Below are 135380 nucleotides of genomic sequence, written 5' to 3' on the forward strand. Positions count from 1 at the left end.
CTGGTACAGTACCCCACTGTACCCCAGTGCCAATTTCAAAATGGTGCCCTGGAAGTAACGTCAATCCCGGGCTTTAAACAAGTGAAAATCAGGGGGAAACCCCCGTCCTTCCCCCAGCAGCTCACCACCCACTTGCACCACTTGCCCTGTTACCTCCTCCAGCCAATGGTGTAGCTTAAAGCATCTACTACTGGGAGTCAAAGAAGATTTTGTAGCCCCCCACAACAAAATCAAATTTAATTAAATAAAAAAGTGTGCCCCATACCGTTTAGAGACACTGTACTGGGGTGAAGGGGGACAGTTATTCTGCCCCTGTTAAATATAAGAGGAGACTCTTTACACAGTTAGCAGGCATAACTGCATTATGATACATGAAAATGAGAGCTTACTCATATTAACACCTTGTTGGTTCCCTGTAGTATAATAACAACACCTGACTGGCTCTCGGAACAATCAATCTCATTGGTCAGTTATGAGTTAAGAAAATTCAGTTTTTACATAACGTGGCTGTGTTTTTATTTTCTGGTTATTTGGCTATAACTTTTGCTAGAATAGAAATATTTTGTCACAGTTTGTTTCATTGCATTATGCATCAAATTCTGCTTCAATTGTTATGATGGTATTGTTAAAAATTACGTACCAAGGTTTTCACAGTTTTTGGCACTTGTGTCAAGCTCAGGTTGTTGTCCTCCTAAAACTTGTCTGGTACAATTGCTACCCCCTGCTCCCCATTAGCCATGCCACTGCCTTCCTGGCTGTCCCCACCTTCTGGTTCCTTCCTCCAGCCTCATGCAGCCAAAAAATAAGACAAACAAAAACCTTAAGCCTCCACCCCTAGCCCCATATCCTGGAGTGAACCTCCCCTCCTCCAACCACGTCAGGTGCTGCTGCTGGTCTGAATGCCAGCTTCTGGATCTCTCCATGAAGTCATTGGCACAACACAGAAGTGGCAGAAATTAAATAAACAAGTACGCATGCACACAAAACAGTTGCAAACGCACACAAAAACCAAGTTGTTAATTCAGGTTATGTCTCTTTCTGAGTTACTGGTCCTGAGTTGCAAGTCTTATCCAAGTCAGTGATGTCTGTTTTGAAATGTGTGTTTTTGCAACTCAAGTCGAGTCATAAAGACTCAAGTGCCCATCCCTGATGTTTGCTTCCTAGCCTGTGTGATGAGTAGATTTAATCCTTAAAAACCAGTGAAGACAAGCGAGCTCTTTACACAATCCGTTATCCTGTGCTAGACTTAATGTGCTGAACTTAATTCAACCTCTCACTTGTTTACACATTCAGGGGCAAATTAAAGGTTGAAATGAGTTGAAAGAAGGTCCCTAAACTCTGGCAAGATCAAGGGTCCTTGATTCACCTTTCTCTCATTTCAGTGTGAGTGAGCAGCTAAACAGCAGCAGTTACTTACAGAGAATGGAGCTTAAAAATCCTACAGATAAGTACTGCAGCCTATGAATAAGATAAAGCAGGACAGTATTACCTGAATCGGAAGCACCTTGTAGATTCCTTATTTTTTAATAGTGTTGTTTGCAGGATGACAACTCCGAGTGTGAATGAGGTGTCCCTAGATGCATCCTTGTTTCAGTTTTGGATACAGTCCTGACTAATTTCTCTGCCTCCCTGATGCTGGGTGCTCTTTTATGTTTTACTTTTATGGTGCAAGAGACTCTTGGATCTGACCACAAGATGGAAAAAACAGCTTAGGAGTAATCTTCCCATTGACTGTCCTGAACAATCTCCCATAACAATGGCAAGCAACCTAAAGAACATATGTACTGACCAAGAAAATTGTCAAGTGACAGATTTTAGACAGCAGATCTATGTGTAACATCAAATATACTTGGGCGGCATTGAAGAGAAATATTTATGATGTCTGTTCAGGAATAAATTACAGGGAATTTGATTGAAAGGAAACTTGCCTGGGGGTTGGAGTAGTAAAGAAAGAAGAGAGGTGCTGTTTTAAGATTTGCGCTTCCCCGCCTAGCCTTTCACTTTCCTTGGGGAGCCACAAATTTGTGAGGATGGTGAGCCCAACAGTGACTAGAGAATCTACCAGACTTAGTTTATAGCTATGCATGTCAGAAGTTAACCCTTTCAACCTTGGGGGGGGGCTAGAAAAGTCCTGTTGGAAGTTGATGTTGCCACTCACACAGTCATTTGTTTTACATATCTGTGCATATAGGACCTTTCATAAAAAAAAGTTTGGACAGATGGATGACTAATGGAAGATTAGAAATGAGTGGGGGAAATCAAAGATCTGAAGCGTTCAATAGTAAATAATATTATTTTGATTGAAAATTCTTTGCCTCAGGAGGTTTCGTGGTTAGAAAGAAGCATAGTTAAAATTCCTTTTTGGGGAGAGGGGGAAGGGAGGGGGGATATCCTTCTAAGCCTGCAGACAGAACAGAATATTACAGGCCTCCCACCATTATGCTCTTACAGCTCCTATGTTCTGCAGTTATCTACACAGACCAAGCAGAACAGGACCTCTTCTCTCAATACACTGATTGCATGCATTGTGGTCCCTTAATGATTGGCTCTTGGACAAGAAACAGCTGTATGGAGCTTTGGTTTGCAAAAGAGATTAGAGGTTTTTCTTATAGTGACTGGTTGGTTGGCACTGTATATGGAGAAAAGGGTTTGCTAAGAAGTAGCTGCTTCCAGCCAGTTTGATTACTTTGCCCTGGAGTTCCTTTGCAGCTGTCAAATGAACTGATTCCTTCCACCCGTCTCTTCAGTGTTTTCTTTTCTTTTTTTCCAAAATCAGTTATTGTTAAGGCGGACTCAGAAATCCTACATGCAGTCTTGTTTTTTTTAAAGCAAGAGGGCTTTTCTTTTTCCTGATGAAAAGAGGAGGAGTAGGCTGGATTGTCATAAAAATATACAACTTTGTACGTAAATACACACAAGCTGATTATAAGCTGGGGCACAAGCCAAGGTTTGGATGAGCCTCAGGGTATTTTACATGAAAATGTGCAGCCTGACTGGCTCAGCGCTTCTAACTTAAGACAGCTTCTTGATTAGCATAAGACTGGGTGGCTGCCTTGTTTCCTGCCCTTCAATTCTTATTCAGCGTATTGGGGCGGAGAGGAGCAGTGGCAAGCCGAGCAGACATACACCCTGGATTTTCTGAAAGCTAACCCTTGGATTAATTTTGCAGTCCGGCCTCCCCAAGGCTGGAAGAGCTGGCAGGGTCGACAGGCATACGTAGATGCATATGCAGTTCTGGAAAGAAAGGATAACCTTGCATCAGCGAACGACGACGAAACGGCTGGCAAGCTGCAGCTGCAGGAGAATGGAAGAGACAGGAGCCTCAGCCATGATGACCATCTGCGCTGAACATGACTGCTGTTTGTAGGTTACATACACCTTGAATGTATGAATGAGGAATATGTTCTGCGAGTCTAGGAAGAGAGGCTGTGGGTGCTGCTGATGGGAAGAATGGTCGAATGGTTGCAGCAGCCATGATTTTTGGGCTGCTTCATTGATGCTTTGCTTGGATTCTGATAGGTTGAAGGAGTGGGGGGGGGGGGGGAATCAGCATTTGGCTGCTACCAGATCTTCATGCGACTCCTATGGCATTGCAGATTGGATGCTCCCTTGCTTTGCGTACTGCAGTCCTCCAGGTCAAAACCAAAGGCCGTGTGCTTTGCCTAATTTGCTTGGGTCTTTTGTGTCCCAGCTCACAGCTGGCTAAGCCCTTCCTTGCTGAATCGAGCTATTGTTTTGGGACCCCGGAGCTTCCAGGCTGCAGATCTCCCCTTCTTGTTCCCCCTCCCCCTTTTTCGGTTTCTTTCCTCCACCACCATCACCGCTACCCCCGCCTTAGAAGCCACATAATTTTGCCTTTCCTCCACATGACTCTGGAAGCTATAAGCTGGGCTTGAGTGCCAATGAAGTGTAATGCATTGTGGGACGTGTGTAAAATTGGATCTTTCAAGGGGGGGCAAAGGAATGGACTTGTGGTTTGCTTGATGGACGAGGTAGTGGCAAAATGTTGCTTGCAGAGCCAAGCTGAGCTGTGCCTGTAAAGACACTGATGTGAAAGGGAATGCGGTGAGCAAGCTGTGAGGCCTGGCTCATGCTCATGCTGCTGCTCCTGCTGTTGCTGCTCGTGGTGGATTAGACTGCAGGTAGTCTCAAAAATGAAGAAGACCCGAAGTACAACCTTACGGCGAGCCTGGCCTAGCTCTGATTTCTCAGACCGGGCCTCTGATCGCATGAGGTCCCGCAGTGAAAAGGACTACCGCCTGCACAAACATTTCCCACCAGCTTTCCTTTCCCAGGCATCACGGGGCTACATGACATCAGGTCTGTAACACTCTGTGTGTGTGCATGTGTCTCTCACTCCGTGTGTGTGTGCGTGTGTGTGTGTGTGTGTGTGTGTGTGCGTACCCACATCTGTATCTTTGTTCCAAGGCTTGGTCTTGCATGTTTTGTTTATCTCTTCAGTGTTGTGCCAACAATTTATTATTTTGTGACTGATTAGCATAGGTTGTAATGAATAATGCAGTTTCTTTTAAAGCACAGATCCACCATTTTGTTCCTCGGGAAGATTCACAGCAGGGCCTTCTCAATATGGTGTTTTAAAGCCTTCCAGCCCCCCTCCCCCCCCCAAATAAATGAAGAGATAGATCAGTATTTTTAGCAAATAGCTGGGAGATGTGATCCCAGAAGACTCCCCACTCCACCTACCCCCCCCGCCCACCCGTCTCCTGGTGCTGAATAATGATTACCAAACCAGATAGTGTCTCTTAATCCAGCTAAATACAATTATTTCAATAGGCATTTCTGTGTTTCATTTTCTTGACAAAAAAATGTCACCTGCCATTGGGCCTTTGTGAATGTAGCTCATTTTTCAGCTGGCTATTTTTGCTCTGGGGAAGTTTTGTCGGTGATGGAAATGAGTTTAAATGTAAACATTTGTGTGTAGGGGAGGGCAAAGGAGTGTCTGGGTGCATATCACATGTGTTTGTTCATCTATTCGTTGCATCTGTGGAGGCTCTGTAGGAATAATGGACACTGCACCAACATGTTTGTTTATGTATCACAGGTTAGGAGCACAAACAAAACATAACAAAGCTGTGTAAGATTCTAACAACAAGGGCAAACCTTCATCTTTGAATCAAAAATTGTAGAAGAAAATTTTTTTTAATCTCTCCCCCTCCCCCAAATAATGCCTATTTTATTTCATTCATTCATACTCTAATGCTTTTAAAATTTCAGGCATTCATGAGACACAGAAAAGAATATTTGAAAAGGGGAAGGAAAAATTATCCTGGATACCTCCTTTGTTGTCTCATCATCATTCTAACAAAGCAGTTGAAAAACATTTCATTACCCTGGTCAAATACCCATTTCCCATCTAGTCAATTCTCCCCCATCTTCCTAAAGTTTATTTTAGCTTAATGATGAAGACTTCTTCCACATGACTGCAAAGGTTCTCCCATCTCCCTCCTTTCCCCCCATCCTTGGTTTTAAGCCAAGGCTGCCTGTAACTTATATACTTGCTGTCTTCCTAAATAAATGAATCTCTTTAACCAGCACTTGGAGTCTCATGCTGTAAGAATCCCTTGTGAACATTCTTGTGTCAGCAATCAGACAGAATTGTTTGAATATATTCAAATATTGTTTGAATAATTTTGGATAATGAAGCTTTTCTGTTTTTCTCAGAACCCATGCAGGAATATGAAATGGAAAGTATAATTTATGCTTAAAAGATCTGCCAAGGAACTGTAGTCTAATGGTTAGGGTTTGGTTGCTGCAGAACCTTCAGCAACATAATTATGACAAATTTGGCCTCCCTGTATACATTCAGAATCTGAACTCAGGTTCACTCTCATGTCATGCATTTTTTTTTTTAAGTTTTGGGACATTTTAGATGAGGATAACTAGATCATGTCTAACTAAAGCTTTTTTGCGACTTATAATAAGACTTGAAAAAGAACTATCTATCAGTTCCCACCCCCCCTCCTGGAAATCGGTATTTCTGGTAGTCTCTTTATTTGCTTTCCTAAACATTGTATAGCAATTCACATGAATTAAACATGCACACGGACTCTGTATTCATAAATGCAGAATCTTGATAGTGCCTGGCTGTGTGATGCAATTGGCTGATCCCTATTGAGTTGTTTGGAGAATGTGTAAGTTTTCTCTGCCTCTCTGTCTCTCTCTCCCCCAGTGTGTGTACAGGAGCTTGTACCTGTTTAGTGGAAGGGGTGCTTATGCCTTTTGTGAGAGGACACTATAAAATGGAATGTTACATCTGTGAATATCTGGAGGCAATGATCTGCAGTGCTACAGTGCAATAATGTATGGTGTGTGCTTGAGGGGTGGGGTGGTGGAGGGAGTGAAGAGCAGGTGACACATCTTCGATGAGTAATACACTATAATTGTTAGGAGTACAGCACAAGTGGCAATTGAAACAGGAATGATGTAAAGCAAACCTAGCACGTGATGATCGTAGCTGTAAAAATTTTGGCCTCTTTGTGGGTTGATTTTTTTTTTTTAATGAACTCTGTCCTTTGCCTTTCCAAATATTGGTTTTGGGAGGAATGGGTACTGTATCCAAACACTCTGGCTTTTTAAAAGGAAGCTCTCTTCCTGACAGGAAATCTATAGGAAGTCGTCTTGCATAAAAGTTGCAGTGATTGGGAATACAAATACTTTCTTTGTCACCCAGATTGTTTTACAGCAGAAAAGGCCTTGAAGCTTTTCAGTCTCTGGCATTTTGTTTGTCCAACATTTTAGGCTAATCGCCATTAGTATTGTTATGGTCCCTTTTTAAATAAATGCTGTATTGTCTGATAGATGAAAGAGAAAGTTACTTGTTTGGGCTTGATTTTTTTTTAAGCCCAAGGACATTAAGGTAGGCGAGCAAGAAAATTATTTTCTCTCTCCCTCCCACCCCACCTACAAACTTATTATTATGCACCCTGCGTCTCTGAGATGAGGCATCCTAGAAATCTGACAGCATAGTCCTATGCATGTCTACCCAGAAGTAATTCCTGTTGTGCTAAGTGTGGCTTACACCTAGGAAAGTGCATTACATCCTAAATTTATTAAACAAGACTAAATTTGAATTTCCTTCTATTTTTTTTAAGACCGCCTATAGTAAATGTTCCTGTAAGTGAGTATAAGAGTACAGAATATGGAAATGTCTAAGAAATATGACCTGATGGCAAGGCTATAATTTATTGGAATAGTGAAATATCTAATAGCCCAATCCTACCTGCACTGGAACAGGGAGGCTGACTGGCCTTCCCCGCATTCAACATGGAGTTGGGGCTGGTAGCAGCTCAACCTGCGGCAAGGGGAATTCCTTCCCCTTACCCCAGGTAACGCCACAGCAGTCCCCAATGTAGCTATATACCTCAGGAGATGGTGCAGATCTGAGCATCCCAGAGCTACTCTGGGCTGTCCAGGACCAGGGATAGAAACCTGCACAAGTGCCAGATCCTGGCCCCACCCCCCACTTATCTGCTGCCCACCACTGGCCCGCCTACTGCCTCCCCCAAAACACTTCCTTTCTGCCTTCCCCCCAGACCCCTGCACTTCTGCAACAAAACTGGGCCGTTGCAAGGGACTTGCACTGACTCATGACCTTTTTTGGAATGCAGCCTACGTAGAGTCTAGATCAGTGGTTCTCAAATGGGTGGGTTGCGACCCACCAATTAGTGTAAAGATTACCCTGTCCCTTTAAGGGGCATTGGTAGGGGAGAGGTAGGGAAGCGATTCCCCAGGATCGCGTCCGTTTGGGGGGGGGTGCTTGTCACTTACTTTTAGAAGACAGGGCTGCAGCAGGCTGCAGGAGGTGCAGGGAGCCCTGCACAGCCCTGCACAGCGCTCCCCAAGGTTTGGAACTTTCACTGAAAGCGGGTGCAAAGCGCCTCCTGCAAAACGGAAGTGCTTTGCCCCACTTTCAGGGAAAGTTCCAAGCCTCGGGGAGCACTGGGCTGTGCAGGGCTCCCCGCACTTCCTGGTGGGTCGCGACCAGTAGTGAGACTTTATTGTGGAAATGAAAATAGGAAGTCATGGCTTTTACTGCTGAAGAATTTCTTTGTGAATGCGCTCTACAGGAGTATCCATAGAGTTGAGAGGTCGTGCAAAGGGTTTGTTTGTTAATGCTGATAATATTAACTTCTCCTAGGAAAAGCTGGCTAGCTTTTATGGCGTTGAAGCAGATATAAACTATAACAATAACATGGTTAAACCTTATACTAGAGAGAGTTCCTGTATATCGGTATTCCCCAGTCTGTGGGCCGGGACCTACCAGTTGGTTGTGAACTGATTTTTGGAGGGTTGCAAAAAGTTTTTAAAATATTAAAAATAGCAACCACCCTTGCCTAGTTCACAGAAGAAAATCTTTAGCTGGATTGCTAACTTGTGGTATGAGGTAATCTTCATACCCCCAAATAAAAATGTCACATTTTCCAATTTTCTCTAGTAATTGGCTTGGCATAGATCAGGGGTCTCCAAATTTTTCAGCTAGAGGGTCGCATCAGATATCTGGCACGGTGTCATGGACTGAAAAATATATAAACTTTTAATATAAAATTTAAATAAATACTTTAGAGATGGAACTTAGATGAATGAATAAATGAATTAATGGGCTCGAATTTCCATGTTTTCTCCAAGCCTCAACACACACCACAGAAATAAACCACACACTCAAATGGATCCCCATTCTCCCACCTCCCAAGCAGCTTACTTAAATATACAGGTGTAAGTACCTCAGAACCAGCACATCACAGGAAACACCTGGAGTGTGTTCTAAGCATCCCCGACCCCCAGAAAGCCTTATAAGGCCTTTAGAGGGCACAAAATTTACTTTCGGTTTTCCCGAAAACCAGAAGTGATACGCACAGCCTCCTTGGCCCTCAGAACACCCTCTGGACACGACCAGAGCTGTCGAGTGGGCCAGAGGCTCTCGGGCCAGGGGCTGGTTTGGGCCGGATAGAGGCTTGCCATGGGCCACATCTGGCCCCGGGCTGGGGTTTGGATACCCCTGGCATAGATCACGTGTGAATCCATTTTTAGCCTTTTGTCTGGCCTGGAAGTCCCTAACATTCTCCAGTTCAGCCTTCTAGGTACCCTGGAATGACTATAGAAGTTTGGGGAAACGCTTGAACTCCATTTCTAAGGAATGTATAGCAAATGTCTACCCATGCATACACAAGTCTCTAGCAAACCTGAGAGCACAGGACTCTGATTATCATTAATTAATAATTTATTAATAATAATAAATAAATAAAATATTTCTTTATAGCTCTCTTTTCTGACTAGTGGGTCGCGATAGATAGATGGTTGGTTTTAAAAGTGGGTCCTGGTCTAAAAAGTTTGGGAAGCACTGCTATATAACATAACGAAATAACTCTTCATAAACCTGAAATTTTATAACTGAAAATGGAGGAAAATAACTGTACTATGAGATTGATTGTTACTAACCAATGGAAAACAATCTTTTTAAAATGACAAAGCTGATGTTGTGCTATGTATAGTTCTGAAAATGAAGCAGGGCTTTAAAAACATACACATACAACTCTAGTATGCATGTGTTGGAAACCAATTACTAAAAGGGAGTTGAGTTCCATTGAAGATATATATACACACACTTACAAGCATAATAACTATTTGCGTTCCGTCAGAAACTGATCTGGCAGGTTTAGGTTTTTTCCAAGGGTGTGAGGGATTTGCAACCTCATGTTGCTGTTTTAATTAAATGTTGTAGGAATTGGTGGCAGTGTATTCACTTGTGGTAGGAAGGAGCCTGTCCTTTTTCACCACAGTGAAACAACTGAACAATCATAAGAGCATAGCATGACTTGAAAGATTTTCTGCATGGGCTACAACTAGGCCTAAGTTCTGAACAGTCTACATTGATGCCTTTAGCTCAGAAGATATTAATAGTAGCTAAATTTCAATTTTGGACTGTCCCCATTGCTATCCTAGCGCACGATCTCTCTAGACTCCCAATATCTCTGCTCTCCAGCACATCCCTACCTGTGACCTTCACTCATCCAGCTCCACCGTCTTAAGCCATCGAAAGGTGTCTTGTTTCCTCAGATGACTTTCTCCTTCTCCCTTATGTCTGGAATGCCTCCATGATGCCACCATTGTTGTTACCTTTAAATCTCTCATTACAGCTTGTTTTTTTCTGCAGACTTTGACCCAACTGCTTACAGGTAGTCTCCATACTATACTGTAATGAAGTCTCAGGAAGCATGCAGTATATGGAATAATCTTCTCTGATCTTTCCTTGCTTCCCTCTGCTTTCTGTTGCCTCCGTTGTCTCTTCTGTGACAGGGACGGGCCTTCTCACTTTGTGTAAAGCATCATGCATGCATGATGTATTACAGGTTGGGCATCCCTTATCCAAAGTACTTGGGACCAGAAGTGTTTTGGATATTGAATTTTCCATGTTTTGGAATACTTGCATGCGCATTATGAGAGATCTTGGGGATAGGACCCAAGTCGAAACACAAAATTCATTTTGTTTCATATACCCCTTATACACATAACCTGAAGGTAATTTTATACAATATTTTTAACAATTTTGTGCATTAAGCAAGGTTTGCGCATGAAATACAGTTTGTGATTTTATTTCTTTAGGTTAAAAAGTTTTTTAAAAAGTCATACTGGTGCTCAGAGTTCTGTATTTTGGAATTCCGGATAAGGGATACTCAACCTGTATTATTATTTGACATGATTAACAATAGCAACATTTGTTTGGGGTTTGGGGGTGATTAGAGGGTGACTATTTTTCAGCTTTTGGTGAGTGGTATAGTTGTAGCAATGAATTAGGCAGCCATGTGGAGCAATGTGAAGTAAGTAAAAGATGAAAAAGGTTCCTATTTTTCAGAGGATAATAACAAAATGATAGGCATCCTCCTTTGTGCTTTTTGCTTTTGAAATGTGTGACTATTGCATTATACCCCTTTTGTGCTTGAGATTCACATGCATGCCTATGTACTTTTCTTATAGATAGAATACAGTAAGAGGATTGCCTCTTCCTCTAATTCTCATGGTACCCCAAATCTCTAATGAAAACACTTGATGTCATTAAGAGAGAGACTATTAGCTGACCTTTAACCACATTTACAGCACAATCCTAACAGTGCTGCATTGACCTAGAGCAGTGATTTTCAACTTTTTTCATCTCATGGCACATTGGCAAGTCACTGAAATGGTCAAGGCACACCATCGGTGTTTTGTCAATTGACAAGGTACACTGTACTGCCAGTGGGAGATTCACATCCCCCAATGGTCCTACTAATAAATGACCCTCTCCCAAATTCCCATGGCACAGCAGTGTGCCATGGCACAGTGGTTGAAAATGGCTGACCTAGAGTGTCGCAAATGTGCCATAAAGCATGTTTGCAACTACTCACAAGCGAGCAGCACTGGTGGGAAGGTCTGCACCATCCCAGCAGTGCTGTGTTCAAAGGAGAGACAGGAGGCCACTGTGTTCAAAGGAGACCTGGGCTTTGCTGTATTCAAAGGAGACCACTGGTGGAAGCAAGTAGAGGAGAGCAGGGAAGGTGGAACAGAGGCAGGGAGGGAGTGTGATGGGAAGGGCAGAATGGGGTGGGACAGGCTTCGGATGGGATCAGTGGTGAAGGTCTTCACCATATCTTAACCCCCTTCCTGGGCCTGGCAGCCTTCTCAGACTTGTGCCAGCAGTTTCACTGGTTCAGATCCAAGGTTCAGATCCAGCTTCCCATTGGGCAAGCTGGAGTTTTACTCAGGGTAAGGGAATGTTCCCTTAACTAGAGGAGATCTCCAGCTTCCTCCTTACTGAACACACTGAATACACCATAGGCCAGGGGTGCTCACACTTTTTTGGCTCGAGAGCTACTTTGAAACCCAGCAAGGCCCGGAGATCTACCAGAGTTTTTTTTACAATGTCTGCGCCATCATAACATATAACATTTATGTGTACAATGTATGTTGGTGTACCTTGAGCCCCACTGAGTATAAGAGGACTTACTCCTGAGTAGACATGCCTAGGATTAGGCTGTGAGGCTGCAATCCTAGCCACACTTACCTGGGAGTAAGCCCCATTGAGTACAATGGGCCTTACTCCCGGCGTTTCCTCCCAGAGGCACCTGAAGGGGGGGGTCGGCACTCCACGATCTACTCATTTTGCCTCACGATCTACCGGTAGATCGCGATCCACCTATTGAGCACCCCTGCCATAGGCCATGTGGCGACAGTGTGCCAGTGCTAGTTAGGATTGGCTGTCCATATGTTAAGAATTATATTCTATTTAAAATGCATTGACACTTCTTTTCTTCCTTCATTATCAACTAACTTTGCTTAGTTGCTTCAATAAACCTGAAGGAGATTTATTAGTTTTCCATGGATCCTTTTAGCTAAGTATTCTTGGGAATCATGGGATATTATACTAATGATGAAAATACTTGAGGAAACAACATAAATAACTTCTAACACAGTACTTTCCAATGTTCTTAATAAGGTGGCCTGTAATGAAGTCTAAAGTTCAAGACTTTGTTGTCAGCTAAGACCATTGACCTAGAACTGAATTCCCTGTGACATTCATGGGAATTTTCCTTCTTTCCCTACCTGATTTCTGTATGAGAATCTTGCCTTTCCATGATTTATTTATTTATTTATTAGATTTGTATTCTGCCTTTCTCCCCAAAGGGCACCCAAGGCGGCATCATTGTATTAGGGTCATAATACCAGTAGTAGATAATGTGGAATTACTGTTATTATCACTTTTACCATGTCAGCCAATTGCTTACCAACCAAAAATAACTCTTGTTTTTAATCCCACTGGAGAAAATGTGATTCCTGTAATTTGAAAAGAATAAGGAAAGCTTCCTCTAACTCAGCATAAATGCAGCCTGCTAAGAAAAACTGCACAGTCTTAATTTGTTAGGAATTATCAGCAGAAGTTTGGTCATGTTTCTGCTTCATGTAATTGGGAACACGAAGGCAGCATAAGTTTTTCTCATTAATCTCAGACTGAAAGATATTGGTAGATAGGGTTGGGGGATAGAGAACTAGGGAGAAGGGGGTGCATCACAACAATAATTTTTGCATAATTTGTGTAGAAATACATGTTTAGCTTTTGAGCAATCATATTAAAATAGGTATATAAACAATTTTTAAAAGCCAGTGCAACTCAACTGATTTATGAATTGATGTACAACTGTGTTGGTGGTGAATTCACTACAAACTAAGTGGTGAGCAGGAAAATGAGTATCTTCTGTATATTTTGTTTGTGTCAGACACATTCTAGTGGGGCACAACTCTATAGCAGTGGTCTTCAACCTTTTCCATGCCACAACCTAAGTAAGTAAAGCAAGAATGAGACTGGGGACCCATCAACAATACTGCCCCCCTCTCAGGACCCTATCCATTCGCTCCCATCGCTGCCCAACCTTCCACCTCCACTCAACCAGTTTCCAATAGTTTCTTCACAACAGCCCTGAGGTAGCAACCTGAACAGCACTGACCTTAAGAGCTGTGGGGCAAGATAGTGAGAAGAGGGCTGCTGCAGGCTGAAGGGGGTGCTCCCCAAGGCTTAGAATCTTGAAACGGAGCGATTGCAATGCACCTCCTACAAACAGAGAGTAAAGCTCCCTCAAAGCTTGAGAACCGCTGCTCTAGAGTTTAGGGCTTCCAGAGGGCTTCCCTGGCCCTCTGAAGGCCTTTTAAGAAAGAACCTTCTAAGGCCTCCCAGAAGGTGTTCTGAGGGCCAGAAAGGCTCCACAGGATTATAGAGCCCTGGGAGCCCCTGGAAGGCTGGAGCTGGCCAGAGGTTGGAGGTTCGCTGTAGCCCAGATGAAAGATCAGTATGAGCTGCATCTGGCCTGTGGGCCAGAGTTTGGGGATCCCTGCTCTAGACTAGCAATGGTTTGCTTCCAGAAACAAGCCCAAAGCAAGCCTTTGTGCACTGGAATTCCTAAGCAGCTCCATTAGTCTCGGTAGGATAATACCTTCAAGTCCAGCTCATAACCAAGTCAAGACCAGAATTTGAGCTGCAGTCTGCCCCTCTAAGATGGAGCAACCAGTAAGGTCAAGCATGCAGGCAGAATCAAGAAGACAAGAATGGACTAATCCAGCATTTCTCAAACTCTCAGGGAGTTTGAGCTCTGCAGTAAGTCCTTGCAGGGGAAAGGGGAGCATACCAAGAAAACCCAGATGACACACCCCAACCAGAGAGCCCTGGCCTCTGCCCCCTTAAGGGGTGGGGAGGGGGGAGGCAGCGACAAGATCACCAGGATTGTGTTGCTTTGGAGAAGTGCAAAACTTGCCTGGTTTTTTTTGTGGAAGCTTGCTAAATAGTCCCTATAGCCCAGTGGTATTTAAACTGGGGCGTTGGACGCCCCAGCCTGAGAGTCCTGGTCCTTTTCCCCTTAAGGGGCGGGGGCAACCAGGAGGCAGGGAGGGGCCAGCGGTGCGAGACCTTCGGCAGGGCTCCCCAGGTTAGGGAAGGTGACAGCGGAGGGATCGCGCCCCGCTCCGCTAAACCGCAAGTGGTGCGTGATCGCTCCACATTCCCTTTTGACCGGGCTGCAGGGACTGGGGTGCACCCTCCAGTCCCTGCAGCAGCCGTCCCTGGCTGCGGGAAGCCAGGCGCGAGCGCCTGCAGGACTCCCCGGGTCAGGGAAAGTGAGAGTGGGGCAATCGCGTAGGGTTCCCCGCACCCCTGGAGGGCTGCTGGGGGCTTGGGCAAGTGCACCAAGCCCCTGCAGCACCGCTGCTTCCTCCCTGCACCTGCAAAGACTTACTGCATGATTCAAACTCCCTGCAAGTTTGAAAACCGCAGCTATAGCCAATCAGGTTGCAGCTGTTCAGAAATCCGAGCTGAGGTCCTTGAATAGAAATCCTAGAGAAATTCAGCCAAGGGTCTCAGTCCTGATAGTATCTATCACTAGAAGTTCAATTTGTGGTTCGTTACATCCCATTGGGAACATGGGTTTGTGTGTATTCTACAGTCTAAATATCTAATGTTTACAGGGTTTGAACTAAACAGTTCTCTTTTCCTCTCTCTATGTGGCTGTCATCTTGGCTTTTATTTAAGAATAGAAACAGTGCAGATGTAATTGGAGCATACCTTCTTTCGTTTTCTTTTTGTAATAAATAAAAGCACAAGAAAGATATTCTCTTGTTATATTCTGAAAAGACTGAAAAGACTTATATTTTAAAAACCAGGATGGACATCTACTTGTTTATTTGAAACACAAACTGCTGTTGGATGACAGATTAATAGTTCCTGATCCTTTCTAATACAAAACTGTGTGACCAGGTGGGGTTGGGGGAATAGTTAGTTTCCTGTTTTCCTTTTCTCAACTTCCTGATGTGGCTAAAGGAAATAAAAAGTCTTTATGAGCATTTTTGATTTTTTGCCTGAGAAGGCAAAATTCAATATGGAAGACCTCTGCTCGTAAGGACACATTTCTTAAATAATTTAGAGCAGCGTTTCTCAAACTGTGGGTCGGGACCCACTAGGTGGGTTGCAAGCCAATTTCAGATGGGTCCCCATTCATTTCAATATTTTATTTTTAATTTATTAAACTTGATGCTACCATGTTTCATTTGGGGAAATGTGACAGACCTGTACTTTTAACAAGCTGCTATGTATATTCTTATAACAATGATAGTTAATATGACTTACTACTAGGTAAGTGTGGGTAGGAGTACATCCAAGGATTGTTAAAAATTTCCTGCTTGATGCTGTCACTTCTGGTCATGACATCATTCCGGTGGGTCCTGACGGATTCTCATTCTAAAAAGTGTGTCCTGGTGCTAAATGTGTAAGAACCACTGATTTAGAGAGTACAGCACTGCTATTTGGATGTCTTCTTTGCATTTTACCCCTTTACTCAGTTTCCTGCTGATTTCAATCTACACTCATAGCTTATGATAATTTGTGGTTGTATTTCTTTGCGCCACAATCTGGTAGTACTTTTATTAGGATCAACCAAATAAATGCAAAACCTTAAGCAAACTTTCAATGTCTTCATTCATCTGACTGGATGCTAACAAAGCAAAAAAGGGGGAGTGGCAGTACCTGATTCGAAGCCTTCAAAACCTGCAATTGTGAAAGTCCTATAGTGAAGCATGGGAAGAATTAAGCAAACCTGGTGGAGATTAGCCTTGACAGATAAGATCTCAGTTAGTGCCTAGGACTAACAATAGTTGAAACAATAATGTCTGTTCTTTTCCTCACCTTCAGAGTACAAAATCTGGCATTCTTCCATCTCCAGCAGGTCTCTTGACAGGTTGCTACCTACTGAAAACTTTAGGGTCTATTGCAGTGTTTCTCAACCAGTGGTAGTCGTACCACTGGTAGTACTTGAGATGGTGTTCAGTGGCACACATGGGATGTCCAAACCCTCACTGTCTGGGAGCGAGACAAGCAACGCAAAGTGACAAGCAGTGGTTGGAGGTTCAATTTGACGGGCAGAGCTCCAGTATGTGCTTTTCCAATGCTGAAAGAAGCCCTCCCATCCATTCTGAGCCTCTTACATGTGTTCGATGTATCACATCTGGCCTCCCAATCTGGAAGTAACCGGCGATGACATCATCATACTTCCAATAGGTGGACCATGCAAAGTGGTACAGTGGGGGACAAAGGTTGAGAAACACTGGTCTACTGCATCATACCTTGCCACTACCACCCCTTTTGCGTTTTGGAAAATTCCTCTTGTGTGTGTGCCAGAGAGAGAAAAAGAGAGATGTTTCATCATTAGTAATGATCAACATAAGATATACTGAATAATTTGGGTTTTGATCCTATATTCTAACCCCAAAATTGGGTCTTAAAAGCATGGCTGATGGGGAGGTGGAGGTAGAACTGAAAACAGTACTTTGGATATAGAGGCAATATGGTAGGGCATGCCAAAGGAAACTGGGTGGGTGGGTGAGTGAGCGGGCTGGGCACATGTGTCTCTACTTCTTTCCGTGTGCGACTATCAGCCCAGCTAGTTGTAACAGCCAAACAGAGTTCCAGTGTCATAACAAGTAATATGACAGCACACACTGCACCCCTGGTGGCCATTTTGGAGCTTCTGTCTCTGCAAACAGCAGCATCCTGCTGCCACAGCCAGCACCTGCTCCAGAGCAGGTAAAGAGACAGATCGTGGGTGGGGAGGTGAGGACTAGAAACAGGGAGGGAGAGTGAGGGGTGGCAATGGCACATGCTGGATCTTATCCACTTATTTGAAAACCACCCTGCCCCTTTTCCTTCCTTGGACATGCGCACCAAAATAGGTGTCCTATGTCCAAGGAGACCCATGGGGGAGTCCTAAAGGTACATTCCCTTACCTTGAGGAGGCTTCCATGTTTGCCCCCCTATTGCAGGATGCAGCTCATACTCCTTTGGCACAACTGCATCAGCACTGGAAAGTTGGAAAGGACTGAGCCCTAAGTTTGTGATCCTGTTTGTACCCACTCGGAAGTAAGTAGTGAAACTTACTCAGTGGGACTTATTTCTGAATAAACCTCCATAAGGTTGGGCTGTAAACCAGCCTAGAATCACCTAGGTATTAATTCACAACTGTTAATGAGTTAATCCATAACTAATTTGTGAATTAACCAAGCGTTGCATCCTGTAATGTATCCATGACAAATAAGCTCTCTAAGAAGCTTTTTAGATTTTGGGAACCAACAATCTAAACCACCAATTTAGATTCTGGATTTTTCCTCCAGAAACTTGTCCAATCCCCTTTTAAAGGTCCAGGCCAGTCGCCATCACCACATCCTGTGGCAAAGAGTTCCACAGACCAACCACATTGAGTTGTTCCTGTTTTTGGAATAGAGGGGGAACTTTTTCTGCTATGGCACCTCGCCTATGGAGTTCCCTCCTTAAAGAGGCTTGTCTGGTGTCTTCACTGCATTCTTTTAAGTGGCAGGCCAAGACTTTCTGTTCTCCGAGAGACCTTTATTCTTGGAATTGGTTATAGCTGCTGTGAATGGTGTAGATACTCTTAGATGCTGTAGCTGTACTTGGTTATGTAATTGGCTTTGTTTTGTTGTGCTTTTATTGCTGTTTTTAATTCTGATTTTATTTATTGTATTTTTATTTTGTACATCACCCCATATTCTTAGAAGGGTGATATAGACATTAGTTGCTGAATAAAATTGTACCTCAACATGTATAGCCTTGGTTGGCAATTGCTTTTACTGCTTTGAGGAAGGGATGAACCCCTGGCACATCTCTTGGTTATAACTACTGCTTCCCTCCACAGATGCCTGTGGGTTGACTAGTAAGAGCCAGTTTGTATCCCTTATGGGCTAGATTTGATCCTATAGTCTCCACATTAATCTCAAATGTACAGGAACTAAGCCTTGTCATGGTATTGTTAGACTGCACATAATACTCAGTTCAGAAATCTCTCAAGGTCAGGGGAGTAATTTGGCACTTTTTACAAAGTAAAAACACTTGTTTCATGTTCCATCTAAATCTTGGTCTAAAATTCATCTAAAACAGGGGTGTCCAAAGTTTTTGGCAGGAGGGCCACATAATCTCTCTGACACTGTGTCAGGGGCCGGAGAAAAAAAGAATTAATTTACATTTAAAATTTGAGTAAATTTACATAAGTTTACATAAATGAATATATTAAAGATGAACTTATATGAATGAATGAAGGTCTTGCAATAGCTCAAGGCCTATAAAAGGCCTTGCACAAAGCAAGGCTGGCCTTTTCTTTGCTGCCACTACTACATCACAGATGTGAAACAGCAAGCAGTGGAGGTAGCCCTTATCCCACAGCTCACATGAAAGGTCCAACAGTCACGCTCACGCTGAGATCAGTTGCGTCGGGCCAGTGTGGGCTCCAACAAATCTCCGGAGGGCCAGAGGCTCATTGGAGTCTGGGGGCTCCCTGAGGGCCACATTGAGAGGCCTTGAGGGCCGCAAGTGGCCCCAGGGCCGGGATTTGGGCACCCCTGATCTAAAACTAGGGAATGAAAGTAGATTCCTGGCTAGTTTAATTTCTGTGGACCCAGGCTTTGTAGTTCTTCTGTCTTGGTGAGATCTGCCTGTTTTGACCCAAATTGTAGTAACAAGTCCTTTAATCAGCAAAATAATATGATCTTTTTTTTTCTTTTGGGTTGGCAACACTAGCAAGTTTTAAGATTACTGGTGGCATGATTTTTCTGAAGGAAAACTGTTTGTGCATGCACATACAAGCTCACTGTGGGAAATGCTTTGACTAAGTTTGCTGCCTAGAGGACTGGACTCACAATTCGCTATGTAGACTTGCTCCTGCAAATATAGTTTATATTTGGTTTTGATTCAAAAGTAAGGAAGTAGTACTCTTTCAAGATTTTTCTCCAGGGAATACTCCAAGATTTTAAATTTATGTCATTTCAGGACACAATCAGCAGCTTAAATGAAGACTTTCCATTCTATAAAGAATTCCCAGTTATGAAGCACTAGTGGCAACAATTTGTTTTTCACGTTTTTGTTCCTTTAGTTTTCTGTTACAGTTGTAGAGTACAGATAGCCCACAAATATGTTCTGGCTAGCAGTTTTATTATTATTTTTTTCTGAGACATTCTAATGTTTATAATTGTGAAATTGTAGAAGATTAGCTTTTCACCTCAGATTCTGTAATCAATTCTCATCCTTACCACAAACTATAGCACAAAATCTTCTAATAGTTCATAATCATATGCATATTTATAGCACTCAGATCATCATACATTCCCATCTTAACTGCATTGTGTAGATTTGACAGAACAATTGTTCATTTTTTCACTATGGTAATTTTCTTCCTATCTCTTGATTCCTTCAGCCAGTTAGTTCAGTAACATCAAGTTGTGCAGTGAAAATCTGTGAACTTTCCTGGGATTGATGTGAGTTGAATAAGTTGCTTTAGTTAGCTTTAGAAGACTGAGGGTAGTGCAAGGATTGCTAGTCCTGTCTTAACTGGTGTGAGAAAGTCAGGTTCACGGCTTCACACATGATGATTAATTGAATTTAACTGTGCTTGTGTATTTAATTAGGTCACCCCATTTTGTTGGAAGCTGCGGTAACTGAGCACTTCATTTTAAGTACCAAATGACTCATGTACACAACCATATAGTCCACTTGTAAGGAGACATCACTTCTGGTGTTCTTGTGCAGATATTGTTTTCATTTTCAGAACTGATGATAATTCTGAAGTCTTAGGAATTAATTGCTTGATGGTTTAACAGTGGTAATAACCATAGATTGGATCCAGAAGTGCCCTTCCTCATTGGAAGGTGTCTTCCGCTCATAGAAGGTCTGCTTTACACCTTGTACTAGAACAGTGGTTCCCAAAGTATGGGTTGCCACCCACTATAGGGAACAAAAACTGGGTTATTCCCCCCTTAAGCGAAGTGGCCCAGTAATAGGGGCACTGAAAACCAGAAGTGCTCTCCACCAAACTGAGCGATTTCGAGCATTGGAAGGCCCACAGAGATAGCTGTGGGCCTCCTGGACCGTATCTCACGCGAGCGTGACCCCCCAGGTAAGGGGGAAAAAATCTTTTTTCCGCTATGCCGTGGTCACCGTGGCACAGTTGTGGCCTCCCCTGCCCCCACCCAGTCTCCACTCCACCAAGACTTACAGCAGTCCCAACTCCCTTGTAGGAGTTTGGGAACCGCTGCACTAGAATGTTGCACACCAAGATCCTATCCACCTTTTCCCAGCCCCGCATGCCCCCTGAAGCGCCTCTGACTTATGCTAGTTGGTGTAAGTCTGAGGAGATCCATTGGTGATTAGGCAACTTATGGGCAACAAAGTAACAAAGGTTTTTAATTTATCTTCCAGTGTCATCTGGTTGCCACCCCCACCATAGCATTGAGTATGTGCTCCTTCAGTGACACTGTATGTAATGGGCTGGAGGGAGATAGGTTTGGGCTGCTAATCATTATAGCTATAGAATCCGTGGTATTCCCAATAACTAACAGAAGATAATAGCAGTGGCTAGACATCAATGTGGACATTTGGGCATCCAGATTATTTTTTCTCTGTGTAGTTTTGTAGATCTCTTAACTGGTCAGATGCTGCAGCTGCTCTAGAAAGCCGACTGTTGAAATGTGTGAAAGCCTCATAAAAAGACTATAAAATGCTACAACCATCCTTTGCAGTTAGAGACTGCAGTTCACTTTTAAACTGAGATATTTTAGGATGAAGTAAAAGTGACGGGTGAATTTTTAGAACTGGGTTGCCAAATGATTCCAAAGAGAATTAACGTTATCTCTTTTCCTGAAGTTACTGTCAATTTTATTCACCAAATTCAAAGAATCCCATCCTACTTCTTAGGTATCATTTTAAGGTTGAGAAAATTTCTCATACACTTAGGGCGCAATCCTAATCCCTTATGTCAGTACTTTCCAGCACTGGCATACCTGTGCCAATGGGACATGTGCTGCATCCTGCAGTTGGGTATCACTCACGGAGACATCCTCAGAGTAAGGGAATGTTTGTTCCCTTACCTCAGAGCTGCATTGCCCTTATGTCAGTGCTGGAAAGCACTGACATAAGGGGTTAGGATTCCGCCCTTAATTTCCAATAACCTATTCATGGGGGTGAGGGGGAAATTATGAATACATAAATGCATTACTTTTCACATTGATGGGAAAATCTATTCTAAAATCTTCCTTTGGGTCATCTAAATTGAACCTGTTCCGTTTTGTCTGAGGACACTAATTAGACACCATCAATTTGTACAGGACACTGTCAGTTAGAAATTGGCAGACACCTCCATCAACAGAAACCATTTGGGGGAAACTGGATTTTGTTGCTGTAGGTCCTCCATGCAATTCAGCATAATAATCTGGGTCCTGAATAGTGTGCAGAAGGAGTTAGGCCACCCTTCTGGCCACCCAGGTCATTTTTTCAAACTTACATGGATATGGGGAGGGTTTGTGGCAGCTGCTGCAGTTGAGCATCCACAAGGCCACTGATCAAACATTTTAGTACCAGGGCCCACTTTTTAGAATTATGATCTGTTGGAACCCACCAGAAGTGATGTCATTAACCTGGAAGCGATGCTATGACCAGAAGTGACATCATCAATTTCGGCTTCAAATCTAAGCTGTGATCAGCCAATGGTCTCATTTAGATTGCACACTTGTTCTGTTATTTTGCATAGCTTGAAATTCAAACATTCCAGCTTGGAAATCAAAGCAGAATACAGGCTTGGATCCTTCTCCAACCATACAGCCATCTCTTCTTTCCAGCATTTCATCTTCCACCTATTCAGGGCAAAGCACCATGCCTCTCTCCCATTGGGAGTCTGCCCTTCCCAGTTCTGAACCCTGTATTTTCAGTTCTGTATTTTCAGTGGCAGCTGAGCTAGGTGCTATGCGACCCACTGAAGTTGGCTCGCGATCCACCTAGTAGGTCTCAACCCACTGTTTGAGAAATGCTGCACTAGGCCCTAGGTGCTGGCTGCAGATACACATAGCAGCACTCACAGTTGCCGGTCACCTTGGGAAATGTAACTCCTGATTCCCAAAATCTCTAGATGCTACTACTATACACCTCTGATGTTTCAAAGTGTGCTCTCAAACATGAATTTGGATGTTGTAAACTTCCATGAAATGAAACTCTGCCTTCCAACTACTGAATGTTTGAATCAATTTTCAGTTTCAAAAATTAATCCAAGCATGCAAGAGGTATTTGGGGGAGAGGGAAGTGTTGTTCTGAGGACTTTAAGCCACACTCCTTTTTGGATTTTCCCAATGCTAAAAAAAGTATTTTAAAAATAATTAATGAAGACACTAGAGATGTTGGTGGCAGAGAATTCATTGGATTCTGTGGTTTGAATATGTTGTTATTTAACTTGAAATGATGGTGGTCTTTTTCTATACATTCTGTCACACACACCCAGAGTATGAACAAAGGCTTAGAAATCTCCCTGATTAAGGGGAGCAGGGAGAAAGGGGAGAGACTTGGTGGTAATTCCACAGTCACAGAAGTCCAGCACAAACTCCCAGCCACAGATAATGTAATATAAGCATTATAACTGCACCAGGTCTGAAGGTTTGAATAACTCAAGTTAGTGTAACACCACCAACCTCTAAAATGTGTTTAACATTATTTGTTTCTTTTTATCCTGCCTGTTGGTCCCCACATGAGAATTCCTCCTTGGTCAAGTAGTAGAATCCATAGCAACCTGCTGGTATAACCTTTGTTGTCTGGATATGTGTACTATACTTTGGTTGGATTGATGGCACATATTTGTACTGTACGTTCTTAAAAAAAAAATCAATTGGGGAAATTTGTCTTTCCAAACCATCAGTTATGTTCAATCTGTAGATAAATCATGAAAGAATGTACACACACAAAAAGCAATTGCCTGCTGAAAAAGTAAACGTAGAAATGAATTCACTTGGGCTACAATCCTGTTCACATTTACCTGGAAGTAAGCCCCATGAACTATAATGGAACTTTCTTCTGAGCAGACTTGCATAGAATTGGGCTCTAAGATTTCAAAAAGAGCATTTTAATGTAGCATTAGAAAGTAATGTGCACAAAGGACTTTTATTAAGATATCACTGTGGAAAAGTATCCTCCAATCACATATGCCTGTTTCTGCTAAAGCTGTGTGGCTTAGAGGTTTAAATTGCTTCACATTTTTGGAAGTCAGTGTCGTAACAAGATATGCCAAACAGATGGCTTTTCTGTGTTAGGGTGCAGAACTGTCAGCTCTTAATTGCTGGAGTTCTCATTTTCTTTCTTTCCCTCCGCACCCCCCTCCCCGCTCCCTGGTTTAAATGATTTAATTTTCAAAAGCACAGCAGGAAATAAGGGTGCACCCGACTGACTGTTTTGGCGCAATTTACTAAAGGTAATTGTGCATGAAGGTCCAGTTTGTAACGCACACTGGCCTGGTTCAGGCAGTCCAAGAAAACCGTAGACGGTTGTGTCAAGAAATGTGTGTCTGAAGGAATGCTGAGCCTGTGTGCTCCCCCTTTGCTTTCCTCTTCTCCCTGGGCACAGAACTGTGATGAAAGAATTCTGGTTTGTTGAACTATAGCTCTGCATGTTGTCTGAATTATGGAGCTGTGGTTTAACTGAGACATGCAACAAGGTCAAATCCTGTTTTCATTTTCTAGTTTGTCAGCTCCTGGGTTCACATGATTTAACAAACTCGGTTCCTTTGTGAGCATAGTGAAAGTTACAGGGAAGGAGAGAGCACATGGTTTCAGCGCTGTTTCAACTTGCATTCCATGTAATCTGAACTGGGCCACTGGCCATATTCACATGTAATGACAAACTATACTTATGAGAGTGAAGTTCAGACTGATGTGTTCTCCCCTCCCCCAATTTTGTGTATGAGGAGAAGAGATTAGAAGCTTCAACCTCTAGTTTGCAATAAACCATAGTTTTGTCATGATATCTAAATGCAACGAACCATGGTTTGTACAGACAGTAGTTCTCAAACTGGGACCCCAGCTACTGCTTGATCCTGGTTTGAAAACAAACAATAGTTAGAAATAAGTCACAGTTTGCTATACTTGGGCATAGCTGCAAACTAGAAGCAGATGTTTCTTATCTTTTTCCTGTATGTGTGAAGAAGGGCATAAGGGGGAGGGAGGACGTGAGCCTGGGGTTTATTATGGCTCACTCTCGTACTGACAAACCATGGTTTGTTAAGTGCAACTACTGTGTAATCTGTTGCATGTTTTTCCATACAGTAGTGCTATACTTCCAATTTTATTGCTTAAAACAGGTTAAAACATTGCTTAAAAAAGTTTTTGGCTGGAGGGCCACATCATCTCTCTGACACTGTGTTGGGGGCTGGGGGGGGAAAGAATTAATTTACATTTAAAAATTGAATAAATTTGCATAAGTTTACATAAATGAATATATTAAAGATGAACTTGTATGAATGAATGAAGGTCTTGCAATAGCTCAAAGCCTATAAAAGGCCTTGCACAAAGCAAGTCTAGCCTTTCCTTTGCTGCCACTGCTGCATCACAGACATGAAACAGCAAGCAGTGGAGGGAGCCCTCATCCCACAGCTCACGTGAGAGGTCAAACAGTCACCCTCACGCTGAGAGCAGTTGCGTTGGGCCAGTGCGGGCTCCAACAAATCTCCAGAGGGCCAGAGGCTCATTGGAGACTGGGGGCTTCCTGAGGGTCGCATTGAGAAGCCTCGAGGGCTGCATGTGGCCCCAGGACCAGGGTTTGGGCACCCCTGGCTTAAAAGATTGCATTATATGAAAAAGACACAAACTTTCCTGCGGTTGGCTTAGACAGAAGTCTTACTATTTCTGCTCCCATATATTATCCCATTTCTCCCCTTATTATAGGTATTGTTTGTTTAAACAAGCATTTTTGTGCGCATTCACAGGTACAACTTCACAACTGCTGTGCTGTAGAGGTGGGAGAAATTAAAAACCCAATCATGACATGATATCCGGGCAATTAGGGGCTAAAGCAAGCTTCTGGCAAAAACTTTGGGGGAATCTAAGTCTAACGGTACATAGCTTGTGTCTATGTCCTTTGCACACATTGATCAGAACAGTGGAAGCTACAAGCAGTATAATTCTTAGGCTGCAATCCTATCCACACTTATGTGGGAGTAAGCTCCATTGAATATAATAGAACTTACTTCTGCGTGGAGAAGCATAGGATTTGGCTGTTAGTGAGCAATTGGGCAAAAAACAGCCTGCACAGTTTTCCTGATGTCTCAATAAATAAAAGGGGTATAGGATGGGGAAGAGGGAGTTGTAATATGAGAATTGTGAAAATTGAAATAGGAGGCCTATCTTGAGATTACGGGTATCAGAATGGAAACATAAGAACACCACCGCTGGATCAGTTCAAGGTCAATTCCTGTGTTTCTCAACCAGTGGTACGTGTACCACTGGTGGTACTTGAGGTGGTGGCTGGTGGTACTCGTGGGACCCTGGGACATCTGTAGCCCAGCAGCAAGACCAGTGACACGACACAACAAACAGCATTAGGAGGCTTGACTTGGTAGACAGAGCTCCAAAGCATGCTTTTCTGCACTCAGAAAGCCCTCCTGTCCAGCCTGAGCCTAGTGTTTGTCGCATTATATCTGGCCTCCCAATCCAGAAGTAATTGGCAATGACACCATCACCAGTTACTTTGGGAGGTACTTCCAATAGGTAGACCACGAGAAGTGGTACGGCAGGGGACAAATGCTGGTCTATTCCAGTATCCTTCTTTTCAACCATGGTGAGTCAAAACATTGAAACTGTGTAGAATGAGAAACATGGCAGCTGTTTGCAATATTTCTGCCAACATTGTAAAAAATATTATGCAAAAATTATGGTAATTCTTTGCAACCAAAATACACAAATCAGCTATAGCTTGCATTACATTTCCACTGTGGCACTTGAAGCTGAACAAGTTACCAATGTATGTGGTAGCTGCTAGTCAGCTGCCTGCCTGAAAAATGTTGTCTTGGTGCTCTGCAGTACTGTTGGATTTGCCTCATGTCTAGAAGCTCCTGGTGATTGCCCTTCCATGCTGCAATAGAGACTATGCAGTAAGCTTTTGTGTGGCCAGTTTTTATCTGAATTCACCCTCTCTCATGGTTGGAGGTAGGAATTGGAGGCAAAAGTCCAGGGAGTACCTGTGAATGGTGCCCAGAATTTATTTTGCATAGAGCATCTGTTGTGCATTGTGTTTCAGGCACTGGAATTGGAGCTGGATTCATGCTTTGAAATCTGTGGCTCACCAAACCCTGTCACTAGTTCTCAGCTTTCCTTCCCTGTCTAGAAAATGGGTGTGTTGTCAGTTTGTGGTATGGATGTTTGGAGCCTGTAGCATGCAGTGAGGGCATTGTGTATCTTGATGATAAAGTGGAATAGCTTAGCTCTATATGTTGTTAATGTAAAGGGAATAATTGTCATCTTTTGCTGCAAATCTTGAGATACCATCGAACACATCCAGTCATCAAAAATAGTCTTGGTTCATTGGTTGCACCACTTTCAATTTCACAGGTAGATGAAAGGATTTCCCAGCTAGGCGTAAAATTCCCACAGTGTTTTTTCTGTTACCATGCTCTGTGTTGCATGAGTTCCTCCATTGGAGAGTGATTAATCACTGGCTACAAGATGGAACAGAGATGGCTGGCATAACTTACAGGAGCAAACTTATCTGCTGGCTCTCTTGCTGAATGAGGTGCAGCTGTTGGAGTGATGGTGATTGTCTATTTTTGTGTGTGTGTGTATGTGTGTCTCACTGTTGTTCTGTGCTGCCCTGTCAACTTCTAATGGATTGTTTTTCAGGTCACAAGAGACGCTGCATCTACCCTTTTCAGTCATCCTGATGTATTTGTGCTTTGCCATAGAAAGGGAAACAAACAGCGGCACTTCCATACCCTGCTTATTTTGAACTTGCCATTGGCATCACTTTTGCATCTGCATCTTTAGTGGCTGCGGAGGGTTACAGCCGGTCTTCCTTGAATCCTTGCAATTTTACACAGAGGGGTTTCCACGCTTGAAGGATTACTTATGAAAGAGAGAGAGGTTAGTTATTAGTAGCGTGGCAACAGCATTATATGGTTGTTACATTTTAGGTTCAAAATTGAACTTTTTAGTGAATGGATTTTTTTTTTAATATAAGGAATATTGATAATTTGCATTGCTTTGAATCCAGAAAATAATAATTTTGAGAACAAGTAGTCCATTTTGTTTTCAAATAAGTAATATTTGATGTAATAGAAGAGGCTCTATGGGTCTGAGTGTTATATCATTTAGTGATTTTATTCTTGTAGGGCTGGAAAATTCTTGCTGCTGTAACTGCCCAACCAAGGTTAGGTAAGGGTGAGGTTGTAGGGTTAGGACAATGCAGTGAGAAGCAAGTGGATCTTCACAGTATGGAATAGTTTTCTAAACACCACTGGCCTATTTGTAGTCAAAATGAAGATTTCTAGCATCAGGAAGTGTTGAAATATGGACTGATTCTATGTATAGTTGGGGGAGGTGGGACACTTTTAATTAGGGTTCCTCAAATAACGTATTGTAGGCAATTTTGTGGTCTGACTTTACTGGGTATTTAAGGACAAATAATCTGATCCAAGATTGTGATGAGGCAGAATCTTATAGTTCAAGGTCAGCTGCTTGAGCTGCGCTTGGCAAATTAGTGAAAGCAGTGGGGTGCTGGTGTCGGCTAAAGCCCCTTATATTTTATCATCTTTTTTTAAATCAAAGACATTGATCATACAATTGGCATGCAATGTACTGTATTAATGTGAGTGGTTTCAGATACATTATTCTGTTTAGAATTTCTAACCATTTAAATTGGGTGAGGAGAAAAGTAGTTCTTCTAGTGATGGTAAAAACTGCCCTCAGTTTAACAAAACAAACACACACTGTGCCAGCTTGACCATCTGATTTAGGACTCAATCCCATCCAGTTTTCCAGTGCTGTTGCAGCCATGCCGGTGGGGAGTATGCTGCATTCTATGGTGAGGAGGTAGTCACAGAGGCTGTGAACTGCACTGTGTCTGCATCAGCACTGGAAAGTTGAATAGGATTGGGCCCTTAGTACAAAGCTCCTCACTTATAAGGTTTAATTGTTTTCTTCTTACTGGTTTTGTTGTTTAAACATTGTGGAGGGTTACAGGAAGTAGATCTTCCCAGTCTAACATTGGAATGCTTTACAAATACAGAGTTGAAAGATACAATGGCTAGTGCATGTTGGTTAATGCAGATCTTTTAAGGACTGTGAGCTATTCCTAGAGCTAACATTATTTTAGGCCAGGCATTCTCATATAGATCTAGAACTAGATAGATAGATTTACAAGTGGCTCTGTTGTTTGTCAGTTATTTTCTTTAGCTTCTTTTCAGTTTGTTTTCACCTTGATTGTAGTGTAGAGCTGAGTACCAGATTTGAAGTACTCTGCCCTCTTCTTGGAACAAGTTTTTTTACTTACCATAAATCTATTGCATGCCTTGAGCAGGAGTGCCCGTTCATGAGACTGACCTAAACCGCTAGTTGGGTGGGTGGGAGTGGCAAACTGGTTAGGTATATCTTGCAACCAGTGCCAGCCAGCCACCTTCCCTGGCCTGCTGCCAGTCCAGCCACATCCCTAGGATGAGGAGCCTTATCTTTTCTTCCAGGTCTGTCACTGCTGTGGTCCTTTCCCTCAAGCTGACTCCTGAACGCTTGGGTAAAAGGTTGCTATCTATCTTCCTCTGGTGCGTCTTGTAAAGTAGCCAGGTGTGGAGGCTGCTGGGAGCAGAGAGTTTGCTTTTCCAGGGTTCTTCTCGTAAGAAGCTGCACTGGCTCAGCTGAGGAGGGCAACAATGAAGGTGGCATGGGTATGCTGGCATGGGGTACGTGTATGCTGCCATATGCACTAGTGAAGGGGTGAGCAGCAGAAATTGCTGCTGGTTCGGGGAGCAGATAGGCATGGGCTGCCCTGTGCATGAGCTTACCAATTATCCTAGGCCTGTATGGAATTATGTGTTGAAGATAGTTCTGAAATGTCCCTGCAAGTTTGGGTAGCTTGCTTTGTTGTATAATTTTAAACATTTTCCACAAGTGGTTAAGGGCTGGTCTAGTAAAAGTGGTTGTAGCAAGTAGCGGAGTCAAGATGATAAGTTGCTTGTGAAATATACAAGTATAAGAAGAAAAAATTAAGAACCACAAATGTTACACAACAAAAAAAGTTATCAAACTGTTTCATTCCCAAGAAACATGTTACAAAGTCTCCATTATAAATCCAGAAATGGGTAATATCCTTTCATGAAGTGCTGAAAATTTATATATGATGATGCAAACAGAATAGGCCTGCTTCATTATTGTGCCAGGAGGCTGCTGTAGGCTGGTGTATTCCAGTCCCTTCTCTTTCTTGTATACATAAATTCCCACCCTCCTCTTTTTGGTGCTAAGCATGGCACTGTGTTCAGTACACCATGGTGGTCCAACACGCAGTCCACAGGACTTTTTTGGCTGCCCAGCTGCAGCCCCCCTGCACTTACCACTTCAGAAGGTTTTCAGTCTCCTTGCTGCTTCATTCCAGCTTCTCCTTTGGAGAAGGAAAAGCTGGAACAGTGTGGCAGGGAGATAGAAAAGCCCCACCACATCCTCTACCACCTCCATAGCTTGAGTTCTGAGTCTGCCAAATGACTTCGGCAGGCTCAGAACGCAAAAATAATTGGCAGTGACATAACCACCAATTACTTCTGGGTTAACACAGCCAGGGGACATGCAAGGGTCAGGCTGCCCCTTGGCTGCAAAAAGTTAGACTACCCTGGGCTATACTAATATTACTATTAGCTGTGGTTATTATCAACCCAGGATTTGCAACAAGGAACTAGAAGCAAGCTTGCACACTCTGGTTAAAGTTAATTGTGATTGGTGCAGACACAGCACTGTGCCATATGGTTAGACTGAAAATGTTACATCTATACTGGGCCTATGTGAAGTGGTTCTTTCAGATAGTGCATATTGTGGGTGTCTGTGGGGGAGAACGTTGAGTGATGATGGCTTGTATTCACTTTGTAAGCACCTGTGTGAACTGAAAGGTTTTAATAAATCAAATAAAAATGGAATGTTATGTATTATAATTGTGTGAAATGTATTGTTCACGAGAAAGAAACAAAACGCACTATCTTTTTATTGCACAACTGTCTGTACTGCTCATTCTCTACTAAAACTGGAATGGAAGATGTTTGGAGGTGTCATCTGTTTTATGTAAGTTTGTAGAAGTGCCAAGCGATGGAACTCTGTACATTTTACACTCCTCTCCCAGCCAGGTGTGATGAAATGCAATAATTGAGTGACAGCTTTATTTGCAGCTAGGAGGTTTGAGTATAACACACTAGTCATAGTATAAGAGGCAGAACTTTAAAACAAAAATGTGGTCAACAATTTTCTAGCATCTCTGAAAAGCAGGATGTATGTGGGAATTTTCTCACTACTTTAATTTCCTTTTTCAGTCATTAGTCTATTCTTCCAGTGGCACACTTCCTAAACATACAGCACTGTTGAGGAGAATGGTGATTATTTTCAGAAGCATGATCTTAAACACCCACACTTTCCCCCAAAGCCCACAGGATGCAGTTTGTGTGTTTTTCCCATTATCCACATCATTCTGTTAATTCAGGTAGAAGACTGTTTTTTGAATCTTCTTTTCACAAACTTTAAGTATTATATGTTGTTATGGGTGTAAAATGTTAGCATGTATTCAGTGCAAGAGAAGGGATTCAGCCTCTTTTGGACATTTCCTTCCTACCTGATGGGTACCCCATGGAAAGTGGCCACGTTTTACAGAGTCACATGTGACTGTTCACAGATCATGTTCTAGCTTTATGCAACTCCTATCCCTTTGCTATGGTATGGTCCCCAACAATCTGGGTTCTAAGTCATGTAGCTTACAGTGTTGCTTGATTCTCTTCACCTTTGATTCGTCACTAAGAAGCCCCTTTAGGAAACCGGATGCATTTAACTCAACCTTCTTTTGAATTTCAAGTAAACATTTCTCATTCAGAATGCAAATTCAGATTTTGAACTTGTAATTTGTAGTTCAGAATTAGGATAGCAAAACTGAAAACGTATCCAGTTTTAAATATTTGGAAATGTTCATGTCTGCTATAATTCCTAAGGAGATGGCCTCATCCAGTTTTATTATACCCTACTTTTTGCATTGTGTAAAAGCTATGAGTCTGGTTTCCTCAATTCCTGAACGGTTAGACCAGCCATTTTCAACCACTGTGCCGTGGCACACTGGTCTGCTGCAAGTGGTCCACAGGTGTGCCACAGGAATTTGGGGGAAGGTCATTTATTAATAGGGCCAATGGGAGATGTGAGCCTCCACTGGCAGCATGGTGTGGCTTGTCAATTGTCAAAAACCTGATGGTGTGCCTTGACCATTTTAGTGCCTTGTCAGTGTGCCGTGAGATAAAAAAGGTTGAAAATCACTGGGTTAGACTAATTAATGTTCAATCTAAAATCCCCCCCCTTTTGTTCCTTGATCACTCTTCCTGTCACTAGAGGCTTCACTGGTCAGGCAAGAACTCTTTCCACTGTTCAGAAAGCTGTTTTATACAGTCATGATTCTGATTGAGTCAGAACAAAGGAGATCCCAGACTGTTGCAGCTGGTTCTGCCTATCTTGGGTCCTCTTTTGCATTGGCATCCTTCAGTCTCGGAAGACTATGGTATCGTGCTCTGTATGGTGGTTCTGGAACAGAATGTCCTCTCCAGAGCACGAAACCTGGGTAAAGTAGATATGGAGGATAGACTGTTTCCCATGCAGCATATCCCCCCTCTCCATGTCGCTGAAATGGTCCAATGGAAAGGCAGAAGCCAATACGGTTGGTTCCAGTGGCATCACAGGAGTTGCCAGAATGTGACTGTGTTCAGCCATGAACTGCCTCAGGGACTCTGGCTCCGGATTTTGCCTCGAGGTTGACTCCTGAAGCCTTTTCCATAACTGGATGTAGCCACAAGGCAGTGGAAGTTTGGGATCAGAGTTTTCCTTCTCTCAGATGAGCTGCCTTCCCAGGCTATCGAGTCCCATCTACCCGTGGTTGTTTAGTCACCTCTTACGACAAGTACAGCCAAACTGAAGGCCTATTCTTATCCCCCAGCCCCCAGGGGATAGGTCCACAGGGAGCCCTCAGGTCCTCTAACAGGTTTAGAATTGTCATGACTAGTGCAGTCACTCAAAGAAATAATCAGTTGGTTAAAAGAATACAATTAATTGATTATGCCAGCATATATTTGCATGTGAATCAAACAGTAATTCTCAGGAAAAAAACATTTGCGTTCAAGTGATGGGCTTGTCATAGCAGGCACCATCTAAGAAGAGGAATTCCTTTCTCTATGAGAAAAGGAAAAATGCTTCTTCTAAGATGGCTCGTTTTCACCCATAGTTTTCACAAGTACAGCACTTACAAAAGAAAATTATTAATTTGGTGCAACTGTAAATCTAGCCAATTAATTGACCAAATGTTGCTAGCCTGGTTGATGACACATAAGGGAGATGGGGAAAGCTAAAAAGACCTGGTTCCCACTTTTGAGTCTATTTTTCCATTGGCAACATACAAAAAATGGATTTTTCACCACCTACTCATGACTTTTTGTTCTTGTTGGTGTCTCTTGGAATCAGTAAATTCTACTCAGCTAATTTTTATTCTTCTGAAGTGTTTTAAGGGGAGCGGAGCATATATTTATTTGTTTTTTAAAAATGGGCCTACAATACTTTGTTAATGAATTGGTTAGATTAATTGATTAAACCTTCTTGATTGATTAAAAAGGTACCTATTTTTTAAAGTAATTTTGTTTTTACTGTAAGTACTGCAGCTGGCAGGCACCATGTTGACTGAATGAGTAATCATTTTTACCTCCTAAATTAATTGAATAAATGTTCTTTAATTGGGGACAGCCTTACAAAATATATAAAATACCAAAGTAATTTGAATGTGTGAAACTTCATTTTATGAAAGAGTCGTTTGTGACTCCTCATTCACTTTGTTTACGGTGGTGGAATATATGTCTCAGACTGAGTCTTGTGCACCCAATCTGTGGTGCCCTTGGTCCTGCATCACCCTAGGCTAGGCATTTTCAGCCACTGTGCCATGACACACTGGTGTGACGTGAATGTCCCCAGGTGTGCCAAAAGAATTTGGAAGATGATCATTTATTTGTAGGGCCACTGGGGAATGTGAGCCCCCCATTGGCAGCACGGTGTGCCTTGTCAATTGTCAGAAAACGGATGGTGTGCCTTGACAATTTTGGTGCCTTGCCAGTGTGCCATGAGATGAAAAAGGTTGAAAATCACTGCCTTAGGCTTTCAGTAAGCCAGTCCAAGTAAATATCCTGAAGAAAGCAGTGTCAGCCTGGATACAGTCAGCTACCCCAATGGTCACCAAAGAGAGAACCATGTTGTATTGTAGGCAACAATCACACAAAACAAGTATGCTCCAAGAAAACCCTCCAGTGCCTCCTCCAGCACAGGTCTTCTGTAGCCTACAGCAAAGTTCCCCAAATTTTCAGGGAGAGTTTAGGACCTCGTAAGTCTTTGTGGGGGAGGGGAGGGGGCAGTGGTGGTGCTCCCATCGTCATGCCACCACTGGGGGAAAAGGGTGCTTTTTTACTTACCGAGAGCTGCTGTGGTCCTCTGGAGGGTGCGGGGAGCCCGCAGCGCCCTCTGTGGGCCTCCCCATGCCTCAGAACTGCTCCAAAATGCTATTGTGACCCACTTCCGGTTTTGGTTGAAGCTTGCTGTCAGTGCAAAAGTATAAATAGGCCAAACATCATAATTTAGTACATTTTGTCCTGTTAGTGAAGGGAGATTAAATAATGATTCTAAGCTCAAACTTCCCCCTTCTATCATTGTGTGTGTGTGTGTGTGTGTGTGTGTGTGTGTGTGTGTGTGTGTGTGTATCTATGGCACGACAATTAAAACTCAAATCAGAAATGTATTTGAAAATTAAGCAAAGCAATGCTGAGTGATTTGTCATAGGCACCAATTCAGTAGCTTTGTTTTCATCAGGGGAAAATGGTGAGCCTTTGCTTCTTCAGTTTAGTTTCTTCTGTTGCTTGTGTTGGTGACTGGAAAAATATTTGGCATGCATTCTCAGCTGACTTTTCAGTGCATGCTCCAGCCTGCTATTTCATCAGGGATCAAGACAGTAAAGACTTGGAGAGAAGCTGTTTTGATAAAGACTGCAGATTTCACTCCTGACTCAGATAATGACCTTGGCTTAATTTCATAAATGCAGATGTTGAAAATTAAGATGAAGAATGCAGACAAATGCTTAGTCTCATGTTAAAAAAGGACATTCAGAATGAGGTTAAGAGGAATATTCAAAACGATTTAGGCTCTCTGTTTTCAGAGTTTTGTTTGTTTAACTGAAGGCTGTTTCACATAACCCAAGTTAGCTATCTTGTTAGATGTTGGCATATGTATTGCTTCATGTGAATGCTCAGACATGTTCAGATTCAACTTGCCTCGGTCTGTCTGGTTCAACCCACTTTTTGAAATTTTTGGTGACACAATTAACAGCTCATATTAGAACGTTCATAAGACTAAAAAAAGAAAAAAAAGAAAATCACTTAAAAGTGACCACATAAATTTGCAGTTCTTCAAACTCTTCTTCATTCCCAAAATTAGAAATCACCTGTTGGAAGTAATAGTAGGTCTGAAGTTTTAAACAGACAAAAGCAAGTAATCATTCACATTGTATACATCCAGCCACTTAACCTATTATGACTCACTTATCAATGACCCACTTAACCTAGAACAGCCATTTTCAACCACTGTGCCGTGAGTGGTCCACTGATGTGCCACAGGAATTTGGGGGAAGGTAAATGGTGTGCCTTGTTAATTGTCAAAAACCTGATGGTGTATTTTGACAATTTTAGTGCCATATCAGTGTGCCTTGAGATGAAAAAGGTTGAAAACGCTGACTTAGAATCTTACTTGGGACATAGGAATGGAGCTTATACTGAGTCAGGATGAGTGCGCTACTCATCAGAATTTTCTACACTGGTGAGCAGTGACTGTTCAGAGTTGTAGATAGATATTTTTTCCTGCTTTACATGAAGGAATTGAATTTGGAACTTTATGCATGCAAAGTAGGTGTTCTGCCATTGTGTTCTGGCCCTTCCCCTTTGCAATGACAACCAGTTCTGTAAGTGCTTTAGGCTCCAATCCTATATACACCTATCTGGGAGTCACATTATATTTTGTGAGAATAACTCCTGAGTGGACATGTCTAGGATTGTGCTATTAGAGAATGTTCCAGTATAGGTATTAAATGAGTCTATTTTGATTGCAGTCTATTTTAGAAATGTTGGTGGCTAGTAAATTCACCATGAATTTCTTAGTCATTAAACTTGCAGTTACATTGTTGACCATTTCCACTTCCAGACCTTTAAAGAGCTACTCAGTGGGCCATCTGTACTAAGAATTGCTTTACAGTAGTTGGTTTCTAATATGGAAGGGGATTGGTTCTTTTTTCTTCTTTTCAGATAGTAGTGTACTAAAAATTAAGTGTAAAGTATATGCAGGCAGCTGGACCAGTCAGAGTTTTTGTGGTTTACTAATGTCTTTGGGGTTATTTGCAAAGCAGTCATATCATGTGTCAGAGAGTTCCAGAGTTTGGGTGCTTTAAAGAATATAGAGCTAATCTACCAATTTTTTAAAGAAAAGTCACTAGTTAGTAATTATTTTTCAGTAGTTAGCCCAGAGGTTCCCAGACTTCCTCTGTTCACAACGCCGCTACATACAGGCCTCAGTAAATTTTTTTTCATGGTAACTCTACAGTTCCAGCAATATTATTCCTATAGAAATTTAAAATATCCAGTGGTAGTCCTGCTAGGTGCTGCCTTGCACAGTTTGGGAACCATAGTTAGGCTATTTGTCATGAACCACCAGCTTGTATCCCTAAGGGCACAATCCCGAGTGTAGCTTGGGCCGACACAAGGCACTTGTGCTGGCCCAGGAGGGTCGCAAACATGCTGTGAAGCACGTTTGCACCTCCTCAAGAGTCGGCTGGGCTGGTGCAGGGACGTGTGCAGGCCTGCAGAGACTGAATCCAGCCTCTGCACTGACTCTAGCAGGGTCTGGGGAAGAGAGGCAGGCATTCCAGGACGGGAGGAGGGCGGGTGGCAGGTGGTCCTGGGGTGTGTGGGGAGTGAGAGGCAGGGCTGGGACCTGGCAGTAGTGCAAGTGGGACCCTGAGGTGATGTAAGTTTGAGGAGATCCATTGGGGCTGCGTTGGCTTTGCCAGGGGTAATGGAAAGAATTTACCCTTGACTCTGGCTGAGCCATTTTAGGTCCCTATCTTGCGCTGGATACAGCGCAGGCCTACTGCCCTGCCTGTTCCAACACAAGATAAGATTGCACTGCACGACAATTATTATGTCATCCAGTTGCGTACCTACCATAGACTTCTCTGGGGCAAAAGCCCCAGGCGCCAGCTGCTAGGACCCTGTGGAAGCCTCTCTGAGGCTCCCGATGGGGGTGGAAACTGTGCTTCCGGTTTCCTGGAAGCACAGTTTAAAGTGTTCGGAAACCTCAGAGAGGCTTTCCCGATGCAGCTAGAGGTTGTGTGAGGCTCTGTGAGCCTCTGGTGAGTGGGGGGGGATTTCTTTGCGGGGTCGGCGATAGCCTCCCAGGGGCACCATCCTGGAGCTTTGCCCCAGATGCAGGGCTGCAGAGGTCAGCGGCTGATGTCATCCCACTTTAATGATGGAACTAGATTCACAAGATCCAGTGGTCTGCAACAAGTGAGCTAAGTCCTTCTCTGCTGGTACTGTCAAGATTTCAGGCAGTTGGGGTTTTTTTGTTTTAAGAATAATATGACTATTCCTGTGCTTGGAATTCAGTTTGCTAGATGGCTTTTCTCCCTTGATAAACCTGGTCAGAGTAGACTTCTGGTATTGTCTATCCAGTTCTAGGACAGTGATAAGACTTTTTTTCTTTTGTAAAACTGGGTGAGTCCTGATGGTGTGTAATTTTAAAAAGTGGGTTCCAGTGCTAGTAGGTTTGGAACCTATTTGTAAGGTTTGTAAAAGGGTTCTTGTCTTTTACAGATTCCTCTTCCCCGAGTGTCTTTTCCTCTTCTCATCATTCTGGGGGTATGAGGATTATCTCATACCGTAAGTTAGCATTCCAGCTAACAATTTTCTTCTGCAAACTAGGCAAGGGTGCTTGCAAAGGGGTGTGTGTGTGTCTGTAATATTTCAAAAATCATTCGTGACCCACCAAAAATCAGCTTGCAACTCACTGGTGGGTCCCAACGCACCAGTTTGGGAAACACTGGAGTTTTACAAAGCCCAGCCTGGTACAGGTGAGTCTTTGAGATACCACAAGCAAGCAATATTAGATATTAGGTGATATAATATGGTGAGGAGTTGCACAAAAATCATAATCCTCCCTGTCAGGTCTTAAGGGGTTAAACTACACCCAGCTTCTCTGCTTTTCCTCCCCAGCTCAGCTTCCAGGAGTTTCTTTCCTGGCCTGGGCTGCCTCTAGTCCAGCCATTTTCAACCACTGTGCCATGGCACATTGGTGTGCCGCAAATGGTTCACAGGTGTGCCACAGGAATTTGGGGGAAAGTCGGTTGTTAGTAGGGCCAGTGGGAGATCTGAGCTCTCCATTGGCAGCATGGTGTGCCTTGTCGGTTGTTAAAAACCTGATGGTGTGCCTTGACAATTTTAGTACATTGTCAGTGTGCCATGAGATGAAAAAGATTAAAAATCAGTGCTCTAGTCCTTAAATGCCTACTTCCTGCTTTTGCATCAGCTTATATCCACTTTCCATTCTCTCCCCAGTTACCTGGTTTGGGCCTATCTTGTGAGAACAGAGAACATGTCTGTTGCCCAGAAGTGGGGCTGGCATTCTCTGATATACCATGGCAAGCCTCCGTTGTCATCTGCTTTCACCACATAGTTTCTTTGACTGGTAGCTTTTTTTCAGTCTTTAATCCTTAACTGGCACCTGGGGAGCAGGTCATCCTCTCAACCAATATACTGCTGTAGGTGCTGCTGGGATCTGTATGTCATTCATGACACAATTCCATTCTTGGCGATATTTCTAGCTTTGTTGATGGTCAGTTGCTGGTTCCTTAGATCTTCCTCAATGTGTTTGAGCCACTTTTTCTCACCAGAAGAACTTGTGTGGCAGCAGGCTGGTGTTCATTCTGCAGATGTGGCTAAACCATTGCAGTTTGCGTTTTTGGATTTGTTCTTCGACTGATGGTTGATGATCACACCTTATCTGAATTATCCTGTACATGCATACATGGATGCTAGCTTCTGGATGGGAAGCCATATACATTAAACACTTCTGTCCTATCCACGTATAAAATGTAGGACAGAGTTTACATAAAGGCAAAGCTGCTATCCTCTCCCCTTACCTTGAACCTTATTCTTACTTTAGCAAGAGCAAGAAACAGGTGTCAGGTCTGGCTTATGCTGGTGGAAGGGTATAGCTGTGCAGTGAGGTGTTGGATTTGTTTTCATTTAAGTACTATGGAGTAAAGTACATGGGCTGCAATTTGGACACTGTTACAGGGTGGGGTGAGACCTGTTATATGTCTTAGCTGCTACCCCCAGGGTGCTCCGCCATACACAGATCTCTCCCCTTTCCCACCTCTCAGCTCTCTTCCTCCCCCCCCCCCCGAATTGTGGGAATTTCATTAGTTAAAATATATTACTGTCCTGTACTGTGAATCTCCTGATTTAAGCTGTAGTCCTTGGAGAAACTTGCACTGCTGTATCCTTTTAAAATTTTTGCTGTAGGCAATGTGGCACATGCAGTGCTACTTAACAAAATATTGTGTAACGATGAAGTCACTGAGAAGGCTGCATGTTACAAGTTTCACCTTGTCCCTTTCCCAGCTTCTTCCCCCCCCCCCACACTCCCCCTTGTATGCACTTACCATATTGGCAGCTTAACTAAGATCTTCTCCCACACAATGCCTGTTTTTGTTATCCTGTTGACAGTTTGGAATTTTATGGCTCCTCTTTTAACATTCAGCAGACTAGACTAGACTGTTGAAGTGATCAATTTGGGCAGAACTTGAGAGAGATCACAGCACTTTTCACTGCAGTGTGGGCTGCAGGGTTTGCAACCGGAAGAAGGGTCTGTAGATCTGTGCATGCTTTTGTTTTGTTTTGGTTTTTTTGCAGCAGACTAGATTTAGTGACAAGTTCCATCTGTCCAGGTCTGTACAGCTGTCTATGGATTGTTTACAGTAGAGGCTCCTGTTTGTTTTAATTGTGCATTTTCAACTCTTCCATTGTAAGGAACCTGTTTTGTTTCTGTTTGCTTCCAACATGCAAAACGTAGGCCTAAATTTTTAATTAGCAAAAGTGAGTGGTGAATAGGAAGGAGGGGGTCTGAGTAATGTAACAAGCCTCAGTAGAGAGCAGCTGGGATGTGTTGCCATGACAACAAGTTCAGCAGGCTGCCAGCTAGCATGTCAATGGGCAGTGCAGGGAGGGAGCTTTCAAACAGCTCCTGCTAGCCACAATGTGATTGGTCACACCTCTGTTGTCTTTGTGTGGACGGGGGAATGCTGGGTAGGACCCAGAGTGAATGTTCAGTTTGTCTCAAAGCAGCGGTGAGGTAATGCTTTTGAATCTTTTGGGATTATGGACTGGATTTTTGAAAAGCTGCAGCATGGATGATTTTCGTTCCCTTTTGAAGTAATTGCCCTCCATGCGCTTCATATGGTTCTCTGTATATTTATGCAGTAGGATGTGGGAATTGGAGGAGAGCAATTTAAGATCTGTCTGTGGGCAGATTGATTGACGGGATTTGGGATGAACTGCTTTCAAGCATAACAGTGTAGCACTGACATAGTGGTTGGAGGTACGTTGACATCTCCCTTTGTGTGCCACGATAAAAGGGATTGGTGCGGGAGAGGAGAAAGTTTGGAATAACTTCCTGGTTTTCTTTGGAAGAAAAGACTAAATTATACCACACCATGATCTATAGCAGTGTTTCTCAAATGGTGGGTCGGGACCCACTAGGTGGGTCGCAAACCAATATCAGGTGGGTTCCCATTCATTTCAATACTTTATTTTTAATATGTTAGGCTCAATGCTACTATGGTATATGACTGCATCTGGGGAAATGTTACAGCTCTGTACTTTGAACAGGCTACTATGTATATGCTTTTAACAATGATAGTAAATGGGACTCCTAGCTAAATTTGCATAGGATTGGAGCCTAGGATTGTTAAACATTTTCCTGCTTGATGACGTCATTTCCAGTGGGTTCTGACAGATTCTCCTTCTGAAAAGTGGGTCCTGGTGCTAAAAGTTTGAGAACCACTAATCTAAAGGATTTGGGTGGCTCTGTTCCCTGCAGGGGAAAAAAGAAGGAAGTAACACATAGTTTTTAAAAAATGGGGGGGGGGGGGAGAACATTGGAATTCTTTTCCCCCTTGTTGTTTCTTCAGTTACATGCAAGACATTTGACTATTGAAAGTATATGCTTAGGTCAAATTGTGAATAAGTTACCGTAGTGTGCAGTGGGAAACATCTCATTATAGTTCTGGAATCTTTTATGCTTTGGTGAATTGCTTAACACTTTAGGATACTAAGGAGTTAAGCTTGACTTGGTCTGCATTATTTTTTTATTGTTTTCAAGACTGAAAAGCACTTCAAAAAACTATATTATATTTGTGCTTCAACTGTACTCCAGCATTGTTGAGCGCCTTTTTGATCAAACAATTATTAATATAGATGCTGTAGTCCAGTGTTTCTCAAACTGTGGGTTGGGACCACTTTTCATTTTAATATTTATTTATTTATCTATTGATTAGTAGAATTTATATCCCTCCTTTCCACTCCAGAAAGGAGCACTCAAGGTGGCTTTTTAGTATATTATACTTGATACTACCATTGTATGTGACCGCATCTGGGGAAATGCTAAAGATCTGTGCTTTGAACAGGCTACTATGTATATGCTTTTAACAATGATAGTAAATGGGACTTACTCCTGGGTAAGTGGGGTAGGATTGAAACCTAGAATTGTTAAAAATTTTCCTGCTTGATGGTGTCATGTCTGGTCATGACATCACTTCTGGTGGATCGTGACAGATTCTCATTCTAAAAAGTGGGTCCTGGTGCTAAATGTTTGAGAACCACTGCAGTAGTTCAAAAGATTTGGTGAAGGAATTGCTTGTCTATTGTTTACATTGTAATTGTATTTGCATTTGAGGTAAACAATGTTAAGGCATCATTTCCCAGCATGCCTGTTTGCCCTGAGCAGCTTACCTTTTACACCTGTGAAACCAAAGCAAAGAAGTATAATGATCAAATTTGCATATGCAATTATAAATTCACAGATCACCCTCATTAGGTATGTAGCTTTAATATGTGCAGGGAGTGCTGTTTTAAAAAGACATTGCAAGTGTGGGTGAGGTAAGGCCGAAATGAAGGAAGAGCAGTGCAAAATTATTTATATTTGATGCAATAGTTATTTATTTAAATGATTCATATCTCACCATTCCCTTTGAATAAGCAGAGCATTCAGGGTTGTATACAATAGAGAAAAAAAATAGAATGCAAAAAGAAAAATGAAATATATAAAATGCAATAATTGTAAAATAATCATAAAGAATATGGCAGTAAACATTAAAACAAAATATGGTATTTAAATGAATAAATAAAATTTTTTAAAGCCTGCCTCCACTTGGGGGCAATTTAATATTCTGCTAGCTGCTGTGGCTCTGAGATTATATTTTGTGGGTGTGCTCCGTGGTGCTGGTGTGGAGTGTTTTGCTGTTTCTGGTTGCATGGAGAAGCAGTGCAGCAGTCTTCCTAGCACTTCTCTATTGCTGGTCATTTGCAGTGATGTCCCCATTCCACATAATGGTTAGGACACCAGCTTGTCCTTGCTTGTTAAAAATTAGAGAAGCCATGCATTAGAATGTTGAGTATGCAACTGCAAAAGAAAGTGCATAGAAATAAGCAAACCAGAGCAAAACAAAATCTGTTGGAGCAGGGAATTTAAAGGCAGACCTGTAGCACAAGTGCTTTGTGATGACATCAGAGGCACCATACAATAGATACCCATGAGACTCGTGTGACAACCTCGCCCACAGTGAAGGATGTGAAGCAAGCCTTGCAGTCTGAAGCCAAGAACAGCAGTTTAGCAGCAACTTGGGTTGGTAGCTGAATAAATGTTAGACCTCTGGTTTCACCCACAATGGGAGTGCTTGCTGGGATAACATTGTCTGGCTGATTCAACTGAGAAAAATGTTGTATTATCATTGTTCCTTCCCCCTCCAGGAATACAATATCATTAAAATTGTAGTTCTTACCATGCTATAGTTTTCTGGTCAATAATTTGGCATGTGGCTATACTAATGTAATAAAGCAGCTGAGTTTTGTTTTTCTTTTCCTTTCTCTTTTAAAAAGAAGTAACACTTATAAGGAGGTTTCTAGTCCAGCATAGATGTAAGATAAAGCAGAGGTATTGTTGACGAAATTTTGACACTGTACTTGCCATGTGTTTGTATGGAAGCAAATTCTGGATGGTGTTACAGGCTTTTTCTCTCTGTGTAGCATGCTTTAAGGTAAGGAATATGATCAGAGGAAGAACAGAGGGTCATCTGTGAAGTTCGTTATTCATGGACCTTCTAGATCAGGGGTGTCCAAAGCTTTTGGCAGGAGGGCCACATCATCTCTCTGACACTGTGTCGGGGGCCGGGGAAGAAAATAATTAATTTACATTTAAAATTTGAATTTACATAAGTTTACATAAATGAATATATTAAAGATGAACTTGTATGAATGAATGAAGGTCTTGTAATAGCTCAAGGCCTATAAAAGGCCTTGCACAAAGCAAGGCTGGCCTTTCCTTTGCTGCCACTACTACATCACAGATGTGAAACAGCAAGCAGTGGAGGGAGCCCTCATCCCACAGCTCATGCAAGAGGTCAAACAGTTGCCCTCATGCTGAGAGTCGCTGTGTCAGGCCAGTGCGGGCTGCAGCAAGTCTCCGGAGGGCCAGAGGCTCATTGGAGACTGGGGGCTCCCTGAGGGCCGCATTGGGCCACAAGTGGCCCCAGGGCCGGAGTTTGGGCATCCCTGTTCTAGATCATTGCAAATACAGATGCATATATAAGAAAGCTGGGTTGTGTATTAATGTCAAAAGCACTACAAGTAATCCTTTCTTATATAGCTCACAAGTAATATCCAGCATGTTTCAGCTAGTCTGACTGTGTGTTCATCGCTAAATACTGCTGGAAGAAGTACAGTAAAGTAGTTGAGGTGATTTTAAGCAGGAAAACAATGCAGAGATAAAGAATAAAATATCTTCTGCCTCCTTGCTGCATTCCTGATCCAAATTGCCTCCCTGCATGGGAGGGAGTAAACTTTAGTCTGTAACAACACCCTGGTGCATTTATAATCTTGTGTAGTTTTAGCATCCCTTTGCAGGGAACTGTCCCAATGTCATATGTTTCTCTATGTAAATACTTTTGGAATTATTCCTGTGATAACACCTAAAACTTAATTTCAGTTTACATGAAAGAGCCCATGTCACACATGGACTAGAGAGAGCTGGGTTGAAATTCCCAGGTTTTGAAGCTCACTGGATGACCTTGGCCCGGTCATGGTTTCTTAACCTAACATAGTTCACAGTAGTTGTAAGACAAAATGTTGGGATGTAGCCAGCAAACAAAGCAAACAGTCAAAAACCCTGCAAGATGACCCAGTAACGCATGCAGAAAAGACAACCGCAGGTATTGGTATTCCCAAAACAATTAGATGGAATCTTTGTCAAGAGGAATGTAACACATTTGACTTCTTCATCAACCTACTCAACAAAACTGTATGCTGCAGTACCCTCAAATAAACCAGGGGTGGAGGGAGGGAGGGCGAATGCTCTTTGAGTTATTTTATATAAAAACAAAAGAAGAGCCCTGCTGAATCAGGCTAGAGGCCGATCTAGTCCAACTTCCTGTATCTCACAGTGGCCCAGTAGATGTTTCAGGGAGCACACAAGAGACAACATCATCTTGGTGCCATTCCCCTGCATCTGGCATTCTGAGGTAGCCTATTTCTAAAATCAGTAGGTTGCACATACCCTTCATGGTTTGTAATCTGTGATAGGCTTCTAGAAATATGTTCAATCGCGTTTTAAAGTCATCTAGGCCAGGCACCATCACCACAGCCTGAGGCAAGGAGTTCCACAGACTAATTTTATCTATGAATCTATCTGCCCACCCGCCCGCCTGCTCAGGACGGCTTACAAAATTTAATACATAAAACGCAGCAAAGAATGATAATAAAACAGTTAAGATCTAGATAATTTAAAACCAGCACAGCAGTAATATAATAATTCTAAAAACCCATAGGTGGTGACAGGTAAAATAAATACACAACCAACTAAAAACACATAAATATACAATAAAAACAGGTTACATAAAGACTTCCAGGAGTGTTCCACCCTCACCCACTCCCAAAAGCTAATGTAAATAAAAATGTCCGGCCTTGCCGGAAACTTTCTACATGCTAATTACAAGAAATATTTTCTTTTGTCTGCTCTGACTCTCCCACTTAATTTTAGTGGATGTCTTTTGGGTCTGGTGTTGTATGAGAGGGAAAAGAACATCCCTCTATCCACTCTATCTATCCCCTGCATAATTTTGTATGTCTCAATCATTCCTACCTCAGGTGCCTTTTTTCTAGACTAAAGATTCCCAAACGCTGCAGTCTTTCCTCATAAGGGAGATGCCCCACGCAGTAATCATTTTGATCTCTCTTTTCTGCACCTTTCCTGCTTTATCCTGCTTTTCCTAACCATAGGGAGGTTCCAAGGCCTCTTACAAGGGACAACTCAGTGATGCCACAAGGTGAGGCAGGCTAGGCTCAGGTGGCACGGCACTATAAGCCACTTTTGCAGCTATTTTACTTGGCCTGTGTTTGTCTCTTACTGGTTCCTCCTGCTCTGCTGGTCTATAAGTTGAAATAGAGCAACAGAGGACGATAGCACTGCTCCCACCTTTCTTGTTCCACCGTGCTCATCTGCACTATCTCAAAGCATGGCAGAGCCAGGAGAAGAAAGCAAATAAGGAGAGAGGAAGGCAGTGATAAATTGGGAAGGAAACCAGCTCTGTTGCTGGTGGTGTCATTGTTACCTCCTCCTCCTCCGCTTCAAGCAATCATAGAAAAAGAGGAGGCTGGCTGGCTAAGAGGGCTATTGCTGTTGCCATCACCTCCCTTTCCTCATTTGTGGAGGGGAAGCTTAAACTTCATAATAACAATTGTATTGGCAACCTTCAGTCTCGAAAGACTATGGTATCGCGCTCTGAAAGGTGGTTCTGGCACAGCGTCTAGTGTGGCTGAAAAGGCCAATCCGGGAGTGACAATCCCTTCCACACCGGGAGCAAGTGCAGTCTGTCCCTGGTCTGTCTCCCTGGCTATGGGCCTTCCTTCTTTGCCTCTTAGCCTCAGACTGTTGGCAAAGTGTCTCTTCAAACTGGGAAAGGCCATGCTGCACAGCCTGCCTCCAAGCGGGCCGCTCAGAGGCCAGGGTTTCCCACTTGTTGAGGTCCATCCCTAAGGCCTTCAGATCCCTCTTGCAGATGTCCTTGTATCGCAGCTGTGGTCTACCTGTAGGGCGCTTTCCTTGCACGAGTTCTCCATAGAGGAGATCCTTTGGGATCCGGCCATCATCCATTCTCACGACATGACCAAGCCAACGCAGGCGTCTCTGTTTCAGCAGTGAATACATGCTAGGGATTCCAGCACGTTCCAGGACTGTGTTGTTTGGAACTTTGTCCTGCCAGGTGATGCCGAGGATGCGTCGGAGGCAGCGCATGTGGAATGCGTTCAGTTTACTCTCCTGTTGTGAGCGAAGAGTCCATGACTCACTGCAGTACAGAAGTGTACTCAGGACGCAAGCTCTGTAGACCTGGATCTTGGTATGTTCCGTCAGCTTCTTGTTGGACCAGACTCTCTTTGTGAGTCTGGAAAACGTGGTAGCTGCTTTACCGATGCGCTTGTTTAGCTCGGTATCGAGAGAATGAGTGTCGGAGATCGTTGAGCCAAGGTACACAAAGTCATGGACAACCTCCAGTTCATGCTCAGAGATTGTAATGCAGGGAGGTGAGTCCACATCCTGAACCATGACCTGTGTTTTCTTCAGGCTGATTGTCAGTCCAAAATCTTGGCAGGCCTTGCTAAAACGATCCATGAGCAGCTGGAGATCTTTGGCAGAGTGGGTAGTGACAGCTGCATCGTCGGCAAAGAGGAAGTCACGCAGACATTTCAGCTGGACTTTGGATTTTGCTCTCAGTCTGGAGAGGTTGAAGAGCTTTCCGTCTGATCTGGTCCGGAGATAGATGCCTTCTGTTGCAGTTCCAAAGGCCTGCTTCAGCAGGACAGCGAAGAAAATCCCAAACAAGGTTGGTGCAAGAACACAGCCCTGCTTCACTCCGCTTCGGATGTCAAAAGGGTCTGATGTGGAGCCATCGAAGACAACAGTGCCCTTCATGTCCTTGTGGAAAGATCTGATGATGCTGAGGAGCCTGGGTGGACATCCAATCTTGGGGAGAATCTTGAAGAGGCCGTCTCTGCTGACCAGGTCGAAAGCCTTTGTGAGATCTATGAAGGCTATAAAGAGTGGCTGTCGTTGTTCCCTGCATTTCTCCTGCAGTTGTCTAAGGGAGAATACCATATCAGTGGTGGACCTGTTGGCTCGGAATCCACACTGCGATTCTGGATAGATGCTCTCTGCAAGTACCTGGAGCCTCTTTAGTACAACTCGGGCAAACAGCTTTCCTACAACGCTAAGGAGAGAGATGCCGCGGTAGTTGTTGCAGTCACCCCTGTCACCTTTGTTCTTGTACAGCGTGATGATGTTTGCATCCCTCATGTCTTGAGGTACTCCACCTTCTCTCCAGCAGAGACAGAGGATTTCATGCAGCTCAGTGACGATGATCTCTTTGCAGCATTTTAGGACTTCAGCAGGGATGCTGTCTTTTCCAGGTGCCTTGCCAAAGGCAAGGGAGTCCAGGGCCACGTGAAGTTCTTCTAGGGTTGGTTCACTGTCAAGCTCTTCCAGCACAGGCAGGCACTCAATGTTGTTCAGTGCTTCTTCTGTGACTACATTTTCTACATTTTCGACTACTGGCTCCAGCTCTGTTCCGAGATACAGATAGCAGCTGACACGGGCAACATCAAGGGGATGTATGATGGTATCAAGCAGGCCCTAGGTCCAACACAGAAGAAAATTGCCCCTCTGAAGTCTGCCACAGGCGAGGTCATCCAGGATCGGGCGCAGCAGATGGAACGCTGGGTGCAGCACTACTCTGAGCTATATTCCATAATAACAATAAACTGATTAAACAACAAAAATATCTAACACAGTGCAATGAAATACAGGAGTGAATACAGCAATAAATACAGCAGTGAAATAATGGCAGATCAAACATAAGCAAACAAATATGCATTGGGATGCAACTGAGGCTCTACTATGCATGTTCTAGGGCAGAGGTTTTCAGGGTGTGCCAGAGAATCCTGGGGTTCATTGAAAATTGCATTACCTGTGATTTTTGAAAGGAGAAAATCAGTAATGGCCTCAGATACAATCTGCCCAGCTCTATCAAGCTTCTCTTGCATTGCACAGTTGCCAGAGAGAGTTGGTTGTTTTTCTGAGATGCACTCTTGGTTCATGCAAGGTCTGATAGCCCTGGTTAGCGCCCTGAGCTATCACTCTAAAAGTTGGCCCCTGCTAACTGGACTAAAAAGCTCTTTTTAGATTGATAACTATATTAGTAGGACAGTTGTTCCAGTTCAACTAGGCATGTCATCTTTTCCAGTGGCTGTTTGCTGGTTTCCCTTTTTCATCATCTTTTAGCTTGTGAGCTCTAGGACTAGGCATCATCGTTTCATTTATTTTTGCTGTGTAAACTGCTTTGTGAATTTATTTTGTTGAAAAGCAGTATACAGTACTGTGTTCCAAAATCCTGTGCAACTAGGAAAAAGTTTGATGGAACGGGTTCTCTGAAGGTGGCAAATTTCAAAACTTCTATTCTAGGCCATTGCCTTTAGCTGCTGAGCTACATTACTCTGCTGTTTCTGTGTGAATCCACAACTGGGTGATTTTAGTTGAAGGCCTTAGTGTATAGTGGGTGTGGGTGGTATTCTTCTTCGGAAAAAAATCAGTTGATACCAAATCAGTAGAAAAATAGCTTTAAAGACCTGTTTCCAGGTTTTTTGCTCCTCCATTGTTGCCCCAGATTGCATTGATATAGACACTGTCTCATTCAACCACTAGATGGGGTGAATAATGGAATCTAATTGAATGAAATTATAATATTTAACGGCTCTAAAGTAGGAATTTGGATTTTGATGCTTTTTTCCTTGTTACAAGGCATTTAAAAGTGGACCTCGGAATCAATGGTGAGTCAAATCAGTGGATACCAAATCAGTGGATACCAAGGTCCCACCTGTAATCTAAAAATAATACATTTTATATTGCATACAAAATGTACCTTAAAGATAAGAGACTTGATTGAGGGCCCAGTCCAATTTTCCTACACCGGTGCAGCTGTAATGCAGTCTCGAGGTAAGGGAACAAATGTTCCCATACCTTGAGGGAGGCGTCTGTGACTGCTTCCCCAACACAGGAAGCAGTGCATACCCCATAGACACAGCAGCACCAGCACTGGAAAACTGGATAGGATTGGGCCCTTAGACTGCAGTCCTAAACATACTTGCTAGGAATAAGCCACACTGGAGACAGTGGAACTTGCATTCAAATAAGCATGTGTAGGATTGCATAGTGAGTTCAATATAGGCAGTCACTGTTTGATATACATACATTGTGAGGGATTTCAGTTTGCATGTGCTACAAGAATACAAAGCCCATTAACATTTAAGTCTGGATTTTTTAATTTTAAAACAAAAAATATATTTGAATCAACAGTATGTTGAAGTGAAAATGTATATTACCAGAATGTATAAGCCACTAGTTTGTTTTTTGGTTTGGTTTGTGGGGTTTCTCAGTTGCTGGCATAGGGTTTTTTTTTGGGGGGGGGGGGGAGTTCTACCTTATTGTACTCATAGTACAACTCATTGCTATAAGCGCAATATATGAACTAGATCCTTAGGCTTCTGAATAATTGGCCTGTTTTCCTAACTTGGTTCAGTGCCACCAAATTCCACTTTAAATGGCAAGTGGATGTTAAAATAATAATTGTTCTATAAGAAAGATATAGCTAAATTCTGAGAATTTTTTCCCATTGTATTTATAGAATATGTGGAATCATTGGAATATGGAAAGGGCTGCTCTGACTGTTACTCAGAACAATCCTGTGTATTTGATGTCCATGACATTAAGCTAGAATGTCTTTTTATTTTCTATCGGTGTATAGGTTCTATTTTGTTTTACTTGGGGGAATTTTGCAAAATATACAGAGTGGCTTTGAAAAATGTTTTAAAAATTGCTGTTTATAAAGAAATCTTCATTTCATATGTGAAGCAGTCTGTATAGGTATGTATGTAAAGAGGAGATTCTTTATGCTTCCAAGTGAAGCCACTAAATCAGGGGTGTCCAAAGCTTTTGGCTGGAGGGCCACATCATCTCTCTGACACTGTGTCGGGGGCCCAGGGGGGGGAAGAATTAATTTACATTTAAAATTTGAATAAATTTGCATAAGTTTACATAAATGAATATATTAAAGATGAACTTATATGAATGAATGAAGGTCTTGCAATAGCTCAAGGCCTATAAAAGGTCTTGCATAAAGCAAGCCTGGCCTTTCCTTTGCTGCCTCTGCTGCATCACAGACATGAAACAGCAAGCAGTGGAGGGAGCCCTCATCCCACAGCTCACGCAAGAGGTCAAACAGTTGCTCTCACCCTGAGAGCAGTTGCATCAGGCCACTGCGGGCTTCAACAAATCTCTGGAGGGCCAGAGGCTCGTTGGAGACTGGGGGCTCCCTGAGGGCTGCATTGAGAAGTCTTGAGGGCCACATGTGGCCCCAGGGCCAGGGTTCGGGTACCCCTGCACTAAATGCTCTGATTTTGAGTAACATATTGTTAATTTTCCCTTCTTTCTTTAGAAACACCTCCCTAGACTCAGTCTTAACTGTCTAAGATGAGAAAATAATCATAGAAGTAAATGGCATATCTTCATTATTTATGTTCCTTGCCTATTTTCAAAGTATGTGAGAACGCATTGCAAGTCAGCACAGAATTAAATACTTCCTAAGAGCTGCAACCGTATATTTTCATTGGCAGATCTTGGCTACAAGGAATGCTCCCTTTGGCAATTCATCAGCACACACCTATTTGGGCTCCAGGGTGCAGTATTGTGGCAAGTTTGCTCTGTCACCTTCTTAAATAGAAACTTTGAGACTTTGACTGCGTCTTTCAATAAGACTGGAAGGAGGCCATGGACTGTTTAAAGAAGAAGGTTAGCTGAGTGCAAAAGGGCAAGCAAGAAAACGACATGAATGCACTATGTGATGGTTGCATTTTCTGGTTTCTTGAAAAGGACTTACTTTTCCCAAACAAAATATTCCATGCTGCCTGTTTTTGGTGATTTGTTCTTTATAATGTGCAGTGTAGGTCAAATATAACATTTTGTTTAAGCAATCAGCATTCTAATTTCTACCTATTTTGATTTTGTGATTTGATGAGCAGGTGGTGTGCACAAGCCTTATTGTAATGAGCGGAAGTTATATCCTACCAATGCTTAGTGAAATGCAGTGGTGGTCCTGGCAGTCCTCCTGCCAGGAGCCACCTCCCGCATTCACCAGCCCTGACACCAAAGTAATTGTGGTGACAATTACTACCATGCTACCTCCTCCTCTGTTCCCCCTTAGGAAAAAAAGGGGGTAGGGAGGAGGCAGCCCAGGCTCCAATGAAGGCTTCTGCAGTGCTGCTAGCAGTGCGGAAGGCTCCATCGGAGCTTTTTTAAAGGTGACTTCCAGTGGCGTGATAAAGCTCCAATGGAGCTTTCCGCACAGCTAGCAGCAGCACAAATGGCTCCATTGCAGCTTGAAGCGGCGCACACCTCCTCTGAAATCGGAGGCAACGGGTGCTGCTTCTGGCCAGGCTGGCTCCCTAGCCGTTCTGAGGGCTGCCCTCCTCTCCTCCCTCTGGAACAGGGGTGTCCAAAGTTTTTGGCAGGAGGGCCACATCAGCTCTCTGACACTGTGTTGGGGGCCAGGGGGAAAAAAGAATTAATTTACATTTAAAATTTGAATAAATTTACATAAGTTTACATAAATGAATATATTAAAGATGAACTTATATGAATGAATGAAGGTCTTGCAATAGCTCAATGCCTATAAAAGGCCTTGCACAAAGCAAGGCTGGCCTTTCCTTTGCTGCCGCTGCTGCATCACAGATGTGAAAAAGCAAGCAGTGGAGGGAGCCCTCATCCCACAGCTCACATGAGAGGTCAAACAGTCACCCTCATGCTGAGAGAAGTGTGTGCTTCAGTGTGTGGGCCAGTGTGTGCTTCAACAAATCTGCAGAGGGCCAGAGGCTCATTGGAAACTGGGGCTCTCTGAGGGCCGCATTGAGAGGCCTCGAGGGCCGCAAGTGGCCCCCGGGCCGGGGTTTGGGCACCCCTGTTCTGGAACCATACCTAGAGTGGCTGCAGGAGCGCAACCACTCTAGGCATGGTTCCCCCCTGATCTGAGAAGGGATGAGAGAGGAGGGTAGCCTTTGGATAGGTGTGGAACCGTGCCGGCTGTGGCTCTGAGAATGCAACCACTGTTGGCACAGTCCCAATTGTGCCAGCAAGCCAGTGGCAGGGGAGCAGGTGATGGTGCCAACCCCCAGGCACCTAAATTTCTGGGGAAATTGTACCCCTTGCCCCTCCAGGTGTGCCACTGGTAGAGTGTGAATTCTGTCTGATGGAGTGTGAGCAGAAGGAAGCTGTGCCCTTTAAGATTTTTTTTGCCAGGTTTCCCAGTTCTGCCTGAGACAAAATACTTCCTGGGTATCCTAGTGTGTGAATCTTTCAAATGCAGTGGTCCCTTGCCACCCATGATCTCAGCATCTGCAGATCTGACCATCCGCTGATGGCAGGGAACTCACTCTGGGGCTCCTGGAAGCCATTTCCAAGTCTTGTGAGGCACTTTTGAAAAGTGTTCCTTTTAAGTTGCTTAACAAAAAGAAAAGTTTTTAAAAGTGTTCTTTTCCCTAGCACCACAAATTGCACTAGTTGCAGGACAGTCTCTGGTGCTCCCAAAAACCGCTTCTGGGTTGTGCCCAGGCCCATGACTTCCTCTTTGGCCCTGGTGCACTTCAGAAATCACAGCCGAAGCATTTGGGAAACACTTTTGTGGTTCATTCTGAGGTACACCAGGGCCAAGGGAGGGGGTCATGGGCTTTGGTGTGATCCAGAAGTGGCTTCTGGAAGCATCAGAGACTGCTCTGCAGCTCATGCAGTTTGCAGCGCAAAGGTAAGGAATGCTTTTAAAAACTTTATTTTTACTTTTAAAAATGTTTTTAATGCAAACCCCAGTATCTATGGTTATTAGTATCCATGGGCGATCCAGGAATGGATCCATTGTGGATACCTTGTGACTGCTATACCATCAAGTCAAGGCTGCATATAAACTTTACAGCACAATCCTAACCAATTTTCAGTCCCAGTGGGCCACATGCCACATACTGTGGTGGGGGACAGTCACAGAAGCCTCCTCAAGGTAAGAGAATGTTTGTTCCCTTACTTCAGAGCTGCACTGTGGCTGCATCAGCATTTTAACAACTCAGTGGAGAAGCCATCTATTTTATTGTAAGCAGAAGGGTGTTTGGAGTTGTGGCAGTTAAGGATTGGGGGCAAGGCAGCTGTATAGAGCAGCAAGGCAGCTGGCATGAACTATGGTAGAATAATGTAGCGTTTCTCAAACTATGGGTCTGGACCCACTAGGTGGGCTGTGAGCCAATTTCATGTGGGTTGTTTAGCATCTAGCTCAACTGCCATTGAAAATGGCACTTCTCCCAAGGCGCCTCCCGCGGTAGCATGGGAGGCGCTGGATTCGTTGGCAGCCCTCCTCTGTGCCGCCGAGCCTGGGCCCCCCGGGCAGCTCAGGATTGGGCTGCCTGATGTCATGTGGATCCATGGTTTTTAAATACTGTGGTTTGTTTAGCAAGTGTGGATAAGCATTACAGACGATAACAAAATCCTGTTCTCTTTCAACTAATTTTGGTTCCTTCTGGCTCCACCCTCACTGTCTATATTCCCATGAAATGTCTAGATGAAGTTGTTAACAGTATTCATGTGCCACTTTTCAACAGCAACAGAAAAGGTTCACAAAGCAGTTTACATCGCAAAGTAAATAGTTCCTTGGTCCATATGGACTCGTGATCTAACACAGTGCTTCCCAAACTCCTGCAATGGAGTTGGGAGCACTGTAAGTATGTGCGGGGGAGGGGCCATAGCAGCAGCAGCAACACAATCCCCAAGATAGCACTGGGGGAGAAGGAGAGGTCTTCACTTCAGCTTAGTGACTGCCAGCCTCTGGGGTGGTGTTGCAGGAAGCCTTGTAGACACTTCAGTGTTCGCTTTTGCTAATTACGCAGAAGCTCATCCTGGCCTTTTGTGGGAACTCTGCTGGTATCTAATACTAGCAGTTCTTCCCTGAACAGATTGATTGGGATTTGTGAGTTGAAATATTACTTCTCCCTATAAAAAATCCCTTAATATCTCATCACAAACAAGAAAAAAATAAGAAGAAACTAACTATTTCAGCTCAACTCCTCACTAGTGCAGAGAAGGTTTAAAAGGAGTTGCATGCAGGATAATACAATCTCACTGTCTTGTTTGGGCATGCAAATCAAGAGCACTCCACAAACTGCTGTAGGCTGATAATCCTGAGAAATGTTTAGTTGTGTGGGTTCAGGGGCTGCACACAATGGAAGACTGCTTTGTATATTAAAGTGTTTCCCTTTCCTCCATCCATATCCAGATGCGGTTTTCTTGCACCTACAGGCCCTATTCACTTTCTAACAGCATGGTACTAGGCCAACTCCTCATACACAAAAATATTAAATAATTTTTCATGACTACAGTTCAACCTTTTATATATGCCCAGACTTGCCTTTATTTCTCTTGATCTCAAATGCTCACATTTAGCCCATTATAACCAAGCAAATTCAAACCTTACTTTCAGAACAACTTAACCTCCTTCTGAATCTTAGTTTCTTTGTTAGGAGCAGTGGAAGCAACAGCTCCGCTGACTTTCTTGCCAAGTCATAACACTACATCGTAGTTTATCATTATGGGAATGATCTTAAGGGGAGCCACAACCTCATGTGCTCCTCTTCTGTTCTCTCATGTGCAAGACAAAGAAGGTTTGTACTTTGAATTTAAAAGCAAACCAGAGCTTCCCCCCAAATTTGGGGGACAACAGTGTAACTTCTATATTGAGAACAAGCCAGGGTATCAAACCAGGACTAAACTATGGTTTGATATCCTAATTTGTTATCCCCATCCTGAATTCATAAATAACAGAGAACTGTAGGTTTTTTTTAGCTAAAAACCAGAGTTTTCAGTCCCCTCCTCTTGTTCCCTTAGGCTGGTTCATATAATACCAAATAATGGTTTACTATTGAACCAGATCCTTTTTTGCTGCTGTTTGATGCTTTCTGCCAATTTACTGGTATTATTTCAGGGCCTTCTCTTTGGTGCATGCATAACAAAGTGAATACAATGATGAGAAATGAGCTTGCAAGCTCATTTGCCAATTTGAATCCTTTGATACACTGACTTCTGTATTGTGTAACTGAGCTGCAGCTTCTGTTTCCATGTTAGGAAATTAAGCATTTTTGGAGTCTGCAATGATAGTAAGGGCTAGTAAGTGAGTTCACCCCCTAAGTCATTACAGGCGGCAGCATGTATTCTTGTTCAGAACTTTGATCTTGAGTAAGGTCTGGCCTCTTTTGTATTTCCTTGCCTGGGGATTAAATTTGTAACCAGTCCGTGATGATGCCTGCGATTAGCTCTTTGGGCCACTTTGGTGGTTTTTGTTTATGTTGTACAGTGCAGCTAGGCAACTTTCCAAATGCTGAGTTACAAAGGCAAAGAAATGTATGCTTGACACACTAGGAAACCTGGAACACTGTAGTACTATGTTTCCCAGAGCAATTACTTATTTCAGCTTACAAAGGATTCTGAGTAGAAGAGTGAGGTTGGCCAATCTCTTCCTATGACTTCACTTTGCAGAGAACCAGGCAGAAGATGACACTGCAGAATCCTGAGACACTGCAGTGGCAAGTTGCTTTTTTCATTATTAGGAGTTTCTCTGTTCCAAAGTCCACTCTGAAGTACTGAGCAAAAGACTAAATGTAGCTAAACAAAATAATGAATAGGGAGACATATTACTATAGCCCTGCAGTTTTCAAACTCCCAGGGAGTTTGAAAGCCACAGTAAGTTCTAGAGCGGGCGGGGGGGAAGGCAGTGGCCTGATCCCCAGGATCACGCCACTCAGGGGGGCTGCAGAGGCTTGGGTACACTTACCAGAGCCTCCTGCAGCCTCCCGGGAGTGCGAGGAGCCCTGCGCTGATGTCCGCAGGGCTCCCCAATGGTTGAAAAAGTGAAAGTGGAGCAATCGGTTGAAATCATGGTGTTTTATATGTAGAAAGATGTGCTACAAATTTGTGGAGGGGAAAGAGCTGGTTGCTTTTTAATAACTACCTAGGATTTGCTGAAGTTTAGAAGACAAAAAACATATCTGCATTTGAACTACAGCTCTCCAAACTGACCCTGGGATCTTGGAAGTTTTCAGCTGTTGTTGACTGACATTTTTAAAACCTTTTTATAGGTCATTTCTGAATGAGACTGTCTTTAGACCTACTCAGACCACTTACGTGCCGTTCTTGTCCTCCATTTCCACTGTACATATGCTCACTCACAATAAGGAAAGAAATTGTCAACTTATAATAAATAGTGTGTTGACTTTATTAATTTTAAAAAAATTATTATAGTTACATCTGATCTTCAGGTTCATAATTAAAAAATAAGAATAAATAAAACGTATACCAAAACAGGTACTCAAAAGAGTAAAACAGTGTAAAAGCAATTTTAAAAATTCATTCCTAAACTCACATTGCTCCCTTCTTTCTGGCAGGATTCCACTGCATTTACCCATTATATGAAGATAAGAAACAGGCTTTTTTTTGCCATGTTAAAGCAGTGATTCAAAAGGCTTCATCTGCTGGATTTCCGCCTGACGCAGCTATTAAAGGCCTGAGAGTCTTGCTCGAAAAAAAGGAAACCCAGTCCTAAATACAGGACATTGTAAACTTACCATGTATTGTGGAAACCACTGGTATTTATATACTTGAGAAGACAGTTGACAGTCTTAAGCATGCTGAAACCCTTTAGAAAAGTGTTTCTCAAACTGTGGGTCGGGACCGATTTCAGGTGGGTCCCTATTCATTTCAATATTTGATTTTTATTTATTTTATTATATTTATTATTTTTATTATATTAGACTTGATGCTACCCTGGTCTGTGACTGCATCTGGGGAAATGTTACAGACCTGTACTTTTAACAAGTTATGTGTATTCTTTTAACAATGATAGTAAAGGGACTTACTCCTGGATAACTGTGGGTAGGATTGCAGCCTAGGATTGTTAAAAAATTTCCTGTTTGATGATGTCACTTCTGGTCATGACATCACTTCCGGTGGGTCCTGACAAGATTCACATTCTAAAAAGTGGGTCCCGGTGCTAAATGTGTGAGAACCACTGCTTTAGAAGGCAGAAGTACCATTCATTTTTGTTGGTCAAAATGTGTTCTTCCAAACATTCTTAATGCATAGAGACTCCTAATTATCCTGTTAATTAGGACTCAACCATTTTAACTAAGGTCATCAGTGCCACTGGCTTTAGTCCCATATTAGACAGTCATCTACTGAGAGCGGAAACAGCTACATAGATGGTGCTTCTTAACTGGTGGTACTTCACAGTATGGCAGGTGGTACTTGGTCCCATTGCCTTGGTGATCATGTGGTATGCTCTTGCCTGTTCTGATCCTACTGGAATTGGAGATGGATGGTGATGCACCAGTGGGCAAGATGTAGCTGTGCAACTGCATGGCCCTTTGAAAGAGGCACAGTTTGGGCAAGCAGTGCTCAGCTGGTATCTCTGATGACAGTGGTAGTCACAAGGGTGGTACCCACAAAAAAATGGTACAGCACTTACCCCCTCCCAAATGGTAAAGCCCTGAAAAAGATGCAACATCATTGTGAAGGTAGGGTAAGCTGTGGGAGAGAGATGTCAGCCTCACAGTGATACTTCATGGAAAGTGTACATGATTTTACAGTTATGATGAGCCTATTCTTCTTCTGCCCCCCTTTCTTTTTGAAGAGTCAGTGATAATTCACAACAGCAGCTTTCCTATGGGTAATATGCAATTTATGTACAGGTGTGTACATAGGTCTACTCTGAGCAGGAGCAGAGTCCTACTCGTGAGTAAGAGCCCAAGGGTCAGGCACTTGGGAAAATAAATAAAACTGAGGAGGATAAAGTGGAAAGCAAGTTTTTCTACTTTGTTTTAAATTAATCCTATACTTAACCCAAGTTAAACTTAATCTAAGTTAGAACATAACCTAAACAGTTCAGTAAATTGGGACACAGGATCTAGGTGAGAGCAATAAATAATTAAACAAACACACAAACTCAAATAAAAACTAGCTTGAGGTTAAAAAAAACAGTCCAGACTAAGAGAACAGAACTAGGAGGGTAAGAACCTAGGAAGGGCCAGTTCCCAACCACCCAAACAATCTAGCATAGTCCATCTCAGCAATTTAGCATCACCACCTTTAGGAGGTGATAAGAGCCCCATTAGGCTAATCCAAGCGACCCATTCAGGGGCCTGCAGAGTGGATTAAGCCCATCAGCAACCTTTTGTCTTCCTGAGCTTTTGTAATCTCACCTGGGAAGACCAGCCCCCTTTTCAATCAGCAAGGAGGAGGGGAGGAGGAGCTAGCTAGGGGAATAAAGCTAGGGCCTGACATCATGTGAGCCTCTCTGCAGGAGCGTGTGGCCTCTGGGATCCCAAGTGCCTCTGGGAGCTAAGTGCTAGGTAAGGCACCGTGAGTTTAGCATCTGGGCGAGTTCAGCAGCAGGGCGAGGAGGCCAGGGCCCCAGACACCACCCTTTCTCTTCCCTTGAGAAGAGGGCTGCTAACCAGTGTAGGGTTTTTAAAAGGTACCCATAAATAAAAACAACAAAAAAAGCTATGCAGTAAGGTAGCCAGCAGCAGGGTGGGGGCTATCCAGTGTTCTGCATCGAGTGCCACATGTATGACTATTTGCCTCTGGGGCATAAGTCATGGGTGTGTCCTCGGTGCAAGGAGCTCCAGGGTCTCAGGGAACACGTCCGCCCCCTTGAAGCCTTGGTGGCCGACCTGGAGAAGCAGAGTCAGGCAGAGAAGGACCGTGGGGATACTTCCGGGGACAATCAGGCTTCGTCCCAACCTCAGGCGTGCAGCTCCTCAGTTGCCCGGGTAGGAAGTCTCAGGGCTGGAGGACATCATCCTGGAGAGGAGGGAAACAATCTCCCAGGGAGGACCCCTGCCAGGGGAAGGCAGGCGGAGATCTGGGGTCTCAATCCATGGATGAGACGGTGGTGTAGGGAGGAGGGGTTTAGATTCCTTAGGCACTGGGGAACATTTTGGGACACGCGGGGCCTGTACAAGACGGACGGGCTTCACTTGAACCAGAATGGAACCAGACTGCTGGCGCATAACATTAAAAAGGTGACAGAGCAGCTTTTAAACCGATCCCTGGGGGAAGGCCAACAGGAGCCATGGGGCATCCGGTTGGAGACTCCTCATCCCTGTGGGATGAGGAGGTTAGAGATCAACAAGACAAAGGCAGAGTAGGAGAAGAAATTGGGAATTGTAGCATGATCGGATGTGATAGACGGTTTGGCACAGTGAGAGGATGCGGGGACAAAAGTGTTACCAAAAAGGGCTGTTTTGTATAGGGGAATAATTACACTGCCCTTATTGGAAACTTCAGGACCATAGGCTAGATAACAAGACGGCGTAATGCAGAGAAATTCCCTTTTAGCTCACAAACCTTGCCTCACAAACTTTATAGAATTCTTTGAAAAGGTCAACAGACATGTGGTTGCGGGAGAACCCGTAGACATTATATATCTGGACTTTCAGAAGGCGTTTGACATGGTCCCTCACCAAAGGCGACTAAAAAAACTCCACAGTCAGGGAATTAGAGGACAGGTCCTCTCACGGATTGAGAACTGGTTGAAGGCCAGGTAACAGAGAGTGGGTGTCAGTGGGCAATTTTCACAATGGAGAGAAGTGAAAAGCGGTGTGCCCCAAGGATGTGTCCTGGGACCAGTGTTCTTCAACCTCTTCATAAATGACCTGGAGACAGGGTTGAGCAGTGAGGTGGCTAAGTTTGCAGACGACACCAAACTTTTCTGAGTTGTGAAGACCAGAAGTGATGGTGAGGAGCTCCAGAAGGATCTCTCCAGACTGGCAGAATGGGCAGCAAAATGGCAGATGTGCTTCAATGTCAGTAAGTGTAAGGTCATGCACATTGGGGCAAAAAATAAAAACTTCACATATAGGCTGATGGGTTCTGAGCTGTCTGTGACAGATCAGGAGAGAGATCTTGGGGTGGTGGTGGACAGGTCAATGAAAATGTCGACTCAATGTGGGGCAACAATAAAGAAGGCCAATTCTATGCTTGGGATCATTAGAAAAGGTATTGAGAACAAAACGGCTAATATTATAATGCTGTTGTACAAATCAATGGTAAAGCCACACCTGGAGTATTGCCAGTTCTGGCTGCCGCATCTCAAAAAAGACATAGTGGAAATGGAAAAGGTGCAAAAGAGAGCGACTAAGATGATTACTGGGCTGGGGCACCTTCCTTATGAGGAAAGGCTATGGCATTTGGGCCTCTTCAGCCTAGAAAAGAGACGACTGAGGGGGACCTGATTGAGACATACAAAATTATGTTTAATGCCAATAAAGGTTTACTAATACTACAAAATTATGCATGGGTAGGATAAAGTGGGTAGAGAGATGCTCTTTACACTCTCACATAACACCAGAACCAGGGGACATCCACTAAAATTGAGTGTTGGGAGAGTTAGAGTTAGTATATTCCAGAGAAAATGTAGTCATCGAAGAAGCGCTGAACAACATTGAGTGCCTGCCTGTGCTGGAAGAGCTTGACAGTGAACCAACCCTAGAAGAACTTCACGTGGCCCTGGACTCCCTTGCCTTTGGCAAAGCACCTGGAAAAGACAGCATCCCTGCTGAAGTCCTAAAATGCTGCAAAGAGATCATCGTCACTGAGCTGCATGAAATCCTCTGTCTCTGCTGGAGAGAAGGTGGAGTACCTCAAGACATGAGGGATGCAAACATCATCACGCTGTACAAGAACAAAGGTGACAGGGGTGACTGCAACAACTACCGCGGCATCTCTCTCCTTAGCGTTGTAGGAAAGCTGTTTGCCCGAGTTGCACTAAAGAGGCTCCAGGTACTTGCAGAGAGCGTCTATCCAGAATCGCAGTGTGGATTCCGAGCCAACAGGTCCACCACTGATATGGTATTCTCCCTTAGACAACTGCAGGAGAAATGCAGGGAACAACGACAGCCACTCTTTATAGCCTTCATAGATCTCACAAAGGCTTTCGACCTGGTCAGCAGAGACGGCCTCTTCAAGATTCTCCCCAAGATCGGATGTCCACCCAGGCTCCTCAGCATCATGAGATCTTTCCACAAGGACATGAAGGGCACTGTTGTCTTCGATGGCTCCACATCAGACCCTTTTGACATCCGAAGCGGAGTGAAGCAGGGCTGTGTTCTTGCACCAACCTTGTTTGGGATCTTCTTCGCTGTCCTGCTGAAGCAGGCCTTTTGAACTGCAACAGAAGGCATCTATATCTGGACCAGATCAGACGGAAAGCTCTTCAACCTCTCCAGACTGAGAGCAAAATCCAAAGTCCAGCTGAAATGTCTGCGTGACTTCCTCTTTGCTGACGATGCAGCTGTCACTACCCACTCTGCCAAAGATCTCCAGCTGCTCATGGATCGTTTTAGCAAGGCCTAGCAAGATTTTGGACTGACAATTAGCCTGAAGAAAACACAGGTCATGGTTCAGGATGTGGACTCACCTCCCTGCATTACAATCTCTGAGCATGAACTGGAGGTTGTCCATGACTTTGTGTACCTTAGCTCAACGATCTCCGACACTCTTTCTCTCGATACCAAGCTAAACAAGCGCATTGGTAAAGCAGCTACCACGTTTTCCAGACTCTCAAAGAGAGTCTGGTCCAACAAGAAGCTGACGGAACATACCAAGATCCAGGTCTACAGAGCTTGCGTCCTGAGTACACTTCTGTACTGCAGCGAGTCATGGACTCTTTGCTCACAACAGGAGAGGAAACTGAGCGCTTTCCACATGTGCTGCCTCCGACGCATCCTCGACATCACCTGGCAGGACAAAGTTCCAAACAACACAGTCCTGGAACGTGCTGGAATCCCTAGCATGTATTCACTGCTGAAACAGAGACGCCTGCGTTGGCTCAGTCATGTTGTGAGAATGGATGATGGCCGGATCCCAAAGGATCTCCTCTATGGAGAACTCATGCAAGGAAAGCGCCCTACAGGTAGACCACAGCTGTGATACAAGGACATCTGCAAGAGGGATCTGAAGGCCTTAGGGATGGACCTCAACAAGTGGGAAACCCTGGCCTCTGAGCGGCCCGCTTGGAGGCAGGCTGTGCAGCATGGCCTTTCCCAGTTTGAAGAGACACTTTGCCAACAGTCTGAGGCTAAGAGGCAAAGAAGGAAGGCCCATAGCCAGGGAGACAGACCAGGGACAGACTGCACTTGCTCCCGGTGTGGAAGGGATTGTCACTCCCAGATTGGCCTTTTCAGCCACACTAGACGCTGTGCCAGAACCACCTTTCAGAGCGCGATACCATAGTCTTTCGAGACTGAAGGTTGCCAATACATTGGAGAGTTAGAACAGACAAAAGAAAATATTTCTTTACTCAGCGTGTGGTTGGTCTGTGGAACTCCTTGCCACAGGATGTGGTGATGGCGTCTGGCCTTTAAAAGGGGATTGGACAAGTTTCTGGAGAAAAAATCCATTACAGGTTAAAAGCCATGATGTGTATGTACAATCTCCTGATTTTAGAAATGGGCTATGCCAGATGCAAGAGAGGGCACCAGGATGAGGTTATCTGGTGAGCTCCCTGGGGCATTTGGTGGGCTGCTGTGAGATACAGGAAGCTGGATTAGATGGGCCTATGGCCTGATCCAGTGGGGCTGTTCTTATATTCTTAACTTTCCAGGGCTGCTGCAGCTGTGCCAACAGGGTATGCACTGCATCCTGTAATGGGGAGGTAGTCACAGAGGCCTCCTCAAGGTAAGGGAATGCTTGCTGCCTTACTTTGAGGCTGTATTGCAGCTGCATCAGTGTAGGAAAGTTGGCTATGATTGGGCCCACAGAGATATAAATAAAATTTATGTAGACATTATATATGTATGGTAGAATAGAAAGCAAGCAAAATGTGCATGTGAGTAAGGGCATAATCCTAACCAGGTCTACTCAAAAGTAAGTCCTGTTTTGTTCAGTGGGGCTTACTCTCAGGAAAGTGTGGTTAGGATTGCAGCCTTAATTGTCCAACTGGATCTAAGCACATTTTAACATAAAATTGTATACATGTAAGCCTAGAAGTAAACAAACAAAATGTGTTGATTAGCTTTGAAAAGTAATTAGTTACAAAACTGCTTGTTTTAGTTATTGTGAAATGAGTTAGCCAAAATATTAATTTTATTTTCTGTTGAGAAAAAAAATTCAAAATGTCAATTGCAATGCGTTGTTGTGTGTATTTCACAAGACAAGAGTAGATCATCCCACTGCAGCGACCCTTTAGGGGCCCAGCTGGGAGAAATTTATCCAATTGGCTTAAAGCAGGCCCTGCTGAAACTGGTTGTGGAAGGAGTGAAACAAGTTCACATGGCCAGCTCCTCTGTGCAAACTCTATGCCATCCAAGATTTTACAGTATTTAGTCAATTGAGCAATCTGACAGAGATTAAGGAGGCTCAGAGATCTTCCCCCAACATGACAGGCAGATATTGGCTTAGGCAAAGTTTATCAAGAAAATAACAGGCAATGATCAAACAGGCAAAATCATATACTTGTGATTAGAGACAATCTCAGGCGTGTCCTTGTATCTGTTCCATTCTGGATACCAAGGATTCCCCATGCCCACCCTCCGAGGGTGGGGGAGCTGTGCTTCCCTTGCTTCTGGAGGGTATTCAAAGTTCTGCTGAGACTGTGTGTCAGAACTGTCTACCGCTCTGCATGCCTCAGAATGACAGTTTAAAGGGGAAAGGCAACTTACAGCTTGGACAAAAAACCAGAGGCTTTCAACATATCTAACTAAACAGTACCTATTTAAAACTCACTTATGCAGACTAAAAGTCTCCTTTTGCCTCCACTGACTGATGGGACATGTCAACAAAAACACCATTAACTCTGCAACTTCTAGAACAAAACGTGCACCTTCTCAAACAAATCTTCCCTTTTTATGGAGTTTTGGGGAACTGAGATACCATTGTTCTCATTGGTTAATAATCCAACTGTGGGAAACCCTAGCTCAAACACTCTAAGCTTCCTTACCCCAGGGTCAGATGAACGGACTTATCCAGTGGACAAACATAAGCAAAACTCAGGGCTTCCAGTGGGTTCTTCCTGTCCATAAGGGACAGGCATGAGCCATAGTGGTGCTGTTCCGTTCATATTCTGGATTGAGCTTTCAGAGAATGTGAGGGTTGGTTGGCAACCTTCAGTCTCAAAAGACTATGGTATAAGCCTACAGCACCTGGTATTCCCAAGTGGTCTCCCATCCAAGTACTAACCAGACCTGACCCTGCTTAGCTTCTGAGATCAGACAAGATCAGGCATGTGCAGGGTAACAGTTGAGGTCAGAATGGCAGAGGTGCCCCCAGTGCCTAAGCCAGGCCAGTTCCATTTTAAGCACAGATAAGAGCTTTGCTGAGAAGGTGAAGGGCTTCCCCCACCACAGCCTGACTACAGGTTTCAAACACTGATTCAGGAAAGAGATGGCTGATCCTGGATTCAGAGCTGAGTGACACCCAATACCAGGACTTCACTCAAGAACTTTATATAGGTGTTACATTGTAGATATCGCCAAGTCTTGCAATACCACATGTAGCAAGTTCCAGGACGCAACACAGTATCTACAATGGTCACCCTTCCACATACTACACGACCCAAAGGGATAAAATTACTGAATTGCATATTCTTTGAGAGTCCTGTCAGATGTTCTACAAGTCACAGAAGAATGCTGTGGTCATTTCTTTTGTAAACAGTATTTTTTTAATCTAAAAAAATTATATCCTGGATATCTGTCCCAATAACCAGTCACCCGGGGTTGCTAATTACTTCACTATAAATGCTAAGTGAATTATTGCTTACCTTAAAAAAAATGCTAGCCAAGCATTGCTCCTGCTCCTTATCAGGACACATTCTAGTTTCATGTGAATGGTCTGCACTGAGCAACATACATACACTTGACCCAGTCAAGCTACCACTAATATACAGGTGCTAAATGAGCTAGATGTGATGATTGTGTGCAAATGCACAGCTCTTTCGGAAAAGCTTGACCTTCTCCAAGCAGTATCTGGGAGGCGGAATATGGGGCTGGATTAAGGCTCCCCTGTTGCTTCTTCCCTCCTAAACAGCTGATTGAAAGCAGGATTTTCATTTGAGATGGGTTCCACATATATAGCCCTGGCTGCTCTGTGTGATCTTTGCTGGATTAGAGACAGTGTGAACATAAGAACACATGCCATAACCCAATATTGAATTCGACACACTTAAACCCATGGATTAAAATTGGTTTATGGGTATCTAACTCTGTATTGGATTCCAGAGAAGTGTCCAAGCTAGTCAGCCAATGCAAAAACAATAAAAGGTCCTGTAGCATATCAAAGGCTAACAAATAGAGGCATACTTTGCTAATATGAGGTTAGGTTCCAGACCTATAACCTGTGACTATTACCTTAAAGCAAATTCCAGCCTTTTTTCACTTGCCACTGCATATCAAAACCTAAAAATATATTCACACTATTATTTATTAAGTGAGCAACAGAACTAGGTCTAAAGAAAAGATGCAAAAATGAAAAGAAATAAAAATACTACAGTACATGAGCATTGGTAACAAAATGGTGCTTGATTCAGTTCAGAGTCAGCTGGTATGTGCATCAGCACTGAAAACCCCCTTAAGAGCAAGGCAAGCACTGAAAATAATAAACATGAATATAATTGAAAGGTGCCATGTTAGCGAAGCGCTCTGAAAAGAAGCACCTTAACTCAAGATACGCCTGTAAACATATGGCATCTGTACTATATTGTAGCCATGGTATATAAACATTGTAGCCAAAGTTTATGTTCCAGAGCTGTACAAAAGAGCATGAAGCTAATATTTCTCTGTTATATTAAAGCATTTACAAGTATTAAGCAAATCTCTTCTAAATGCTTCGGAATATCTGAAAACTACTTTGATTATTCCATTTTAAATGCTTGCATTGGTTTTAAAATCAAATGCCTGATACATGTTTACATAAATCTAATTGCTCTTGTCTACCAAACACCTATCAATATTCTTTCCTTTGTAATTCCATAGGGAGTTGCTAGTTTTTGTTTATCATGACATGGCAATTCTCATTCATCTTCACTGCTGCCAGTTAATACTACAGTCACTCTACAGATGCCTAAAAGTCATCCACCAGAGATAATTTGTGATTCATCTACAAGAAAAATACACTGGAAAAACTCACAAAGAACCACTGACAGCTTTCCTTCCTCTCACCGACAGAGGTACTAATTTGCCATGTTTTATCTCAAATTCCCTTGAGGACCAGGAAATTACAAGGACTGTGTGATTTTAGTTAAGCAAACAACTCTGTAGATGTTCAAGAACAGACAATACTTTATTTTCAATTCAACTGATTATCACGACTTGGTTACATAAATATTCTCTAGTCTAGCCCTTTAAAAGGATACTTCCTACAGTCTCTCAGGAGAAAGACCAATCCCAAAAACTGTAGTTTTTCCTCTTAAGAAAGATTTGGTCGTTTATTTCTTCTGAAGACCACAGCTCTTCAAGAAAAAAAAGAACTACTACCATATGGCTCCCATTAACTTGAACTGATGCTGACTTCAAGCAGCTCTCCTTTGAAATTAAATTATCATACTCAACTTTCCAATGTTTATGTTCCAGATTAAAGGGCAAGCTATGAACTCCAGGAAAAAACCTGCTTTTGCAACTTGACTATATATTTTGATTAAATGCTCCCAATGAAAGGTTTCATCTCCACTGCCACTAACTGGAAAAAAAAATGAATTTAAAAAAAAAGCAAAACTGCTCCCTGTTACTTTATTATTGTACTAGGAAAGTTATCACAATTTGCTTGTAAACAGAAGATGCTTCACAGACATCAACACAACACCAAAATCTATTGTTTGTGCAGAACTTTGCTCCCAAGGCCCTCTATTTCTGATAAATGGGCATGTGTCATTATCTCCATTTTGATGATAGAAGTAATGAGGCACAAAGAAAATGAAACCAAGCACAGGTAATCATGAGCTACAAAAAGCAGTCCATAAAGTGATGTATGGAATAACTTAAGTAACAACCTTGAAAAAACACAAAAGGGACAAACATTGTCCTTGACTTCGTCAATTTCCATCAGAGAGTAGGGTGGCAGGAAGTGCAATATTCTGGTGTTTTCCCCTTCCCCATCATTCCTTGTGGGGATACTCCTACCTATGCTAGCTCTGTCATTGGCATAGCGCTTTCTGGTATCAAAGGCATATCCACTGACTGAAAAGGTGTTACATTACCTTTTGGTGATGGATATGGCATACATCAACTCCTCATCTTTCCCACATCACACCGCAATCTCCTTCCTGTTTTGGTCTCTCTGCCTGCAGAGTTGCATTGGTATACCAGTGGTGTTCAAGCTACAATGGAGTGGTGTTTTCTGACATTGCACTGGGTTCCATTTTGCATCCATCAACACAGGCAGGGCTGTCACTGTGCCTATGTACGTTTAGATACATTGCCATATTTCAAGAACAGGAATGGGTCTTAACTTTACGATTCTGATATGCATCCTGTGTTAGATTCCAAACAGACATCAATCTATGTGAAGTGATCATTTTCCCTTAGATTTGTAGATTACCTTGAGACCCATACCCCTTCCTTCTCCTCATTCAGTATATTACATCCAAGCATCTTCCTCATTATTATTTTTTTAAGCCACTGGTTACATTATCCAAGTTTAACCATACTGAATAAACTTACTAATCAAACTTTTGGCACTGATCAATGAATTCAAAATACTACTTTATTCCATAATGAAGAACCTGTATATACTCGCCTATTAATTGATCTCATAAATATGTCAAGGGCAGGTTATGAGCCAAAAATCTGCAACAGACATTTAGTAGTTATCTTTCCCTGCTAAGGTGGAGGCAGTTTTGAATGAGTGGGAAAACCATATCAGTTTTTTAATTGACAGATTCTTCCTTGCTGAGGAAGTGGAATTTTACATTCCCAAGACAATTCTGTCAGTAAATAGCGGTAGTGTGACTTTGCTGAGAATACTCTCAAAGGAATTTTAAAATGTCCATGAAGCTGCAGGCAAATTCACTCAGGAAACAGAAAACCATCAACAATATGAAAATACAAAGCAAGAACCAATATTTTGGGCCAGTGCCCCTGCAGTACAAAAGGCAAGGATCTTACAACATATTAAGATCTGTAATCTTCTAGTCCAAGATGCTAAGTCACAGAAATGAACTGTCTATCATGAATGAATCTCATATGAAAATCAGTACCAGAGAGTTGCAAAAAACCAAATTCATATTTATAAAAGAGAAAACAGCAACTGTTATTGATGTTACTGTGAGCTTTTGAGTACAAAACCAACAGATATTAAAGATGTGGAAGCTGAGAAACTTAAGGTACTATTGCCGTGTTCATCATCAAGTCAGAAACTTAACAGCCACTGAGAATATTATGGTTTCTTGTTAGGTGCAGATGGAAGTGGTTTAAAGATAATAATATGCTACTGATGCCCTGGGGATTTCTACAAAGTGGCAAAGGTAGACAACATCTTTTCCATAAAGTGAATTTATTATAAACTCCTCAAATACAATTCACATACTCATTGGTTAGAATGATGTTGATAGGGATATTGTTCTTGGTGCTTATTTTGAACTTGAAATACAGGCTTCCCACCTCCACATCTTATAGAAGACATAATCTTATTGGGTTCAGATAATATTATGGGGCTAATTGGTTTGAGATTGTAAAAGTTGAAGAGGTTATTTTAGTTTAATGGGTTTTCTTCCTCCTTTGGCCAGCCATTCCCTACATTTTAAACTTTTCAATTTTTAAAAACTGTTTTCACCCACTTTGTCCTTTAAATATTCTAATCTATATCTATTTTTCTCTCTAACTTTAAAAAAACACTCTTATTTTCCTTGTAAATCTTGTGATGATTTTTTAACATGATTTGTCCATTAAAAAAAAATATAAGTCCTGTTACCACTAGAATATCTCCAAAGTGCCATACAAATGTTTTCAAGTAGAAAATAATAAAAACCAATTACCACAAACAACAACAGTCCACTATGCTGAAATATAGCTATGGCACAATGAATATCAGAAAAATCCTAATACATAATCAAAAGTTAATAGCAGATAAACATGAGGGGCCAAGTTTGCTTTTTCCTTTGCCCCTATAACTATCTAATAATATAAGTTCTTTTCAACCTTCTGATAACCACTTCTGATAATTGTAGTCAATTTCTGTACTAATTTTCCTAAATATTTCATTGAAGTTTCATTGGTTTATTTGGAAGAGAACTAATATACAGTAGATCATATTTAAGGAAAATTTTCAGATTAACTTTATAATCAAATTTTTCAGATTAACTTTATACCTATTCTTTAAAGCATGGCAAAGATATGAAACAAAATTGTATTAAAATTGCAATAATTCCTTACATGATTTCCACGAGTGAATCAGTGTAAGGATCACATAATCAACATACATACATATCTTAAAGCAAAGATAGATCACAGTGAATCCCAAGAGTATCAACATTATCCCTTATTGGCATTGCTAGGGTCTCTCTCAGTCTCAAATAAATGGCTGTTAGCCAACACTTTAGTGGAGGGATTTGAATAGGTGCACTGTAAAAAAAAGAAGAAGAAGAAGATAAAAGGGTACTTCAGGTTTCCATTTATTCTGATACTTTTGTAGACACAGGGAGCCCTGTGGAGGGTTTCTGAACCCTAAAGGACTGCAGTTCTGGCTGCAGGTAAATGTTAAAAAACAAAACCCTCCCAACAGCAGTGTGATCCTGGAAATGCCTTCCCCCCTCCCCACCCCTTAAAGGGGCATTGGCCAGTGTTTCCCTAGCTGGTGAGTCACAACCCACCAGTTTGAAAACCGCTGCATTACACATACCTATTCTAAAGATCTGAATTCAACGTGACTGAAACATTTATGGCACTTAAAAATATCAAAACTTTACTTTGTTTTGATGGGTTTACCTTGTTTGATTGTATCTTACTTTAGCTAACATTTTCCTGCTTTAGATAGATCCTGTTTGATCTTAATACGTAGTTATTAAATCATTCAATCTAGATGCAATTACTGAAGTCTACATTTTAAAGCCCTAGTGAAGTAAATACCTGGTTCTGTAAGATTCCAATAGTGAATTATCTCCCCCTGAATGTAGAAAAGCACTTATTTTTGGCTCAATCCAAGGCATTAATAACACTTCTAATAGTACAGGCACCTCCCAGTATCTGCAGGAAGGTTCTGGCTCCCAACATGGATACCGAAAGTCGCGGATAGCAGTGAACCCTACATAAAGTGGTTCAAAAATTTCCTTCATCTTGCAAATGCCTGTGACTGCAGCCTTACTGTGGACGACTCCTGGGTCTTGCTGGCTCTTTGCTATCTGTAAATGCTAACAGGAAGCAGTAAACGGTCACAGGAAGCGACTTGGAAGGCTGAAAATAACATGACACTAAACACTATTAGAAGTGTTGTTCCCAAAAGATACCCTAACTTAAATTTTTATTTAAAACTATGAACTGATCTGCATTTTGTTCAGAAACCTTTCCAACGAATTTTAACTAAAAATGGTTGGATAAATTTCATTTTCTGTTTTTCTGCTATTAACTCCACTTATTAACAAATACAAAATGTTTTCCCAGAAGAAAATTAAGGATCCAGATTATTTATGTGCTCATAATTCAGGCATATAACTGTACACTTTTTATCTGCTTAGAGTGTTATTCAAAAGATTTTATTTGATTCATAGGGTGGTGTTCTCCTCGCATGCCTAGTTACCTGTATTAGGGTGTAATCTTATGTTCAATTCAAATGCTGGCTGAAGTGCTTTAGGATTTGTTGAGAGTCCCAAGTTAGCAAAGCTGCACCAACATTGATATTATGCTGACAAGGTTATATACCAATATATTTCCACCATCAATACAAAGCCACCGGTGCTGCAGCCAAAAATGGACAGGAGGGGCAGGTTAGAAGAGTGGACTTAGAATGAATCCTGCACCCACCCAGACACTACTCAATCACAACCCACCACCAAGTATATATACCCCAGCCAAGGATTCAATAACCAGTTTTGGCTCCAGGTTTTTGTGGGTTCTTGGATAACAGGGTTTCATGGGACCATAAGAACATAAGAACATAAGAACAGCCCCACTGGATCAGGCCATAGGCCCATCTAGTCCAGCTTCCTGTATCTCACAGCGGCCCACCAAATGCCCCAGGGAGCACACCAGATAACAAGAGACCTCGTCCTGGTGCTCTCCCCTACATCTGGCATTCTGACTTAACCCATTCCTAAAATCAGGAGGTTGCGCATACACATCATGGCTTGTACCCCATAATGGATTTTTCCTCCAGAAACTCGTCCAATCCCCTTTTAAAGGCGTCTAGGCTAGACGCCAGCACCACATCCTGTGGCAAGGAGTTCCACAGACTGACCACGCGCTGAGTAAAGAAATATTTTCTTTTGTCTGTCCTAACCCGCCCAACACTCAATTTTAGTGGATGTCCCCTGGTTCTGGTATTATGTGAGAGTGTAAAGAGCATCTCCCTATCCACTCTGTCCATCCCCTGCATAATTTTGTATGTCTCAATCATGTCCCCCCTCAAGCATCTCTTTTCTAGGCTGAAGAGGCCCAAACGCCGTAGCCTTTCCTCATAAGGAAGGTGCCCCAGCCCCGTAATCAGCTTAGTCGCTCTCTTTTGCACCTTTTCCATTTCCACTATGTCTTTTTTGAGATGCGGCGACCAGAACTGGACACAATACTCCAGGTGTGGCCTTACCATCGATTTGTACAACGGCATTATAATATTAGCCGTTTTGTTCTCAATACCCTTCCTAATGATCCCAAGCATAGAATTGGCCTTCTTCACTGCCGCCGCACATTGGGTCGACACTTTCATCGACCTGTCCACCACCACCCCAAGATCTCTCTCCTGATCTGTCACAGACAGCTCAGAACCCATCAGCCTATATCTAAAGTTTTGATTTTTTGCCCCAATGTGCATGACTTTACACTTACTGACATTGAAGCGCATCTGCCATTTTGCTGCCCATTCTGCCAGTCTGGAGAGATCCTTCTGGAGTTCCTCACAATCACTTCTGGTCTTTACCACTCGGAAAAGTTTGGTGTCGTCTGCAAACTTAGCCACTTCACTGCTCAACCCTGTCTCCAGGTCATTTATGAAGAGGTTGAAAAGCACCGGTCCCAGGACAGATCCTTGGGGCACACCGCTTTTCACCTCTCTCCATTGTGAAAATTGCCCATTGACACCCACTCTCTGCTTCCTGGCCTCCAACCAGTTCTCAATCCACGAGAGGACCTGTCCTCTAATTCCCTGACTGTGGAGTTTTTTCAGTAGCCTTTGGTGAGGGACCGTGTCAAACGCCTTCTGAAAGTCCAGATATATAATGTCCACGGGTTCTCCCGCATCCACATGCCTGTTGACCACTGGCACTAGCCCTCCCATCGCTAACGACACACTTTGGCCCTTCCCCCTTAAACCATTAAACTAAACATGTATTAAATCTTCTTAAACCACAACATGTATTATCCCATCATGGCTCTTTTAATTTCTGACCATGCAAAAAAGATATCAACACTGCTTTAAAAATGGATAAACAGACCTCTCTTTAGGCTCTTTATTTACAGAAATTGTATCAATGGCAAATAAGAACATAGGAACAGCCCCACTGGATCAGGCCATAGGCCCATCTAGTCCAGCTTCCTGTATCTCACAGCGGCCACCAAATGCCCCAGGGAGCACATCAGATAACAAGAGATCTCATTCTGGTGCTTTCCCTTGCAATTGGCATTCTGACATAGCCCATTTCTAAAATCAGGAAGTTGTACATGCACATCATGGCTTGTAACCCGTAATGGATTTTTCCTCCAGAAACTTGTCCAATCCCCTTTTAAAGGCGTCAAGGCCAGACGCCATCACCACATCCTGTGGCAAGGAGTTCCACAGACCAACCACACGCTGAGTAAAGAAATATTTTCTTTTGTCTGTTCTAACTCTCCCAACACTCAATTTTAGTGGATGTCCCCTGGTTCTGGTGTTATGTGAGAGTGTAAAGAGCATCTCCCTATCCACTCTGTCCATCCCCTGCATAATTTTGTATGTCTCAATCATGTCCCCCCTCAGGCGTCTCTTTTCTAGGCTGAAGAGGCCCAAATGCCATAGCCTTTCCTCATAAGGAAGGTGTCCCAGCCCAGTAATTGTCTTAGTCGCTCTCTTTTGCACCTTTTCCATTTCCACTATGTCTTTTTTGAGATGGGCGACCAGAACTGGACACAATACTCCAGGTGTGGCCTTACCATCGATTTGTACAACGGCATTATGATATTAGCCGTTTTGTTCTCAATACCTTTTCTAATGATCCCAAGCATAGAATTGGCCTTCTTTACTGCCACCGCACATTGAGTTGACACTTTCATCAACCTGTCTACCACCACCCCAAGATCTCTCTCCTGATCTGTCACAGACAGCTCAGAACCCATCAGCCTATATGTGAAGTTTTGATTTTTTTGCCCCAATGTGCATGACCTTACACTTACTGACATTGAAGCATGTCTGCCATTTTGCTGCCCATTCTGCCAGTCTGGAGAGATCCTTCTGGAGCTTCTCACCATCACTTCTGGTCTTCACCACTTGGAAAAGTTTGGTGTCGTCTGCAAACTTAGCCACCTCACTGCTCAACCCTGTCTCCAGGTCATTTATGAAGAGGTTGAAGAGCACCGGTCCCAGGACAGATCCTTGGGGCACACCACTTTTCACCTCTCTCCATTGTGAAAATTGCCCATTGACACCCACTCTCTGTTACCTGGCCTTCAACCAGTTCTCAATCCATGAGAGGACCTGTCCTCTAATTCCCTGACTGTGGAGTTTTTTTAGTCGCCTTTGGTGAGGGATCATGTCGAACGCCTTCTGAAAGTCCAGATATATAATGTCTGTGGTTTCTCCTGCATCCACATGCCTGTTGACCTTTTCAAAGAATTCTATAAGGTTTGTGAGGCAAGACTTACCCTTACAGAAGCCATGCTGACTCTCCCTCAGCAAGGCCTGTTCGTCTGTGTGTTTTGAGATTCTATCTTTGATGAGGCATTCCACCATCTTACCAGTATAGATGTTAGGCTGAGCGGCCTATAGTTTCCCGGGTCTCCCCTCTTTCCCTTTTTAAAGATAGGCGTGACATTTGCTATCCTCCAATCTTCTGGCACCGTGGCCGTTTTGAGGGACAAGTTGCATATCTTAGTCAAGAGATCTGCAACTTCATTCTTCAATTCCTTAATACCTCTTGGGTGGATGCCATCAGGGCCCGGTGACTTATTGATCTTTAATTTATCAATGAGGTCTGAAACATCTTCTCTTTTAACCTCTATCTGACTTAATTCCTTGATCAGGAGGGGCCGTTCGGGCAGCGGTATCTGCCCGAGGTCTTCTGCCGTGAAGACAGATGCAAAGAACTCATTCAATTTCTATGCCATCTCTAAGTCTCCTTTTATCTCCCCTTTCCCTCCCTCACCATCCAGAGGGCCAACCGCTTCTCTGGCGGGTTTCCTGCTTCTAACATATTTGAAGAAGCTTTTATTATTCCCCTTAATGTTGCTGGCCATGCGTTCCTCATAGTCTCGCTTGGCCTCCCGTATCACCTTCTTACATTTCTTTTGCCACAGTTTATGTTCCTTTTTATTCTCCTCATTAGGGCAAGACTTCCATTTACGGAAGGAAGCTTCCTTGCCCTTCACAGCTTCTCTAAATTGGCTGGTTAGCCATGTGGGCATCCTCCTGGATTTAGTGGAGCCCTTCTTTCTTTGTGGTATACACCTCTGCTGGGCCTCTATTACTGTTGTTTTAAGCAGCCTCCATGCACTCTGGAGAGATTGGACTCTTTTTACCTTCTCTTTCAACCTCCTTCTAACCAGCCTCCTCATTTGATGGAAGTCCGCCGGTCGGAAGTCAAGGGTTTTTGTGAGAGATTGCCTGGTATTCTTCCCCCAACGTGCACATCGAAACGGATCACAGCATGATCACTGTTCCCCAATGGCTCTGTAACATTGACATCTCTAACCAGGTCCTGAGTACCACACAATATTAAATCCAGAGTCACCTGTCCTCTGGTGGGCTCTATGACTAGCTGCTCTAAGGCACAGTCATTTAGCACGTCAAGGAATCCGGTCTCCTTTTCATGACCAGAACACAAATTGACCCAGTCAATATGAGGATAATTGAAGTCCCCTATGATTACAACCCTGTCCCTCCTTGTCACCTCCCTGATCTGTTTCCTCATTTCAAGGTCCCCTTCCGATTTCTGTTCTGGAGGACAATAGTACGCCCCCCGTATTACATCGCTCCACAGGCCTGGTAGTTTAACCCACAGAGATTCTATGGTGGAGTCAGACCCGCCTTCAGTCTCTACATTGCTGGATTCTATCCCTTCCTTAACATAAATGGCCACCCTACCTGTCCCTCCTGTAGAGTTTATAGCCCAGGATTGCAGTATCCCACTGATTCTCCGCATTTCACCATGTTTCCGTTATGCCCACTATGTCAATGTTTTCCTTTGTCACCAGACATTCCAATTCTCCCATCTTTGCTCGGAGACTCCGGGCATTCGCATAAAAGCATTTGTACATGGAATGCCCCAGGATGGGCTGCTTATTAGCTCCTTTGTTACGTGAAAATCCCCTTTTTCCTTAGTTGTGATTTTATATCTGGTTACAGGCCAAACTTCTCACAGGCCAAACTTCCAAAACTCTGGTCAAGCTACAAGCTCATGGATCACACAACCTCCACTTCCATGTGGTCACTGTATTCATTGTATTGTTTTAACCCAATCACTGTTTATGCAAAAGTGTCTCCTAATCCAATCACTGTTTATGCAAACACATTAAACCTCAACACACAGGTCACAATCAGGTCAAGCCACAAGCTCATGGTTACAACATCCACCTCTCTAGGAGGAGGAACATCCACCTCTCTAGGAGGAAGAAGTCTGGCATAGTAAATCATTGTTTAAGTGTTTCCTATTCATTGTATTGTTTTAACTCAATCACTGCTTAAGTACTCTATGCAGATTTGAACTGCTTTCCTGGGTTACTGTATTGTGTAAGTTCCCCCAGCTAGGAAGACAGTCATTTGACCCTATTGAATTTTGCTGATAATCCTTTCAATGTTTTACATATTCCAAGTACCCAACTGTGTGTAGTAAGCAAGCACATCCAGGTCAGCTCTAGGTCACATCCAGGTCATCTTCAGGTCTGGAAAAAACCCCTTTTAAGAGAAGGCTTCTGCCCACATGCACTCTCTCTCTGGCTCTCCCTCCGTGTTAGAGGGTCCTCCACAGGACTTTCTCCCCCCCCCCCCATCCAACTGCTGTACAAGACAGGTAACTATCTCGCATCTGGAACTCTTTCCCTTCTTTCTTGCCCTCCCTTTTTTCTCCCCTTCTCTCCCCATCTTTAGTTAGCAACTGCGTTTGGCAGACCAGGGACCCCTAAAATCCTTCCCTACAACCGTTCCCTTTTTAATTTCCTCGGATGCACCAAATACTTTTCACATGCAACCACCATAAAACTAGGTACGCTAGATGCAAATACTAGGACCAAGACTCATCATTTTTCATGTGCATTATGTTTACCTGTGTGTTTTTGTAATAAAGATATAATCTTTTATTAAAAGTTATCTATCTTTCAGTCTCCTCCTTAAGCTAAAAGGGAATTTCTCTGCATTACGCCGTCTTGTTATCCAGCCTATGGTCCTGAAGTTTCCAATAAAGGCAGTGTAATTATTCCCCTATACAAAACAGCCCTTTTTGGTAACACCTTTGTCCCCGCATCCTCTCACTGTGCCAAACCTTCTATCACATCCCATCACACTACCATTCCCAATTTCTTCTCCTACTCTGCCTTTGTGATCTCTAACTTCCTCATCCTCGTCCCATAGGGATGAGGAGTCCCGAACCAGATGCCCCTCGGCTCCTGTCGGCCTTCCCCCAGGGATCAGTTTAAAAGCTGCTCTGCCACCTTTTTAATGTTATGTGCCAGCAGTCTGGTTCCATTCTGGTTCAAGTGAAGCCTGTCCCTCTTGTACAGGCCCCACTTGTCCCAAAACATTCCCCAGTGCCTAACGAACGAAGTTGGATAGGATTGGGCCTTCATATTCTACAGACTTTGGCTGTGAATGTGGGGTTCCACAAAAAATGCTTCCAGTTGGGTCCCCCAGCTCCTAAGGGCAGCCCTGTGCTGGGAAAAGCCATGGTAAAGGGGTAACTCCAGAGTGGTGGAAAGCCTTTGGTGGAAACCTTCCAAAACCCCTCTCTAGTGGCAGCTGATTTCACATGCACACATACTCAAAATTTAGGCTGGGATAGGATAATGACAGCCAGGGCACTTTGGCATGACCTGCTTTAGTCTTGAGAAACTTAAGAGTGCTTGGGGAAGCCTAGTGCTGAGGACGTGTCTGCCTAACCCCCCTCCCATTATCATAAAAATGGATGAACAATTGTAAACAAATCAAGACAAAATGGAAGTGATCCTTATAGGGATTTCTTGTGCCCAGGAAGTGACACATTTGCCTGTGATACATGGAGTCACTATTTATTTATTTATTTATACCGCCCTTTCTCCAAAGAGCTCAGGGCGGTGTACACAGCTGCTCCCCTCCTTTTGTCCTCACAACAACCCTGTGAGGTAGGTGAGGCTGAGAGAAAGTGACTGGCCCAAGGTCAGCCAGGAAGCTTTGTGGCTAAGGGGGGTGGCTATTACCATATTTCACCACGTACAAAAAAAGTCTGAAGTACTCTTGAACCAAAGCCTGCTTCCTGAGAAGCAGGTTGTGGCATATGCATTTTGTACAGAGACTCCCTGCTCTTTGGAATGGTTGGACCTTTATACACTTATCCATGCTTCTGTACCTTCCAGGCTTGAGTACTGATGTGTGCTGAATATCAGGCTTCCCTTGGAGAAACCACAGAAGTTTCAAATGCTGCAAAATATATCTCTAAATCTTGAGTTGTGTGTGGAGGCAATGCTTGTATTCACCTGCTTCTGTGCCAGTTACACTGGTTAATCTCTCATTTTCCAATTCAGTGCACAATATTCTGGGATCTACCTGCCTATATGACTTGTCCCACTGTGAGAATGCACTGGTTGAGGTCAGGAGAGTAAAAATGTTTTGCAGTTCTGTCATTGCAGCAGGATGATGACAGCGGGGCCTTTACAGGGATAGTACCTAAGCTTTAGAACTTCTTGTCTGAAGACATTCAGAAATCTGCTTCTTTCATAGGGTTCCAGAAAAGCTGTAAAACATTTGTCTTCAAGTAGATACAGGTGTGCATCACTTAATGACAGAGTTATGTTCTCTAATCCCAGTTGTTATGTGATTAGGTCGTTAAGTGAACATTTAGCCAATCTAGTACCTTTGTTGTATAAACAGACGCTGCCAGCCAGACATTAGTTGATTGCACAGGCTATTGGAGATAGATTGCCTCTTCTTTGCATTCATAGCCTCTTTGTTGTGTAAACTGACACTCTGTGAGACCTGACTGCCTCATTAAGAGATTCCTTGTTGCACTTTGCTCAATCATATATGCAGTCCATTGTTAAGCAATGAACCCCTGTATTTGAATTAGTTAAGGTTCTTGTGACTATTTCATAATGTTTTTAGAAGAGTTAACCGTTATGAGTTGCAGAAAATATGCCTACAGATAAGTACAGGACATTTGCTGAGCCACAAAGAGATAAATACTTTGTGGCTCAGCAAATGTCCTGTACTTATCCACAAGTCTGTCTAAGTATTCATAAACCAGTTTGGCTTTTCATAGTTGGACAGCAGGATTTCAGCATCTGTTAACATGTCTGTTAACATAGGGCACTTGCAGCCCTACCACCCTTTGCACAGCCACTCCTCCTTAACGCAGGAGACAGAGGCAGGAAAATACAGGCAGGCAGTTGGATGCCTGTTGGAGCTGATGGGTGGGGTGTGGCTGTTGCTGGGCCTGGCAGGCTACCCACTTTTTGCCTGCATTGATCCGGCAAGCCCTGCCCACCTCCCCTATGTTCAGTCTGAGATTAACTGAATGCCTGAGTTTTTTGCTGCTAACCTGATTGGCTGTTGGTTGGCAGCTTTTTGTCTTTGAATGTGGTTGAACTGGGGGTTCTTGCAAGTATGTTAGGGTTAGGCATGTGGTGTTCTGGCTGGGTAGCAAGGCCAAGGGGTAAGCCAAATCCACTCTTGACAACACTTGTCTGGGTTGATGAAGCTGGCTGGCGAGCCCCTTGGCTAGTTCGTGCAAAGGCTTACACAAAGTTTTCTGGTGTGGGTCTGTGCTGGCCGGCTGCCTTGACCCTTTGGGGTTGGCCATGATAGGATAACTCACAGCCCAATCCTGAGCTGCCTGGAGCACGGGGCTGCCACTGCGCCAAAATGGTGGCTGTGGCATCCAGATTGCCCTGGGCAGCAACTGCCGCCTCAGAAGAAAGGTAGTTTTGTCCCCTTCCCCCAAGTGGAGTAGCTCCGCGATAGAACTACTCAGTTCTTTGGTGGCTCTCAAGCCAGCACAAAATGGAAGAGTCCCATGTCGTGCCGTGCAGTCTGAAATGGGGCTCTGGATACAGTGGAGTTCATTCCTTCCCACCCTGTTTCCTCCCCTGCCATGCCTCCTCCCTGCCCTCTGCCCACTTCTCCCCACCCTGGAATGCCTCCTCCCCACCTCCTCCCACACTTACCTCTCCACCGCCAGGCAGTCTGCTGAAGCTGGCCCTGCACAGGTTTCTGCTGGGCTAACTCCAACACTGGGCCTGCACTGGGCCTGCACACATGCCTTACAGCACGTCTGCAACTGTGTGCCACTGGTGAGCCCACGCTCACTGTTCAGGATTGGGTCCTCAGTCCTTGGTTGAGTGATGCCTTGAACCAGGATGTGACATCCAATTGGGGTCAGGTGGAGGTAGATGGCAGGTGCCATTTCCCCCAAGCTATTAGATGCCAGCACGCTGGGGAACATTAGATACATTTTTCCCTGCTGCAGGTTTATAGTTTACTAATAAAGTTTAAATCATTCCAAACATATGTCTTGCATGCCAGTGTAAGAACTTTTATCTTGAATTATGCCTTGAAAACAAACTCAGTGCCCTTAACTGAAATTAACAAGTCTGGAATTCACTTCATTCTCTCACTGCATATATTTTAGACTTCTTTTTGGTAATGAAGACCTTCAGTACATACTGTTCCTCAGTGCTGTATATAATAAATATAGGCATTTTGGAATTCTGGAAAGAATGATTACAGGGGCCTAGATTTACTGATGTGGTAAACTTGTGACTGATCTTGTACTGCATGCTGTTGCTGAGAGGTCTTCTTGTGGTCATATGCTCTGCTGTACAAAAATATTCCTTGAACATAGAAAACTAGATGTCAGGAAGAGGGCAACGCAAGAGTCGTTATTCCTGATGTCTAGCTTTCAGTATAAAGGGATTCTTTGTTCTGTGGTGAAGTAGTGAGTCATGGCAGCACCCAGCTACAGTCTGAAGTGGTACAGCTCAGACTCAAGGTTACACCTCAGTAAGAACAGGAGCTAAAACTGCAGAGCAAGGGCAGCCTTTGCTGAACTGTCAGGCGTATGGTACTCTTGCTTATCACAGAGAACAGTTTTCTGTACATTTAATGGGTTTTTGTATTTCTCTTTAAAAATTCACTGCAATACTTAGATTAAAAATAAGATATGGGAAGGGGGGAACTTGAATAAATAGCCTGACAAAGTAGAATAAATGTTCATTCGAAGAGAAATAAAATAACCGTCTATCAGTGCTGACAATTCCACTGTGCACCATTAAGCTTCCTGTTGAAAAGCAAGAAGTTGATCATTGATTTTTTTGCACTTGTATTGCTAAAGTGGCAGAGTAGTGAACTGACAACCAAATGCTACTTAATTCCCCACATGGTGATGCAGCAGTGCCAGCATGGCATCCACTACATCCTGCGTGGGTGGTTGGCTGCTGGAGGTCTCAGAGTAAGGGGACATTTGTCCCCTTGTCTGGCGTAAGCCCCAGGTGCCGCTATAGTTCAACTTGGACCTGTGGCAGCTTAATCGCTGGTGCAAGTCCACGTTGTAGTTGTGTGGATCAGATATAGCACGTTCGTTCTTACATATGTTTAACTGTAAGTCCATATATGCATAAATACCAATATTTATATCTTCTGCAATAATTTTCTAAATTACAATTTGAATCCTTCAGTAGCTTCTGTTTTTCTAGCAGATTAACAAATGCTAAAAACTATTACTGTTTTCTTCTGTCAGCATTTACGTTACAACTTCTCAAATCTTAGTTCAGACCAATCAGTTATTTGGGGGCATCTGTTTCTCAATCCTTGCTATTTGCCTTTTGCTGCTATTAATAAAATGGTGTGGTTTCCTTTGAGCCTTGTGTTCTACAGAATTCGCTAGAATTGTCCACCTACCTCTCTAGATAATATACTATAGTTATAAGCTTTTTCATAGGAATTTTCTTATTTACAAGTAGCCAAGTTGTTTTCTGCTGGTTAAGACCTATCCACTTTAACCTCCTTACCCCTTTTTTTCAACCAAGCTTTTGGAATCTGTGTTTTAACGTTGTAAGGAAGAATGTTAAGTTTTCTAATGTAATGTTTTGTTTTATTGTGAAGGTTCTATTGCAACATTTTGATGGAAGCATCAGTCTGTCTTCATATAGTCATTCTGATTAAATGATAGTTAAGTGAAGCACTTGGCTGAAAGTCCATTTTTTCTCTGCAGGTGATGTATCACCCATCAGTATGTCTCCCATCAGTCAATCACAGTTTATCCCACTTGGGGAAATCCTTTGCCTGGCCATCTCTGCAATGAACTCAGCACGAAAACAAGTCACGCAAGAAGCACTAATGGAACACCTAACAACCTGCTTCCCAGGTAATTATATGCTAATGTATCTCTGCTCACATTGACCTAGATTTTTTTAAAGGCATTTTCAACAGCCCTTGTAAAAAGTTTTACAAGCTTGCTTTCTTAAAGGATGTATATTCAGATGATGTCCCTTACATCACTGTGGAAAATATCTGTTCTGTCATTTTCAATTGTAATTCAGCTTTTAATGTCTGCACAAGTCACAGCCATGAATTGGCATAGTCCCTGAACTAATTTCTCAGAAAGAATCCTAAATTGAAGAGGACTTCTTTCAGGGCTTTTGCACTCATGGCTGGGCAGCATTTTTCAAAAATTTCATTCCCTCTCTATCCTTGATCCTAAAGATACTGCATCTGAATTTGTGTTTTCACAAATAAATGCTCATTTATTTTCTGGAAATGTTAACTAAACTGATTTGCAGCTATTGTAGTATTGTGACACCATTACCCTTGAGAGAAATTTTACCAAAAGGAAGGATGCCACAAGCTCCATTCATACAATCTTTAATGCAAGGGCCTACTTTTCCTAGCATCCAGCATTAGTCAGATTATTTCTCTTACTGCAGTTCATACGTTCACAGAGTTCACCATATCTTTCTGGTCCATTTCTGAATGAGCAGTGACACCTCCCTTTTTCTTTCTGGACCCCGTTGAATGGAGTGGAATTTAAGGTTGGAGTATATAAATCTCTGCTTTTGTGTTCCTGGGAATTGAGAACTGAATGAGCAGAAGAGAGATGCTTGGATATTCTGTGACATGAAACATGCAGTATAAGAAAATCCTTGTATGTATTGTTTCCTAATATGCACTTATTCTTTGACAAATGTCAATTACTGTGGGATTTTACACGTTTAGTTTGAGCCTTAGTTCCTTATGTGTGGCTCAGGGTTTGATCACTTCATTCCTTTTCCTTCCTGCTTCAAAAAAACATCAGTTATTTAGAATGTTATGCTTTCATAGAATAGAAACCATTTCTTGTTACTATTTTGTATCTGGCAAGGCTTTTTTTAAAAGTGCTTTTTTTGCAAAGTGCAGATCCCACCTGGACTTTTGCTGCTCCCTTCTGTTCAGGGGTTTCCTTCTAATAGCTGCGATGCAGGGGGGAGCCTGAATTTAAAATGTTTGAAATATTTCCTTCAACTTTTCAAACAAAAACCGAAACTATATTGGGGATTTTAAAAAAAATTCTTAAGAATGGTTTAGGGAGTCAAGATGCAGAAAATCCTGTTTATGCAGAAATAGATTTCACTGAGTTCAGTGAGACTTATTTTCAAGCAATTGTGTGTAGAATTGCAGCTTCAGCCTGTTGTGTGAAATCCTGTTGCCAGTCTTCACTTGTGGCTTCATTTATGAAGGTTTGCAAGTGTTCTCCAAAGACTGTGAAATTAATGATCCATGTTCATGGGGGAAGGAGGTAGAAAGGGCACATAAAGTTCACACTTCTCTTTCTAGCATAGCTGGTCTCAGATTTTTCTGCAGGTTGAACAGACTGCAGTAACAACTTGTTCTGTATAGGAAGGGTCAGGAAAAAAACTCTTGAAGAAAGAAATCAGGACACAACATTAAAGCTATTTAGATGTATAGACTGGGTTTATACACATGGTGTAGTACTGCTGTCATCAAACAAAAACATTGAATTCAAAATATTGGCATATTCTATAGGTTGTGTTTGCAGCAGGCCTTAAAACAAGTTAACACAGAGACTCTTATTAATTCAAAATTGGCACATCTTTCTTAAGCCCGTGAATAAAAATGGTGAATGTTTAACTCTTCCAAAATAGAAATTAAATTCTTGCAACTTTTTCTTGTCCTATTTCAATTTATTCCATCCACATCTACTTAACAATGTCCAAAATATTAGTTGGGTTTAGTTCACACTAAATTGTCATTACAAAAATGTATATAATTCTATACACATGTGTGTATGTGTGTTCTGTTCTTGTCTACTCTAAAGTACACATCTTATTGTGTTCAATGGGGCTTACTCTCAGAAAGACACACATGTGTTGCATGCGCACGTGCGCGCACGCTAATTGCATTTTTCTAATCAAGTATTATCTTTTGTGAATGGCAACAAATGTGTTTCAATTGTCCATTCTTTACACAGCAATCCTGTTTTTGTCTACTCTGAAGAACTTCTTTTTGTGTTCAATGGTGCTTACTCTCAGAAAAAGGTATATAGAATTGCAACCTTAATTCAGCTTTGCTTTAAGTATTATTTTCTTATCTATATATTTAATAGTCAGCTTTTCATAAATAGGTGCAGATCTCATTCTCAAAGAATCTGAATAGAGATCTTACGAAATAGATGGTATATCCTGGAGAGCCAATTTGTACAGGTTGCAAACCTCCTACTTAACCAGCTGATGAATAATTTGTTCCAATTGGCAGGTTTCTCCTTGGGTTTTCTTTCCTGCCATATGGAAGCTTATCTTGTACACATCTGCCAGCTTGTCACTATATTATATAAACTTTGATATGTACCCTAATTTTGTATCCTGATACCTGTCCAAATGACTCAGTTTCTCTCATCATTTCCAAGTAATGCATTTTCAGCTCCTGACAGGTAAATTAACATGTCATCAGCATGAAAAGCAATCCCATCTGATTATGACTTGTGATGGAGTTAATAGTCCTAGTGCTCTCATTAAGAAGATCCCCCATATCTAGAGAGAGAGAGAGAGAACTGCCTGTGGGACTTGGACCAGCAAAAGCCAGATAATGCATGTTTTGCATAAATGATTGCAAATTAGAGAGAGGAAAAAAGATTTAGGCCAACCCTGGATTGACAAAATGTGCCCACTTTTCATGGTGCTACTGACCAGCAAATGTTCAAGTTGGCAATAGGCAAAAAATGTGAAAAACCAAGTCAGGGAAGCTTATGTTAATAAGAGGTTTCTATTTGTCACTTGTGTAAAAGCCGCATGGAGTGACAGGTTTCTACCAAGGTAGCATGTGTATCAACATTTCAATGGAGAAGACCTGAAAACAATCTGGGAGCTAAATATTTTCTGGAAAGGCCTCAGGTCAGGGGAAAAGGTATAACTAGCCTTTCATAGTCTCATAGTGGCCATCAAGCAGGCAGACTTTTGCCAACTCCTCAAAATGGAATGTGGGTGTTCAAAAAAATGGAAACCACAAATTTTTATTGGATTTTGGCTTCCATTTTTTAAATGTAGTAAAAATTATAGATAGAAAAAAATTGAAGCCATCAGAATATGAGAAGGCCACAAGTAGGACAGGAAGGCAAAACCCCTTGCAGGTGTTGCTGCCCTGAAACTTTGCAAAGAGTCATACAGTCATCATGATCAGTAGCCTGGAGAGACTTGTCCTTGCTGATTTTGTATAACCCGTTTTTAAAGCTGAGCTATCGGCAGTCATCAGTTTTTGTAGTAAGCCAAAATCTGGCCAACCTTTAAGCCATAACAGCCTGTAGAAGTATGGTTGATCACATTCTCTCTTGACCTGCTTTCCAAATAAAAACATTTTCCATTTGGACACTTTTTAATTTAATGAACTGGGAGCTTGGCCTGGTTTTATTAATAGTTTAAATTAGAGGTAGTCTCTTTCGCCAATAGTCTCTGCCCTGTTGTAAGAAGACAAAGTGGTCTTTGAGTGTGAGGTCCCTTCATATGTTTTCCCCGCTGTTGCATGATCCTGTTGACATTCCATTAAATATAAATAAATTTCTCCGTGTTTCTTCTCTGTTTACAGTTGTGTTTTTCTTGTTCCCATGTTATCGAGTTTTCTATTTGTATGGTTTGTATACTGGTATTTCAGAGTTCCTACCAAGATTCTTTCCATTCTGCTTCCACACCTCACGTGTTCCTGTGAATTATAGGCTCCTTGTAAAACTCCTCCTTGCAAGATTTGGGTTCTTTTTGTGGATATGGGGCTCACAAGTCTTAGGTCTTGAAGGGCTGACCTGTTGCACACAATTGGTGGTCATATAAACATTTTCATACTAATATTGTCTTTCCATCATATTTATTTATTTGCAATTGCAGAAGTTCACACTACCAATGACAATTACATAGTCCTGTTGGCTATGTAAGTGCCCCCAGTGGTACCCTAATACCTCTAGATTGTCCCCACAGCCATCAGCATTACTTAACAACCTATCTGATGATTTAAATATCTGAAAGAACCCACATGGCTAAAACTGCCGTAAAAAATGATCACATATCCCAAGCAGTAGTCCTCAAACTGCTTTTGCTATGTGATTTATGTGAAGCTCTTTTGTGTTGACTAGTTTGAAAATATTATTACTCTAATGACCTAATCCTATTTGGAAACTGTGCCAGTAGCACACCGTAGCCAGCGTAGCAACTATCCTACATAAGAACATAAGAACAGCCCCACTGGATCAGGCCATAGGCCCATCTAGTCCAGCTTCCTGTATCTCACAGCGGCCCACCAAATGCCCCAGGGAGCACACCAGATAACAAGAGACCTCATCCTGGTGCTCTCCCCTACATCTGGCATTCTGACTTAACCCATTCCTAAAATCAGGAGGTTGCGCATACACATCATGGCTTGTACCCCATAATGGATTTTTCCTCCAGAAACTCGTCCAATCCCCTTTTAAAGGCGTCTAGGCTAGACGCCAGCACCACATCCTGTGGCAAGGAGTTCCACAGACCGACCACGCGCTGAGTAAAGAAATATTTTCTTTTGTCTGTCCTAACCCGCCCAACACTCAATTTTAGTGGATGTCCCCTGGTTCTGGTATTATGTGAGAGTGTAAAGAGCATCTCCCTATCCACTCTGTCCATCCCCTGCATAATTTTGTATGTCTCAATCATGTCCTCCCTCAAGCGTCTCTTTTCTAGGCTGAAGAGGCCCAAACGCCGTAGCCTTTCCTCATAAGGAAGGTGCCCCAGCCCCGTAATCATCTTAGTCGCTCTCTTTTGCACCTTTTCCATTTCCACTATGTCTTTTTTGAGATGCGGCGACCAGAACTGGACACAATACTCCAGGTGTGGCCTTACCATCGATTTGTACAACGGCATTATAATACTAACCGTTTTGTTCTCAATACCCTTCCTAATGATCCCAAGCATAGAATTGGCCTTCTTCACTGCCACCGCACATTGGGTCGACACTTTCATCGACCTGTCCACCACCACCCCAAGATCTCTCTCCTGATCTGTCACAGACAGCTCAGAACCCATCAGCCTATATCTAAAGTTTTGATTTTTTGCCCCAATGTGCATGACTTTACACTTACTGACATTGAAACGCATCTGCCATTTTGCTGCCCATTCTGCCAGTCTGGAGAGATCCTTCTGGAGCTCCTCACAATCACTTCTGGTCTTTACCACTCGGAAAAGTTTGGTGTCGTCTGAGCCCATCCTAAGCCCATTCAGCCACCACTGCACCAGCACAGCCCTGAACAGTATCTGTGGAAACCCTGATACAACCCATCATCCATGGAGTGGCATCCTGATGTCGGTACAACATTGGTGCAATATAAGCTTGTTATCAGTGCAACATCCAAAGAGCCAGTCACCACACCCACCCAATGCTGGTGGCCAGAGAAGCACCACCAGGGAGGACTGAACAGAGAAGGGGAAGGCACAAGGACCAATGAGCAGCCACTGCTAGGAAAACATACTCCCCCTCCCCCGCTGGCCCCTAAGAATGAACAATACAGCAACAGGCACCACACCAACCATAGAGAGATGACCCAAGGACACCAAACAGCCATATGCCACAATATAAGGATGACTCTGCATTTTTACACTGCTGTGGCATCAGCAGTAAAGGGGCAAAAACAGAGAACCACTAAGAGTCCCCTTGTCCCACTTGCATAAACACACACCCAAAGAATACCTTATGGACCAGAATGGAGCCAGGCTAGAAAGAGAATTTCCTCAGAAGAGGGCAGCAGGGTAAAACAAGCACACAATCTCTCATTGCAAAGGGTGTACACCAGCTAGAACAAATCCTTTTGCAGCTGAGAGACTGGGATGAATCACAAAGGGGGCTTCAACAGCCCTCAAGCACAGCAAGAAGCTGGGTAACTCACTACATTAACTCCTCTCTGTTCCACTCATTTCCCTCCGTGTTATGCTCCAGTCTCCTCCCCACTTTGGCCTCTCCACCAGTGGAGTTGTGCCAGCATCCAAAGGATGCTGTGTTTTTCTGGTGTTGCAGGAGCAGACACGTGCATCAGTGGGGCCATTGTTGCACTAGCATATGTGGAGATACACTGGCTTATCTCAAGGATGGGATTGAGCTATAGAGCCAGAATGGTGTAGTGCAGAGGTTTTCAGTCTGAGGGCCCTGGCCTCTTTCCCCTTAAGGGGCAGGGACAGCCAGGAGGCAGGGAGGAAGCAGCGGTGCAATCCCCAGGATCGTGTCACTCAGGGGGCTGCAGGGGCTTGGGTGCACTTACCAGAGCCTCCTGCAGCCACCTGGGGGTGCAGGGAATCCTGTGCGAGTGTCTGCAGGGCTCCCCCATGCTTTAGAAGTGAAAGTGGGGTGATTGCACCCCAACTCCGCTAAATCGGAAGTGGAGCGTGATCGTTCCACTTTCACTTCTAACGGGGCTGCAGAGACTGGGGTGCACTCCCTAGTTCCTGCATCAGCTGTTCTGGGGTGTGGGGAGAGCACCTGCAGGGCTCCCCAGGTCAGCAGAAGTGAAAGTGGAGCGATCATGCTCCACTTGCGGTTTTGCGGAGCTGGAGCATGATCGGTTCACTTTCTCTTCTGCTGACCTGGGGAGCCCTGCAGGTTCTCGTGCAGGGCTCCCCACACCCCAGAACGGCTGATGCAGGGACTGGGGAGTGCACCCCAGTCCCTGCAGCCCCCCTGAGCAGCCTGATCCTGGGGATAGTATCGCTACCTCCCCCTCCCGCCTCCTCCTGCTCCCACAAGGACTTTGGGAGAGTTTGAAAACTGCAGGTGTAGTGGTTCTGGAGTTGGACTTAAATCTGGTGCTTCTGTCCCCAGCTCAGTACCATAGAGATTGGTAGGAAGGTAGATGCATGTGTTCGTTCTGACTGGGAAAGAAGTGCCTAGGTCACCTGCTTGCATCCGCACAACACCCATGCAGCTTCTTCCTGTCCTTGTGTAATGGCCACATCTTAAGGGACATTATTAACACCTAAATAAAAGGGCACGAGCCACTGCCAACTACACCACTATACTGCCCCAGCTTGCACCAGTCCCATTGGCTTGAGGTGCAGGCATTTCATATTCTTATTGGTGCATCTGTCTTTCATTCCCCCCCTTCCATTTTACTAGACAGATGTCCACTTTTATTGGGCACAGCAGAGTACAGATAGTCCTGCGCCACAACAGCATCAGAGGAGAAGCAGGACCTCAAAAAGGGGCTTTCCTCACCCCCTGATGGCAGACTCACTCTCACTAGAGTGAGGTTCTGAAGAAGATTGGCAGTGTCTCTTTGGATAACCCACTACCTTCCTCTTCTAATATGACACTTAGCTAAGCTTCCACCAATGAAAAATGCTAAGCCATGCCCTCCCTGGCTACTGAGCTTATGAGGGCTCTAGAGCAGTGGTTTCTGAACCTTTCAATCCTGGGACCCACTTTTTAAAATGTAATTTTTTTCAGTACCCACCAAGCTTTATTTAAAAAAAAAAATTTCATCTTACCAACTATTCAAGCTTCTGTTTTTATCCTTACCTGCTCCAGTGACAGACTGGATTCAGTGCCAGCAGGATGGTGCAGGCCTTCCTGCTGGTGCTACCTACTCACAAGTTGTTGCAAACATGCTTTATGGCACATTTGTGACAGCTAGCACTGGTGTGTTCTGCCAGATTCCCAGTCAAGCTCCACCTGGAGAACTATGCCCACATTTAGCTAATTACCTCCCCTTCTTTCCTCAAAAATGACCCTGGTTCTGCCCTGCAGTACTGCTGGACCCCACCACCAGAGTAGCTCACCTGTTTAATGTACAGAGGTCCTCCTTCCTGCCAGCAGCTGATGGAAATATTTAGGATTAGTTCTCTGAAGCAATGCTAAACAGGCACAAACTCTTTTAAAAGCATATAGAGGCTTTTATTTACAGATTTTAGAAATAGATTTAGTTTTAGGTTGGATACAGAAATTTACCCCTTGGTGGTTCCTTTGTTTCTCAAACAACCACACCCAGAACTTTTCACTTATACTCTGTAACAAACAACTGACCCATGTGATATTGCATGTCATTTCCACCTCCTTACTGGGCATTCCATGACAGTTCGGTACATGGCTCCAGCCCTAATTAGTAAGTCACTTTGCCCTGCCTCACAACGATTCTCTGCCCCCAACTCTGGTTACACAAGTGTCTGGAATTTTCCTTTTGGGAAAGCTTATGACGTGCATGTTCTCTCGTGCAGGTCAACTTGACATAATGGCTATCCTGTTTTTAACAGAAACACTAGTCCTGCTTTTGGCTCTAATTTCAGTTATTTCCTTATCTGAGAGAAGTTAGGTTAACCCTTTAAAATCTCCAACAATGCCTCCCACCACTAAAGCAGCCCCTTGGTCCTCAGCAGGTCTTGGGCACAGCAGCCAAACACCAGTCTTAGTGTCTCCAGTAGTTTCTGCTCCAGCAGCTTCTAAAGTCCATTCACACATCAGTCCAACAGCAGTCTATTAGCCATCAATTCCTCAGTCCATTTCTCCAGTCTGTCCTTTCTCAAGCTTTCCTCCTTCTGCTACCCACACCAAACTATCCCTTCATCAGGTGCTTTTATGCCTGATGGACCTATTGCCTTCCAGTGGCTGCAGCTGTGCAGCACACTCTCTGCTGGATGCCCAGGCCTTACCCTTAAAAGGGCCACTGTTGACACCACATCCTACCTCCTTGCCAGATCTTCTTCGATTCCAATATGTGGTGCAGCAGTCAGTACACTGGCAATAGCTCACAGTGGGCTGTAAGATTCCTATACCTTTTCTTTGTAAATTGCATCCAGTTTACATGTAGCAGCTTGAAATGTGTCTTACATTTAACTGGGTTCACCTTAGGGCACTTTTCTTTATGAGCAGCACACAGGACATAATCTTCTATCTGGAAGCTCAGTGGAGGGCACAGTACACTCTCTTGAGATGCTGAAAATGTACATGTCTGATGATTCAGTGTCCAGACAGATTTTGCTTTTGAATTATTAAAGCACTACATAATCTTAAATAGCGCCACTGCTGTTAAGCAGTATTTTCAATTCTAGCTTTTCCAAGTTCTGATTTTTTAAAAAATTATAATTATAATTATTATTATTGGAAGAATTTACTGATGCAGTGGGGAGGGGATGAATGGACTTTTGAAGATGAAGTTGGCATTTATTTTAAGGCAAGATGTCCACTGTGATTTCTAGTGCTGTCAGTGTCATGCATTTGAATGCTTTTTGTTGCATGTTTAGCTTGATCTGCTTTTTTGATTCATGTTTAGCTTTGTATCCAGCAAAGTTCCAGGTTCAGTCACCAGTCATTTCATTCCATTACTGTAAAATTGTGAAAAACTGTGATTGATTTTAGGCCATTTCTGATAATTTTGTTGTGTTTTAAGATATCTCTTCAAAAGTACAAGATCATTTAAGAGTTTGATGGTAATTTTTTGTACTTCCACAGATGACTCTAAAAAATTTGATTTCCTGGACTGTCTAAACAAAGTTGATACTGAAGTCCTAATGACAAAATTACAGGTTTAAATCTTAAAGAGGAATTCATTACAGAATAAAGACAATTAAAATTACAGTCTTAACAGGTGTTTCTGTCATTCCAGGGATGGGCTGGTGTCACTGCAGGAGAGTCTAGCCCCGCCCCCTTTGACTCGACTCATACATGAGTCATAGCATGCACCTGCAGCGACTCATCCCTGAAACTTTCCCAGTCATTTTCACTCAAGTCAGAGTCTCTTGTGAAGCGAGCTGCATTGCGGGTCAGGCACGAATCCACAGAAAAATCAACCATCATTTCATTTATGTAAACCGGGGTGTCCAAACTCTTTGGCAGGAGGGCCACATCATCTCTCTGACACTGTGTTGGGGGCAGGGGGAAAAAGAATTAATTTACACTTCAAATTTGAATAAATTTACATAAATTAATATATTAGTAATGGAACTTCTATGAATCAATGAAGGTCTTGCAATAGCTCAAGGCCTATAAAAGGCCTTGCGCAAAGCAAGGCCGGTCTTTCCTTCACTGCCACTGCCGCATCACAAATGTGAACAGCAAGTAGTGGAGGGAGCCCTCACCCCACAGTTCATGCGAGAGATTGAACAGTCACCCTTATGCTGAGAACCCTTGCATCTGGCAAGCATGGGCTCCAGCAAGTCTCTGGAGGGCCAGAGTCTCATTGGAGTCTGGGGGCTCCCCGCAGGCAGCATTGGGAGTCCCCAAGGGCTGCAAGTGGCCCCCGGGCCGGGGTTTGGGCACCCCTGATATAAACAAAACCTGGCTGTTGTTATTCGAGTGAGTGTAGCAGTGTAGTGAGTGCATAAAAATGATCGGCTCCATATGAACTCCTACGACTCCTAAAGCTCACCCCCATCCCTTGGGCTCGCCCTTCCACCCATCCTTCATCCTATGATCATTGGTTCCTTTAGAGACAAAGTAGGTAATTTTTAAAAAGAGATGGACAAGAGAGCCTGCTCCTGCCTCCCTCCCCCCACCTCCTACTCAATGCAAAACCAAAGCTTTAACCCTTTCCTGCTTCCTGCCTCCTGGCTGGAACTTCCCTGCTGCTTGTCCAGTCTGAATGATGGCCCCACAAAGTCTTTCACACACCAAAACGTAAGCAAGTGCTTGCAGACTTGAGTTGTTCACATTCATGACTCATTTCCAAGTCAGTGACCTGAGACTCGTGTCAGTTCCTAAGTCATTGATACAAGTGACTTGAGTGTACACAAGTCGTTATAAAGTTTTTGCAACTCTCTTTGAGTCTCAAGACTTCAGTTCCCATCCCTGTATCATTCTTTTTCATGCCTCCCCATTCTGCACCAAGGAAATTCTGTTCAGTAAAATTTTGTACTCTGATTAGACTGTGATGTTTCATTAAAATTTTAAGTAACATGGCTGCAGGATCTAGAATTGATGCTGAAGTTGTAGTCTCATTCTCCTTCCAGAGTCACTGTGCTGTGTAGTAGATAGTATGTTAGACTTGGGAACACCTAGTTTGACATCCTTGTACGACCACTGGGGTTTATTCTAATATGAAACTGCACACATTTTGTGCAGCAAGAACTAAAACTTTGTGCCATTTGGCCGATGGGATTTAATAGGAACAAGGTTTTATTTATTTATTTCTTTTTAAGAAGTAGATGAGAAAAAAGAGATAAAGAAATAGATAAGTGACAGCACAGTCCTATACTTACCCTGCGCTAGTGCAGCAACAGGTTCTTTTTTCAGATATTGCTTCTGATTGAGCCGGGTGGGAGGGGGGCTCATCCTCTAAGTATTTGCTCGCATACATTTTGGGCCAGGATCAACCTGCCTAATATAGCCAGTCTCAAATGGATTCAAGAGAGTTGTGACTTGTGATAGGATTCAAGAGAGTTGTGACTTGTGATAGGATTCAAGAGAGTTGAACTTGTGATAGGTATTTAATGTATATAATGACAAACTTTAATGCGTATAAAATATAAGGAGGCATCCCATACATCAGTCAATCGTTTCAAACCACATTTTGTTTAAGTGTTTGTCAGAATGACTGCCACCGTGTTGGACTACTTTGCACACACAACCTGCTGCCCTCAGAACATATACGAGTACAAATTTTAAGGGTTGAAGTTCAAATTATGGTTTAAAAATAGTAACGTTGTTGTTGTTGTTGTTTATTGTTACATTTATTACATTTATGAGGCGGTCGATGGGAGTGACACCTACCGCAGTGGTGCTTCTGGGATTGAAGACAGGTGCTAAAATGCTTTCCTAAAGTTTAATCTTATGTCTGACTGCACAGAGACTGTGCAGAAGATTGTGTCACCCCATGCATGAGTGAAATATGCCTACCAGGAGCCGGGATTGGCCCCAGCTTCTTAACATATGTGTATGTAAGTATAAAACTGAGCCATCAGTTATAGTGAAGGGGAGTCCTGGCTTTCATTTAGATGCCCATTGAAAATGTGTCTGTCTTCCCTATTTTCCTATTAATAAATATATTCCTACAGGAGCAAAAGGGCTATCTCAGCCCTGATTTTGAGGAATTAATACAGAGATTTTCGACCTTAAGAACATAAGAAGAGCCCTGCTGGATCAGGCCAAAGGCCCATCTCGTCCAGCTTCGTGTATCTCACAGTGGCCCACCAAATGCCAGAGGGCGCACACAGGACAACAGACACAATCTGCGTCCCAGTTCCCTGCCCTGCATCTGGCAATCAGAGGCAGTCTGCCTCTAAAACCAAGAGCTTGCACATACGTACCATGACTTGTAACCCTTAATGAACTTTTCCTCCAGAAATTTGTCCAGTTCCCTCTTAAAGGCATCCAGGCAAGGCGCGATCACTACTTCCTATGGCAAGGAGTTCCACAAACTAATTACACGCTGGGTAAAAAAATATTTTCCTCTGTCCTAACTCTCCCAACACTCAACTTTTGTGGATGTCCTCTGGTGAAAATGATGACCTTTTTTATCATTAAAATTGTTGAGGCACACCATCTGTTTTTTAAGGATATATTTTATCATTAAAAATTAAGTATTTAGATTTGTGTTTAAAATTCAATAACTAAACTTTTAATCAACAGCAAATAAAATTTTAACTAAACTTTTGATCAAAGCTTGTAAAGTTTACTAACTAAGAGCCCAATCCTGGGCTCAACGGGCCGGATTACTGCCGGCACGCACTGTCACAAAAGTGCCGTAAAGCATGTTTGCGAGGTATAACACCGGGCCAGTGCCTGTACTAGGCCGGTGCTAGGCCGAACCGCCGAGCTGCAGTAAGGTATGCAGGGGGAGGCGGGATGGAGGAGTTCTGGGGAGGGGGAGGGCGGGGAGGGGGCATGACGGGGAGACAGGGAGAAGGAGAGTGGGAGATGTGCCGGGGGGGAGGGAGGGAGGCAGACACTCTACTACACTGGATCCTGTGTGTTTGTGTGGGGTTTGGCACCCGACACAAACACTCTTACTTCACCGCCAACTTTTTGGTGGCCAGTGAATCGAGTAGCCCCATTGCGGGACTACTTCCCTTACCTGGGAGAAGGGGACAAAAGTGCCCTTCTCCTGAGGTGCTGCCCAAGGCTGCTGTTGGTGCGCAGGATGCAGCGGTAGCCATTTTCGGTGTTGCCACAGCTATAAGGCTGCAATCCTATCCACAGTTACCTGGGAGTAAGTGCCATTGATTGTAATGGGACTCACTTCTAAGTAGACATGCATAGGATTAGGCTCTAATCTAAACAGTTTAAAAAAGTAAATAAGTCAGTGAGAAATCTGTGCTTGGTGATGGAAAGCCACAGCAATAACAACAGGCGATTGGAACACAGCAGAGTGAAAGAGACAGGAGCAATGAAAGGGTCTAACAACAGGGATGGGGCTGTTTAGAAGGTACTTCTTTGAATTACACCCAGACTCTCTGAAGTTCAACATCCAGGGCACACAAAAGGATGAGCTCATAACAGGCTTCTTCAGTGTCTGCCCACACGAGGCACAAAGCCCTTGCTTGGGGCCCCTGCTCTGCTGCTTCTTTTCGCTTTGCAGCTGAACAATGCAAAATGCTGCAGTTTTAAGTCCCTGCTCTGCTGTATCTTTGCTTTGCTCAGCCACAGGAGAGCAAAGACTGCTGTCTGGTCCCTGCTTGGGCGCTTCCTGGCTTTGCACAGCCACACAAGGTGAAATGCTGCTGTCAGTTGAGCAGGGTGCTTAGAACAGCAGTGTCCCACCTTGTGTGAAAGCCAGGAAGCATCTGAGCAGGGATTGAAGACAGCAGCGTTTCGTCTCGTGCAGCTGCGCAAAGCAAAGCAGTGGGTGAGTGGTTGCATAAGCTACTGTTTTCGGTCCCAGCTTGATTGCTTCCTTGCTTTGTGCAGTTGCACAAGATGAAACACTGCTGCTCTCAGCCCCTTCCACCACACAAGTTAAAGCGTGACTGCGTGCAAAGTGCAAGGAGGCAGCTATTGCTCTTGCACGTGTTTCCCCTCTGCCATTGTTTCACGGCACACCTGATGCAGAGCTGTGGCACACCTGTTCAAAACTACTAGATTAGTGCAAAAGCAAGCCAATGGCATTGACATGGATGTGTGGAAGAAGCTTCCATACTTCTTCAAGACAATGTCTGTATGGGAAACAGCTAGTGCTGTGCCACCCTCACTTGCCAAATCATCCTCATCATTACTTTCTGTAGGTGCCAGAATCAGAACTTGTCACCTCTTTATTTGGCAAACTGGTGAGACCAGCTGTTACTAATCTGTGCTCACCTTGCTAGAATCAGTGTCGCTGGTTTCCAGAGGTCACTATCTCTAGAAAATGGGCCCGGGCATAGCGTTTTTGTCTGTAGATTTAGAATCTGTTAGAGCTTTTTTATGTAGATAATGGATGAATAGATTTAGCAATGAAATGCAACTAAGGACCGAATCCTATCCAACTTTTCTGCACCAAGACTTCTGTGACTGCCCCCCCCCACACTGCATGATGCAGCACATGCCCTGTTGGCATTGGCACTACATTGGCACTGGAAAGCTGGAAAGGATTGGGCTCTAACTTGTGTTAACTAAAGCTTTTTTTCAGATAGCTAGATTTTTTTCTCACAATTATATGATGACATCAAGATGGTGTTAAAAAAAATCTAGCACACCCTAACACATTTTATAGCAAATTGTCTCACGACATTAGTCATTTTATCTTCTGTCTTTTTTCAGACACAAATAGGAAAATGACCTGAATGTCTGCATTATATGTATGATTGTTCCAGCACATGCATTAGGATGGCTGGTGAAGCAAGCTTGATTTGTTATTTTAAGATTCTTTTTGATTGTGGAAGCTTCCGTTATTTGGTATATTATTCCAAATTAATTTATCCTCTTGATCAGTTGTGTTCATTTATAGGAAATGTAGAATCGTACAGAGTTGCCTTTAAAAATTCTTGTTTTAATTTCTCTATACTATTTGAGATTATCTGTGGAGCATTTTATGTTGCAGATGCACAGTTGCTTTGTATAATATTTAACATTAATGTTAACATTGATGCTGTAGTAAAAAAGTACCATAGCAGTGCTTCATACATCATAAAACTTAGCAATCCCTGTCAAAATGTTTTATTTATCCAGCTTTTGTCACAGTGTTTCTAGAAACACATTCCATTTCCAAATGCATTTTGGAAATTTCCAAATTCATTTTGGAAATTGATAAATATCATCAGACATTTCAGCTTAATCGTTGTTCAAAATCTAATACTTTTAAGATGTTGGAGAAAGTCATTTTGACTAATCAGTGTACTTTTTACTTTCAATTTTTCTATGCAGCCAATCTTACTTTGGTCTGACACTGAAATAACTCCTGTCCCTAGATTGAAATACTGTGTATACTGTGCTATGCCTCTCTTCGATGGTATAGTTTGAATTATTATGATTTATCAGGGATACGTTAACCTAGATATTTTTGAAGGTGACTTTTTTCTGGGCACTTGTTACTGATTTTCTTATCACTTTATTTAAATAAACATGTGGCTTCTCCAAATTGCAGAATTATGATTTTTCTGCTTTGTGTTCTGTGAAGCAAGTTGTCTAATTAGGATATGACTGTTTTACCAGAATAGGGAAGGGGCAGAAACCTGCAGTGTTTTTTATTATTTTCATTTTGAGGGTTAATGTGAGAGTATAACTTTGAATCTTAAGGCTTACTGACACACAGGTTGTACCTCATTATCCACTGGGGTTTTGTTTTGGAACCCTCAGTGGATAACAAATCCATGGAAAAAGAGTTTTAAAGACCCACTTCTGGGTTTCTTGCTCCTCCATTGTTGCCCCAGAATGCATTGGTATAGTTGCTATACAGCATTCATCCTCTAGATGAGGTGAATAATGGAATCTAGTGGAATGAAATTATAATTATCTAACAGCATAAAGATGGGAAATTGGATTTTGGTGCTTTTTTTCCTTGTTACAAGGCATTTAAAGATCATCCTCGGAATCAGTGTTGAGTCAAATCAGTGGATACTGAATCACTGGATAACAAGGTACAACCTGTTTTAGAATGAAATAACAAAAGGTTTCAAACTTCAATGTTGCTTTCCTTTGTTTTGTTTTTAATTTAGAGGTTTGAAGTAGAAGAAATAAGTTTTTTGTTTTTTTTTAAACCACCCAAGGATGCTTGATCAAGCCTTGTTTGCTCAGCACACTGTGTCTTCAAGCTGTTGTCTGGGCTGGGCCTACATATCATGAGGAGGGGCTTAAAAAAAGAAATATCTATATTTTTGAGTATTGTAGTAATTACATTTTCTTGTTGCTTCTTAGGTGTTCCAACTCCAAGTCCAGAAATCCTTCGCCATACCTTAAACATGCTTGTACGAGAAAGGAAAATATACCCAACTCCAGATGGCTACTTCATTGTGACCCCACAGACTTATTTTATAACACCATCCCTTATAAGAACTAACAGTAAATGGTACCATCTGGATGAGAGGATACCTGACAGGTCTCAGTGTACCTCTCCACAGCAAGGAACTATAACTCCTTCCACCTCAGGCTGCGTCAGAGACAGAACATTACCCAAAAACCACTGCGACTCTTGCCACTGTTGCAGAGAAGACATGCACAGCATGCATGCCTCCACTTTACAGAGGAAATCAGCAAAAGACTGCAAGGACTCCTATTGTCCCCCTTCTATGTGCCAGGTGCCACCCACTGAAAAAAGTAAAAGTACTGTAAATTTTTCATACAAAACAGAGACACTCACAAAGCCTAAAGATGGAGAAAAGCAGTCTAAAAAATTTGGATTAAAATTGTTTCGACTGAGCTTCAAAAAAGACAAAACAAAACAACTGGCCAATTTTTCTGCCCAGTTTCCTCCCGAGGAATGGCCTTTGAGGGATGAAGATACCCCTACCACTATACCTAGGGAGGTAGAGATGGAGATTATTAGGCGTATTAACCCAGATTTGACTGTGGAAAATGTCATGAGACACACTGCACTAATGAAGAAACTTGAAGAAGAAAAAGCTCAAAGAAGCAAGGCTGGTTCTTCGGCTCACCACAGTGGGAGAAGCAAAAAGAGCAGAAGTCATAGGAAGTCTCATGGAAAATCTCGGTCACACAGCAAAACTCGAGTCTCTAAAGGAGATCCTTCAGAGGGTTCCCATTTGGATGTACCAGGTGAAAGAGACTATGATTTCTATGATCCCCTCACTAGGTCACCACGGGAAGGCTGCTTCATAATAGAGCATAAAAGGGACAACTTTATCATGCACAGCAGTCCAAACGTTCTTGAATCTCACTTTCCTATGACACCTGAATGGGATGTATCTGGTGAACTAGCCAAAAGGAGAACTGAGATGCCTTTTCCTGAACCTTCAAGGGGAAGCTCCCATTCTAAGGTCCATCGAAGCCACAGCCATACGCAGGATCGAAGATCAAGAAATGAGAGGTCTAATAAAGCCAAGGAGCGGTCTCGATCAATGGATAATTCAAAAGGGCCTCTTGGTGGTGCTTCTTTGGGTACACCTGAAGACATCGCTGAAGCGTGCAGCCAAGATGACCAGACAACTAGCCAAACATATATTGATGATAGCACCTTAAGGCCTTCACAATCACTCTGTCATCAAAGGGCTCTAATGTCATCTGCAAACTACAAAGAGATAGTTAAACCTGAAAAGACTGGTGGCAATGCAGAAACTCCCACTTCTTGTAGTCTGTTGGAACAAAGCAAGCCAGGAGAGAATGTACCATCCTATAGTGAGCTCAACTCTTGTACAACAAAATCAGCCATTGATGATTATTTTCAGTGTAACACTTCTAGTGAGACTATTCTTACTGCTCCTTCACCTTTGGGAAAAAATAAAGATGACCATGACACAGTGACTTTGACAGATAGTATTAAGAAAGTGTCTCCTGCAGAAAGACAGTCACAACACATAACCAGAGAACCTGGAGTGCACAAAGAGGAGTCACCTAAAGGGCCAAGCAACAGTAGTGGACCAATTTCTACTAGCCAGACCCCTGAAGTGATTGCAAACGGCCGACTGGTTCAGCATCACAACACAGACTCTAGCCTTGATAAGAGGAAAGAAATATTTAGCAAAGACACACTTTTTAAGCCTCTCCACAGCACTCTCTCTGTGAACAGTTTCCATAAGACCAGCATGCCACTACTAAAACCTCATCAGAAGACACCTTCAGACACATTGCCAAGCAGATGTGACAAAGTTGAACAAGCGATGGTAACTTCAGTTACTCAAGTCATGCCAGTTTCACTGAGACAGCAAGAGACAACTGGAAATCAAGAAGCATCCTTTGATTATTACAATGTGTCTGATGATGATGACTCTGAGGAAGGGACAAATAAGAATGCTGAAGAAGAAAAGAATCGGGATGATGTAGGTACTATGCAGTGGCTTCTTGAGCGGGAAAAAGAAAGAGACCTGCAAAGGAAGTTTGAGAAGAATCTCACACTCCTCACTCCAAAGGAAACAGAAAACAGCAACAACCAGAGAGCCACACATTCAGCGAGACTGGATAGCATGGACAGCAGCAGCATCACAGTTGACAGTGGGTTCAATTCTCCACGGTAGGACCTTAAACTTAATGTATAAAGACCCATCATGTTTTTTAAATTTTATATATATATATCGTATGTATTGAGTGTTGTGGTGGGGTTATATTGCTATTTATTTGTTACATTTTATGGTAATTTTTGTCTGCAGCTTGAGGCAGTCTTTACTTTGGTTGGTTGGTTGGTTAATTACTTATCCCAAATTAACCTAACATATAATGTATCATCTTATTTATACAACTGGAGGTAATCATGTCTGTTTTCAGAGGATTGTTAGGTCAGTAGTTTATGCCTAAATAAGCAGCCTTTGAGCCAATAAAGATAACCACAGTATCTTGGGTTGAGCTTCAGATTACCTCTCCCTCCTTCTAGACTAGGCCCGAAGATTAATACAGCTGGAGTAGAGCAGACATACATACACTGTCAGCTGATGTTTGCTCTCATCTCTAGAAAAGGTGGCAGGCCCAAGAAGGAAAGGAGGCTGTATTCAGAAATACAGCTCAGGTTGAATCTTTCCCAGTGTGCTCTCCAGCAGGTTGCCTGACCACAGTACTATCTGAGTATGCAGTAACGATAGCAGTAGACAACTCTTCAGAAGCTGTAAGCAAGATAATTCCAGCAGCATCCACCATGACGTTCCCTGCCTCAAAGTTTGTAGATTTTACAGCAACCCTCAAAACATGGCAACCTTTACTTCTCACCCAGCTTTCTTCCTTGTCCCTGGTCTGAAATCACAGCCATTTGAGGAAGGGGAGGTTAATAGTGATAATCTCAAAAAGGAGTGCAAGTTGAAGAGGCACTACTCCATTGGGGTGAATGCCTCAGAAGCGTAAGGTTCTGGGCTATATTCTGGGTTATATCTTTGGAGGCCTTGGTGCAAGGGGAAAAGGATAGCATATCTGCATCAGAGCCAGGCTCCTCCTCCGTTTCCTTAATCCTCCGCAAAAATTGAGGTAGTACAGAGACACCCAGACACACAGAATTTAGTGATCAGGCTGGGGGCTGTGCCATTTGCTATTGGAATATGTGAAGAGGACCTGCTTTCCTAATAATTCTAACTGTTCCTCAGAACACTTATATCTGGAAGACTGGATTCCTGGGCCAAGGGCTCTGACTGGAGTTTTCTTGAACCTTGCAGACATTGCTGTTTCCTTTGTTTTCTGTTCACGTTCCACAGTGGTATGTTGTTTCAAAGTGGCTATCTTCTACTGGTCTTTTTGCCCTTGTTGATCAACTGACCAAATTAAGAGAAGAATTGTATTACTGCAGGTATTTGATTAACAAAATTGCTTCTAACAAACAACCTGCACTTTTTACTGCTGTAAATAATGCCTAAGGAAAATGTGCAAAGTTTTTGGGTGACGGCTGCCTTTGATACCTATCTGGCTTCCTCAACTAGAGCGTCGTTGTGTCCATTTTATAGAAATGCTATTCATTTTATTATGAACGCAAGAAACACATTTTGTTTACTTTCTGAAGTTTTTATAATCCTATATCTCTCTGACTCAGGAAAGAAGTCTTCTCTTTTTTCATTCCTTATCTCACACTCCATTATTTATTTCTCAGTCATTCAAGGAAGTTTAGGAGATGCTTTCAGTATCTCATGGCAGATTAGTTATCTCCTACTGCCTTTTGATAAGTTTTTGGTCAGCACCATTAAAAAGGTAGTAGGGTAGTCCTCCCTACTTCATTATTGAGTGCATGTCATGAACTCAAAATTATAGTCTGTTAATTACCGATTACCATTACTCGGTTCAGATTATTCTCAAAGAAATAGTTTGCAGGCTTGGAAATGAAGTGTGAGCTCTTCCTTCCCTCTTGCAAATGCCTTCACAGTCAGTTCCCTGTTCAGTACAAATAATTTTTCATTATGTCCAAATGGTTAGCACTTGTCCTCCAAACAAGAATTGGAAACTGTGGTTTGAAGTTTCTTGACTTGAATTTCTGACTCTAGTTTGGAGGACAGCTGCTAATCTCATAACCCAATCCTATCTAAATCTCCCCACCACCACCACCACCCGCCTCCCTGCTAATGCAGCTGTGGCACTGGATCACACACCGCATCCCTTGGTGGAGTTTCAGGTCCTGGATGTCTCTAGGGAAACATTTGTTCTTTGCTGGGAGGTAAGCCTCATCTGCGCGATTGCTAGCACAAGTCCAAGTGGACCTGGGAAGATGGACTGAGGCCAGGCCAGGATAGCAGCAGTAGCACCAGTGCCAGTACCATTCCCATTCCAATCTTGATCCACCCCTCCCCACCTTGGTCTCTGGCCTGTTCTGCCGACATCCTGCCTTCCCCCGTGCTGAGTTACTGGTTCTGGGGCTCTTTCTCTGGCCACTAGCACATGGATGCAGCTGCTTGCCACTTGCATGTCTCATGTTGCAAGAGCCCTAAAGGACTTTCTGCTGCCAGAACTAGTGTTCTAACAGCACAAGCACACATTAGTAGAGGTGTTTTGAAAAGGTGTTATTTATTTTCCTCACTGTGTTCCGCCCACTGTGTTCAGTAAGACTTAGGCTGTAATCCTATTTTAGGGCCCAATCCTATCCAACTTTCCAGTGCCAATGCAGCCAATCCATCTACCTCCACTAGAGGTAATGGAACAAACATGTCCTTACCTTGTGGTGGCCTCCATGATTGCCCTTCCACCACAGGTTGCAGCGCTCGCCCTGTTGGCATAGCTGCACCAGCACTGGAAAATTGGATAGGATTAGGCCCTTAGTCTCTAAAAACAAACACCTTTACCCATTAGGACTGGGCAGTTAGTTCATCTGTCCAGATGTCATGGCAAACTATAGTTCACACTAAACAAGAAATTGATTGGAAGCAGCAGGTAAGCAGCACATGAGTCCACAGCTCATTCTCAATTCTCCAGGATATGAAGTATTTCAGTGGTATTAGTTTTTTCAGATTAATACAGATACAACTGTACTTGGAAATGAACCTGCACTTCATTTTCCATTGCAATTTGATTACAGTGCTATGCTTAAACATTATCCAAAGTGTTCCATGCACAGTCATATTTATGTGATTCAGACTATAATGACAAGTATTTTGTCATCACATTTTTGTGGAACCAAAATTACACTTACTGTACACTTACTGTTGGTGCATATGCATCTTAGAATTATGAATGTTTTTAAATGTGTCATTTTGTTATTATGCATAGTATATTGTAGTATGTAATATGCAGTACAAGCTGTATTGCATTCAGTAAAACATAGAGGTGGGTCATAGTTAGTTTCCATTTGGAAGGATTATGAATTAAAACAGTTGTCCTATTTAGGGAGTCATGTTCACACATACTAACCAGAACCTCTAGGCACTGTGACGTTACCTGGATTTCTGACAGTCTTTTCCATTTGTGGGACTCTCATCCAATCAAAGTCTCTTTCTCTCCCATCCTAGTCAAGAGAGTGCTTTATGCTCAGTACCTTGTTATTGCTACTGGATTCTTATCTGTGAGTTATCTTCCTTGAATTTTCTCTGCTGCCTTTCCAACTCACCCATGTTGAACAGACAATGTTTTCCAAACGAAAGCAAGACAGAGCTACAAATAGGAGCTTTTGCTATTTTTACCAGAGGGCCACAGAAATGAGGTGTAATGCTCCTAAAGTTTATCTGTTTTTGTTAGTATTAGTCCTATCCTGAACTCCATGTTCCTAGAGTGGCAGTGAAGATAACAAGAAGGGCAGCTTTCAGGTAAGAACCCAAGTGGCCATTACAGCTCACACAACATTCTTGTTTGACCACAGTATTTACGATGCTGCTGTATTTACGATGCTGCTTACTTCTTGTACAACCTCCATCATTAATCGTACATCTCCAATGTACGTATTCAGTGGGAAGTGTGCTGTTTGTGTTCATTTTTGCTCATAAGTTATTTGATACTACCACCACTATCAGTCTGCAATTGAGAAGTTACTGCAGAATGCGGACACTTTGGGAATCTGCTAGCTGTAACCATAAATTAGTGGCATAGCAACTGACCTGTCTGGAAAAGATTGCCATAAGCTGAATATTAAATTTCATGTGAAAAATAAATGGCCCCAAAGTGTGAACTTAGATTGGAAGTAAGGGAGACTATAAGATGAAAAATAAGAAAATGGCCAACCTGCAGTTCTTAACATAAACATGAATGACAGGCCCAATCCTAACCGCACATTATGCCAGTGGAACGTGCGTTTTGCTGGCATGGCGTTCTTTGCAGCTGTTGCAAGCGCAACTATGCCAGAGAGCACAGCCTGGCTGCTGCCATGCAGCATTGGACACCTGCCACCTCAGGGAAGTCTGCGCAGGGGCCAGAAGGGAAGTGGAAAGGGGTGGAACAGGGCAGGGATGGGCGGAGCAGGGTAGTGATGAGGTGAGGAGAAGGGCAGATTGGGTCAGGGAAGAGGGCACGTTTGGCATCACCAGCATCCACCAAATCTGGGCCTGATTCCCCTTCATGGGTCAGCATAGGCTTGTGCTGGCAATATCGCTGATGCTGATCTAACTCTCCGGGCCTGCAAACTCTTACCCATGTCAAGGGAAAAAATGTTCCCTTACCCCACAGAGGCCTCCCTAGACTGAAACCTCCCCATGGTATTCAGTAGACACTGCATTGACACTGCTGAATTGCCATATGGGAAGCTGATGGATTGGGTTGGATACCTAACTACATAAGTTGCACCCTAAGTAAATGTTACTATACTTTAAAAAACATACAGCCAGTGCTGAAAAGAACCTGAAGTACCCTGAATTCTTTTACTTTTCTGATTAAAACAAATTTATTAACACTGCCTTTTAGATTCTGATACAGAACATCATTGGGTTCCTGTAAAGTGGAAAGAAAAACTTTCCAGTAGTTATAATAACCACCTGCCTTCCTCTGCTGCCTGTGTTAAGCTGTATATTTGGGACATGCAGAAAACAAAGCGCGAGATTATTGGTAGCATTTCTGCTGAACTACACGCGGACCAGGCATTGGTTTAGTCTTGGGTCGTAGTTGCTGGATAAAATTACAAAAAGGTTGTCTTGTTGGAAGCATGTTCTATGTTAGGAGTTATTTTTAAAAGCCTTTTCTGATTACCCTGAAGTGTTCTGAATGCTGCGTAAGGAGGGATAGAAGTGCCCATGCTCAGTGGAGCCTATAATGCAACAGTAATTATCATATCTTAGAGATTGCACCTCTGTGAGAGAGGGGTGGGGAATGTTGTGGTGCACTGCTGTCGGGACTGGATTGGACAAGGGAGGTGGTTTTGGGAGTGGGTTGTTGGACCTTGCAGACTAGGGCCTTTCCTCACTTCCCCACCCCCTCCAAATCTCTGGCTTTTAACTGTGGGTGTGGACTTTTTTAGTGTCAAATTTTTAATCTGTGCAGGTGCATTGTTATAGTGGCTTTTAGGACGGGCCTCGTCGGTAAGTTATGTGTTTATCTTCTGAGGGGGAGCTGTGGGAGGGGAATAGTGCCACCATCAACAGAGTGACAGGCCATGGAAGATACGGTGGTGGGGTGAGGGCTGGCCATTCCAGGGTAAGGAGGGGTCCATCGTAGTCAGATTGTCCCTCTTTCCAGCCTTCCCTCCAGCTCTGACAACTGGGTGCCTTGGCAGTAGTGCTCTGGGTCTGAAACTGCTGCTCTTAAATGCCAGATCAGTCAACAATAAAACCTGTCTCATCCAGGATTTAATCCTTGGTGAGGGTGCTGATCTGGCTTGTATTACGGAGACCTGGTTGGATGAAGCGGGAGGAGTGAATCTTTCCCAGCTTTGTCCTCCGGGTTTCCGGGTAGTGCAGCAGCCACGACTGCAGGGATGGGGAGGGGGGTCGCGATAGTCTGTCAGGAGTCCATCTCCCTTGCCAGGAGCCCTGTCCGGCAATTCACTGGGTTTGGGTGTCTATATGTCTCATTGGAAGGGCGGGACAGGATTGGGATTCTGTTGGTGTACCGTCCGCCTTGCTGCCCAACAGTCTCCCTGCCTGAGCTGACTGGGTTGATCTTGGACGTTGCATTGGAGGCCCCCCGCCTATTGGTGTTGGGGGACTTCAGTGTGCACACCAAGGCCCTAGAGGTAGGCGCAGCTCAGGATTTCATGGCCGCCATGGCAACCATGGGCCTGTCACAAAAGATCTCTACCCCAACCCATGAGGCTGGACACATGCTAGACCTGGTGTTTTTCTCTGGGCAAAGGGATGGTGATCTGGATGTGGAGGAGATCAGCATCACTCTGTTGTCATGGACAGATCACTTCCTGGTAAGGTTTAGACTTGTTGCGGCCTCCTGTCTCCGCAGAGGCGGAGGACCTTATTGTATGGTTCGCCCCCATAGACTGATGGATCCAAATGGTTTCCTGAGGGCTCTGGGGGATTTTCCTGCTGCTAAGGCCAGTGACTCATCTGAGGCTCTGGTTGATCTCTGGAACACAGAGATGGCCAGGGCTGTGGATGAGATTGCTCCTGAGTGGCGCCTCCCAGCCAGCAGAGTCAAAGTGGCTCCTTGGTTTACCGAGGAGCTTCAAAGGATGAAGCGGCAGGGTAGGCGTTTTGAGCGACAGTGGAGGAAGACTTGTGACAGATCCGACCAGACACAGGCTAGGGCCCACTACAGGGCCTACTCTGTAGCGATAGTGGCAGCGAAGCGCTTCTTCTTCTCTGCCACTATCACATCTGCACATAGCCAGCCAGCGGAACTGTTCCATGTGGTGCGGAATCTCCTCCATCAGACCCCATCAGTGAATCAGGAGGACCACACGGAGGTCCGCTGTAATGCCTTTGCCAGGCACTTTGCGGATAAAATCGCTCGGATTTGCCACGACTTGGACTCCATGTTGACAATGTCTAGTGATGTCCCCGTGGCACCTGTCAATCCTGTTTTGTGGGATTCTTTTCAGCTTGTAGAACCTGAGGATGTGGACAGGATCCTTTGGAGTGTGAGGCCATCCGCCTGCCCGCTGGATCCGTGCCCAGCATAGCTGGTTAGATCTGCCCGGGAGGGACTGGCCGAGTGGACAGAGAGGGTAGTAAATTCATTCTTTGAGGGAGGGGGTGGTGCCTCTGGCATTAAAGCAAGCAGTGGTTCGCCCCCTTCTGAAAAAGCCCTCTCTGGACCCCTCTATGTTGGATAATTATTGGCCAGTCTCGAACCTCCCATTTCTGGGCAAAGTGATCGAGCGGGTTGTGGTGTCTTGGCTCCAGAGGATCCTGAATGTAGCGAATTATCTGGATCCCTTTCAATCTGGCTTCAGGCCTGGCTTTGGGGCGGAGACAGCCTTGGTCGCCTTGATGGATGACCTACGCTGAGGGCTGGACGGAGGGAGTGCATCCTTGCTAGTACTTTTGGACCTCTCAGCGGCTTTAGACACCATTCACCATGGTGTCCTTCTGGGATGGTTTGCCGAGGTGGAGATCGGGGGCACTGTTTTGCAGTGGTTCCAGTCGTTTTTGGCTGACAGGTCCCAGATGGTGGTATTGGGGGACTTCTGTTCGGCACCCTGGCCCTTGAGGTATGGGGTGCCACAGGGTTCTATATTGTCCCCCATGTTGTTTAAAATCTACATGAAACCGCTGGTAGAGGTCATCAGGGGATTTGGAATTGGGTGCCATCAGTATGCAGATGACACTCAGCTCTATCTCTCCTTTCCACCTGACTCCAGGGTGGCTGTCTCTGTCCTGGAGCATTGCCTGGAGGCAGGTGGGATCTGGATGAGGGCGAACAAGCTGAGATTAAATCCGGACAAGACAGAGGTCCTCCTGGTGCAGAAATTCACGATGCAGGTGCTGGACTATCACCCTGCTCTGAATGGGGTTGCACTCCCCCTGAAAGAGCAGGTTTGCTGCTTGGGGGTTCTCCTGGACTCGCAGCTCCTCCTGGATGTCCAGGTGTCGACTGTGGCCTGGGGTAACTTTGCCCAGCTTCGGCTGGTGCACCAGCTGCGGCCGTACCTGTCTTGGGCGGATCTGGCCACGGTGGTCCATGCCATAGTGACATCAAGATTAAATTATTGTAACGCGCTCTACGTGGGGCTGCCCCTGAAGATGGTCCGGAAGCTACAACTAGTGCAGAATGCAGCGGCTCGGGTAGTTGCTGGGGGTCGGCAGTTTGACTCTGTCACACCGCTACTCTGGTGGCTGCACTGGCTGCCCATTCATTTCCGGGCTGAATTCAAGGTGCTGGTTATCTTTAAAGCCCTAAACAGCTTGGAACCAGTGTATTTGAGAGAGCGCCTTCTTCCGTATAATCCGGTCTGTTCTCTAAGGTCATCAGAAGGGGCCCTGTTGGTTGTCCCGTCATTGAGAGTGGTGAAGGGAATAGCAGCCAGAAACAGGGCCTTTTCAGTGGTGGCACCTGCACTATGGAATTCCCTCCCCTTTAAATTGAGAGCAGCTTCCTCATTATTAATATTCCAGCGGGGCCTGAAGACTTTTTTATTCAGGAAAGCCTTCGAGTCACTATAAGGGCTGTTTTTATAAATTTATAAATTATGTCTTTTACTGTGTGCTTTCAATCTGCTGCTATGTATTTTATCTTGCTTTAATTGTTTTTAAGTGTTTTGTATTTTTAATGTTTATCTGTTGCCTTGCATTTTAACTTGATTGTTAGCCGCCTTGGGTGCCCTTCAGGGAGAAAGGCAGCATACAAATCTAATAAAATAAATAAATAAATAAATAAATAAATAAATATCTTTGCTCAGTCATGCAGCCACACAGCTGATCCAGAGTGACCCTTTTCTTGAGTGTACCAGCCTGGAATGGAAAAGTGCTATATTTCACCTGCAATATGGATCTATTGTTTGTCTCACCTGAATGACAAATTCAACATTCTGACATGGGCTCAGTATTCCTTGAACCATGTATTTCAAGTATTAACTAATAACAATAACAAGGATAATATTCCAGGTTACAAAATGCCAATCTACTTAGCTCAGAACTATATTTTCTACTTATTTAATTATGCTGACTGTAGATTATCTTCTAGAGTTCTTTTGAAACATCTTTTTTAAACGTTTGGTGGTGGTTCTCCCCCCCCCCCCCACTAAAACCCCAAAAGAGCAAATGCAAAAAGGTGGCCCTAGTTCTACAGGAAGAGGTCTCCTGATCTATCTCCCAAGTTGATGCCCCCTGGGCTGAGTTGCAGAGCCCTGGAAAGCATGGGTATGTATAATGTGCCCTGGCAAACCATGAGGTTTTAAATACCTCCAGACCCAGACTGCCCTTCCCAGACTCCATCTTCCTATCTGGAAAGCAGAGAGACTTAAGTTTAGAGGCATCACTCTGGTCTTCGGTTTTGAACTCCATTTCTTCTCTGTTGCATGCCTCTAGCCTGTTGTCAGTGCTGAGGTGCAGGGTCAGGAAAGTGTGAGGTTCTGGACATTCTTGAGGCTGGTTCATTGAGAAGCTCTGGCTCAAGGTTTTTGAGATCCCAAGCTCTAGGGTCTCTGGCTTAGGGCTGATCCCCAGTTCCGGAGTCTCTGGTTGATATCCTGGGAGAGAATTTGGAGCTGATGCATTCAACCCAAATGCCTCCTTCCAGATCGCATTCTGAATTAGGAGCAGGGAATAGATTAAAAAGCTCAGAAGTATGTCATAAGAAAGTGCTATAAATGTTGCTTATCTGCTTATTTTGCATAATTTGTTCTATTCCTACTAGTACTGACAAGGGCCTAACAGCTACACAAAACACTGAAGGTCCATCCTCTGATTACGTCAGAGCCTCCATTTTGTTTTCAGGAGACACTGCTAGCATACTTTGCAGCTTACAATCATAAGAATAGACACTTTTAAATAAATGAAATGAAAACTGAAATTCATTTCCCAAGATTCTGAAGTTTATATCCGCTTGCCACCCTCTTTTTCCTGCTGGTTGACAGATGCATATGTATAGACATTATGCGTATTTCTTTTCTCTTTTTCCTTTAGTACTCGTGAGAGCTTAGCTTCTAACACTTCAAGTATTGTTGAAAGCAACCGACGTCAGAATCCAGCTCTCAGTCCTGCGCATGGTGGTGCAGGTCCAGTGTTCAGCTTCCGACCATCTGCAGACCCTCCAACAAGTGAAACTGAAAAACTGCAGAAACCTGCTAATTGCCTGCAAGCTTCTGTTACAAGTGTTTGATAGTGCTTCTGCCTCAGATCTTCTGTTTCATCCTATACAGTAAAGTTTACGGCGCTGGGACTGATGTTTACGTCTTTGGGAGGAAAAATTAAACCAGGCATCTCGACCGCACAGTTTTTGTGTTTACCTAAACTGTGCTGCTATGTAGGCTAGGGGCAACAAAGAAGTCTTTATTTCGAGGTATTGCTTTTCACGTTTGCGGCTCTGTAGCAACAGAATAGCAGTAGAGATAATATGTACACTTTTGCTTCACTTAATCGTAATTGAGCACATATATGAAAGTCTAGACACTGTAAGTGTAATCTGCATTTTCAATGTCATGCAGTTGCCAACTTCATTTAAAAATGCCACAGATATGTGATGCCCCCTACCACTGGTTAAACTCTTTGCCAGAGTTGATGCTTTTCCTTTATAGACTGAGCCTTCTTTAAAGTAAACAACCAGGGGTCACCTTGAGGGAGAACAAAGCCAAACAAGACTAGGGAAGACCTCTGCTCTACCTGTGAATTATTTATACATCTGTCATTTTCACTGTGAGTTTTCATGACATGATCTTGCAAGAATCCATAGCAAAAGTAAGTCAAAAGAGGTCATGTTTTAAAGATGTGGGAAGCGGTGGGAGATAATGGAGATGTTATCTATTTTTGCTTTGTTTGATTTCTTTAAAAAGTATGAGATGCTTACCTAAAACTTATTTCTTAATTTTCCCTGGTTGTAAACAGGAATATATAAGATTTTAAATGGAAGGTGAGGTAGGAGAAACTTAATTTTTATTGAGGCACATCTCTTACAGCGTAATCCTGTGCATGTCTGCTTAGAGGTAAATTCCATTTATTTCAATGGAACTTACTCCCAAGTAAGCATATATAGGATTGCCATCTAAGTGAGAGAAGTCTTAAGTGAGAGGAGATAAAGTGGTGGTGGTGGGTTTTCTAAAGTATAAATCAAGTTAAGGTGGTCACTCCACTTGTTACCCCAAATTTCTATTAGTATCAAAATAATTTGTTAAAACTAGAAGAAGAAGAAAAAGAAGAAAGCTCTTTGTGATACAAATGATGAATAATGGCCTGAAGAATTTATTTCTTTCTATGGAAGGACATATTATATTTCTATTTTATGTAGCTTTTAGAGTGCCTAAATTAGGCTATTGAAACTAGCATACACTGTAGAGAACAGATTTAGAGACTAATAAACTTCAGGCCTTTTTATTGAATCACATTTTTTGTGAGTGAACATTGTATGGAAATACTTAGTTTAAAAAAAAAATCATATGAGTTAAAATTAAATGTGTCCAAAAGGATTGCTGATAAAGAAAAGAAAGCGATTACTTTCCTGTTTTGAGAGAATGAGAGATAACACAAATTTATTGATGTACTCAAAAACTTGCTAAACTTTTTATCAACAAAAGTTAGCTAAATAAAATACATCGCTATACCTCTTTTGTGCATCTCACAAAGTTGATAGCAAAGGTTCTATATCCACAGGTTTATTATATCTAATGTGTATGTCCTGAAATCGCTAATCCAAAGTAATTTATTTTTTAAAAAAATACCTATTCTAGATTCATTTTTAGAGAGATCCACAATTTCAAGAATAAACTTGAAAAGTATAAAGGGCCAAATTCTGCTCTCAGATATTTATGCAACCCCAGACCACAGAACTGCTTTCAAACCATCATAATGGTGGTACAAGAGGAAGAATAAAATACAGCAAGAAATATTAGAAGCAGTGTAAATGGTTGTATGCATTGACATTTACACTATCTGTCTTTTGTTGATACCAAGGCAATATAAACAAGCTTGCCATTAAAGACAGTATTGTCATCAGGCACTGCAGAAAATTTGTACAACCTGTTCAAGCTTCACTTGTATTCTGTGCTATCTTCTGAAGGTGCACTTTTACATTAAACAGTTCCTAAACACCTTTCAGGTGCTTATGAAATAGCTTTATAAATACTGGCACAATTGGTTCAGTTTTCACTGGAGTAGATTATTGCATTGCCAATCAGGGGCTCTGGTACACATACAAGGACTCAGTTGTGCTTATTGGAATTCTGTACAAGCAGGGCCTACCCTGTTCCCACTGGTGTGAGGACATAATCTATACGTGTAATCTCATTGTGCACACTGAGCCTTCAGAGTCCTGTGCAGTTTTGAGTTGCAGCCCTTGTATCCAGAACAACCAGTAAAGTATCAGGTCTAGATGCTTTCTTTATTATCATGTATAAATTATATTTGCTACAAGCAGTAAGATGGTTCAGTGCATGTAAATGGAGGTTGTTATGATGCTTGGTTGGTTAGTCACTGGCCTCCTGCCTTATAAACACCTTCAGAGCTGTGTTGTAATAACTCAGAAATGCATTGCCTGACAAATCTTATTGCTTACATTTGTAACTCTGGGAATATTTAATACATGCAGACTCCAGAGTCATTAGGTTTCTAGGAGGAAATTGCTATAAGTATACAGTAGTTGATTATATGATTTTTTTGTTTGTTTTGTTTCAGGTTTACTCTGATATTTATAGTATGTATCAGTTCACTAAATAACATTGTTGAAATGATATCTTAATTTATAGTTGAAAGCAAAGATTAAAATGCAGTATTAAAATGTGAATGAGGAAGATATTACCACATATGGGGAATACTCTTCCATTAGTTACAATTATTGAAATGGATACATGTAGCAGTTATACAGAAGACATCATTCCAATGTTATACAATAAATTCTCCCTGGGCAACATTTGAAGTTTCCCAAAATCAAGCTTTAAAAGGGTCCTGTTAATGTTGGCATGGCTTTTGGCCAGGAATATGTTTATGGCATTTTATTAGCGTTAATGTGACTCTTGGAACATGAAAATATAAACAGAAGTTACAAAAAGAAACATTCTTATTGTGCATTCTTTTAAAAAAATTTAAGGAAAGCCCATCTTGAGATTATCATTGTATCCCCACAGGAGTGGAGCTTAAGTGTTTTTGTCACTGTTATCCTGTGATGAAATCATTATAAGGTCATTGTATTATACGGTTGATTATCATTCTCCTCCTAATGTATCAGCTGAAAGGTTTACAGAACCAGAATGCATTGAATCTCTATGTTGTGTTCAACTTTAAAGGGTCAACACAAATCTGTCGGCATTTTGCACACTTGATATGTATTATTATAATACAACATGTTACTTTTATGGTAAAAAAAATTTTTTTACACATATAACTACCTCCATGAATTTGATGAAATGCAGCAACATGTTTTTAAAAAGGGTATTGTTAAGAGCAACGTTAAAAACTCTATGAAGAAAAAGGCCATGACGTTCTCTTGTGTGTCGGTGCTTGCGTATGAAGTCATTTTTCATTGCCATGATTTCCTGTTACTGTATTCAATTGGCTTTTGGCTTTAGTAGTATGAGATTTAATACAATGTTCATAGAATCCTTTAGATAAACAAAAAGGGGGTCAAAATTGTCCTTTGTCTTTCCATTTCTGCTGAAGTTTCTACCTGGTAGAAAGTTGTGTTGGTTGTAATTTAGAAGCCTGTTAATATATACAGTATATGGAATATGATTGGCATTTTGGGGCTTAGCAGAAGACACACCAGGTATTTTACTGCCTCTGTTTGGGCTCTATTCTGCCTTCCTGTATGGCAACATATCACTCCAGAGCTCAACTAAATCTGTTTATTATCTGCCTCTAAATCAACCACTGGTGTAACGCACTCTCCACTTCCTCATTTTCATGCATCTTGAGAAGTAAATACTACAAAGTCCAAATGTTTTCGCAGTGGAATAAATTGTCTGAAGTTCTGACATTAGTGGTAGCAGTAATAGAATCACCAAAATAAAGAATAGATGTCTTTCTTCCCCTTCAGATATTTTAGGCAAAATAGAGAGGAGCTGGTAAGCAGCTAATTACAGGAGCGTTCTTTTAATGCAAAACTAAAGAAGCAAAAATAAAGAATGCAGCTGTCTTTCAACAGCTATAATTTTTATACAAGTTCCAGATACATATTTATAGTTTTATTCAAACCAAAATATATCAATATATTCAAACCAAGAAATAATAAACAGGATTGGAGGAGCAGTTTGTTAGTATCTTTGAAATTGCTACAATAATACTATGCCCATTATACTCAGGGTTGTGAATGCTCGGTGCCTAAAAAATCCAGATTCTGCACCAAGAAGAGCTGGATTACAAACTGTTCTGTTTTTGCTCACCATGAGGGAAGTTGGAGTCAAGGAACAGCACCTAGGATTGAACACACTCCCCAGCCACTGGAAGTCCTTGGCAGAGCCATCCTAACATTTTCAGATTTTATTTTCTAGCCTGACTTTACCACTTTCTGGAAAAACAGGAAAACTAAGACTGGCAGCACAATCCTATAAATGTTTACTCAGAAGTAGGTCCTACTGATTGCAGTGGGATTTACATAAAAGTAAGTGTGCTTAGGATTCCGGCCTTACAGGATGTTGAATCCCATTCGTGATCCCAAACTTGTGCAGTGTACTCATGGACACACTGAACACAGGTAGCTCTGAGGATAATTGGCAGGTTGGTAAAATAACGGCACAGTTTAAAAAGCATTCTTGCCCTCAGTAAAACACCTGCAATAGCCTGGACTCAGAAGAAGTGGCAGTTACTTTATTTTTAGCAAAAGTAATCACGTTTCATGTAAAGAGCAGCTCATGAAGCAGTGGTAATATATTGCACTGATATTGTGCCTTTTACCTGAGGAGCTCAAGTACTTCACAGACAATAACTAGTAGAAATGAATTCCATTGTAATCAATGGGGCTTGCTTCCAAGTAAGTGTTCTTAGGTTTGGGGTGATAGTGCCACAGACTTGTCATATACAGAAATGCCCTTATTGAACTTGAGTCTATTGTGTTTCAGTGCACCCTATGGCTGCCTATTTACAATAATCAATCACAGCTTTCTGGCTTCTTTCTGCCAGCAATCAATATTAGTTTAATATTTAAAATGAGTAATCTTACCGCTACAAAGTTAGGGTTACATCCAGCGGTTCCTTGCTTTGGCAGAAGGGTAACTCTGCATGCTGCCAAATGTCTTTTAAACTGTTAATGCACAAGGAGAGGAGGAGGGACTTGGAGCCTTGAACTGGCTTTTTCCACAGTGCCAAAAATGCTTTGCTTTCAGCAGCATAACCACTATCCTTACTGAAAACTGAAAGTGCCACAAACAAAACATTTTAAAAACACACACATTTTACACAGGGCTATTCCTAATGTGAAATTACTGAGCTTGGTAAACAATTGTAGTTATACTTCTCTCTGCTCCTCCAAAAAAACATTGCTATTAAATAGAAATACTGCCCATTCATTTTTTACTGTTAGCCCTAATGACCCGGATAATTGTCTCAATCCAGATTATCTGATGTGTGCCTCTTTCAGCTCCTCCAAAGCGCAATACAGCTCCTCCCTACCTGATAGACAATCTAGGCTCTCTCCTTTTCCTATCCAACGATCATCACTGCCTTTCTGAGAGCATATGCAGAAACCAGTTGCTAGATGCAGGTTCTCATTCCTCACAGTTTACGTTTGAGTTTGCGAGATGCTATCACTGGAGTTGAGCAATGAGATTAAAGAAGGGATGGTACGATATATGATACTGTTAAATATTATCATTCCAATCTATTTCCACTTCCATTGGTGCAAAACTTGCTTAATTTAATTGAAATTAACATCAGTACTCAACCCCATTGTTCTACAATGGTTTAAATATTTGAAATGTTAAACAAAAGTTTTATCATTACTGATATAAACACATTAACACGTCAGGAAAATAGTTCCAGATCAGCCCAACAGAGGGAGTGCATGAAAGTGTTTTTGTGATGTGTATTCAATAAATGCAGCATAAAATAGATATGGAAGGATGACTATATCATCCCTTAAACAAAATATGCTGTGTAACAGACCTGTCACTCACAGTATTTGCAAGCTGCCTTGGGCTGCAAAGAAGAGGGGGTTTAAACATAAAGTGCCTAATCTGCTACCATACATGACTGCTGACTCACCTTCTGTCTGGTGACAATTTGGGGAGGGGTTAGTCAAGCCCACTACCCGCTAACAGCTACCTGCTAGAATGAAATCATCTGTGAGTTTCCTATGGTTAGGCATCAATATGGTGGCTGTTCCAGTATTGTGTGACAAAGGCAATGTTCACAACTCTGGAGAAGTTAGCCTGTACAGTACAATGGCTCCTGTATAAGCTACAGAGGTAATAATGATGGAAGGCCACCTGTATCAGTCTGTTTGTCTGTCCACAAGATGGCAGAGGGGCAGTGAATTTATGTTGGGTAGAATGGCTCAGGACATAGTTTGGCATAGAGCCATTATGTAGAGTATTCTGGACCTGCCAAGCTCTCATCTTGTTAAATATTTGGTATATACACACTTCACAAACTCACCTGAGTGCCTCTGCAACTTTGAGTTGTTCTGGATCATGAAAGGCACCCTATGAAATTCTGCTCTATCTACATGTAATTCACACACGCACACCCCTTGATGCTAGAAAACAACTGTGCTCAACAGTAAAAACTCAATAGTTTACAGTTTTTCATACATGTATGAAATTACATCAGACACCCACCTGTGAGCAAAAAGGATCTGAATAGGGCCCATGGGAGTAATTGGCACAAATATTAACTTCTGTACAAACAAGAGGCTTACATTTAAAGGGATCATAATTCTCCAGGTAACCTTCTGTGAGTGACTGAATGTGACTGTTGCATTAGGTTTAAATGAGTTAATAAATGCAAGTGGGACTTACTGTATGCTAGAAGGGAGTTTTGCAACCAAGACTGCCTTGTTTAAATGTGTTTGCACTGAAAAAAAATAAAAATTACTTGGTCTCTGGTTGCTGTAAAGGTCATCCAAGCTGGATGTTCTGTTTATATTGTATAGTATTTCATATGAAATAATTACAGTTCATGAAATGTCTTCCCTTAACGTTACTGATTTATAACAGCACATTTGTGACATGGTTTTTATTGTGTCAGTGTACCATATTGTAAATGATGATAACTTGTCATGCTTAGTATAATAACTTAAAAGGAAAAAAAGGACAGGGATTTTTGTAAGTCTATATTTGAAAGTCCCTCCATATGGTAATATTGTGTTCATGTTGTTTATGTAGTGTTGTGTGAAATATCCATTTTGGATTGTGTTACTTTTTAAAATATTAAATAACATTTGGTTATATGTCATGTTTTCAAGTCTTTTTTATTTTGTTTTGCAAATGCCACTGCTGTGAAGAAAACATGTATGCTGCTTGTGTTCTGTGTTTTCAACTCATTTTATCATGTTCACATTCTGTGTTGGAAACTAATATAACCTTTGAACCTTATAACAACTAGCAATTTATTCATCCAATCAAGAACTGCCCACTCACCCTTGCATGTACAGCTGGCAAATTCCTCTCCTTGAGAACTTGGAGAGACTCAGTGAGCAAGAACTCTCTAAGCCAGGGGCAGCCAACCCCAGCCCACGGGGACCTCCAATCCAGCCTGTAGGGACCCCCCAGTCTCCAATAAGCTTCTGGCCCTCCGACTTGTGCTGGCCTGACACAACTGCTCTCAGCATGAGGGCAACTGTTCAACCTTTTGCGTGAGTTATGGGCGGAGGGCTCCCTCTACTGCTTACTGTTTCATGTACGTGAAGCAGCAGTGGCAGCGAAGGAAAGGCCAGCCTTGCTTTGTGCAAGGCCTTTTATAGGCCTTGAGCTATTGCAAGACCTTCGTTCATTCATTAAGTTCCATTTCTAATATATTCATTTATGTAAATTTATTCAAATTTATTCAAATTTGAAATTAAATTAATTCTTCCCCCCCCGCCCCCGACACAGTGTCAGAGAGATAATATGGATCGCCCTCTTGCCAAAAAGTTTGGACACCCCTACTCTAAGTTCTCAAGGAGACGAATTTCCCAGCTGTGCATGCAAAGCTGAGCTCTGAGCTACTGCAGTATTCTTAAAGGTTAAAGACAGCTTTGTGGTTCAGATTGGAGTCTGTAGGTGTCTCTTGACCACGGTGGTCATAATTGGAGAAGAAGTTCCTAAGAGATTTCTAGAAAACAAGGCAGTGTGTTCGTACACTGAAACATGACAGCAAACATGTCTTTCTTTGACAGCAAAAGAGGTTATGATAAGAAGGAGAATACTAGTAAAGTAATATTGAATTTATGAAGCTGCCCAAGGTTGGCCAAGACATCTTTAAGGCCACCTGAGGTGATATAAATAGGCAGGGGGTACCCACCTCCATCCAGCAGTATGCTTCCATCACTTCTCTTTCCCTGGTCTCCAAATTTGAAAAGGAAGAAGAGAATGAAGCAGACGATGTAGTATGGAGGAGAGGAGACTGTTGGGCTAGAAAGCTTCAAGTAGAGACATAGAGCACTTCAGTGTCTAAACCACAGTTCTTCTGATGTGTGCATAATATGGAATTCTGGTTTAGTTCAAACTGAAAGCAAAAGCTTTTACTTCACTTTTCACTTTCATGTGCAAAAGAGGAAGAAAGCAAAGAGAACAGAAGCCACTGCCTCTCTTCGACTCATTCATATAACAAGATATAATTTCTCATTAAATCTGAATCCATTTGTTCTCTTAACCATGTTTATGATCATTTCTATATTAATTAAATTGGTATAAAACCAATTCTAGTTTTTATCATGGCATATCCTCCTCCAAAGAATTCTTGGAACTGTTTTAGAGAAGTTACGGAGACATCCCTAATCCACACTCAGAACTATGGTTTCTTGGGGAGAGGAAATTGCATTCCCGTTTAAGCCAATTATAATATATCCTGGATTTAAATCAAGGGGTCTGGCAAACTTATGTCCAAAGTATGCATAGAAATAGAAATAGCAAGACCATACTGCTTGTATTACACATACCCACTTTGCTGAAATTAAAAAGGATTCACTAACTGATACTTCTGGGAGGGGGGGTGAGAAGTATCTTTTGGATGAATGCCCAATTTAGCTTGAGACTAGGTGCATTTAATACTTACTACAGAATAGTCTTTTGGACAGACTCATTCTTGCAGTCTGATATTATTTCCATTAAACCTTAGCTGCGTTGTTTGACTTACTCATGTACAATATTTAATAAAGAAATGTCTAGTAAACCTGTGGATTGGCTAGTGGAGGGAGATGGAGTTTCATCTCCCCCTCAAAAAAAGTTCTAGTTCCTGCTAATTTTCCCCAACATCCCAGATATTTTCTTTGCTCTCCTCAAGATTCCCAGCTTCCCTACAAAATTTGCTTCCTAAGGCAAATGTCAACACCAGGCCTGTTCCTCACAAGACCATAGTACTATCTCAGCCCATCATGACCAGTAGCCAGTGATAACGTTCCTCTGCTTGGAAAAGCACTCTTTTATTGATTCCTAAATTTGAGGGTAAATATGCTGAACTTAATCTGAAGGATGTTTGTTTTATGTCTACCACTGTGGAGAGATCTTGTTTTGTAACCTTTTTTCAGTGTTACCTTTTGGCAGTCTGCTTGCAGTAATGAAAGAAATTGAAATACTGGGTTGGGATGGAAACGATCTGTTCACAAAATTGCTTATAGCAGATGATGCTGTCACACTCTGGAATCCATTATGTGGTAAGAGGCAAAATCTAGTGACATGACTGGAAGCATTCTTATTGTGGAAATGGGTACTGCTCTTCTTGGGTACTAGGTGACTCATTGCCTGATTCAACCTCCCACATTCATAGAAATTAATATTGAGTGTAGCTTTGTCTGAAATCAAAATGGCAACAACCTTTCCATTGTGATCTCTTTGTTCTACACAGATGCCATTCTGTTCTGGGCTTCCTTTATGTTTATGTTTAATTTTAGTTAATCATTCTGTCATTTCTATTATTTATTATTGTTAGTGAAATAGCTTAATAGATTACTGATTAACCAGGTAATTTTTTTAAGTTATCTTACTCTGTATTTTGTGGTATAACAAAATACAGAATACAAATTCATATGAAAATATATCATTAATTACACCATATGATATTTCAAGCTTTTGTCATATAAAAGGGTATTATGGAGCAGAATATTTTCAAGATTGTGTTCTCTGCTGAAAGCTTGGGTATGACAGCCCCATTAGCATCAGTGAAGTCATGGGCACATGCATTATTTTCGTCTCCATGTCCCATTCAGAAGTTGCATTTGGCAAGCTGGCTTTGTTATCACTCTGCAGAAGCAAATGGCTTGATCAGGGTCCTAATTCTTTGCTTTGTATGATCTGTTATGTGAGAAAGAAGAACCATTGTTACAAGGCTTGTCCTCGCTCTCCTGTATGCAAAGGAAGTTCCCTTACGGATGGACCAGATGCCAGAATGGCCAGAGAGAGAGAGAGTAGGAGTGAGTGACTCAGCAGAGACTGTGGAGATTCACACAGCAAAATGGTGGTTTTTGAGCAGGGGGCAGGGAAGCTCCTTATTTATAACATTAATTTTTTTCCCCTGGCTTTCATTTACCCAGCCTTAATAAACCTTAGGGAATGTTGACAGAAGATGCTGAGAAGAATGCTGGTGATCCAAACATTCCACTTAAGATAGTGGGAAGTGAGTGACAGCTGGTGACAGTTAAACACTTGGTCTGGAAAATTGTATGAGCATTGAACAATTTGTGAGAGGAGCATTACCGACCCGTTTTTGAACTGAGGGTTAAATATATAGCAGAATGGTATAAGACAGACAATAGTCCATATTGGAAGAACAGAGAAAGGAACGGGGAGAACAAAAATTATACAGGAATAAAGTAGAAAACATTGTACTTCTCAAAAAAGAAGATAGGGATATAAATAAGGTATTGGGAAACCCAATCCTATGCTGGCGCTGTGCTGGCAGCTGGCAAAAGTGCCATAAGCACTTCATTGTTGGCAGGAAGCACATGGCGCCAGTGGAGAGGCAGTGCCAATTGGTGCTGGGCCTCAACACCAGAAGGAAGCGGACAATGAGTTGCGGTGAGTATCCCTGCCGAGTAGTGAAGAGGCTTTTTGGGGTGGGGAGGGGCAGAACTGAGTGGAGAGAAAGTGGGCCGATGAGTGAATAGGGTCCAAGAGAGGGCAAAGACAGCAATTGCTGAAGCCTATCACGCCTTCAGAGACAAGCTTCCCAACACAGGTCTCCTTGGTTCTACCCCAGCTCAAGGGCTGGTGCAGATCTTACACCCATCAGGACAAGTCACACTCGACATTGGGTTTCCTTACCCCGAGAAGACCTGTGGCCTCTTCCCTGTCCCCACGGGATATAGTGGCAGCCACTTCAGTGCTGCTGCACACCAAGGAGGGAAAAGATTGGGCCCTAAAAGACATTAAGGTGTCCACCTCTAGACAGCAGCCAGGTAAATTTGGAACAGAAAAGTTATGAACTCAAAGAAAGCAAAGATACATATGTAAGTGTAGAAATAGAAATTATTTGAAAGAAAAATAACAGGAGTATTCACCCTGAAAGAAAAGAATGATGAATTTAGAAAGTTAACAGAATAAATTCAGGCAGCAAGAATGGTGAAGAAGAATCTCATGAATGTTCCTAAAGTACACCAGACAGACATTTCAAAGTACAGGTTGAGACTAATTATTTGTGTGGGTTCCGTTCCAAGCACTCATGTGGATGGCAAAAAACACACTATAGCAAATCAATTGAAAAAACAAAGTTTCTTTGCTCTGGTGATTTAAAAATAGCCTTGCTGACCTTTGTGATTTAAGATAAGAGTCATTAAGAAGACAATCCATCAATCAGTCATCCTCCAAGGGCTTAGAAAGAAAGGCACTTCACTCAGCCCCTCCCTTCACCAATGCAAAGTGATCACCTTCTTTCACATGCTCAGGGGGAAGGGAGGGGTTGCCTGGAGAGAGAAGGACTGATGGATTGTCAGCCAGCTGCCCCCCCTCTCTCTCTCTCATTAACAAGGGAATGTTCAGTTTTTTAAACTGATTTTAAAGGGGTGCATTTTTCTCCTTCTCCAGGGATCAGCACATTTCTTCTCATTTACAGTGGCCAGTTATGTTGAGTCAAATCCGTGTTTTAAAAGTCTGTGTATAAATAGGCTGAACCTGTATATTATCACACAGAAAAAATTCAATCAGGAATGCAGAAAAACTACTCTCAAACTGCCTCTGCAAACCTCACAATGGCAAAAAAAAAAAATCACTTCTGGTTTTTGTAAAATCAGAAGTGACATTTTAATGCCATTTCTGCCCATTTTTAAGCCATTTCTGCCCAACGTTGCATATACACAACAGAGACCAAATGTGTATACCTGTAGACTGGGCAAAAATGGGTCAAAAGGCATTCTGAGGGCCAGGGAAGCCCTCATCAGTGGGTCCTCCAGCCCTCAGAATGCCTTTTAAAGGCATAAAAATGTCACTTCTGGTTTTATGGAAAGAACCAGAAGTGACTTTTTTTTTGCCGTTCTGAGCCCTGCAGAGGCTGCAGGTGGATGTGTGCAGACTTTATGGGACTCAAAAGAGCCTCCAGGGGCAAGGGCAGCACAACTCCCCTTGTCTTTGGGGACCACGAGGGGGGCCTCTATCCACAGTCAAGTGAAATTGTGGATACGGGATCTGTGGGTACAATGCCCCTCTAGTTAGAGGTGGGAGAAAATGGTGATAACAAAATAAAAACACAACACTGCTTTCTGCACTTCTCATTTTTGTAAAAAATAAAAATTCAGAATCTGCAAAAACAAAAAAAATTATTTTTTAATGGGATGCATGGGTAATGACTGCTGGCACTATACCACTTCTATCCCCTACCTAGTACACTTTTAAAGCAATTATAATGTATAATTATAGTATAAAATTTGAATAAAAACATATAACACTGCTTTCTGCACATGGAACTTTGGAAACCACCAAAATCTGCAAAAAAAAAAAAAAAATTCTCCCATCTCTTAAGTATAGTGAAAGGAAGCATTGTTGTTAATAGAGCAGGAGAAATCTAGAACTAACACAGCAAAGCATAAATAAAAGACTCAAGGAATATTCCACAAAGAATGCCTCCATTAGGTTTTATCAGGAACCTGATAAAGGCTAATTTGCTCTAATCTAAGTAATTTTGAGTCAATCTCGGCCAGGCATCTGGCCTGGACGTCTTTAAAAAGGGATTGGACAAGTTTCTGGAGGAAAAATCCATTACGGGGTATAAGCCATGGTGTGTATGCGCAACCTCCTGATTTTAGAAATAGGCTATGTCAGAATGCCAATGCAAGGAAGGGCACCAGGATGAGGTCTCTTGTTATCAGGTGTGCTCCCTGGGGCATTTGGTGGGCTGCTGTGAGATACAGGAAGCTGGACTAGATGGGCCTATGGCCTGATCCAGTGGGGCTGTTCTTATGTTCTTATGTACTGTGCTGAAGCAAGTCCATGGGTAGAGCCTGCAGGCCTTCCTTTCTTGCTTATTAATTTAAACTGTGGTCCATGTTCTGTTGTGTTTTGTTTTAAAGTTAATCAATATTAACTCTGCTCCTACCAATCAAGAACATGCAACTTGCTTTCCTAAGGTGGCAAGTGATCCACTTTAAGCAATCTGTCGTCTCTATCACTTAAAAAAAACTTTCACATTCTTTTCTGATATTATTCTCCTGGTATTTTGATTAGTATCAGCTTTATCACTGTACTTTAATCCCAGAACTTGTAATGAGTTGTAAATTAAAACAAAAACCAAAAACACCACATCCATGGAATAGGATATAAATGATCAGTTAGCAACATGAATTGTCAGAGGGATTACCCTTGAACAGTTCTTGATTCAGCCCTTCCCTTGTCATACTCTTTTATCAAAAACTCTGCTGCCAGAATTATTCTTCTCTCTAATCTTCAGATTATGTAACACCTGTCTTTAAATTTTTACAGTAGCTTCTCATGCCCGTTTACATCCAGCATATACTTCTTTTCCACACCTGTGCATCTCTCCATAGATTTGTCCAACTAGGGGCCTGATTCTATTGGGCTGCTGTGCCACAGGAATATGTGTTCCAGCATGCTTTATGCTGTCTCAGACTGTGACTTGCCATAGACCATGACTGGGCCACCACCACAAGCAGCTTGCCAAAGAGCCCCAGCACCTATAAGTTAGCACAGGGGACAGGCAGGGGTGGGTGGGAGAGACTAGCAGGGCAGAAAATGGAGGAGGAAGAGGACAGTATCAGCACATATATCCTAACCCCCTTCCCAGGCTTGATCCACCTTCCCAGGTCCACTCAGACTTGCACTAGCAAATTCACTGGCACAGATCTGAGTTAGACCCATTTGAGCAGCAAAGCAGCAAAGCCTTATGCCCAGACAAGGGAATGGTTGAGATCTCTGGCATTGCCACCCTCTCCACCGGATGCAGTGCATACTCCAGTGGTTCAGCTGAATCAGCAGAGGGGGATTTGGCTAGGACTGGGCAGTAGCTCTTCTATCTTCAAAAACCAAATGTCTCCTATTGTATTACCACCACAACCCCCCCACCCCCCCAAATCAGAGTTGCAAATAGAATAACCAGCACAATGTTTGTGACATTAGCGAACTGTATGTAGTGGAGAGGGAGCTACAAATTAAGTCTGGTCAAATCAGAGCTTGTGACCCAGGTGATGGGGATGTGCAGTTAGCACATTGTTTGAAAGATCAGGTTTGCTATTTCATTGTGCTTATTGACTTCTAAATGCCCAGTTGGTAGTTTTGGTCCTAAACAGCTTTGCCCAGTATGGGCTAGTGTGCCAACTTTTTATCATTTCTTGGATTGGTCACGCTTAGCTACAGCTATCCATGCACTGGTTACATCAAGACTGGATTGCTATAATGCAGTTTATATGGGGCTGCTCTTGAAGACCACCAGGAAACTTCAGTTAGTGCAGAATGCAGCTATATGATTACCTCCAAGTAGTAATCCTAACCAACTTTCCAGCACCAATGCAGCTGCAATACAGCCCCAAGATAAATGAACAAACATTCCCTTAACTTGAGAAGGCCTCAATGACTGTCCTCTCATCACAGGATGTAGTGCACACCACATTGGCATGGCTGCATCAGTGCTGGAAAGTTGGATAGGATTGGGCCCTGAGACACTTTGCTCTCATGTCAGCTACACTGGCTGCTCATCCATTTCTGGGTTTAATTTAAGCCATTTCTGCCCAACGTTGCATACATGCAAAAGGGATCAAATGCGTACATCCATGGGCTGGACAGAAATGGGTTAAGGTGCCGATTGTTACCTTAGATCAGAGGTATCAAACATAAGGCCTATAGGATAGATATGGCCTGTGGAAGCTCTTTATCAAGCCCATATGATGATTGGGCTCTCCTAGCACTGCCCTGTCAGCAGTGTCACTTCTGCCAAGGCCGTGGGAGGGAGAAATGGAAGGCCACAGAAGGTAAGGAACCCTGTGGGGGAAGGGGCAGACCAAGAGGGTCTGCTGAGGTAGTGGGAGAGCCCAGTTGTTACATGGGCCAGCCTTTCTACCAAGCCATCACTTTGCAGAGCACTGCTGAGCTGTGAAAATGATGCCTTGGCAGAGGCGGTGTGGCTGAAAGCACAGCCCGTATTATAATTGGACTCTCTCATATCTTGAAAATCTAATCAAGATTTTGACAGTTCCTCTTCTGCCTTTTGCAGGTAATGAGCTTCTACATGAGAACAAAGTACATATTTCTGGCCATGATCTGCTTACTGACATCACTTCCTGCTTATCGATGTCATTTCCAGCCCTCAGGAGGCACCATGAATGTCATTTGGCCCACTAGATGAAAGGAGTTTGACACTCCTGCCTTGGATATTAAACTAACCAAGAGTGGACAGATCATCTGAGTGGAGCCTGCCTTCATAAACTTATACCCTTGCACAATCTTTAGTGTGAAACCAGGTTCTATGTGAACTGAGGAGAAGGAGAAGCATCCCAAAGTCTATTGCACTGAGCATGAACTATAAAGCAGTTAAAACTTACGGAATTATCACTATTACTATCCCTGATTTCTTTAACTATTTCTTCCCTGAATGTCAGCAATACAGCTCTTATTATGTTGTCAAATTACTTGTCAGTCAACTTGAACTTCATACTTGCAATTTTAAGCAGCATGTATATTATTAATGCCTGGTTTTCTGTCTGTTACAAAGTAAAGTATGCTCCTATCTGGACTTGTTCAGATGACACCGTCTTTATATTCTTGGAAGATCAAATTACCAGAGATGATACTGAAGCCAAACCTTCCCTATGTTTGGAAGAGTGAAGGAGTCTGAAAATGATTGGATTCAAATTACACTTTTGTGTCTTTTCTAATCAGGAAGTTGAAATAATATCCTGGATATGAATGCATGTGTCTCTTGTTACCAGTTCCTTAAAAATAAAGTGTTGAAACCAGATAGTGGTCATACTTCAACTGTTTAAGCATCCATATAGGGCTCAGCTTTCATATTATATCTCCCACTGTCTACTCACAGTGACAATTCTTACAGCCTCAGCTTCTCTTCTGTCTAAATAGCATGCTGGTTCTTAAGAACCATACATTTGGAAGAAAAGAGCTTTTACATCAGGTTTTTTTTTAAAAAAATAATACTCTTAAATACGTAAAATGTCATGCATGGTCTCTATGTCTCTTAATTTGTACTGGAGGGATATTACTGCAGAGGCTGGTGTAAGAAATGTAAAATAAAAATTAGAATATTCAGTTTTCCACAAATGCTTTCTATTTTTTTTCTAAATAACCACCCCTGTGTGTGTGTGTGTGTGTGTGTGTGTGTGTGTGTGTAAGAATACTTTCTAATTAACTTCAAAAGTATTTGAATTTCACTTAGTAATTGGAATGAAGAAGGGCAGTACTGTGTAAGTCCAGAAGAGGGAGCTCTAGGTTAGTTCATAAGGGCCTGTAGAGCGATATCATAAGAGAAATTTCCCTTGTCTTTCTCCCAGCTTTAAATTGAAATATGCTTTTAGGTGATACAAGTAAGTAATACACTTGCAAATGAGTCTGCACACAGTGGTTGACATGGCTGAATGGGAGAATATGAATCATCCTTATTTGACTTTTGAAGTGATTAAAGTGCTCAGTGATTTTACTTCCTTGGTGATTTGATAATGGCCTGTAAATCATGCTTCATCATGAGTTGACATCAGTGGAGTAAACAGGCTGAAATTTTGAAATTAGCTCTATAACTGCTTCAGGGCCCAATCCTATGAACACCACGGCATGTGTGTACAACTGGCTCTGGATGTAGTGAACGTTCCATAAAGCACATTTGTGGCACCCAGGAAGAGAGAGTGCTGGTGTTGGACCTCAGTGATACAAGAACGATGTGGCGAGCAACCAGCAGTAAGTTTAACTGCTGGCTGCCAGTATGGCTTTTCAGGGCAGGGGAGAGCAGAACTGTGCAGGAGGAGGGCAGGGCAGGGGAGGTTCAGGCCTGGGAGAGGTCAGAGATGGTGGCAGGTTCTGCTGTCATATCCTGTGCTCCCTCTCTGGCCAGGAAGGCCGACACAGGCGTCCTTGAGTCTGCACACACTCAAAAGTGGGTGCTGATCCAAGGAGACCCATTGCCACTGGAAGCAAACATTCCCTTACCCCAAGAAGACTCCGGTGGCTGCTTTGGCATCCATAGGATGCAACTGCAGTCATTTTTATGCCAGTATTCCTCTGGGTACGAAGGCATAATAGGATTGGGCTGTAAGAGTACTTAAGAGCAACTGATGGTGGTTCTGTTTCCTTTGAAATAAGATATCAGCATCACTTTAAACAGATGACAGTGTCACAAGTACTACTGTCCTGAATAGCATTATATGGGATCCGTACTCTCTGGGATCATGCCAGTGTGATTGAATGGCATTCATACTGCACTTAAGGGTTGTTCTCTTACCAAGTAGCCATGTATATGGTGGGAAAAATTTATTCTGTCAGCCTTCTGTCTTTATATTGGCCTTTCACACATGGCCTAAATATGCGTAAGCTTAAGCTAATACACTGTCACCATCTAAAAATTTAGAACAACTGTATGTGATAGTCTGTAGAGATATGTAACAAAAACCATGGTATTTGTTACATATTCACAAGAGGAACACGCAGCAAAACGTTGCATTGCCCTACCCCAATGGTCTGCAAACTGAAGACCGCTGCATTGAGAAAATGCCTTACCCGTCCTGCATGGCGCTTTCTGCTCCATTGCTGCCTCTTATCTTTCCAATCGATCTTGTCAGAAAGTCGCACTGGACATCTGCTTCTGCCCCAAAAAGGCCTGCTGGGGGAATGGGCAGTGGAAGTGGCTGCCTGGCACAACTTTCTGACAACATCAACTGGAAAGATAACATGCAGCAACAAAATGGAAAGTGCCACGCAGGTTGAGGAAGGCTTTTTCTTGGCACTGGATCCAGCCCGTGGGCCAGGTTTTGGTGCCTGCTGCCCTAAAATTCTATTGGTTCAAGCTGACCAATTCCCTTTTCTTGACCCATCCGGTTTTGTCCAGCTGTGATACCCCAACATTCCATGGTTCCTGGCAGCCCTTGAGCATGCTCATTTATCCTCATCAGACTGGGGTATTTAAGTGGGGGAGGTCCTTTTCTTTTCCTTTCAGCTTACAAACTTATACATTTCTGCATATCTGAGGAGGGCTCTGGATATGTATAAACAAATTGGTAAGTTCTAAAGCACCTTAGTTCACCATTAATATATAGGTTTTTATTTGTATAGTGCCTATCTTTCTTGAATGTGAATACAGTATATACCTTGCCAAAGCAATCTAGCCTGTCTATTCTTTGTGACTATAACAGCCCATTCCTAATGTGCCCTGGAGCAGGCAGGCAGGCAGGCAGGCTGGCCTGCACTGCATCCAGAACAGGGTTGGGGTCAAAAGCAGCTAAAACCAGGACAAGGGGAATTGCTTCCCCTTCCCTTTAATTGCGATGCAGTAGCCCCAGGTGGCGCTTGAGGTAGTCTTGAGGTGGCGCAGATCTGAGCAGCCCTGAGGGGCCCCAGTCTGCCCGGCACAGAGGTTAGGATCTGGCATGTCCATGTGCTGCCCTCCCTTCTCTCCTGGTGCTTTACAGCACTTTCACGACACCAAAGGCGCAGGGCAAGGAACTTGCGCTGGCCTATCATCATTTCAGGATTGCACCCTAAGTTATCAGGTCTGAACAAAATCTGGCATCCAAAGAAGCTCCGTTTTTCTAAGAAAGCAGGCTCCATGTTCTCAAGTGGCTTGTTCACACACAAGGTGAGCCCCAAGCACCATGGAACTCTAGCAGCACCACTACTGCCAGCTAAAACTCTGAGGAGCCTGACACATCATCAGGTAAGGGGGCATCATTTGATATGCCAACTCAAGCATTAGGAGGACTTGGGCCAGTTCTGTTTGCACCCTTTCAAAATACACAGAGTGGCTCTACTCACATGCTGTCACCCTTCCAACACAAGGAATGGGGCTTCATTTGCCTGAATGTTTGCCTTTCTCCCAAGTTACTACTGTTTCTCCCAAGTTACTACTACTACTCCCAAGTTTACTACTGTTGTTTACTACACTATAGATCTTCAGCTGCCATGACCACGTTCTTTTTTTCTCACCCCAATCCTTGCCAAAAAGATACAAATTGTATAAAATGAGAACATGTGAATGCAAAATCTACTTGATATGAACAATTTTAAGCCCAGAAATTGGCTTTCCATGGTGCAAACTTTAGTATATAGCCCTACCTGTCACCCAGGTTCTCAGACTCATTATTGCATGTTGGAGAAGGAAACTTCAGTGTGTAAAAGCAACATTATACCTATTTCTTAGTAATTATTCCATGATTCTTACATGAAGCATCCTTCTTTATAAGAATTAATATAAAACCTGTATTGTACATATAGTAAAAATTCATGCAACAATATACTGGAAGTATTTCCAAGATACATAGTAAACAAAAAACATGCTTATGTTGAGAACCATTGCACGTTACAATAAATCATGGCATGTTTAGAATCATTGCATTTTACTATAGACAGGTTTCATGCTAACTCCTGGGTACAGTAGTGGAGTCTTCCACAAGGACTATGTAGCATGTGAAGCAGCCCTTAAAGGCAAGTAACCATCTAAGAGCCAAATCCTATCCAACTTTCCAGCCCTGGTGTAGCCATGCCAATGGAGCGGCATCCTGTGGTGAAAGGGTAGTTATGGAGGCCTCCTCAAGATAAGGGAATGTTTGTTCCCTTACCTCAGGGCTGCATTGCAGTTGCATCAGAGCTGGAAAGTTGGCTAGGATTGGGTCCTAAGGCTGCAATCCTATCTACACATACCTGGGAATAAGCTCCATTGACTATAAAGGGTCTTTCTTCTGAGAAGACATGCATAGGATTGGGTTCTAAGTTTCATAGTGTGAGATGTGAGAATAAACTTTAAGAAAGCGATCCTGCACAGAATACAGTGTACTTATTCCCTAAGTGTCAGTGGTCCTGTTCACATCAACAAAGCAAGGCCAGTGTCTTGTGGAACTCTTCCCATCCCCAGCTCTTTCTGCAGGTAACTTATCAACCTTACTTGCAGAAGAGCTCTAAAGTGGTGGTTCTTAAACCTTTCAGCACCAGGACACACTTTTTAGAATTACAACCTGTTGGGACCCACCAGTGTTCAGTGTTGGCAACCTTCAGTCTCGAAAGACTATGGTATCGTGCTCTGAATGGTGGTTCTGGAACAGCGTCTAGTGTGGCTGAAAAGGCCAATTTGGGAATGACAATCCCTTTCACACTGGGAGCAAGTGCAGTCTGTCCCTGGTCTGTCTCCCTGGCTATGGGCCTTCCTTCTTTGGCTCTTTGCCTCGGTCTGTTGGCCAAGTGTCTCTTCAAACTGGAAAAGGCCATGTTGCACAGCCTGCCTCCAAGCGGGCCGCTCAGAGGCCAGGGTTTCCCACCTGTTGAGGTCCACTCCTAAGGCCTTCGGATCCCTCTTGCAGATGTCCTTGTATCGCAGCTGTGGTCTACCAGAAGTGATGCCATTAACATGGAAGTGGTGTCTTGGTTGGAAGTGACATCAGCAAGCAGGAAAATTTTTAACACTCCCATACAACAAAATCAGATCAAATTAAGTAAGTAAATTAAAAGTTTACAATGAGTTAAAAAAATTATTTAAAGTAAAAAGAACCCTCATAACCCTTCCAAGCAGTTATGATCTATTTTTTTAAAAAATTTCCCCAACCATTCCAAAGCTGTGATCCTATCCACACTTTCCCAGGAGTAAGTCCCATTGACTATAATTGTTTAAAGCAGATCTGTAACTTTTCCCCAGTTGTAGTCACATACCATGGTAGCACCAAGTCTAATACAGTAAAAATAAAATACACATTGAAATGAATGGCAACTCACCTGAAATTGACTCGTGACCCACCTTGTGAATCCTGACCCACAGTTTGAGAAACACTGCTATAGAGTTCATATATGGTATTCACGCATGCCATAGAATTTTTTTTAAAAGAAACAGATTTTTCTAATTTAACTTTTATTGCAAATATTACTTCCAATTTTGTAACCGATGTTCTTGAAGATGAAACAGAGCTCTCATTCATTAAGCTGATTACACAGGCCAACACACATTTTGCTTCCTTAAACATTACACCAATTCCTGGGTATATTTGGGGTGCCGATTCCAAAAATGGCATCCGTTTTTGCCCTATCACGTCTAGTTTTGGAGACACGGCATAACCTCTTTAGTGAATGGTTCAAGCAGCTTCCTCATGAGGAAGCTGCTTGAATCATTCACTAATGAGGCTATACTGTATCTCTAAAACTAGGCGCGATAGGGCAAAACGGATGCCATTTTTGGAATCGGCACCCCAAATTCACATCAAACCACCATAAAGTTTGGGAAAAACTTTTCTGACCCTCAGTTTTGTAGGCCTGTGTTATTAACACTGTTATCTGTGTTATCTGTGTTATCTGTGTATTAACACTGTGTTATTAACACTGATAATAGTGTTATCCAACACTATTCAGGGTTTCTATTCTTCTGAGCAGGGTTGCCAACTAACCAGAGCAAACTATTTGATTTCTAGGCTAGATGCAAGAATTATTATAAATATATAATTATTTAATATATTTATAATTAAATTATAATATAAATATTTATAATTATTATAAATAATAAGGTTGTTTGACTTTTTTTGAATAAAAATCAATTGCATCAGCATTTCTATGCTACTGGGCATACTTGGAGTGCAGAGCCCATGCACTGCACACTAAGATCACTGAAATGGTCCCCAGATAACTGTTTTAGATATAGATGCATATGAGACTGTTGGATGCATGTGTGTGGTTTTTTTGTCTATAGTCATATTTCATAGGCTCTATTGAGCCAAGAGAGTATGGTAGCAGCATAAGACCAGAAGTAGAAAAAGCAGATAGTGACAGAGCAACACAGCTGTGGGAATTGACCACAACTCCACCCTATGCTAAAACCAAAGCACAAATTAAGCTTATTGTATCATAGTAAGCAAAACTTTGTTGTTCTCTTATGAACCTCTGAAGTCTATCAAACTCTGGTTCCTAACTACCTCCCAACTGTACCCCAAATCCAGCCCATATGCTAAAAACTGGCAAGTTTGTTACTCAGTGCTGGTACCTGGCACCAGGTACATGGGGGCCCTGTAGCAAAACCCTACAGTGGGCTCTCCATGGCATCTCTGGTGTGCCCTCTGATAGTATATTGGATACCACTGCTACCACCGGTACTGCAGGCTCAGCAGTTGCCCTAACAAGATGGACATCTGTGATAGGCATGGGCCAAGGCCAATGTCAATCTGGGCAACTTCTGATGCCACCCAAAGCATAGGCCAAGGTGACTGCCTTGATGCAGCAGTCAAGAAACTGAGCATGAGTGTTGGTTTTTAGTACTTGAAAACTGCTTACAAAAATGTAAAATATATATACAGAACTTATAATTATTTGCTCTTCCACATTTCATCACTATTTCAAGTATCACTCAGTCCCTCTTTACTTGCCCCACCTGATACTGTATTTTTAAAAATGTGCATCCATTTGCAGTCTATACCATTTAAGATGTTATCATACAATACTTGATCTTTCTAAACCTTAAATTGAATAAAACAAAGACACAAAAATGAGGGAGTACACAAATACATCTCAGCCTCAAGAATAGCATCTTCTCTGTTTTCCTTATGGATGACAGATATGTGAGAAAACATTAGTGAGGTATCATGCTGCATATATTTTCATAAAAACCCTTTTAAATTGGATACATCTGGAAAACCACCCTTCCACAATTATGCATGCAGCTGAGAGTAAAATTCAATAAAGGCACTTGCTTTCTATACACATATAGTAATGGTTCATTTCAAGACTATGTTCCACTGGTGCAAACTAGTCTAACTTAACGGTTATGAATAGAGTTTCATTCTAAATTTGTTCTAAATTTAGAAAGTAGAAAGTACCTCAGGCTGCAATCCTATGAACACTTATTTAGGAGTAAGTCGCAATTGAACTCAGTGCGGCTTACTTCTCCGTTCAAAGAAGGATAGGGTACACTATGAATGTCTTTAGCAGTGATGTTGCTAGGAGGTGCGGGCCCCACCAGGTGACACACATAGGGGGGTAACACCACTACCAGCCAACATTTTAAAAATCTTTGTATTTTTGAATAATACCATAATGTTATATATCACTCAATGCGTAATTTCATGCAGAATGTAGTGAAACAAACCGCACTGAAATATCTCTATTCTGTCAAGTTATAACCAAAACACCAGCGGGCATGGGACAATGGTGTATCACTGTGCCCACTGCCCAGGGCATTGTCCTGCCCACTCCATGGGAGAAGGTCCATCATGGGGGTGACACAAACGCTAGTGACGCCAATGGTCTTTAGGATCCACAATGGAGGCAAATGGATAGTGGGACATTTTGATTACAAGGATACAGAAGTTTACTGTACTGTTTGCTTGTCCTGTTCATTGCAACTTAGTAGTTCAGTGATGGTTCTGAATGATTATTTTAGGGGGAAGGGTTTCAAAGAATTCTGAGAGCTTGGTCTATTAATGAGCATCGCCAAACAATAGGCGCTTGTTTCCCAGCTACTGCAGTGCTTAGAATGGACTAAATTGCCTTTTATACTCAATAGCCTGATAACAAAATACTGCTTCTCTTTTCTTTTGCCCCCTTCCAATGGATTTGATGGTTCACTTGAGCTTTAAAAGAATTGAATAAATGTTTACCAGTTATGACAGAACTCTTCTGTCAGGTTTAATATATACTTACATGTGAGCGACAAGCAGATGCTCACGCACAGTGGGCACCCACAAAGTATAGTCTACCAAAGAATTCAATGGTGTGCTGGATTTTAGGTCTCTGTAAATATTAATCTTTGGAAACGACGGCCGTTTGAAAACTCCATACCACTAATGTTTGCAATAGTCGTGCTTCCAGCTCCTGAGGAAAATATTGATGTTGTCTCCCCTTTAAGCAGCGGCAGAGTTTGTTATCTGTCTCGTGTTGACATATGGCATAACCTCATTTATCTGCTTGGACAGAACATTATTTGGTATTAGGTTCAACTGGAAACCTATTTTAAACTGGATAGAATAAGAGCCAACTATGGCTACAATCCTATGCATACTTTGCTGAGAGTAGGCCTTATTGAACACAATGGGACTTACTCCTGAGTAGATATGCGTAGGAT

The 135380-nt window shown here is 42.7% G+C and overlaps 1 protein-coding gene and 1 pseudogene across 3 annotated transcripts; one reads left to right on the forward strand and one right to left on the reverse strand.

Moving 5' to 3' along the window:
- Positions 1-3134: 3134 nt before the first annotated feature.
- STOX2 (storkhead box 2) lies at positions 3135-117951 on the forward strand. Of its 3 annotated transcripts, none has more exons than XM_066632217.1 (4): positions 3135-3363; positions 81857-82009; positions 98395-100663; positions 110547-117951. In XM_066632217.1, the coding sequence occupies exons 1-4, from the start codon at positions 3351-3353 to the stop codon at positions 110740-110742; spliced, it is 2631 nt and encodes an 876-aa protein (XP_066488314.1). In that variant the 5' UTR covers positions 3135-3350; the 3' UTR covers positions 110743-117951. The 3 variants fall into 3 exon arrangements, with proteins under 3 accessions (XP_066488314.1, XP_066488313.1, XP_066488315.1); XM_066632216.1 differs by lacking the exon at positions 3135-3363 and adding an exon at positions 4131-4320; XM_066632218.1 differs by lacking the exon at positions 3135-3363 and adding an exon at positions 27427-27471.
- LOC136656734 (5S ribosomal RNA) lies at positions 64269-64385 on the reverse strand (annotated as a pseudogene).
- Positions 117952-135380: the final 17429 nt, after the last annotated feature.

The sequence above is a fragment of the Tiliqua scincoides genome, chromosome 6 (genome assembly GCF_035046505.1).
Source record: "Tiliqua scincoides isolate rTilSci1 chromosome 6, rTilSci1.hap2, whole genome shotgun sequence".
NCBI classification, from domain to species: domain Eukaryota; kingdom Metazoa; phylum Chordata; class Lepidosauria; order Squamata; family Scincidae; genus Tiliqua; species Tiliqua scincoides.

Coding starts and splice junctions, on each gene's coding strand:
- STOX2 (XM_066632216.1), top strand. CDS start 4,155: ATGAAGAAGACCCGAAGTACAACCTTACGGCGAGCCTGGCCTAGCTCT. Junction 4,321..81,856: donor ACGGGGCTACATGACATCAG/GTCTGTAACACT, acceptor TTTTCTCTGCAG/GTGATGTATCACCCATCAGT. Junction 100,664..110,546: donor AGTGGGTTCAATTCTCCACG/GTAGGACCTTAA, acceptor TTTTTCCTTTAG/TACTCGTGAGAGCTTAGCTT.